The 144,179-nt window shown below is 41.1% G+C and overlaps 1 protein-coding gene across 1 annotated transcript; it reads left to right on the top strand.

The window, feature by feature from the left end:
- The first annotated feature begins 37,016 nt into the window (after positions 1–37,016).
- LOC109898051 (BMP/retinoic acid-inducible neural-specific protein 3) lies at positions 37,017–107,197 on the top strand. The gene is made up of 9 exons (XM_031833549.1): positions 37,017–37,531; positions 77,144–77,486; positions 84,254–84,444; positions 88,334–88,524; positions 100,624–100,729; positions 101,113–101,349; positions 103,532–103,754; positions 104,687–105,029; positions 105,838–107,197. Exons 2-9 carry the CDS (start codon positions 77,275–77,277, stop codon positions 106,624–106,626), a joined length of 2,292 nt encoding a protein of 763 aa, XP_031689409.1. The 5' UTR covers positions 37,017–37,531; positions 77,144–77,274; the 3' UTR covers positions 106,627–107,197.
- The last annotated feature ends 36,982 nt before the right edge of the window (positions 107,198–144,179 follow it).

Below are 144,179 nucleotides of genomic sequence, written 5' to 3'. Positions count from 1 at the left end.
AGGGGAGACTGCGAGTCCTCAGCAGAGGCTGCCACAGTGGTAACTTCAAGAATACCACTCCATCAGATTGGCCTTCAATAATGAACATCAAAAAATGATATTAGGTCATCACTAATTTCAACCTTGTAGTGTTCAGCAATATTCAACAGCTGTTCTTTATTACATAATTCTAAAAGTTCCTCTGATGGAAAGCAACTGAACTTGTCTACATTTGACACCATAGTCAGAAGTAATTACAACAACAAAAAATATTGCTCTTCCCCTCTGCTGAACACACCAGACCACAAGAGAAGTGACAATCAACTGGGCAACACAGAAGAGAAAAGAGATATATGGAGCTTCCCCAAAACCTACAGTAACTCAACTCTGGTCTTTGTGCAGATTTGCAGTGGGTAATTACACACTGTAGCCAGCTGGCAAGGAAATAAACCACCCAGCACACTGGCAGATTCCCCTAAGCCACGGATGTGCCCCCGAGATAACTGCTCAGTCCAGACACCACACAAAAATAATGCCCAACATATTCCAAAATGCCTAACATTGGTAAAAGGCTATAGCTCCAGGTAGTAAGTGTCACTACCTTCCCCAAATCTCCCACTGAGGTACACAGCCGACTGTACTCACCTCCTCGGAACGATGTCCCAACAGTGAGTAAATCAAGAGTCTCCAGCCTGGGCAAGGGCTTGGAAACTAACCAATGTACTCTCTCCAACGCAGCACACAACCAACTATCCACCGCAGTGGCAAGTTTACCGAACAAACAAAGGTAACCAATACTGGGCGCAAAACATTACAACTCAAACAAGCTGTAACAAAAAATGTAAACAAAGCACCTACAGAGTTTAACATTAACTCCACATTTTCTCCCAAACACAATAACTTCAAGATCCCGGATGAGCCCCCACTAGTCACGAACCGGCTCAAAGTTCATAACAAAAAGGGAGACAACATGGAGATAAGGAATAACTAAATATATTTATTAACTAAAGTAAACAAAATACAATTAACAATGGTGTGTGTAGTCAGTACTGTAAGTGAGTGGTTGGTTGCATGTATGCATAAATGTGATAATGAGGGTTGTTGAAAGGTGCCAACGAAAACAGCCACGACCAAAATCTATCAGTGTCTGCATGGCGAGAGTCCTCCCACTGAATGGAGAAGAGGTGCATTTATCCTGGGACACACCTGTGCCCAGGTGTGTCCCATTTCGCTGACGACCCTCCCGGCTCTGCCCACCGACATCCTATTAAAACCTTGTGACTAGGGGGCAGTATTTTCATTTTTGGAAAAAAAACGTTCCCCTACTAAATATTTTGTCAGGACAAGATGCTAGAATATGCATATAATTGACAGCTTAGGATAGAAAACACTCTAAAGTTTCCAAACCTGTAAAAATATTGTCTGTGAGTATAACAGAATGTTGCAGGCGAAAGCCTGAGAAAAATCCAATCCGGAAGTGCCTCATGTTTTGAAAGCGCTGCGTTCCAATGTGTCCCTATTGAGCAGTGAATGGGCTAGCAGCCAGATTACTCTTTCTCCGTATTCCCTAAGGTGTCTACAGCATTGTGACGTAGTTTTACGCATTTATGTTGAAGAATACCGTAAGCGGCTACATTGCGCAAGTGGTCACCTGATGCTCCCAGAGAGATTCTTGCGTAAAATACAGAAGGAGCCATTACTCCAATCGGTCCTACTGAAAAACGAATTGTCCCGATGGATATATTATTGAATAGATATTTGGAAAACACCTTGAGGCTTGATTATAAACAACATTTGCCATGTTTCTGTCGATATTATGGAGCTAATTTGGAATATTTTTTGCAGTTTTCGTGACTGCAATTTCCGGGCAATTTCTCAGCCAAACGTGAAGAACAAACGGAGCTATTTCGCCTACAAAAATAATATTTTGGGAAAAAAGGAACATTTGCTATCTAACTGGGAGTCTCGTGAGTGAAAACATCCGAAGCTCATCAAAGGTAAACAATTTAATTTGATTGCTTTTCTGATTTCCGTGACCAAGTTACCTGCTGCTAGCTGGACAAAATGCTATGCTAGGCTATCGATAAACTTACACAAATGCTTGTCTAGCTTTGGCTGTAAAGCATATTTTGAAAATCTGAGATGATAGTGTGATTAACAAAAGGCTAAGCTGTGTCTCAATATATTTCATTTGTGATTTTCATGAATAGGAATATTTTCTAGGAATATTTATGTCCGTTGCGTTATGCTAATTAGTGTCAGATGATGACAACGGTCCTATTCACGGGATGGGGTGTCACTAGAGGTTAAATAAAGGTTCAATAAATACAATTTAAAAAAATGTATCCTTATGTAATCATATAGGGGGTAAATCCGACCTGAGTTAAGCATTTTTTATGCCCTTTTCTCTCTATGCGTATTCTGACCTTGAATTTAAGCATGAGAATAGCATGATATTCATTCGCTATTTCTTTGGGGTGGAGATCAAATAAATAAATGAAGGTATTATGCCATATTCAGACTTTGACTTAACGCCTTCATAATTCGACCACCTTTACGCGCGAGGAAACCATGAATAAGCATCTACTTTATTTTTTCTAATAAAATCTCTGTGATGACCCTCACACCGAATTCTTTCTATCTGCTCTTGTTTTCCTTAACTAGGCAAGTCAGTTAAGAACAAATTCTTATTTACAACAAGGGCCTACCAAAAGGCAAAAGACCTCCTGCGGGGACGGGGCCTGGGATTAAAAATTAAAAAATAAATAACATATAAATATATGTATATGTATAAAACACACATCACGAGAAAAGAGACAACACAACACAAAGAGAGACCTAAGACAACAACATAGCAAGGCAGCAACACATGACAACACAGCATGTTAGTAACACAACATGACAACAACATGGTAGCAACACAATATGCTAACAGCACAAAACATGGCATGAACATTATTGGGCACAGACAACAGCACAAAGGGCAAGAAGGTAGAAACAACAATACATCACACAAAGCAGGCACAACTGTCAGAAAGTGTGTCCATGATTGAGTGTTTGAATGAAGAGATTGAGATAAAACTGTCCAGTTTGAGTGGTTGTTGCAGCTCGTTCCAGTCGCTAGCTGCAATGAACTGAAAAGACGAGTGACCCAGGGATGTGTGTGCTTTGGGGAACCTTTAACAGAATGTGACTGGCAGAACAGGTGTTGTATGTGGAGGCTGCAGTAGATATCTCAGATAGGGGGGAGTGAGGCCTAAGAGAGTTTTATAAATAAGCATCAACCAGTGGGTCTTGCGGCGGGTATACAGAGATGACCAGTTTACAGAGGAGTATTGAGTGCAGTGATGTGTCCTATACGGAGAATTGGTGGCAAATCTGATGGCCGAATGGTATAGAACAGCCGCTCGAGAGCACCCTTTACATGCTGATCTATAAATGATGTCTCCGTAATCTAGCATGGGTAGGATGGTCATCTGAATCAGGGTTCGTTTGGCAGCTGGGGTGAAAAAGGAGCGATCACGACAGAGGAAACCAAATCTAGATTTAAGTTTAGCCTGCGGCTTTGATGTGTGCTGAGAGAAGGACAGTGTACTGTATAGCCATACTCCCAAGTACTTTTATGAGATGACTACCTCAAGCTCTAAACCCTCAGGGGTAGTAATCACACCTGTGGGGAGAGGGGCATTCTTCTTACCAAACCACATGGCCTTTGTTTTAGAGGTGTTCAGAACAAGGTGAAGGGTAGAGAAAGCGTGTTGGCCACAAAGAAAGCTTTGTTGAAGAGCACAAAATCTGGGGAAGGGCCACCCGGGTTTAAGACTGTATCATCTGCATATAAATGGATGAGAGAGCTTCCTACTGCCTGAGCTATATTGTTGATGTAAATTGAGAAGAGCGTGGGAACTATGATTCAGCCTTGGGGTACTCCCTATGTGACAGGCAGTGGCTGAGGCAGCAGATCTTCTGACTTTATACACTGCACTCTTTGAGAGAGGTAGTTAGGAAACCAGGCCAAAGACCAAAGAGGCCAAAGAGACACCAATATTACTTAGCCGGCCCACAAGAATGGAATGGTCTACCGTATCAAAAGTTTTGGCCAAGTCAATACAAATAGCAGCACAATATTGCTTAGAATCAAGGGCAATGGTGACATCACTGAGGACATTTAAGATTGCAGTGACACATCCATACCTGAGTGGAAACCAGATTGCATACCAGAGAGAATACTACAGACATCAAGAAACACTTTTGGTAAACAGGGCAAAATAGAAATAGGCCTATAACAGGTAGGATAAGCTTGATATCCCCCTTTAAGTAAAAGACGAAACGTTGCTGCCTTCCAAGCAATGGGAACCTCCCAAGAACGGAGAGACTGGTTAAAAAGGCCGGAGATAGGCTTGGCGATGATAGGGGCAGCAACCTTAAGGAAGAAAGGGTCGAAACCTTCTGACCCAGATGATATTTGGGGGTCAAGTTTCAGGAGCTCCTCTAGCACTTCGGATTCAGTGACTACCTGCAGGGAGAAACTTTGTAGCGGGGCAGGGGAAATAGAGGGAGAAGCATCTGGGATAGTCGAATTAAAAGGGGTGGGCGATGAGTTACAGTAACCTCAATAGTTACAGTAACCTCAATGTGGACATGGATGTGTTACTCATTTTAAGGTTGAACGTTACATTAGTTTGTAAGATAGCGGAACCTGTGTCCTAGACAGGAGGCTAACGGAACCCCCCCCCCCCCCCCCCCCCAACATTCCGCTGAAAAGGCAGCGCGGGAAATTAAAAAATAGATCTTTTTAATATTTAACTTTCACACAATAACAAGTCCAATACAGCAAATGAAAGATAAAGATCTTGTTAATCAACCCATCATGTCTGATTTGTAAAATGTTTTACAGCGAAAACACAACATATATTTATGTTAGATCACCACCAAATCCAAAGAAACACAGCCATTTTTCCCAGCCAAATGTAGAGTCACAAAAGCAGGATTAGAGATCAAATTAAACACTAACCTTTGATAATCTTCATCAGATGACACTCATATGACATCATGTTACACAATACATTTATGTTTTGTTTGATAATATACATATTTATATCCACAAATCTCGGTTTACATTGGCGCCATGTTCAAATGCCTTTGACGAAAGATACATGTTTTCATATAATTAAAGATACACTGGTTGTTAATACAAAAAAACATTACGAAAAAAGCATACCATGCCATAATCTGAGACGACATTCAGAAGTAAATATATTTCTCCGCCATGTTGGAGTCAACAGAAATACGAACTATAGGTCCTGAATGGCAGGAAGCTTGGCCCCAGTGACGTACTCGGCCGTACCCACTATCCTCTGTAGCGCCTTATAGTCAGATGCCGAGCAGTAGCCATACCAGGCGGCCATGCAACCGTACAGGATGTTCTCTGTGGTGCAGCTGAACTTTTTGAAGATCTGGAGACCCATGCCAAATCTTTTCAGTCTCCTGAGGGGAAAAGGTGTTGCCGTGCCCTCTTCACAACTGTCTTGAGATTGCGTCATCTGTGGCTTTGTTGAAGCGGTATGCGAATTGGAAGGGTCTAAGGTATCTTGGAGGATGATGTTGATGTGAGCCATGACCAGCCTTTCAAAGCACTTCATGGCTACCGATGTGAGTGCTATGGAGCCGTAATCATTTTGCCAGGTTACTTTTGGTTCCTTGGGCACAGGGACTATTGTGGTCTGCTTGAAACATGTAGGTATTACAGACTCAGTCAGAGAAAGGTTGAAAATGTCAGTGAAGCCACTTGCCAGTTGATCCGTGCATGCTTTGAGTACACGTCCTGGTCATCCGTCTGGCCCCGCGGCTTTGTGAATTTTGACCTGTTTGAAGGTCTTGCTCACATCGCTGCTCTCATGCATGCGTCAGTGTTGCTTGCATCGAATTTAGCATAAAAGGCATTTAGCTCATCTGGTAGGTCACTGGACAGCTCATGTATGGGTTTCCCTTTGTAGTCCGTAATAGTTTTCAAGCTCTGACACATCCGACGAGCGTCAGAGCCCGTTCAATACAATTCAATCTTAATCCTGTATTAATGCTTTGCTTGTTTGATGGTTCACCTGAGGGCATAGTGGGATTGCTTATAAGAGTCCAGATTAGTGTCCCGCTCCTTGAAAGCATCAGCTCTAGCCTTTAGCTCAATGCGGATGTTGCCTGTAATCCATGGCTTCTGGTTGGGATATGTGTGTACAGTCACTGTGGGGAGGATGTCATCAATGCGCTTATTGATGAAGCCGATGACTGATGTGATATACTCTGCAATGCCATTAGATGAATCCCGGAACATTTTCCAGTCTGTGCTAGCAAAACAGTCCTGTAGCGTAGCATTCGCGTCATCTGACCACTTCCATATTGAGCGAGTCACTGGTACTTCCTGCTTTAGTTTTTGCATGTAAGCAATAATCAGGAGGAGATAATTATGGTCAGATTTGACAATTGGGGGGTGGGGGAGAGCTTTTTATGCATCTCTGGGTGTGGAGTAAAGGTGGTCTAGAGTCTTTTCCCCTCTTGTTGCACATGTGACATGCTGGTAGAAAGGAGGTAAAACGGATTTAAGTTTGCAGCCATTAAAGTCCCCGGCCACAAGGAGCGCCACTTCTGGATGAGCATTTTCTCGTTTGCTTATAGCCTTTTCCAGTTGGTTGAGTGCGGTCTCAGTGCCAGCATCGTTTTGTGGTGGTAAATAGACGGCTACGGATCATATAGATGAGAACTCTATTGGTAAATAGTGTGTTCTACAACGTACCCCAACTCAGGTGAGCAATACCTCGAGACTTCTTTAATATTAGACATTGCGCACTAGCTGTTATTGACTGTTACGGCTTTCTAGTGGTGATGAAGGAGAGTCGGACCAAACTGCAGCGTGTCGATTGCGATCCATGTTTATTAGACAAACGTAAAACACGAACTAAACACGAACACTACAAAGACAAATAAACGAAACGAAAACCGAAAACAGCCTATACTTGTGTCAACTAACATAAACAAGGATATCAAGACAAATAGGACAATCACCCACGACAAACTCAAAGAATATGGCTGCCTAAATATGGTTCCCAATCAGAGACAACGATAAGCACCTGCCTCTGATTGAGAATCACTCCAGACAGCCATAGACTTTGCTAGAAAACCCCACTAGCTACCATCCCAAATATCTACACACCAAAACCCCAAGACAAAACACACCACAATACAAAAAACTCCATGCCACACCCTGGCCTGACCTAATACGTGAAGAAAAATCACAAAATACTTAGACCAGGGCGTGACAGAACCCCCCCCCCCCTAAGGTGCGGACTCCCGAACGCACCTCAAAACAATAGGGAGGGTCCGGGTGGGCGTCTGTCCAATGGTGGCGGCTCTGGCGCGGGACGATGAACCCACTCAGTTGATGTCTTAGTCCCCTCTCCTCCCGTCCCTGGATAGACCACCCTCGGCGCCGACCATGGCCTAGTAGTCCTCACCCAGAAACCCACTGGACTGAGGAGCAGATCGGGACTGAAGGACAGCTCGGGACTGAGGGGAAGCTCGGGAGTGAGAGACAGCTCAGGAGTGAGAGAAAGCTCAGGAGTGAGAGAAAGCTCAGGAGTGAGAGAAAGCTCAGGCAGGTAGGTAGATCTACCAGATCCTGGCTGGTTGGCAGATCCTGGCCGACTGGCAGATCTGGAAGAGTCTGGCTGACTGGCAGATCTGGAAGAGTCTGGCAGATCTGAAAGAGTCTGGTCGACTGGCAGATCTGGAAGAGTCTGGTCGACTGGCAGATCTGGAAGAGTCTGGTCGACTGGCAGATCTGGAAGAGTCTGGTCGACTGGCAGATCTGGAAGAGTCTGGTCGACTGGCAGATCTGGAAGAGTCTGGTCGACTGGCAGATCTGGAAGAGTCTGGCTGAATGGCAGATCTGGAAGAGTCTGGCTGAATGGCAGATCTGGCGGCGCTGGGCAGACTGGCGGCGCTGGGCAGACTGGCGGCGCTGGGCAGACTGGCGGCGCTGGGCAGACAGGCGGCGCTGGGCAGACTGGCGATGCTGGGCAGTTTGGCGGCGCTGGGCAGACTGGCGACGCTGGGCAGACTGGCGATGCTGGTCAAACTAGCGAAGCTGGGCAGACTGGCGACGCTGGGCAGACTGGCGGTGCTGGGCAGACTGGCGACGCTGGGCAGACTGGCGACGCTGGGCAGACTGGCGACGCTGGGCAGACTGGCGACGCTGGGCAGACTGGGGGCACTGGCGGCGCTGGGCAGACTGGCGGCACTGGCTGCTCCGTATAGGCTGACAGCTCTGGCGGCTTCTTACAGACTGACAGCTCTGGCGGCTCCGTGCTGACTGTCAGCCCCTTGCAGACTGGCAGCCCCTTGCAGACTGGCAGCTCCTTACAGACTGACAGCTCCTTGCAGACTGACAGCTCCGTGCAGACTGACAGCTACCTGGCAGACGGACAGCTCCTTGCAGACTGACAACTCCTTGCAGATTGACAGCTCCTTGCAGACTGAGCTCCGTGCAGACTGACAGCTCCGTGCAGACTGACATCTCCGGCTGCTTCATGCAGACTGACAGCTCTGGCTGCTCCATGTAAACTGGCTGCTTCATGCAGACTGGCAGCTCGGGCTCCTTCATGTAGACTGACATCTCCGGCTGCTTCATGCAGACTGACAGCTCTGGCTGCTCCATGTAAACTGGCTGCTTCATGCAGACTGGCAGCTCGGGCTCCTTCATGTAGACTGACAGCTCTGGCTGCTCCATGCAGACTGACAGCTCTGGCTGCTCCATGCAGACTGACAGCTCTGGCTGCTCCATGTAGACTGGCAGCTCCTTGCAGACTGGCAGCTCTGGCTGCTCTATGCAGACTGACAGCTCTGGCTGCTTCATGCAGACTGACAGCTCTGGCTGCTCCATGTAGACTGACAGCTCTGGCTGCTCCATGTAGACTGGCAGCTCCTTGCAGACTGGCAGCTCTGGCTGCTCTATGCAGACTGACAGATTCAAATTACTTCATTACATGTGTGATCTTATTATTCATATCTCAGAGCCATTTGCTTGGCTAGCAATAGCCTAATATTAGCTAGCTAACATTGAATCTGGTTGGTTAGCTACCTGCAGATTCATGCAGGGTAGTAACATCATGAGTTGGGATTATGGTTCATTGTTTAGCTACTTGTCTAGCTACCTAGCTACTTGTCTTAACAAAAGACTCCACTACGCATAGTTGCAGTCAGAAACGCTCTGGATAACATAACAGCCTAACCAGCTCTGCTAGGGAGAGTAATGTTCAGTGAGCTGTTCTCTCTCACTTAGATGTCTGGAAGTAGCTAGCAAGTCAAGCTCTGTCAAGTTGATTGTTGATAATTTGCTAGACAGCTATTTCCAAGTCTTGCCATAGATTTTTAAGCCAAAACAGCAACTAGCATACTCAGAAACATTCAATGTTGTCTTGGTAAGTAACCAGTGTATATTTGGCCTTTCATTTTAGTTAATTGTCTTGCTGAACTTGGAATTTGTCTCCTGTGTCTGTTGGGAAGCAGACTGAACAAGGTTTTCATTTAGGACTTTGCCTGTGATTAGCTCTATTTCTTTTCTTTTTATGCAAAAAAATCCCTAATCATTGCCTATGACAAGCAAAAGTTTGGACACACCTACTCGTTCCAGGGTTTTTCTTTATTTTTACTATTTTATACATTGTAAAATAATAGTGAAGACATCAAAACTATGAAATAACACATATGGAATCATGTAGTAACCAAAAAAGTGTTAACAAATTGAATTGACAGATTCTTATGGGGATGTTTTCATTTTGCTAATCAGGTTTTCAGCGGGGCCGACACAGTTAGTCCATCCAACTGACCTTTTTTTACTCCTGAAGTTATAAAAAAACTAATCAATATGATTATCAAATCTATTTGGGTTTGCCATAACAAAGGTGTTGAATACTTATTGACATTTCAAAAATATATATTTTGTGTTCATCAGTGACACAAAATCTCAATTTAATACATTTTAAATTCAAGCTCTAATAGAACAAAATGTGGAATATGTCAAGTTGTATGAAAACGTTCTTTACGAGCTGTATCTACTGCTTGGATAGTTCCAATTGAGCCACTGGCTTAATCTAATTATATCGTTTAGAATTTTAGTTGAGTTGGATATTTGTTAACTTGTTGACTATTTATTGTAGTACAAAGTAATATTGAATTGTGTTTGGTTGTCAACACATCTATCCCACTGACTGAGTTTGGCTTTAATTCCAGTTGGTCTATGAAAAAAAATTGATACGTTGAATTCATGTCTCCATCTCAACCAAAAAAATCTCAAGTTAAAAAATAGGACTAAATCAAATCAAACTTTAAATAAACTTTAAATCAAGTTTGATTTGATTTTGTCCGAGTCTTTAACTTAGATTTTTGGTTGAGATGGAGACGTGAATCCAACACATAAATTATTAATTTGAAGACAACCTGGAATTTAGTCAGTGGCACAGATTGAACTATCCAAGCAGAAGATACAGTTGAAGTCAGAAGTTTACATACACTTAGGTGGAGTCATTAAAACTAATTTTTCTACCACTTCACAATTTTCTTGTTAACAAACTATAGTTTTGGCAAATCGGTTAGGATATCTACTTTGTGCATGACACAAGTCATTTTTCCAACAATTGTTTACAGACAGATTATTTCACTTATAATTCACAATATTTGTGAATTTGTGGGTCAGCATCTGATAGGCTAATTGACATAATTTGAGTCAATTGGAGGTGTACCTGTGGATGCATTTCAGGGCCTACCTTCAAACTCAGGGCCTCTTTGCTTGACATCATGGGAATATCTAAAGAAATCAGAAAATGGTAGACCTCCAAATGCCTGAAGGTACCACATTTATCTCTACAAACAATAGTACAATAGTACGTAAGTATAAATACCTAAGTATAAATAGCTCAGGAAGGAGACGTGTTCTGTCTCCCAGAGATGAACGTACTTTGGTGCAAAAAGTGCAAATCAATCCCAGAACAACAGCAAAGGACTGAAAAGTATTTTCATCCACAGTAAAACAAGGCCTGTATCGACATATCCTGAAAGGCCGCTCAGCAAGGAAGAAGCCACTGTCCAAAACTGCCATAAAATAAGCCAGACTACGGTTTGCAACTCCACATGGGGACAAATATCGTACTTTTAGGAGAAATGTCCTCTGGTCTGATGAAACAAAAATAGAACTGTTTGGCCATAATGACCATTGTTATGTTTTGAGGAAGAATGGGGAGGCTTGCAAGCCGAAGAACATCATCCCAACCATGAAGCACGGGGGTGGCAGCATCATGTTGTGGGGGTGCTTTGCTGGAAGATTCACCAAACTTATTGTAGGAAGCTTGTGGAAGGCTACCCGAAACATTTGACCGAAGTTAAACAATTTAAAGGCAATGCTACCAAATACTAATTGAGTGTAGGTAAAATTCTGACCCACTGGGAATGTGATGAAAGTAATAAAAGCTGAAATAAAACTCTACTACTATTCTGACATTTCACATTCTTAAAATAAAGTGGTGATCCTAACTGACCTAAGACAGGGATTTTTATTCGGATTAAATGTCAGGAATTGTGGAAAAACTGAGTTTAAATTTAGTTGGCTAAGGTGTATGTAAACTTCCGACTTGAACTGTATATCTCCTTCAAATGTTGATATTTGATATTTTAGATGAACCAGAGGTTGAATTTAAACAATAGCTGTTGATGATTTTGCAAATGCTATACTGAACAAAAACATAAATCCAACATGAACATGCAACAATTTAAGTGATTTTACTGAGTTATAGTACATATAAGGAAATCAGCCAATTTAATTAAATTCAGTAGGCCCTGATCTATGGATTTCACATGGCTTCGCTGGGGTGCAGCCATAGGTGGGCCTGGGAGGTTATAGGCTCATCCACTTGGGAGCCAGGCCCAGCCAATCAGAATGAGTGTTTTCTGCACAAAAGGGCTTTATTACAGACAGAAATACTCCTCAGCACCCCCCTCAGACGTTCCTGCAAGTGAAGGAGCCGTAGCTGGCGTGGTTACACCTGGCCTGCGGTTGTGAGGCCAGCTGGACGTACTGACAACTTCTCTAAAATGACATTGGAGGCAGCTTATGGTAGAACGAACATTCAATTATCTGGAAACAGCTCTGGTGGACATTTCTGCAGCCAGCATGCCAATTGCGCACTCCCTAAAAAGTCTGTTGCATTGCTGTGTGTGGCAAAACACTTTATAGTGGCCTTTTATTGTCCCCAGCACAAGGTGAACCTGTGTAATGATCAAGCTGTTTACTCAGCTTCTTTATATGGCACACCTGTCAGGTGGATGGATTATATTGGCAAAGGATAAATGCTCAGTAATAGGGATTTAGACACATAAGCTAATTGTACATATGGAACATTTCTGGAAATGTTAATTTCAGCTCATGAAACATGGGACCAACACTTTACATTTTGTGTTTATATTTTTGTTCAGAATATATAGGCCTAAATAGCGTCATTGATGAAAAATGAGTGATGAAGTATTTTTCACATTTAATTTGCTCTGTTAAAACTTCCCTTTGGAATTACTTCGATAGCAACAGTGAATCTATTTTGTTTTTAAATGGAGATATCCTAACAATCACAATAGCACATTGGTAATATTCAGTGACCAATATCATAGCTATGCAGGGCTTGGTTAAAACCCTGGATGGGATACCAAAGTGTAGCTGTAGATAGATTAATTCTAATTTTTTCTTCTTCTGCATATAACGTTGAAAATCTGACGTTGTTTTAAAGGTATAAATATTTATACACGGTTTGCCTCAAAACAAGTTTTTGTTGATGACTTTGAAATCCAATATATTTTCCATGTATATTCCATATACTTCGAAAAAACATTGATGCAACCAGTTTATGCCCAGTGGGTATCCTCTTAACTTTTTTGAAATGTTTTTATTTTATTTAACCTTTATTTAACTAGGCAAGTCAGTTAAAAACAAATTATAATTTACAATGACGGCCTACCCAGGCCAAACCCTAACTTGGATGATGCTGGGCCAATTGTGCACCGCCCTATGGGACTCCCAGTTACTGCATGTGGTGATACAGCCTGGAATCGAACCAGGGTCTGTAGTGACGCCTTTAGCACTGAGATGCAGTGCCTTAGATCGTTGCGACACTAGGCATATGCCGTGGGGAATACTTCACAGGAGTGCTGTCTGTCTATTTGAGGTGGTCCGTATGTCTAGGTAATCCTGTCTAATGCTGCTTTTTTATGTATCATGTATTAAAACTACATAAATGTTGCTCTTTACTTTTTTGAGGACTGAGTTTTGAAATCAGTGGAATTCGAGTATGATAGCTAAGCAGATGGAGAAAACACCTGTTTCCGGATTACATCTTCAAACTAAGGGCAACGATGGCATCCGACAGGAGACGCATCCAACCATGAATGATGTATGTGGGTAAGATAGTCTAGCTAGCTACATTTTCAAATATTACACATTTCTCATTTTGACAGAAAGAGCCATTTGCTTGGCTAGCTATAGTCTAATGTTAGCTAGCTATCATTGAACCTGGTGGATAGCTACCTGGATAGCTACCTGCAGATTCATGCAGGGTAGTAACGTCATGAGTTGTGATTATGGTTCATTTTTTACCTAGCTAGCTGACTCACTAGCTAACGTTACATGTGTGACCTTATTATTCATATCTCAGAGCCATTTGCTTGGCTAGCAATAGCCTAATATTAGCTAGCTAACATTGAATCTGGTTGGTTAGCTACCTGCAGATTCATGCAGGGTAGTAACATCATGAGTTGGGATTATGGTTCATTGTTTAGCTACTTGTCTAGCTACCTAGCTACTTGTCTTAACAAAAGACTCCACTACGCATAGTTGCAGTCAGAAACGCTCTGGATAACATAACAGCCTAACCAGCTCTGCTAGGGAGAGTAATGTTCAGTGAGCTGTTCTCTCTCACTTAGATGTCTGGAAGTAGCTAGCAAGTTAGCTTGGGTGCTTGACTGATGTTTTTAGTACATTCAGATCAACCCTTAAAGAGATGGGTTGAATGCTGAATGGGTGTAGAAAAAGAAGGGCTCTCCAATAGTAGGCCCAAAATATTCCAAGACTATTTTCTCAAAAGTGAGTTACAAGTTTATCAACTTTCAAAGAAAAATTACTTTTCCATTGTTCCTCAACTGTACAGTTGTGGCCAAACGTTTTGAGAATGAAACAAATATTAATTTCCACAAAGTTAGCTGCTTCATTGGCTATAGATATTTTTGTCAGATGTTACTATGAAATACTGAAGTATAATTACAAGAATTTATAAGTGTCAAAGGCTTTTATTGACAATTACATGAGGTTGATGCAAAGAGTCTATATTTGCAGTGTTAGCCATTCTTTTTCAAGACCTCTGCAATCCACCCTGGCATGCTGTCAAGTAACTTCTGGGTCACATCCTGACTGATGACAGCCCATTCTTGCTTAATCAATGCTTGGAGTTTGTCAAAATTTGTGGGTTTTTGTTTGTCCACCCTCCTCTCAGGGATTGACGACAAGTTCTCAATGGGATTAAGGTCTGGGGAGTTTTGGCCATGGACCCAAAATATCGATGTTCTGTTCCCCGAGCCACTGAGTTGTCACTTTTTCCTTATGGCAAGGTGCTCCATCATGCTGGAAAAGGCATTGTTCATCACCAAACTGTTCCTGGATGGTTGGGAGAAGTTGCTCTCGGAGGATGTGTTGGTACCATTCTTTATTCATGGCTGTGTTCTTAGGCAAAATTGTGAGTGAGCCCACTCCCTTGGCTGAGAAGCAACCCCACACATGAATGGTCTCAGGATGCTTTACTGTTGGCATGATACAGGACTGATGGTAGTAGTGCTCACCTTGTCTTCTCCGGACAAGCTTTTTTCCGGATGCCCCAAACAATCGGAAAGGGGATTCATCAGAGAAAATGACTTTACCCCAGTACCCCAGTCCTCACCTGTACCTTTTGCAGAATATCAGTCTGTCCCTGATGTTTTTCCTGGAAAGAAGTGGCTTCTTTGCTGCCCTTCTTGACACCAGGCCATCCTCCAAAAGTCTTTGCCTCACTGTGCATGCAGATGCACTCACACCTGCCTGCTGCCATTCCTGAGCAAGCTCTGTACTGGTGGTGCTTCGATCCCGCAGCCGAATCAACTTTAGGAGACGGTCCTGGCGCTTGCTGGACTTTCTTGGGCGCCCTGAAGCCTTCTTCTCAACAATTGATCCGCTCTCCTTGAAGTTCTTGATGATCTGATAAATGGTTGATTTAGGTGCAATCTTACTAGCAGCAATATCTTTGCCTGTGAAGCCCTTTTTGTGCAAAGCAATGATGACGGCACGTGTTTCCTTGCAGGTAACCATGATTGACAGAGGAAGAACAATAATTCCAAGCACCACCCTCCCTTTGAAGCTTACAGTCTGTTATTCAAACTCAATCAGCATGTCCTCGTCAACACTCAGTCCTGTGTTAACGTGAGAATCACTGACATGATGTCAGCTGGTCCTTTTGTGGCAGGGCTGAAATGCAGTGGAAATGTTTTTGGGGGATTCAGTTCATTTGCATGGCAAAGAGGGACTTTGCAATTAATCGCAATTCATCTGATCACTCTTCATAACATTCTGGAGTATATGCAAATTGCCATCATACAAACAGAGGCAGCAGACTTTGTGAAAATTTATATTTGTGTCATTCTCAAAACATTTGGCCACGAACGACTGTAGTGTATGATATACAATTTTTTAGCTCTACTTCTATCCAATGTAGAAAACACTATTTAAAATGTTGCTACACAAGACCGATTTGAGCCAGTCGGTCACATATGTGTATTAAAGTTGTAGAAAGTTATTTTGTATTTGGTCCTAGCACGCAATGACAACAGGCTTGTGGCTGTACACACTACTTGGATGTGTTTGTTGTTTTCTTTGATTGTTTTTCAGATTATTTTGTGCCCAATAGAAATTAATAGTAAATCATGTATTGTGTCATTTTGGCGTTACTTTTATTGTAAATAAGAATATCATATGTTTCTTAACACTGCTACATTAATGTGGATGCTACCATGATTATGAATCGTGAATAATGATGAGTGAGAAAGTTACAGACACAGAAATATCATACCTCAACACATGCTAACCTCTCACCATCTACTATGCTAACATATGGAATTGTTTTAAGATGGTCATACCAAGGATCATTTAGCTATTTGATTTAGAATTTTAGGTATAAATTTTAATTATTGATGAAACATTGAATTTGGCTTTACTGCTATTAGCCCAAAGAAATACATGGAATAACAGATTCAGACATGGAAAAACATATTAGTGTATTGCCCAAGTTGTTCGGATGCTATAGAAAAAAGTAATAAACAACGCTTGCAAAAGTTTGTCTGCTAAGCAGACAAAATTGAATGTACCAATTTAGAGTTTGGGAGGCTGCAATTATTAAATATGAAAACCTTAAACCTCTCACTTAAAGCTTCACTCATACATAAGTTATACTTAAACCCAAAATGGTTCTCAAGTAGATTATTAAGAAAGGCTCATCCCTTGTTCAGAAATGGCCTTTTTGCCTTCATACAGATTACAACTTCAAATTTCCGACCAATTGAAAATGAAATTTTGTTTAAAGTATCACCCTTTCTTAAACAAGCCATACAATAACAATTTTATCCTCCAGAAATATAGAACAAATAATACAACAAAAATTATTATACAAAATTCCTACCACAAACAGAATGGTACATACAGTATATGGGGAATACAACAATCTCAGCTCTGTAGATGTTGCTGCAAAGAGACAGAATCACTGGATAATTTTTTCTGGTATTGCCCCTATATTGCTTGTTTCTGGTCACAGGTTCAGAAATTGTTTAAAAAATCACAACATTAATTTAAAATGAACCTTACAAATAGCAGTGTTGGGTGATTTGTAAAGTCATGGTCAGTCAATAAATATATTTTTTTAAACAACGTTGGGACGCAGCTCTTTAAAAACTCATATCTTTATCTTAATAGACAGAAGGGGGATTTTATTATCCTAATTAGATTTCCATGGGGTGCGGACATTGACTCTAGGGGGTTAACAACATTATAGACCACTGCCAGCCTGGATGTGCCTGCTGACTCACACCTCACACTTACGGGAAACTGGAGAGAGTAGAGGAGAGATTGAGAAACCGAGAGAGAGAAACAGAGAGAATGAAACAGAGAGAGAGAGAGGGACAGACAAATATGTCATATCAATAAAACATTTTGAATTTAATTTAAATTGGGGTAGGGGGGACAAGAGAGAAGATGAAAGATAGAAAGGGAGAGAAAAAAGACCATAGATTTCTGTCCCTTCTTCTCCTCTCATCCCACTGCCCATTGGCTGAATGATGGCTCTCAATAAGTTATGTGATGCTAGAGTATCACAGTGATTGATAGTGCCCCTGGGGAATCAATAGCATGCATACCTCAGAGAGGAGAATGCTTCATATCTCAGTGACAATAAATCAAATCAAATCAAAGTTTATTGGTCACATACACAGTTTAGTAGGTGTTATAGTGGTACATGCGAAATGCTGATGTTTTTAACTCCTAACAATGCAGTCAAATGTCAAGCAATTAAAATGTAAAGACAAAACAAAAGACAAGCAATCAAGAATGGTGGGAGGAATCCAATTAGCAACCCGAATAGCATTGTAGCAGTATCAAAATTCAATGTATACATATGTACACCGGGGGAATTTACAGTACCCTGTAAAAGTATTCATCCCCCTTGGCGTTTTTTCCTATTTTGTTGCATTACAAACTGTAATTTAAAAATATTTTTATTTGGATTTCATGTAATGGACATACACAAAATAGTCAAAATTGGTGAAGTGAAATGTAAAGAATAACTTGTTTCAAATAATAAATAAATAACCGGAAAAGCGGTGCGTGCATATGTATTTACCCCCTTTGCTATGAAGTCCCTAAATAAGATCTGGTGCAACCAATTACCTTCAGAAGTCACATAATTAGTTAGATTGCACACAGGTTGACTTTATTTAAGTGTCACATGATCTGTCACATGATCTCAGTTTAAATACACCTGTTCTGAAAGGCCCCAGACTCTGCAACACCACTAAGCAAGGGGCACTGCCAATCAAGTGGCACCAAGGAGCTCTCCAAACAGGTCAGGGACAAAGTTGTGGAGAAGTACAGATCAGGGTTGGGTTCTAAAAAAATATCAGAAACTTTAAACATCCCACGGAGCACCATTAAATCCATTATTAAAAAATAGAAAGAATATGGCACCACAACAAACCTGCCAAGAGTGGGCCGTCCACCAAAACTCAGGGACCAGGCAAGGAGGCCATTAATCAGAGAGTCATCAAAGAGACCAAAGATAAGGAGCTACAAAGCTCCACAGTGGAGATGGTAATATCTGTCCATAGGACCACTTTAAGCCGTACACCCCACAGCGCTGGGCTTTACGGAAGAGTGGGCAGAAAAAAAGCCATTGCTTAACCTTTCTAGTGCAGAGACAACATTCCGCTGAAAAGGCAGCGCGCAAAATTTTTGTTTTTAGAAATATGTAACTTTCACACATTAACAAGTCCAATACAGCAAATGAAAGATAATAATCTTGTTCATCTACCCGATTTCAAAAATGCTTTACAGCTAAAGCACGACATATGATTATGTTAGATCACCTTCAAGTCGAAAAAACACAGCCATTTTTCCAGCCAAAGATAGGAGTCACAAAAAGCAGAAATATGGATCAAATTAATCACTAACCTTTCATGATCTTCATCAGATGACACTCATAGGACATCATGTTACACAATACATGTATGTTTTGTTCGATAATGTGCATATTTATATCCAAATATCTCAGTTTACATTGGCGCCTTACGTGCAGTAATGTTTTGATTCCAAAACATCCGGTGATTTTGCAGAAATACTAATAATAAATATTGATAAAAGATACTAGTGTTATTCACAGAATTAAAGATGGACTTCTCCTTAATGCAACCGCTGGGTTAGATTTCAAAAAAACTTTACGGAAAAAGCATAATCTGAGAACGGCGCCTCAGAACCCAAAACAGCCAGAGGAAAATCTGCCATTTTGGTTTCAACAAAGTCAGAAACAACACCATAAATATTCACTTACCTTTGATGATCTTCATCAGAAGGCACTCCCAGTAATCCCAGTTCTACAATAAATGACTGATTTGTTCCATAAAGTTCCATCAATAGCCACTTGTTGTTAGCGTGTTCAGCCCTGTATTCCATCTTCATGCGGCGCGAGCACTTCATCCAGACAAAAACTAAAAATTCCGTTACAGTCCTTTAGAAACATGTCAAACGATGTATGGAATCAATCGTTAGGATGTGTTTAACATAAAAAAATCTATAATATTCCAACCGGAGAATTCCTTTGTCTTCAGAAAAAGCACTGGAACGAGAGGTAACTGTCGGGAGCGCACGTCATGAGACCAAGGCTCTCTTCCAGACCACTGACTCAAACAGGTCTCATGAGCCCCTTCTTTATAGTAGAATCCTCATTCAAGTTTCAAAATACGGTTGACATCTAGTGGAAGCCCTAGGAAGTGCAACCTCATCCATATCTCAATGTGCACTCGGTAGGCCAAGCTTTGAAAAACTACAAACCTCAATGTCCCACTTCCTGGTTGTAGTTTTCTCAGGTTTTTGCCTGCCATATGAGTTATGTTATACTCACAGACATCATTCAAACAGTTTTAGAAACGTCAGAGTGTTTTCTATCCAATAATAATAATAATATGCATATATTAGCATCTGAGACAGAATAGGAGGCAGCTCACTCTGGGCACGTTATTCATCCAAAGTGAAAATGCTGCCCCCTATCCCAAACAGGTTTTAAGCATATGTTCTGTCAGTCTCCTCCATTTCCAATAACTGAAGTTAACTCTAAGAATTGTTTTTCTAATAATAGTGTAAAATTAACAGCACTTATTGATGAAATTAAAACAATGGGATATCGGTTATTTTGCACTTCCTAAGGCTTTCACTGTTTCAGGTTTCTCATGTGAAGGGGGGCCGGATGGGAGCTGTTTGACTAAGGGCTCTGCCTACAGCCTCGTTCTCAGTCACTTGAGAGGTAGCTCTCGTTCCATTGCTTTTCTACAGACAATGGAATTCTCCGGAACATTATTGACATTTTATGATAAAAACATATCAAAGATAGTTTCTCCAACCTGTAATATAACTTTTTGAACGTTTCGTCCGAATGGACCAGATCGCACTTTTGGATTTGTTTACCAAACGCCCTAACAAAAGAAGCTATTGGACATAAATGGACATAAATGATGGACATTATCGAACAAAACAAGCATTTATTGTGGAACTGTGATTCCTGGGAGTGTCATCTGATGAAGATCAAAGGTTAGTGATTCATTTTATCTCTATTTGTGCTTTTTGTGACTCCTCTCTTTGGCTGGAAAAATGGCTAGGTTTTTCTGTGAGTTGGTGGTGACCTAACATAGTCGTTTGTGGAGCTTTCGCCGTAAAGCATTTTTTAAATCAGACACGGTGGCTGGATTAACGAGAATTTTATCTTTAAAATGGTGCCTAATACTTGTATGTTTGAGGAATTGGATTCATGAGATTTGTTGATTTGTATTTGGCGCCCTGCAATTTCATTGGCTGTTGGTGAGGGGTTCCGCCCAGTCCTAGACAGGATAAAGTATTTTTCTTCCACATATAATATAGTAAACCAAGGTACTGAGCTTAGTGACGAGTTTGGAGGGCACTATGGTGTTAAAGGCTAAGCTGTAGTCGATGAACAGCAGTCTCACATATGTGTTCCTCTTGTCCAGGTGGGATAGGGCAGTGCAACGGCGATTGCGTCGTCCAGGGATTTGTTCGGGTGGTATGCAAATTATAGTGGATCGGGGGCGTTGGTATGGTGGAGGTGAACTACCTACAGTCTCTGACGTCCAACGAGCCATACAGGGTGATGCTTCTCAAACTGCACTGCCTCTTCTGATCAAGAGAGTCAAATCAATCAGTCAAAGGACTCAAAATACAGTACTTGGACGCATATAAAGTATTGAAGAGTTATGGAAAGGTGGTATAAATTGTCTGCCACACAGAATCCATCTGAGAGATATGGGATCACTGCATGTCAATTTGTTTTAATAGAGGTTGAAGGAGATTTGTTATCCATGGCTGGCTATAAGATTGTCACTATCGTTTGAATCATTTGCAGACTGTTAGTGTTTACAGGTCTGATTGAATGATTGATGACCTTGCCAGCACACCCTGGTCCCTGCCTGAGTAGATCTCTCTTTCCTCTGTAATTGGTGAGATACGGCATGCAAAGCAAAGTCAATTAAATGATTTGGTGACAGGGTGGGTAATCTGCCAGCCAGCAAATGCACATCCGGCCCACTACCTTGGTCACTTATTTGACCTTTTAATTATCTTTACTTCAAAACTTGCAGAGATAAAAAAATATTTAACACGCTGCTATCTTTCCTTTCAATTATCCACATATTGCATGATGCAGGTTCTCATCATGCTAACTGATGATGATGATTAATGCCTCCTGAATTAAATAATTACCCTTCCAGCTCCCTGCCATTTGTTATTGTGTTTATTTTACCTTTTTTTTTATACCAGGGACTGAATATCACAGTGGTTCTGTAGTCTGTACATTTCCATGTGATGAGAAAGAAAGGGTAGAATGGATGGTAGAATAGTACTCATGGGGGAAATTTGTAATACCAGGAATGTGCTAGCCTGAGGTTACTTTAATGATAGCAGTCCTTTTGCCTTTAAGTATCACAGTCCAATGAATAATTTTGTTCAAGAACGGATAACATTTGATGTTTTCAGAGCAATCAGTTGGAGAGTCTCCAAAGTAAAATGTAGCTGGCATTCAATGTCTCACAAAAGGTTTTGAAAATGACTTGATTTTCTTCATACCCTCAACGGAGGAACCCCTCCTAAAAAATGAAATATAGTAACTAGGTCAACATTTGGTTGGACATTTTATGAGCAAAATGACAGCTTTTTTTATACTTCAAGCTAGCTCATTAGATTCAGCCAGACAAAAGTCTTATTTGCTCACAATGCTTCTGAAAACCACCCACCCGCTAGCCTGCCACAGACTTTCATAGACAGCCAACAGCAAACGGTGGCAGTGTCAAAAGCCATGATGCCCATATTTATCATACCATTTTTGGAAAGAGAAGGCTGCGTAAACAAAATTAACCAAGCAGCTGAGCTGAGAGGGCCTAGCAAATGTCCGTCCCACTGACATCAAGGCATTAGCATGAAAATAAACAGAACTAGAGGGAAATATTCCCTCTCTGGCGCTCCATGGCTTTCTGAGGGCTGAGCATCTGGGTCTGTGTTAATTAACTTGGCATTAGCAGCGTTTGGGTTTTGTTCAGCGCTGAGCTCACGGGAGTGTTTTAGAACTGTTAAATCAGGGCTGAGGAACATGGGAACACTCGTGTCGGATTCAGGAAGAATTAGAGCCTGTGGAACCTCAGGAGAACCAGCCTATCCTGGAACCTCTCTCTAATTTAGTACGGCTGTCAATCAGAGATTCTAAAGGGCTCCTGAAGACGTCTCCTAGCCTCTGCCAGGGAGAAAACAACAATGCCGGGGGTCGAGAGTACCTCTGGTGCAGTGCTTTCGCCTACTCTCTAAAGCTTTAAGAAAACAGGTGTCCAACTCATACAAGCTCCAAGTTCTGATGATTTGCTGATTAAACTGGGAGAGGTGGACAGAATGTTATTCAAAGATTAGCATTTTAGGCTACCAGTTATACAAGTTATTTCATATTCACAAAATAAGCATTGACAAGATAAGCATGCCTTCCTTTGAATAAGCTTTCACAGCCAAATTGCAAGTTGTTGATTTAACTCCAGAGACAATAGAGGTTGAAAATACCAAGGAGTGTGATTGCAATTAGAGTTTCATTATTTGTGTCCTACTCACACTGTATTCACTTAAGATAACTGTTTTTTAATCAAAACTCTGAATGGGTCATGTCTGTTATTCACAGATTGAAAGCACAGTAGTGAACAGGGGAAAAAACAATCCCAGTAATCAGACATAAGTGTACATTAGTGGATAGGACAATGGTACCCATTTCTGTTCTCCCTTTTCAGCCTAACTACTAAGGCCTTCAAAGGTCCAGCTTTTCACATAAACTGCTAAAAGGCATGTGGCTGGGTTATCAAGAACCATCTTGTTTTTAATTATTTCCATTTCAATGCCGAATCTTTAAACTACAACTTTCCATTGCAATAGTTGATAGGATAGGTAGAAGTAGGCATTGCTCTCAATGAGAACGATAACACCCCAAGATAGCTACTCTTTGAATGAAGGGTTGTAGTCACTTTGTCAAGCAAGGTAGACTGTAGCGTAGCCTACAATTCTTCATCCAGTTCACTACTTTGTCCTTCGAAAAAAATTCTGTGGAAGACCCAACACCAAATCCACCATTGCTGAGACAGCTTAAGTAGTGGTAGGTCTAATAAATGGATTGACGGTGCAAAGAAGCTACTTTGTTATGTCTTCTACATGCCCAATCACTGAAGCCTACTTTCACAGATTACCGAGCTAAAGATGTGTCTGAAACTGGCTGTAAATAACATTTTAAGGGGGCAATATATTTTGCTGAGTCATGCTGTTTTATCTCCAGTATCCTCCTCCCAACCCTGTCACAGAGCATTCTTTCTAGCCTGCCTGAATAATCCCTGTCAGCTGGCGGCACATGGAACTGTCACAGGTGTGGCCGTGAAAGAAACAAAGTGACAGGGATAACGTGGGCCAGGTCGCTTCACATGCCTTCACATGTCCCCTTCTCTTACTTCTTCAAACCAGAGCTTGTTGGTGAGTGATATGTCTAAGACATGGTCCATGCATGACTCAACGCTTGTCCCCTTCTTGTCTGCTTCTTGAAACCAATGTGTGGGGAAGGTGAATCGGTGTAATACAGTGCATTCAGAAAGTATTCAGACCATTGACTTTTTCACATGTTACCTTACAGCCTTATTCTAAAATTGATTACATTATTATTTTTCCTCATCAAGCTACACAAAATACCCCATAATGACAAGCAAAAACAGGTTTGTAGAAATTGTAGCAAATTTACAGAAAATAAAAACAGAAATATCTTATGTACATGAGTATTCAGACCCTTTGCTATGAGACTCGAAATTGACCTCGGGCGCATCATGTTTCCATTGATCATCCGTGAAATGTTTCTACAACTTGATTGGAGTACACCTGTGGTAAATTCAATTGATTGGATATGATTTGGAAAGTAACACACCTGTCTATATGGTTCCACAGTTGACAATGCATGTCAGAGCAAAAACCAAGCCATGAGGTTGAAGGGAATGTCCGTAGAGCTCTGAGATAGGATTGTGTCAAGAAACAGATCTGGGGAAGGGTACCAAAAAAGCAGCGTTGAAGATCCGAGAACACAGTGGCCTATATCATTCATAAATGGAACCACCAAGACTCTTCCTAGAGCTGGCCGCCCTGCCAAACTGAGCAATCGGGGGAGAAGGGCCTTGGTCAGGGAGGTGACTAAGAACCTGATGGTTGTTCTGATAGAGCTCTAGAGTTCCTCTGTGGAGATGGGAGAATCTTCCAAAAAGGACAACCATCTCCGCAGCACTTCACCAATCAGAACTTGATGGTAGAGTGGCCAGACGGAAGCCAGTCCTCAGTAAAAGGCACATGACAGCCCACTTGGAGTTTGCCAAAAGGCACCTAAAGTCTCTCAGACCATGAGAAACAAGATTGTCTGATCTGATGAAACCAAGATTGAACTCTTTGGCCTGAATGCCAAGCATCACATCTGTAAAACAGTTCTTGCTTTGTCATTATAGGGTATTGTGTGTAGATTGATGAGGGAAAAAAATATTTAATCCATTTAAGACTAAGGCTGTAACGTAACAACATTTTGAAAAAGTCAAGGGGTCTGAATACTTTCCGAAATCACTTTATACTCATACGATGTAACCCTGCTGAGACCTGAAGATTAGCTCTCAGCTTACCTTTTACCTCCCAGCTAGCCTTGAGCTAACACAGTCTTTAGGTGTGTAGACAACCCAAAATTGAACCCTGATCAGTCACAAGTGCTTTCTGTTTGTATGAAACATATCCTTGAGATACAATCACCGCCCTGAAGAATGTCAAAACTAGCTTATTGAAGTGTGAAGCGTGTTCCTTTGTTGCACTTCACAATAGCATTAGTCTGCCTTTTTGGAATAGACTACAACAACATATGTTTGTTAGGTTGTGCAAACACCCACAGTTCCAAAAATGGATTTTATGTGCAACCCTGCTAAGACACAAGCTCTAACTGTACTATATGAGTGGTCCGTAGGCAGTCTTCACTTTCATCAGTGTGGTCGGTCAGCCTCAGCCTCCTAGTGCTGTAGTAGCTTGTTGCTGTCTTCTACTTTATCTCCTGTATATCACTGATGATGGATTTGTAATGGAGGAGCTGGGCCTCTCTCGCTCACAGCACTACATCACTGCTTACAAATCTCCTGCCTATCTGCTCTGCTAGTATCAATGATGGCCCACCTCCTGAGCAGAAAATGGCACAAAACATACAATGTTCCATTCCCACCTGGGTCTGTCCTTTAGCAGCATGCCACACAGTGTTGACAGAAGGGTAGAGCCTGATAATATCTAGAAGATACATCCATTCATCTTCTAGGCTTTTGGCACAAATCCTCTCCACAAAACACATTAACAAGGAATATATGAGAGTGCAAATACACTGTCAAACCTTCCAAATGCACCTGAAAAGATAACCATAGTACTTTGAATTGTTCTTATTTGTTTGAGTTTCTCAAATTAAGTAAATTCTCAACACACAAAAACTTCAATAAGCTTTGATAAGCCTCACAGAGGTGTGCTTATGAAAATGCTAAATGAAAAGGGAGGACAATGCCATGAAAAGGAAAGGACATTATCGCTGTGAGATTCTGAATGTGATCTGTGCATACTGAGGGGTAGACAAAGCAGCTTACCTTTCTCATCCGCTCTGCAGTGGCTTATCAATCCTACAATCCCCCTGAATTAGCAGACATACTGCTAAGCACCGAGTCTCCTCTACCATGAAGATTCCCTCAAGCAAAGACCTTGATCACCGTTATTGTAAATAAGAAGTTGTTCTTAACTGACTTGCATAGTTAAATAAAAGTTAAATAAAAGAAAAAAAATGTATAATAAAAAAACAAAACACTTTCACCACCGTTGTTGTTTCAAATCAAGCAGCCAGCGAGAAACTGTGTCTGGATACAAAGTCTATTTCTCTTCCCTGTTGTGGTCGTGATCTGGTTTGATAGATGTCGTAATTGGGAACTAGTTTGATGTTTATGGTCTAATAGTTAATGTAATGACAGTTTTGATGGGGACATTGGGGAACACAACTGCAATTTCATGATGAAGAATTGAAGAAAGGTTGTGTTTATTTGAGGCTAAAAAGTATTTTAACATTAAATATAAGAATAGCAACACCTCTAAATTAATGAAAATATCCCATGACATATCAAATCCATAATGGTGTACTTAAAGGTATTAAAGGGTACTTCCTGATTTTGGCCTCGTTTGGAAGATAGCTCATTAAGAAATGCTAGCGGCCATGACTGAAGCCAAATGAGAGTTGTCTTGGGGGTGTGGTATGTACTGTTCTTTGTCCCTCCTGAGTAGCAACAACATAGCCACTTCCTCAAAATATTCACTTCCTTAGACTAGTCTGAATTGATCTAAGATAAATCAAGAAATCTGTCATTAATTTAGATGTCTTTGCAGAGGTTTTAGTTGCACAATTTTACATCTAGCTAAGATGTTTAGTGCAGTATTTCTCAAGTAAAACAATGTGAATGAAGAACTAATCAGTGCACGGCAGACTTTCTATCAAGTCGGGAAAGTCTGGCTGCGCTCTCAGGACTGATTTCTGAGAACAATAACATGTCTACAACTTAATCATCTGCAAGCTGTCAAACTATCTTTAAAAAAAGCACAAGATGCACATGGTTTATCAGTGCCCAAAGTCACTTGCTTGCTAGCTAAGTTCCAACTCTTTGTTTGTCAATGAAGTTAGCAAGTAGTAGCTAGATGGCACATTGAGCAGGAAGACCACAATCAGCTTATCAAGTCACTGGAGACGTGTTTGCTTCTGTGCCCTTTTAGTTGTTTTTTTTTACAACTTTCTCACTATCTATTACGAGAGTGCATCTACAATTGAATTCTGAAGTTTACATACACTTAGGTTGAAAACTCATTTTTTAACCACTCCACAAATTTCTTGTTAACAAACATACGTTTTGGCAAGTCGGTTAGGACATCTACTTTGTGCATGACACAAGTAATTTTTCCAACTATTGTTTACAGACAGATTATTTCACTTATAAATCAATGCATCACAAATCCAGTGGGTCAGAAGTTTACATACACTCAGTTGACTGTGCCTTTAAACAGCTTGGAAAATTCCAGAAGATTATGTCATGGCTTTAGAAGCTTCTGATAGGCTAACTGACATCATTTGAGTCAATTGGAGGTGTACATGTGGATGTATTTCAAGGCCTACCTTCAAACTCAGTGCCTCTTTGCTTGACATCATGGGAAAATCGAAATAAATCAGCAAAGACCTCAGAAAAAAATTGTAGACCTCCACAAGTCTGGTTCATCCTAGGGAGAAATTTCCAAATGCCTGAAGGTACCACGTTCATCTGTACAAAACAATAGTATGCGAGTATAAACACCATGGGACCACGCAGTCGTCATACCGCTCAGGAAGGAGACACATTCTGTCTCCTAGAGATGAACGTAACTTGGTGCGAAAATCCCAGAAAAACAAACAGAGGAACTTATGAAGATGCTGAAGGAAACAGGTACAAAAGTATCTATATCCACAGTAAAACAAGTCCTATATTGACATAACTTGAAAGGCCGCTCAGCAAAGAAGAAGCCACTGCTTCAAAACCGCCATAAAAAAGCCAGACTACGGTTTGCAACTGCACATGGGGACAAAGATCGTACTTTTTGGAGAAATGTCCTCTGGTCTGATGAAAGAAAAATATAATTGTTTGGCCATAATGACCATCGTTATGTTTGGAGGAAAAAGGGGGAAGCTTGCAAGCCAAAGAACACCATCCCAACCATGAAGCACGGGGGTGGCAGCATCATGTTGTTGGACTGCATTGCTGCAGGAGGGACTGGTACACTTCACAAAATAGGTGGCATCATGAGGAAGGAGAATTATCAGGATATATTTAAGCAACATCTCAAGACATCAGTCAGGAAGTTAAAGCTTGGTCGCAAACGGGTCTTCCAAATGGACAATGACTCCATGCACACTTCCAAAGTTGGAATTGTGAAAAACTGAGTTCAAATGTATTTGGCTAAGGTGTATGTAAACTCCCAACTTCAACTGTATCTGGCAGTGTTTCATAGGGAACAATGTTACAAAACCGGTCGCGGGGGGACACAAGATACTCTCAAATGGGTTTTGGAATATTGATCAAGTCTTGTTCAAGTCCGTTCCAGTGTTCTCTATGGCTGTCATCTCATCTAGCAATGGGGTTGTGGTAATAATCCTTTGACCCTCTTCATGTTAATAGGAACAACTTGTTGCCTCTCTGGTAAAAATCCATGGTCTGAGTTTAAAATGTCCCAAAAACACAAAACAATTACCGTGGCGCTGCTTCCTCTAAGCACTACCGAAGTTCTGTGATTAATTTGTAGAAAAAAAGAAGGAAGGGAGATGCTGCTAAGGTACACAATAGTAGGTTTTGGTAGACAGAAGGTGCTCTTTGGTAAAAGGGGTAAATTGGTCATCAAAAAGAAAGGAGGACCAAGGCACTCTTTATATAATTAATGAAAAGGTCTTTATTTGTATGGCATGTTCAATGGAAACAAAGATTAAAAACTCTGACGTGTTTCGGCTGCATGGCCTTCGTCAGGGAGTACAAAGATATGATAATACAATGTCCTCTTTCGAACAGCTTTTTCCAATCAACCCTGGTTTGAAGAGGGAGTGGTTACATAATTCATTGGCAACAACTAGTAAGCAATACTATACGGATTAAAAAGTGAAATAATGTAGATATGTTATCAAAATGTAAATAAAATCTAGAAGCATCAGAACCCCTAGAAAGGTAGTTCCTTGAATATGACTGGACTGGATACCACCAGTTGGAACTTGCTCCAGAGTCGAGTTATATCACAACTTTCTTAACATACATGGGACTAAGCATTAATTAAGCATACATGGGTACAAGCATTAATTTTCAGAATCTCATTATCTGCTGAAGTTTTCCAACACATCATTCAGCAGGTGCTCCATGGAAACCCAGTAGTGAAAAACTTCAGTGATTGCGGCATTCTTGTGTTTGGGACCTCAGCAGAGGCTCACAACTGTTCACTGGAAGCCATCTTCCAAAGGCTTCATGAGAACAACCTGACAATCGACAAAGACAAGAGGGAGTATCAAAAAAACATCTTTGGAGATCTATGGCTAAAACTTATCTCAAGATGGCATCTCAGCAGACCCCAAGAAGCTTGAGGCGATAAGCAACATGTCACTTCCTCAAAACCTGAGTGAAGTTCTCAGCCTCCTGGGAATGGCAAACTACAGTGCACGCTTCATTCCGGATGTCTCCCCAATCACCCTACCACTGCATGACCTCACAAATAAAGACACAGAGTGGGCCTGGAAACAAACACACAATGAAGCACTTAACACGTTCAAGGAACAACTTCTCAACAACCCAGTCATGAGTTACTTCCACCCAGACAGAGAAACAGACGTCATTGGTGCAGTCCTAGCACAGGGAGATTAGAAGACGAACATGACACATACTGTTGCATATGCAAGCAGAGCATCTATCCAAGTCAAACAGATACTCCCAGACTGGACAAGATGCACTGCCAATAGTCAGTTAAACGTGTATCTGTATCTCCGTGGTGCTTAGTTCAACATGATCACAGATCAGAAGCCATTGGAACTCATCTTTACCAACCCCAAGTCGAAGCCACCAGTCACCAGTTTCCACCATCGGAAAATCACACCTTACTGGCCCCAAGCCAACGCTGAAGTTGAATGGTTCATGAGGATTGTGAGAAAAGCTGTTACAACTGTGACATTAAAAGGCAAGCCGTGGAAGGAGGAGCTGCACAAAGTACCAAGGAACTACAGAGATACTCCTCACCACTCCACAAACCAGCCCTCAACTGACTTGCCCTATTGACGACTTCTGTCGATCAAGCTACCTACCTTTGAGTTACCTTCAAATGATGTCGAGCACCTCCGCACGGACCACACCAAAAAGGAAAAGATGAAAACCTAAGACAAAGGATAAACGCATCACAGTCAGAACTCTCTGTAGGAGATGTCGTCCTCATCCGTCAAAAGAAGACAGGTAAACTTGTGACTCCATTCAACCCAAGCCATACAAAGTCACAGCAGTGAAAGCAGTGAAAGGCACAATGATCACTGTCCAGCGACACTGGCGCATTGTCAAAAGTCACACTTTAAGCTTCGGAAACACTGCCCAGAAGTCACCTGCAGATGAAGAGGATGATTAAGAGGATGATGAGGAGGAATCTCAAATTGACCCTCAAGTTCATCACCCACCTCCTGCTCGTCCTGAAGACATCCCACTAGCAGCAAGAAGATATCAAAGACAAAATGGAAGAGCTCCTCACAGGCTGATAGCTGATGTTAAAAATAAAAACCAATTAATTGAGCTGCTGAGAAATAACATTTTATTTGAATAAGGGTTTAAAAATAAAATTATATTTATGTTTGTTTAAAGTAACAGAAGAAAACATACTAACACATGTTAAGCATTGTGGAATGAAAGTGTATTAATACATGTACTGTATAGAGAATGTTTGAAAAAAAGCATGTTTATTTTCTAAAAGAAAAGGAGGGATGTAATGTAACATGACCCCTTTAAGAATGCCACATTCAGTATCTGCAAGTGAAAGTTAGAAACAGCCTTCACTATTCCTACCCCAAAAATGTGCCCAATGACAAACATCATTGCTGTTCAGATGAATTCATAATACAAATGTAAAGAGGTTAGATGCATAACCCATTGTTGCAATAGTTCAGAGGTGTGCATTTTCAAAATAGTTGAGAACTTTTTCCTTTTCCCAAAGGTGTGAATCAATGGATAAGCACACATCATAATCGAAAAAGGGGTAATGGAGGTGACTGCTTACATTTGAATACATTATCTATACCCCACTACTAGATAGAAAAGAAAACATGGTAGGCGATAGAATGAATCTCTATGAGGCTTGGTGTGTTCCTCATATAGCCTGTTTTAAATGTAGCAGATATAACCGCTGGCCTGATAGTATTCTGCAAAGTGATAACCAGAGAAATGGAGCTCCCCTGGATTCATTTTCCACCGGGCCTCATGGAATGGAGTTATCTGAATCAACAGTCCTCAACTGTTCGTGGAAGGATATTGAAGGAGGCCGAGGTCAAATTACATGGGGATTCAGGTGGCATTAGACTTCTGAGAGTTTCCAGACTCTGGGAGAGATGATCTTCAGGGCCTTTAGTACTCAGAAAGAGGCTGAAGAGACTGACAGCTGAGGCAATGGGAAGGATGAGAGAAAAAAAAGATTGAATATCATGGGGTACATCATAGTTTGCTGCAGTCAAAAAATGGACAAATGTGTAACAATGTTGTATCTTTTTCCCAGTCCTTAAAGTTTTCTACAACAAACATTAAGACAGAACAGGAAGAGCTGTTCCTGCAGCTGCATGACACTTGGCTAAGATGACTCTCTCCCGACTCTCTTCTGTCCCGACTATTCTGTTCTGTGATTGAGACTGTGGTTAAGGTGTGAATTAGTCACCCACCCCCAGCCTGTGGCAGACCCAGACTGTAGAGTAGGAAACACACTGGGCTGTCTTGCCACCGCCACCATGGTCCCTCAGAGGAGATCCATTTCAGGAACACCACTCATTAATATGCTAATGGTGCTAATTTCAGCTTGATGCTGAAATTAATGGAATTACAGTATTTAGTGGGTCAGAGATGAGAGAGGATGAGTGTCACATTTAAAATAGAGAGCACTTGATGTTTTTGTTATTGTGCAAAGTAATTTTTACTAGGAAAAAGCATGATTATGTGATTTTCATCTCTACAGTAACAGCACTGTGCAAGGGTAGAGTTTTTCCGTTTTCTTCTAATGTTTTCTGGGAACTTGTTTTCTCTCCAGTACATTGGAGTATATTGTATCCAGATCTAGCATTTGGCAAGTAATACAGTCTGCAACAACATTGCACTTGGCTATTCTATCATTAGTTACCAGGTACATGCACAGATAGGAGTCTACCTGTGCTGAGCACAAGCTCATTTGCCCTCCCACTTACCAAGTGTCTTTTGGGTGGTGGTATATTTTTTTTGTATAGAGTTTTTGTCGTTGTTGTACTGAACCCACTGCCTGCAAGTCATCCTGATGTCAATTTCACCAAACTCCACCACCACCCCGTCCGTTGGTTGCACATGTTGGTCTGCCTTCTACGGAGATTGCTCACGTTACCCCCGGTATCCAAACATACATGCCTTGAGATACGGTCGAGTGTGTGTAGCTAGCTACCTCGTTTAAATATCAACAGTACTGCTACAGCAGCATAACATTTGATAAACACTTGATAAACACTTGATTTACATAATCAATATTCAGTCTGGTTGGCTGATACAGACAGCAAAGAGAGACAGAAAGACAGAGAGGAGTGGCTGCATCAATGACCCTCCGACCCAACTCCATCCCTTCTTCAGTCGGGAGTTGCACATGCGTGTCACTGCAGCAGCAACACAGGGAGTCTAGACTCTAGCTAACCACCATATACTAAAATATCCACACAAGCCACTAGCCTGCTAGCCATATATCATGAGTTAGAAGATTATGAATATTAAATTATGAAGTTATAATTTAAGAATTGAAGAGCATTGAAGATAAATCACAATCATTGGAGAAAAAAAATCGAACTCAAAGATCAGCTGATAGCCCACCCTCTTTTCCGGATGTAAATCATGTCTTTAAGAGGCGCTGTAATAAGGGCTTAGATTCAATCAGATCAACCGGCGATGGCATAGCAGATGTTTCGGAGGTGTCGGAGGTGGAACTGCGCTGGAGCAATCAAATCGGTGAGCAGCTGCTCTTGCGATCATTGTCTTGAAGCCACACCCGCCCCACTCACCTTAGAAGTACAGAACAAGACATTGTAGGCTATATAGAAAAATCATTAAATGAAATAATGATGATTTCTATCATCCTAATGGAGGTGTAGATTACATCTCACATTCCAGTGTTTGAACTTGTAAACAGGCTGCATGGGATTTCTGTTAAAAGGCAAATCCACCACTTGTCAACATCATTTTCATTATCTCCAGCACAATACCAGTGTCAACATCTGAAAAGGGCACATTTAAGTTTTGTAAAAAAAATAAAACAATTATAATAAAAAGTTCTACCCGATGACATAATCAAAAGTTAAAACATTTTAAAAACAGTGATTTTCAAACACTATGAGATTCACGATGACGTGGGGAGCAAGAAAATACACTCCCTTGGCTAGAACCCCGTGGCAGGTTTTGAAAATCACAGTTTTTACTTTTAATCCTACCCTGTGATGTCTCAGAGAAGCATACTTTAGGACCTTTCTTGTCTTTTTAAAAACAGATCATAGAAATGCGCTGTTCTCACGTATGTAGGCACTGTCCTGGTGCTGTATATGATGAATATGAAGTTGAAAAGTGGCGGAATTCACTTTAATGCAACTCTGTGCAGCCAATGGCAATTTCCGCTTTAGATATAATGCTGGAAGCCATTTGGGGATTTGAGAGCTCTAATGCAGTTCCAACTCAGACACCGTCAAAACAACCACTATGCGGAGGTCTGATTAAATAGAGCCATAGCTTGCTTACAATTTGTGATGAATGTGTTGTTGCAGAAATAAATAGGCCTATGCTCAAAAATGTTAACATTTTCACTACAGAGGCATTTGATATGTTATGAATTTGGAGATATATATATATATATTTTAAGCTGGGGAATGGGGGGCTGCATCCTTGAAAGGTCTGGCACGGACCTGTTAGTAACCCTATACAAACCATGTAATAACTAAACAACACCCATCGGCCAAGATATTTTTCTGAGTGGTGTGTAGGCGTGGACCTATATTGTGGGAATGGAAATCAAATGTATTTGTCACATGCGCCCCGAATACAAGGCCTTAACCAACAATGCAGTTTAAGAAATAGAGCTAAGAAAATATTTACAAAAATTTGAATATAGAGTAAATATAAAGGATAATAAAGCATAATAAAATAACAATAACGAGGTTCTATACAGGGGGTTCTGGCTAGGGCCGGTCCTGATTGATGAGTTAATTTCCAGGTTGATAAAATCAGTCAAAATAATTTAGTTTTTTAATTACAAGTTGCAACAGGGAGACAACCTCCAGCATAGAAGCATAGAAAAGTATAATTTGCCTTCTCTAAGCAGGCTCTTATATTCTGTAAACACCAGCTGAGAGGCATGTATGATGTCGCAAAATCATCTGCTACAGTATCACACAGTGTCACAGAATAAAATAACATAAAGTGTCCTCAGTCCTTGGGCATCCTAATAAAATCAAAATCCAGTCTGGAGTCAGTCACTATAACAGATATGAGAACAGTCCATAACATTCAATATTAAGTCTAGTGACCATCAACCCGTAAACAAATGAGTGCACTTATTTGCGTGTATCCCAAATAGAACACTGGAAATCATATCCCAACTACAATAGTATACCATATTAATAGTGTAAACATTACAATCATCATAATCTGGGGATACTTCTGTGTATACCTACAGCATGTGTGTTTCATTGATTTGTATTGTGTTTTCTGGGGGCCCCAGAAAGAGAAGCTGTTGCCAAAGTAACAGATAATTGGCACTCATCTGTTTGCTCCATTATGTCACATCTGCTCCTGCAACGCCCTCTACTGCTCATCCTGTGTCTCCTTGACCTGCCGCCACTCCCCCAGTACTCTCTCCCTCTCTCTGTGTGTGTGTGTGTGATTGTGTGGGCGGAGACAGGTGTCCGGGAGTCAGAGCAGATCCCCACCGACTTCAACTTGTTCCATAATCAAGACCTCTACAAATACTCAGTCCTGCCACTTCCACACTGCCAGATTGTAATTTCTGCTCCGTCAGTCTAGCCGTTTGTTACTATTAGAACCTGTTATCCTCCTATCTGTCCTGGATTCCCCACTCTACTACTCACTTGGATTCCTCTCCGGACCTGCTTACCCAGTCCCAACCCCTCTCGCTCCAGCCTCCACATCCTCACATGGTTTCCTGCAACCCACTCAAGCTTCCCCTGGCCTGCACTCCATCTGTCCCCTGTGTTTCAATAAATACCTTGGTTACTTCATCCCAGTCCCCTCGTCTGAGTCTGCTCTTGGGTTCCCCTGTTCCACTCCGCGTAACAAATAATCAGAGTAAAGAGTGCTTTATGTCAGAGTATATAAGCAACTATACCCCTGATGAAGTCTACTACAGAAACCCCTATGGAAATGATCCAAAGTTGAACGGTTATTCGTTGAGGTTTTTAAATATGTTTTTTCCTCACCGTGGACAGCTCACATGTTATAGCCCTGAGGAACAGCTCCCACACTGGGAAACAACACAAATAGAGCCGTATGGAAATTATGGCAAGTTGAAGAGTTTTTCATTGAGGTTGATGGTCAAAGATGGACTCTCCAGGTCACTGTTGTCATTGGAGTTACTCATTATTTAGAGGCAGTTCAGCACCATGGACAGCTCCCATACCATATAACTAAGGAAAGGTCTACTTGTTCCAATACACTACAAACACACTTTCTTTCTGTCTTCAATTGAAGACACCAAAGTTGACCATATTGGGTGGAGATGGAGACCTTACTATAATAATGTAAGCCATTTAGCAGATGCTTTTATCCAAAATGACTTAGTCATGCTTGCATACATATTACATTTGGGTGGCCCTGGGAATCGAACCCACAACCCTGGCGGTGCAAGCACCTTGCTCTACCAACTGAGCGTTGGTATGTTAATTATTCCAACAAGGTTCATGTTGATCGTGGTTGGCACAATATTGCACACAATGGAAATAATATATATGGACCAAGGGATAGGATGCAGATGAGTTTAGGTTCTTAAACTCAGGTCTCTAAGATTAGGTTAGAACCTTAATTTAGAGAGGATGCAGTTGCATATGATCACTTCTAACTGAAATGCTGATGCATGTGTGTTGATGTATTCCTTCATATTCACTGTTAAATGCCAGCATTCATTCATTGTCTGGAGTCTCAGTTGATGCTGTTAGCTGCCTTTGCAGTGATGTGATGCATGGATTATGCACAGACATATGGGAGCTGAAGACAAGGGAGAAGAGAAGCAGTCACTGAACCGTCCTCAGCTCCCATCCCCTGCTCAGACAGATAGAGCTAAGTATGACACTAAGACAGGTATGAAGACTAAACTAACGGCTGGCTCACAGACAGTGTGCTTTAGCCTACAGGTATTTATTTTGGTGAGATACATTCGCTTATTCCTCAAATGTCGCCTATTCATCTGCCCCTCCTGAAAGAGATCACATCAGGAAAATGAATAATATATTTAAAACGTCATGAGAAAATAAAGACTTAAATATCCTCAGACAATACATTTAGGAATCCATAGCTGTGGGCTATTTCATTGTGATAAGGGAGCCGCTGTCTCCAAAGCGCTTGTTACCATTCGCGCCACGTCAACGGTGACGGTCTTAAGTATATCCTCCTTTCGTATCTATTACAGAGGGTTACTTGTGTTTTAAACATGTGACTGGGTGAGAAAGGGGGTAAAAGGGAGAGAGGAGAGCTAAAAAAGACCGTGTCTGCTGTTTCACCTATTGAAATGTGGCTCTCCCTTTCTCTGACAGCGCTGCGGAGTAGGCGGGTCAAGCAGAGCCCGGTGCTGGCGTGGACTTTATAAAATAATATTTAACCACTGGCCAGAGATACTTAAACATCCGGTGAAGCAATACCCACCTGCATTCCTCCGTAGTTGCCTTCCTGCCAGTCGCCCACTGGTGTTTCTAACCCGAGGCGCGCACGCATTCCCCCACCAAGCGGAATTGCGCCCGCTCTCTCCGTGGATACTTTAATTTAGTAATTATCCCCGGAAAGGTCAAAAACTCTGCTTCCAGGAAGCTTTTTTCTACCGAACTTCCTCAGTGGGCCGGAGCGATAGGAAGGATTGCTAAGGCGCAGCGCAGCCCGACTTGTCGAATCGTTTTCCTTCTATTGCTCATCGGATGTTGTGGAGTTTTGTGGGTCTCGTCCAATTCATAACTCATTCACACCGATGAACGTTTTGGCAGTTCTATGGGCATATCCGCTGATTCAGCAAGATAATGGGAGACGCTGAGTTTAACTTTGTCTGCTGTTCTGAATCGCGGTGAGTTGAGATATCCATCTTTCATAAGACCTATTGTTAGTAAGCATGGAAAGAGCTTCGTTTTTTGTTACGTAATGGTTTGCATTTTCCTAAAATTGCATGAACACTGTCACGCAATGTAGGGACAGATTGGTTAGACCTATAACAGAATTCCAGAGGTAGCCAAACCTTGAAAATAGCATGATGTCCTCTCTCTTACACACACACACAAACAGTGCCAACTCTGCCTATAGCCAGACTACGTCCTGCACTTAGGGCCCCGGTGGCGATAGTTGGCCACCTACTAAAACATTCATAAAAAGAAACTTACCGTTGAGAGATAGCAGAATACACAACGTGCCATTTCAAACGTTTTTTATCTTGTTATGTCAGTCACTGACATAACGAGGTGGCTAGAGATGGTTCTACTCACACACCATCTGTCTCCTTGCACACACGCAGACATACACAACATTGGTATGCACCACTCTTTTTTCACTCCCTCCTTGGGACCAAGTCTATATCCCTGAGGGTGTATTGGTTTGTCTGCAGAGCAGAGCAAAGCAGAGCTGGGGATCAGATCTCTAACACTGATGTGGTGTGAGCAAGTCTGCCAAGTGCTAGCCAGTCTGTCAGGCAGAACCAGCAGCTTCCAGACATCCACAAACAATTTTCCCTCTGATTTCATAATTATACACTTCACCCTCAAGCTTTTCAAAACCTGCATTGATTCCCATGGCTTTGAAAGCAGGGAAAGAATGCCATGAAAGCCAAGCACCCTCAATCCACAAACACCACTGTAAATGTTGCTCCTAAATCAAAATAGAACAACTTGGCATTGATAAATTGAATGAACCCAGTAAAGCACAATGACATAACATTATACATTTGTGCTGCTCTTGAATAGGGATATTGTGGTCATTGTGGATTTAGAGTATTTCGATGTATTGAAATGGTTTATATTGTCAATTTGATCCCTTTCAGATAATTATACTAAATACTGCATACCAAATACTTTAAAATATTGCATATCTAGCTTGCGCTAATCCTGACTTGACGTAACATAAATCAATGTTTGGTAAATATACCAAAATAATAGACATTCACTCATCTGGCAATTGTCAAACAGACAATGGTCGACGAATCTTGTTTCAAATAAATGAAATGGTGTATCTTTGCCTATGGAGAGTCTATGAAAGTGATGAGTGAACTTGGTTAATATGTGAGTCATATCTGAAGATATTGTAGAGCTAGATCTATATGGATGGAGATGTAGTGATGTCTCTGGTTAAGGCTCCATTGGGTGAACTTATGTCAGCTTTGGTTTATCACTACAATTGGAGGGAGTCAGTAATGTCATATTCTATGAGTCTCTCACATTAGCTGTTAGCTCAGAGAGCCCCAGAGTCAAATCATTGGAGGATTTTTAGCATTGAGTGCTAAAGCCTCTGTATGTACAGTATGTGACCTGCAAGGGAATGGGCTCTATGAACCATCTTCAGGACGTACCACATGAAAGTGTTTGTGTGTGTGACTGCGTATGAATATGTGTTCATGTAACTTCTCCATAGAATTGGTGCAGGCCCAGCTCCATAAAGGGTTCAATCTCTTGTTCCTTTGTGGAGGCCATGGGGTAATTTATCTCCAGAGACTGTATAAAGAGTGAGTCCATTGCCACGGCCAGACTTAAGAGCTGAATGCTGCATTCATGTCCTGTGGTGTATATGAAATGAGAAAAAAAAACAGAAGAGTAGTACGTGCATGTGGTGTGACCATGCCAGCCCAGGACCTCGACATCCAGCTTCTTCATCTGGGGGATCATCTGAGGGAGGGTGCTGAGGAGTATTTCTGTCTGTAATAAAGCCCTTTTGTGCGGAAAAACTCATTCTGTTTGGCTGGGCCTGGCTTCCTAGTGGTTGGGCCTGGTTCCCAAGTGGTTGAGCCTATAACCTCAGTCAGGTTTGTAGGCCTCATTGCTTGCACATGCTTTTTAAGTTCTGCCCACAAATGTTCTATAGGGTTGAGGTCAGGGCTTTGATGACCACTCCAATACCATGACTTTGTTGTCCTTAAGCCATTTTGCCACAACTTTGGAAGTATGCTTGGGGTCATTGTTCATATGGAAGACCCATTTGCAACCAAGCTTTAACTTCCTGACTGATGTTTTGAGATGTTGCTTCAAAATATCCACATAATTTTCCCACTTCATGATGCCATCTATTTTGTGAAGTGCACCAGTCCCTCCTGCAGCAAAGCACCCCCCACAACATGATGCTGACACTCCCGTGCTTCACGGTTGGGATGGTGTTCTTTGGCTTGCAAGCCTCCCCCTTTTTCCTCCAAACATAACGATGGTCATTATGGCCAAACATTTCTGTTTTTGTTTCATCAGACCAGAGGACATTTCTCCAAAAAGTACGATTTTTGTCCCCCATGTGAGTTGCAAAAACGTAGTCTGAAAGAAATAATCAAAGAGACTTAAAGAGAGAGAGATACAGGAAGAAACGGTGGACAAACAGGCAGCAGGCAGGCAGGTTTTGGTAAGAACATGGGGTTTTGTCAGGGTTGGGTAGGTTACTTTCTAAATATAATCTGTTACAGTTACTAATTGTAATCAGTAACGTTACTGAGTTTGGTTAATCCAAAAGTTACGTAGTCGGATTTATTTTTTTGATTTCTCTTAAGAGGCATCAGAAGACACATTTATATTACCAATTCAATAATATCTATTGCAGGATAAATCAATGCATAGCTGGCCATTAATGGATTTGCATTTTACTTTATGGGTTGGTTATGTATAGGCTTCTTCAAACCCATTTGTTTTCTACTACTAAATCTGTCAGATTGTCAGTCATTCCATTTAATTGAATACCCATTGATCTTCAAGAATATAATTTGGAAATATCGATCAGACATTGTTTTACATGAGCATATCCCAAAAACTAAGGATTTATTAGCCTACTCTGTTGTTTATTTTGTCATAGAGGACTGATTTGGGCTCATTGCTTCAAGATGAAAAATAAATGCTCTCATGGAATGTCATGCTTTGAGCCCTTCCGAAAAGTGCTATTTGCATGTGCAAAATGTATGCCATGTGCTGCATTTGTTATAGGCATATTGTTTATGTTTTTGTTGGTGACACTTTGGTATTTCAATAATTTACAGCTGTTGAAGTCTATCAAAGTGGGCGAGTTTGAGCATGTGTCCGTTTGGCCTATTGAAACACTTTTTTATCATCACGAATTACATTGAGCACTAAAAGCCCTACTCATGCTCTTCTTAAATTGAACTTGCTTTTGACATTATGGAGCACAATACAAGTTTAGATGGGAGGAACTTCATCAAACTTTTATTCCATAGGCACGAATCCGCACTATGCAGCTGTTGCAAAAGCAAATTTTTCACTGGCTGAGCACTGCCGTGTTGCCTCAACCATATATATAGGATTAAAATACACAAACATTTGTGAACAGCCATTTACAACAACCACAATCCATAAGGCCAAAATAGCCAAATGAGAGAGCAGCAGTGTGATTCACTGTCACGGTGTACCAAAACTGTGTACCGGCGACCAGACCCGCTGAGCAGGCACCATACGCCCTGGCTCGATGCCCACACTCTCACGGCACTTTCGGGGGGCTGCCCTATAGCGCACCGGGCTATGGGCACGCACTGGCGACACCATGCGCTTAACCGCATAACACGGTGCCTGACCAGTAATGCGCTGCTTATAATAAGCACGAGGAGTGAGCTCAGGTCTGCTACCTGGCTTACTACCACACCTCGTCTGCCCCCCCCCCAAAAAAAATTGGGGGCTGCCTCTCGTACCTGTCGCACTGCCGTGCTGCCTCCTCATATCGCTGCCTCCAGCTCTGCTTTGGGGCGGCGATATTCCCCAGCCTGTGCCCAGGGTCCTTTCCCGTCTAGAATCTCCTCCCATGTCCAGGAGTCCTGTGATGCTTGCCGCTGTTTTTGCTGTTGTTGCTGCTGCTGTCGTCGCTGCTGTTTACCACGCCGCTTGGTCCTTGGTTGGTGGGTGATTCTGTCACGGTGTTCCTCCTCTTCTTCCGAAGAGGAGAGGCGAAAAGGAGAGTCGGACCAAAATGCGGCGTCGTAAGTGTCCATGGTAAATCTTTAATAAAGAAAGTACTGACACTGCATACAAAACAATAAACAAATGACGACCGTGAAGCTACAACATAGACAATCACCCACAAACAAACAGTGCAACCCAGGCTACCTAAGTATGATTCTCAATCAGAGACAACTAATGACACCTGCCTCTGATTGAGAACCATACTAGGCCGAAACATAGAAATGCCCCAAAACATAGAAAAACAAACATAGACTGCCCACCCAACTCACGCCCTGACCATACTAAATAAATACAAAACAAAGGAAATAAAGGTCAGAACGTGACATTCACATCAATGCGCTATGTAGATCAATCTGATTGTGGACTTCAGGAAGTGGCAGAGGGAGCACACCTGCCCTCCAGGACAACTACAGCACCCAATGTCACAGGAATGCCAAAAATATCATCCAAGGACAATAACAATCTGAGCCACGACCTGTTCACCCTGCTATCATTCAGAAGGTGAGGTCAGTACAGGTGCATCAAAGCTGGGACCGAAAGACTGAAAAACAGTTATCTGGAGGCCATCAGACTGTTAAATAGCCATCACTAGCCGGCTTCCACCCTGTTACGCAATCATGCACCTTAGAGGCTGCTGTCCTATATACATAGACTTGGAATCACTTGCCACTATAATAATGGAACATTAGTCATTTTTTAATAATGTTTGCATACTGCATTACTCATCTCATATGTATATACCGTATTCTATTCCACTGTATTTATTCAATGCCACTCCGACATTGCTCAATATTGATATATTTCTTAATTCAATTATTGTACTTTTGATGTGTGTGTATTGTTGTGAATTGTTTTTTAGATACTACTGCACTGTTGGAGCTAGGAACACAAGTATGTCACTACACCTGCAATAAAATCAGCTAAATATGTGTATGTGACCAATACAATTTTGATTTGATTTAGACAACAATAATAAGTGATATCTGTATCACTTGTAGGCTACACCACTGCTGTCGTCCTTACGTCCAAGCATTTATTCACGTTGGATAATCTTTGGATGTCGACAGCAGTCACACCATTGGAATACATACAGTAGCTTGTACTGTAGCCTACAAAAACCTATCCTGCTCTTTTCCTGCCATTCATCAAACACATTTGATTTCAGTCGTCTTTGACATGTGGTCAGACTCACTCTGGTAGAAAAAACGTAAACCTACGCCTTTTTCAATGCTGATTTGAATGTCATTGAGAAAACAATGTTGTGACAGTTTTTTCATAAACATCCTTTCTGAATTTAAAAGTAATCCTAGAAGTAATAATTTTATTTGAAAGTATCTGTAATCTGAGTACAATATTTTTGCTGGAAAAGGGTTACAGTTTTTTATAGTCCGTTAACATGTCACGGATTACATATAAATCGGTTACTCCCCAACCCTTGGCTTTGTGGTGTATACCCACGGCCCATTATTTTATTATAATGAGCAAACTGGTGGATCAGTGGCGTAGCGGCCCTAACTCGTATCCGAGCCTGACGGAGAGAGAGGACAACAGAGAGAAAGGAAGACAATAGGAAAGATAGAGAAAATGTGAAGTGGGGAGAGAAGGTAGGAAAGAAGAGAGGATAGTAAAGGAGAGGAGAGCAGGACACAGAGAGATTGACTGATTAGGGCATTAAAACAAAGACGCCTCCAAGAATGCTTGGTAATTGAAAAAATATATGATTCCAGGCAATGATGGGACATGTACAGTCACAAACCTTACCTCAATAAGACAAGCAAAATTATATTAGAAACGGGTGAAAAAGATAGGTAGCATGTGTTCTTGTAATGCTGTCGTTACTGGTCAATCCCCAAATATGTTATTCTCCCTCTCTTGACCTTCTCATTTTACATTTACAGTTTATATACACCTTAGCCAACTACATTTAAACTCAGTTTTTCACAATTCCTGACATTTAATCCAAGTAAAAAATCCCTGTTTTAGGTCAGTTAGGATCACTACTTTATTTTAAGAATGTGAAATGTCAGGATAAGAGTAGAGAGAATGATTTATTTCAGCTTTTATTTCTTTCATCACATTCCCAGTGGGTCAGAAGTTTACATGCACTCAATTAGTATTTCATAGCATTGCCTTTAAATTGTTGAACTAGGGTCAAACATTTAGGGTAGCCTTCCACAAGCTTTCCACAATAAGTTGGGTGACTTTTGGCCCATTCTTCCTGACAGAGCTGATGTAACTGAGTCAGGTTTTTAGGCCTCCTTGCTCGCACATGCTTTTTAAGTTCTGCCTACACATTTTCTATGGGATTGAGGTCAGGGCTTTGTGATGGCCACTCCAATACCTTGACTGTGTTGTCCTTAAGCCAATTTGCCACAACTTTGAAAGTATGCTTGGGGTCATTGTCCGTTTGGAAGACACATTTGCAACCAAGCTTCAACTTCCTGACTGATGTTTTGAGATGTTGCTTCAAAATATCCACATAATTTTCCCTCTTCATGATGCCATCTATTTTGTGAAGTGCACCAGTCCCTCCTGCAGCAAAGCACCCCCCACAACATGATGCTGCCACTCCTGTGCTTCACGGTTGGGATGGTTGCCAGCCTCCCCCGTTTTCCTCCAAACATAACGATGGTTATCAGTTCTACAATATCAGTTCTACGATGGTCAAACAGTTCTATTTTTGTTTCATCAGACCAGAGAACATTTCTCCATAAATAACTATCTTTGTCACCATGTGCAGTTGCAAACTAGTCTGGCTTTTTTATGTCGGTTTTGGAGCAGTGGCTTCTTCCTTGCTGTGCAGCCTTTCAGGTTCTGTCGATATAGGACTCATTTTACTGAGGTTGTGGACAGGTGTCTTTTATACTGATAACAAGTTCAAACAGGTGCCATTAATACAGGTGGAGGACAGAGGAGCCTCTTAAAGGTCTGTGAGAGCCAGAAATCCTGCTTGTTTGTAGGAGACCAAATACTTATTTTCCACCATAATTTGCAAATAAATTCATTAAAAATCCTACAATGTGATTTTCTGGATTTTTTTCTCATTTGTCTGTCATAGTTGAAGTGTACCTATGATGAAAATTACAGGCCTCACTCACCTTTTTAAGTGGGAGAACTTGCACAATTGGTGGCTGACTAAATACTTTTTTTGCCCCACTGTACCTGCTGGAGCGCGTGCTGCTATGGTGACCAGCAAGATATACCTGCTGGAGCTGCTATGGTGACCAGTGAGCTGAGATAAGGGGGGACTTTACCTAGCAGGGTCTTGTAGATGACCTGGAGCCAGTGGGTTTGGCGACGAGTATGAAGCGAGGGCCAGCCAACGAGAGCGTACAGGTCGCAGTGGTGGGTAGTATATGGGGCTTTGCTGACAAAACGGATGGCACTGTCATAGACTGCATCCAATTTATTGAGTAGGGTATTGGAGGCTATCTTGTAAATGACATCGCCAAAGTCGAGGATCGGTAGGATGGTCAGTTTTACAAGGGTATGTTTGGCAGCATGAATGAAGGATGCTTTGTTGAGAAATAGAAAGCCAATTCTAGATTTAACTTTAGATTGGAGATGTTTGATGTGAGTCTGGAAGGAGAGTTTACAGTCTAACCAGACACCTAGGTATTTGTAGTTGTCCACATATTCTAAGTCAGAACCGTCCAGAGTAGTGATGTTGTACGGGCGGGTAGGTGCATGTAGCGATTGGTTGAAGAGCATGCATTTAGTTTTACTTTGCTCCCCTTACATGGGTAATAATCTCCAAGCTGGGAATACGGTTGTCAGCCCCTTGGAGGCTTGGTGCATGTACAAAGAAAAAGTACCAAATTCAACCATGGGTGCTTGTTAACTAAAATAATGGCAATGCGTGTAGTCGTGTTAAGGTTTTCATTGTTTTCTTGTCAGAGTTTTATGGTTTTGCATATGACTGTGCATTATATGCTGTCGTAATAGGGTTGAGGATCAGATCAAGCTGTCATGATCGTCGTAAGAAGCGGACCAAAGCGCGACAACACGAAGTAAACTGAACAAGACAATAAATGAACAACGACCGTGACGCTATATACCAAATGTGCTGACACAAGCAACTAACATAGAGAATCACCCAACAATGACAAAACAGGCTAAATATGGTTCCCAATCAGAGACAACGACTAACACCGGCCTCTGATTGAGAACCATATCAGGCCAAACACAGAAACAGACAAACTAGACATACAGCATAGAATGCCCACTCAGATCACCCCCTGACCAAACAAAACCTATAAACATACAAAGCAAAACTATGTTCAGGGCGTGACACATACCTATTGGGAATTCTTGATCAATCAAAATGTACCTCTTTTCCGTATAGAATGACAACTTTTTGTGTTTTGTCTTAATGGTTGTTTCTTTACTAAATAGGTAAACTCAACAGTGTGTTAGTCTGAGAAACATTATTGAGCTGGTTGGTTTATTGTTGTTGAAAGCTTGAAATGTACACACATTGAGAAGTGATATTGCAGCAACAGTTTTTAAAGTGGGTAATTGTATCAAATATATATGCCTGAGAGAGAGAGAGAATATATTCCACACTTAAATAATAGGTCATCATTCACGCACACACCGCCCTGTCTTCATAGTTTTGTCATAGCTTCTAATTATCGTTTCTAATCACAGATTGAATATAGATGGCCTTGGTTTCTAATCATACTTTCTAATCAATAAGCGGGTCATGTTGACCCTAAGAGGGCAGAAGATATTGTTTACAAACAGTGTGAATAAAAAACCTTGTTTAATTGTATAAATAGTCTTAATTAAAAAAAAACATACATGTAAATACCTAGAATTAAAAATACTGTGAAAAAACCTTGCTTGTTCTATTAAAAAACCTTGTTTCATTGTATAAATAGTCTTCATTTTTTAAAATATACATGTAAATAGCTAGAATTAAAAAGACTGTGAAAAAACCTTGCTTGTTCTATTTCAGATCCGGATGTTGACGCCATAGAATTGTCGGTGTCAAGAAGGTTGGCCGCATCACAGAATAACCGGTCGTCAACCTCTGAAATGTCATTAAAAAACAGGGATATACCCCCGCTTTGGGTGTTTCATTGGGAATATTCGGTGAGCCGGAATCCCCCAGCTCTAGATGTATGTGGCCTTCTGTGCCGTTTTTTTCGCCTGGTAGGAGTCTGAAAGAAAATAATACATACAAAATAGGTTATTAAATATAAAAATATGTTAGATACATAAAATTTCAAATACAGTGCCTTGCAAAAGTATTCGGCCCCCTTGAACTTTGCGACCTTTTGCCACATTTCAGGCTTCAAACATAAAGATATAAAACTATATTTTTTTGTGAAGAATCAACAACAAGTGGGACACAATCATGAAGTGGAACGACATTTATTGGATATTTCAAACTTTTTTAACAAATCAAAAACTGAAAAATTGGGCGTGCAAAATTATTCAGCACCTTTACTTTCAGTGCAGCAAACTCTCTCCAGAAGTTCAGTGAGGATCTCTGAATGATCCAATGTTGACCTAAATGACTAATGATGATAAATACAATCCACCTGTGTGTAATCAAGTCTCCGTATAAATGCACCTGCACTGTGATAGTCTCAGAGGTCCGTTAAAAGCGCAGAGAGCATCATGAAGAACAAGGAACACACCAGGCAGGTCCGAGATACTGTTGTGAAGAAGTTTAAAGCCGGATTTGGATACAAAAAGATTTCCCAAGCATTAAACATCCCAAGGAGCACTGTGCAAGCGATAATATTGAAATGGAAGGAGTATCAGACCACTGCAAATCTACCAAGACCTGGCCGTCCCTCTAAACTTTCAGCTCATACAAGGAGAAGACTGATCAGAGATGCAGCCAAGAGGCCCATGATCACTCTGGATGAACTGCAGAGATCTACAGCTGAGGTGGGAGACTCTGTCCATAGGACAACAATCAGTCGTATATTGCACAAATCTGGCCTTTATGGAAGAGTGGCAAGAAGAAAGCCATTTCTTAAAGATATCCATAAAAAGTGTCGTTTAAAGTTTGCTGATTATTTGGACTTACGCCGAAAAATGATCGCTTCCCAATCACTTATGTCCAGTAGCCTTCAGAAATATCCATTAGGAGGGATTCACTTATTCACATCTCTTTTTGAATCTGTCCTGGCAGCTAAATATTCGGGCCTGTGGGTTTGCGCTAAAGCTGTGGTAACATAGTGTTAAAGTATATGCCCCACGTTCTGTCCCTAACTAGCGAAAGTACGGAATGAGTTTACAGGGCCGTGGTGGCATTTTTTTCGGGAGATATCATGTATGCAACACCCTGTATATTTGGCGGTGAATTCAAACAGGAGGGGATGTCGAGACATTCTGTCTACAACCGGGGTGGGGGGCACCGGGCGCTGATTAGAGATATCAATGTTTAACCCCGGGGGGGTCGGCAGATATCTGGACATGCCGTATGCATGATAGTGCAAACATTGGTTTCAAACGATTCTCTACAGATAGAATGGGGCTACATGGTTGGGCCCTGTTGAACACATACACACACAAACGCCCCCTTTTGTTTTTGAAACGCACACACACTCCTGCTGCTCCGTCACACGCACACTCACTCACACACCCTGATTTTCCCTGTCTTTTTTTGTTCGCGACAGACCGGGGTGATGGCTGGAAAGGACATTTTCCCACCGTTAAAGGGTGAGATACTGTTTTAAAACCATTGATTTAATTCCAAAATATATAGTACAAACTTTTTAAAGACATGTTAGAATTAATTACCAAATTGTACTACTATTTAAACATGCATCGTTAGTGTTTTTATGTAAAAACATTGGAGGCCTACAGTTGTACATTATTACAAACTTTATAACATACCATTGTAGGAAAGACTATAAAATAATACATGTTTTTTTCAGACATTACATTTCTTCGTGACAGACCATGGTGATGGATGGAAAGGACATGTTCCTGTCATTAAAGGGTGAGATATTGTGTATTCTATAATAATTTAAGGTCCATAAATATTTGATGCAAAATAATGAAAGCTTAATGTAGTTCAGAGAGCACGATCAGCAGGGCGGGCGATAGAGTACACAACTGTATCAACGGCTTGAATATCTGACAAAATAATATGTATACAATGTATACAATATATTTGTTTATTAGACCTACCAACATATAACACAATATTGAGATACTAAAAAATTTATATGCAACCGGTGGACTGATCTAGACTATGTTGAAATAATCTAAATGAATGCAGCGACCACTTAATTAAAAACTATAGATGCATTTGACCGTAGACCATTTTGTTTTATAATGGTTACATGTTCAGTACACACCCCTGCATTCTATATTATAAAGTAGGCTGTTGGTCTTTGAGGTCCGTTATGTCAATTTACCTTTATACATCTCATTGACCTACTGTCAACTCCCTCAGTTGTAAACATCTACAATAATCATTAGACGTACGCGTCAGAGTTATCATACCCTGTGTCGGAGTGTGTACAGAGTTGGGTAAATCCGCTCTTTGCTCCCCACTGACATGGGTAATAATCTCCAAGCTGCTCTAAACGTTGATGTTTTGGTGTCTCTAGGTTCATCTCTAGACTGTTGAATGAGGCCTGTTACAACTTTCTTACAAAACCTTTAAAGGGAGTTTGTGAAACCATTCAGTCGTGGATGTATGTAAAACATATTTAACACGTATTGCAGGTTACCTGTCAGATCTTGATGTGTTGGCTCTCTATGTATGTACATGTTTATAATCCACATAGTGTGAATATTGTTTTCCATAAAGTTAATAACCCCCTAAACCGAAATATGAAATTATCGCTTCGCCTATCGTTAAAGCGTGAGATACCTTTTTAAAACCAGTGATTTAATTCAAAATATTTAGTACATATATTTTAACACGTTATAATTCAAAATGTTTACTATTTCTTACAGATAAAGGGGCTGGTTAGCCCTGACCATTATCCGTTTTGATTTCACCATCGAAAAGACGCTTGCCCGCTCCATCAACTCCGTACGTTTTCCCTCCATGTGTAGATCAACCGTCCTGCATGTAAATCCTGGGTATGCCCACATCATTAATTAATAAGATGTGTAGAAAACTGTTTAGCCATAAGTAAAGGCCTTTCATAAAGAGGCTGTCTTGATTGCCTGTGCCACATTTTTAACACGTATTGCTTTTTACAGAATACTACTGTTGTACATTTTATATCCACTAGCAGATTTTGTCGCATTTGCACAAATTCTGTCATGTTACTGTGGTCTTTTTAAAAGTCAATAAATATGTGTGTAAAGTGTACATGTTTGTTTCACTGTAGATTTGTTTAAGCCCTCCTAGAAACACCTAATTTTATCCCACAGCATTAATTAATAAGCTGTGTAGAAGCTGTTTAGCCATAAGTAAAGGCCTTTCATAAAGAGGCTGTCATGATAAACCTGAATCTGAAATTACCTTTAGGATCTTTTCTTTGGGGTTCTAATCTCCCCAGGTGTACATGCACTGAAAATCCATAGGCTGGAGCCATCTGGAAGCTCTGTGCATGTACATATAAAGAGAACTAAATAGGAAACTAGGCTGAGAAACATTATTTAGATGGCTGTTTAATTTTTGTTGAAAGCTTGAAATGGACACAATGCCAAGGGACCTTGTTTCTAACACACACACACATTCCTGCTTCATAGATTGCAACCATAAGGGCAATAGAACTGGGGGGGTTTGGGGCCATACACTTTCAAAAGTTCAAACACAGAACCCCCCCCCCCCAGTCCAACCAGGTCCCTAGAGATCAATCAGCATGACAACTTCAAAGGATGCAATATAGATATAAAATAACACACCCTCTAACACGTGACCACAGGAACAGGATGGCCTTTCCGGAGGCCCATATTTGGACATGTACATGTCATCATGGACACAGGGTCATAAATCTACATTTTGACCCGTGCCGTCTACTTTATTCTCTCTCTGGTTGCAATTTCAGTTTAATCCACAAGAAAGAACAGAACAAATATTCCAAAAAATATTATGGTTAAACTAAAATATAGTAATTGATTTTAAAAAATGTTTGAAAAAATGTGTAAACGGTATCTTTGCAAATATCATTAATAGGACTGTTGGAATTATGTCACACATTGCAGCTAAAAAAATATTTGGAAATGTCTGCTCTATTCAACATTACCTCACAAATGGAAGAGGCAAGTGGAAGGGGGAGAAAGGAAGGAACTTGTCAGTCGGCCCTGCGTTAAAGACCAGAATTGGTTAAAGAAAATTGAGAATTAAAAAAGTATAACAGTTTCATTTCAGGACCCCAAAAAATGGCAGTGGTGCCATACAAATACATTTTCTATGTACTGATTCCATGGCACATGGTTTATGAACTGATTCACAAAACAACGCTATAGTCAAAATGTAGGGTTTTTCAATGTAAATGATCATTCAAAATTCTTGCAACCAATAGAATATAATAACACTCTTAGCAAAGATCTTTAATTTACAATATGTAGAGTCTATGAGAATAGAAATGTTAAGAACTTTTATGAAATATCCCAGCACACTTGAAAAATATATGGTAAATATATATCAAAACTGGATGGTGTTCAGAGATCGACGGGAAGGGTGTGTGAAGCAGAAGGATGGGACTGAAAACAAACAAAAGATAATTATTTTAAAATATGCTGTGTCTGTAAAATATATAAGCTCGAAATAGAAGCCTAAGTGTTGTCCATTAGTGTACTCCAATTAGGTGAGAGGTGGTAGGGTTAAGCAAAAATAATGAAGGAACATTTATTTAAAAAAATATACAGTACCAGTCAAAAGTTGACAAACTTACTCATGGTTTTTCTTTATTTTTACAATTTTTCACATTTGTATAATAATAGTGAAGACATCAAAATTAAATAACACATGGAATCGTGTAGTAACCAAAAAGTGTTAAACAAAATAAAATATATTTTAGATTCATCAAAGTAGCCACCCTTTGCCTTGACGGCTTTGCACACTCTTGGCATTCTCTCAACCAGCTTCATGAGGTAGCCACCTGGAATGTATTTAAATTAAAAGGTGTGCCTAATTTGTGGAATTGATTTCCTTCTTAAAGCGTTTGAGCCAATCAGTTGTGTTGAGACAAGGTAGGGTTGGTATACAGAAGATAGCCCTATTTGGTAAAAGACCAAGTCCATATTATGGCAAGAACCGCTCAAATAAGCAAAGAGAAACGACAGTCCAACATTACCTTAAGACATGAATGTTTTCCAATGTGAAAAATGTCAAGAACTTTGGAAGTGTCTTCAAGTGCAGTCACAAAAACCGCTATGATGACACTGGCTCTCATGAGGACCGCCACAGGAAAGGAAGACCCAGAGTTACCTCTGCTACAGAGGATAAGTTCATTAGAGTTACCAGCCTCAGATATTGCAAATAAATGCTTCACAAATCTCAACATCAACTTCAGAGGAGACTGAGTGAATCAGGCCTTAATAGTAGAAGATCTCTCCATGTGTGGTTCCCACCGTGTTATTTAATAGTTTTGATGTCTTCACTATTATTCTACAATGTAGAAAATAGTAAATATAAATAAAAACCATTGAATGAGTAGGTGTGTCCAAACTTTTGACTGCTACTGTATTTCCCTACAAAATATATGGGTGATTGGAAATTATGCAGACAATTACATTGATGGAAGCCACAATCTATCTGCAATTTTTAAAGGTGATCTACCCTCTAAAGAAAATCTAATGTATCCCATAACTGCCTATTCAAGTGGGCTTTTTATGTGAGTTTTAAATCAATTTGGTGTTGTTTTTTATTCAACGTGGAAAGGAAAAGCGCTCTACCTTAAACCTTTCAGTAGAATAAATAAACACACACACACACACACACAGTACACAAAACATTAAGCCTTCCATGACATAGACTGACCAGGTGAATCCAGTTGAAAGTTATGATCCCTTATTGATGTCACTTGTTAAATCCACTTCAATCCTTGTAAATGAAGGTGAGGAGACAGGTTAAAGGAGGATTTTTTAAAGCCTTGAGATAATTGAAAGATGTATTGTTTGTGCCATTCAGAGGGTGAATGGGCAAGACAAAATATTTAAGTGCCTTTGAATGAGGTATGGTAGTAGGTGCCAGGCGCACTGGTTTTTGTGAAGAACTGCAATGCTGCTGGGTTTTTCAAACTCAACAGTTTCCCATGTGTATCAAGAATGGTCAACCACCCAAAGGACTTCCAGCCAATTTGACACAACTGTGGGAAGTATTGGAGTCAACATGGGCCAGCATCCCTGTGGAACGCTTTCGACACCTTGTAGAGTCTATGCCCTGACACATTGAGGCTGTTCTGAGGGCAAAATGGCTGGGTGATGCATCTCAATATTAGGAAGGTGTTCCTAATGATTGATATCTCATTTTATACACACACACACAAACCTGCCACCATATCAAGTATCTAAAAGGAAATAGCTGTTAGCCCAGTTTTTACTTTTATATATACGACTATTCACTCAGCAGAACTAATGCTCTTTTATTTAGGAGGGACCTTTTGAGCCTGCTTGTACCCGGCCACTGTCTCTCGTTTTCAGAAGAGGCCTATGTGTGCTTTACTGAGATTTATAGAAGCATTTGCCCGCTCTGCTACCAGCCTCCCAGTGATATGCAGGTAAATCAAGTGAGAACTTTACAAGCTGAATAGCCATACTCAAGACATTTTTTTTATCATTCCTTTCCAGAATTGACTATTCAAGTGGGATTTTTGTGGTTTTACATCGATTTGGTGATTTTTATTCAATGTAGAAAGGAAAAGTACTCTACTTCAATGAACCCTTCAGCAGAACACTCACTCACTCACTCACTCACTCACTCACTCACTGACTCACTCCACTAATTGATTAGATCCAATTGAAATCTTTAAGCCCCCACACACACACTTCTGCATTATACCTCCTGTTGAGCCAATTAAAAATAACCGATGCTCATTTCAAATTGATTCGGGGCTGCAAGAACTGGGAAAAAGCATATTTTAACAGCACTCAGGTTTTTCCTTTTCCAGTGAGTTGTGCCTAATGTTTCAAACAGAAAGATAAATCAGTCATGTGATGTGTAACATACAAGGTAAAGCACTGACCAACATAATGTAGCTTCACATGTTTGTTCAGTTAATGAATTATTCCTTCAAAGCAGTAAATAACAAGCTGTAGTCCATGTTAGCTTACATGTAATAGCATCCACTAGCCTACATGGCGCTCTGATTTCATACTGTATTAGACCGCTGGCCAGGCAGTCATCTATCGTCCCCTAAAGCATCAGTCTATACTCAAACAGTCCATTACTCAAAGTGACAGCCATATTAGAAAGGATATTTCATTCTGTCTTCCACCACCTGACACTGTCTGCCACTGTTTCTAACACCCCAACTGAATCTCTGCTTTTTAATATTGGTTTTGAAATGCTTTCAATGGGAAACCTTCTTTGATGCTCTCCCAAACCCAGAACCGCCTCATCCTATACGCTGCACGTAGTAGTAATGCACGGGTTTATTCACCCGCACTCACCCGCAATTGCCAATAGCTCATCCGCGACCGCCCGACTATGTGATAAAGTGAAAATCTGTGGCCTGCACCCAACCCTAACCCGCAAAAACAGAAGATGCGCTTTATTTTACACAATTTATTTTACACGATTTTTAACGTCTAATTTAGATATGTTTCTGCTTATAATTTCTGACATTTTGGTAGGCTATTTGTTAGTCAACTTCTTTTGTAGTCTATAATTAGATACTTGCAGCTTCTCTTCTGTCATTACTTGTCATCCTAGGCCTCTAGAAGGCTAAATAAACCCTTGTTCACCAGGATAATGTCATAAATCAATAGAATGAATGCTTCAATCTAGTTGACTTTGGTAAACTTTTCTCTTTCATCTCTGCTTACATTTTTTTCAATAATTTTGATCTGTTTTAAGGAAATTAAAAGCTGAGACTACCCAACATATTTCTGATGAGATTTCAGTTCTGCTTGGATGCATATTTTATGTGGTCGTTAAAATACTATCAGCTTTTATGATGCTAATAAAGATAGAACTTTTTACAGTCCCTAACTGCGCATTCACATTCTCTCAAGATGCTAAAAGAAAGAAATCATGTTTCTCCACTCCTGTTCCCAAGTCAAAATGTACATTTGGTGTTTCATTTTATAGCAATTCTGCAGGAGTTAATATTATATTAGGCTATAGACCTATAGTCAGTGTCCAGATACTATTCCATTTAACCCATTTGAACTGTAAAGTTCCCTTGACGTGCCATATTTGAAGTTCTGTCCTATGACTGTCAAATGTATATGGCCCCTCACAATCACTGCTATCATCCACATTTACTACTTCACAAAATCATAGAGTTTCTAAACGCAGAGTCATTTTTTTATTGTATTTAACTTGGCAAGTCAATTTAGAAAAAAATATTATTTACAATGATTGCCTACCACGGCCAAACCTAGGCCAATTGTGCACCACCCTATGGGACTTCCAATCACAGTCGGATGTGATGCAGCCAGGATTCGAACCAGGGACTGCAGTGACACCTCTTGCACTGAAATGCAGTGCATTAGACCACTGTGCCACTCACTGTGTCACTTGTGAGACTTTGAGGAACAATTGCAAAGCAGATCACGCAGACCAGGCTGGGGTTTGATTCATACACACTTGGTCTCTTTTCTGTTTTCTTGAATTAGGTATCTCCAAAATGCAGGTGTTTCAGCTTAGCTCAGTGCTTTATGTGGTGGTGGGGCAGCCAGCAGAATGTGTAATGGTAATGTTCTCTAGTTGCGCTGTGATTGGATCAGTGTTCTGTCAAACATGGGGACACTACATCACCGCGAAATCTACAAGTAGAGCTAGAAAATTCAAGCCCCTTGGGTGCTGCCATAGAGTTACATTAGAAGTGCCTATCCATGAAGGCTCAAGGTCATTGGCCACAGGTAATATGAGGTAAAATAACACATCTACAGTAGCTGTGATTGGACTTTCAAAATCTTAGTTAGCAATCTACCAGCTCAATTCAGTCTCATGTAGCAACATATGAAATTATGTTTTTTACATTGGATGAAAATACAGACTCCGAGCTAGAAAATGGCATATCATACACTACAGTTCAGGAACAATGGGAAAGTAATTTTGAAAGTTGATAAACTTGTAAACTCACTTGAGAAAATGTCCTTTGATTTTTTAATACTACTACTGTAGAGCCCTACTTTGTCTACATCCATTCAGCATTGTTCACGGTATCCCGTCCGCGGGATGGTTGAGCTAACGTAGGCTAGTGTGATTAGCATGAGGTTGTAAGTAACAAGAACATTTCCCAGGACATAAACATATCTGATATTGGCAGAAAGCTTACATTCTTGTTAATCTAACTCCACTGTCCAATTTACAGTAGCTATTACAGTGAAATAATACCATGCTATTGTTTAAGGAGAGTGCACAATTTTGAACCTGAAAAGTTATTAATAAACAAATTAGGCACATTTGGGCAGTCTTGATACAAAAATGCAATGATTCATTTGGATCAGTCTAAAACGTTGCACATACACTGTCATCTAGTGGTCAAAATATAAATTGCACCTGGCCTGGAATAATGGCCTTTCTCTTGCATTTCAAAGATGATGGTACAAGAAAAATACAAAAGAACGTTTTTTTTTTTTTTCTATTATCTTTTACCAGATCTATTGTGTTATATTATATTTATATTATCCTACATTCCTTCCAATTTCCACAAACTTCAAAGTGTTTCCTTTCAAATGGTACCAAGAATATGCATATCCTTGCTTCAGGGCCTGAGCTACAGGCAGTGGCAGATTTGGGTATGTCATTTTAGGCGATCCTAAAGCTTTATCACCACCCATCTCTTTAAGGGTTGATCTGAGCATTCTGTATTAACAGCAGTCAATCACCCAAGCTAACTTGCTAGCTACTTCCAGAAACAAGTGAGAGAACAGCTCACTGAACATTACTCTCTCTAGCAGAGCTGGTTAGGCTGTTATGTTATCCAGAGCGTTGGTGACTGCAACTATGCTGTCAGATTGTCCATTCGTATATTCAGAGCATTTCACTCTCGGAGCGTTCAGAGTGTACACTGGATGCTCTGGCTGAGGAGTAGAGTTGATCCGAACATTCTGACCTCACAACGGTAGTCAAGCACCCAAGCTAACTGGCAAACATTGGCTAGTGTGCTAGCTACTTCCAGACACAAATGACAGAACACCCAACTCTGACCATTTTCCTCGGCTTAGCAGAGCTGCATAGGCTGTTTTAATGTTATCCAGAGCGTTGGTGACTAACTGTGCTGCTGGCAACAATTGAATTATGCTAGCTAGCTAGCTAGGTAAACAATGAAAGCTAGCTAACATTAGGCTAAACTAGTCAACTAAATAGCTCTGCAATACGAATAATAAGATCACACACTTTACGTTAGCTAGCGAGCCCGCTAGCTAACATTAGCTATCTAACAATAAACTTTAACTTGAAATGAAACTTGAAAATGAAATTAGGAACGTGTAATATCTGAAAATGTAGCTAGCTAGACTATCTTACCCGTATACATCATGGATGGACGTGTCTCCTGTCGGATGCCATGGTTTCCCTTAGTTTGAAGATGTAATCCGGAGACAGGTGTTGTTTTCCATCTCCTTAGCTATCATACTCGAATTCCACTGATTTCAAAACACGGCCCTCCAGAAAGTGGAGAGCATCACTTATGCAATTTTACTACGTAATACATTATTTATAAAAGCCGTGTTAGGAAGGATTACCTGGACATAATGACCAGCTCAAATAGACAGAAGTGTGCTATATGGCAGACCAATCCAAACTCATCCCTCGGCATGTCCAGCCCACTCATTATCTCAGCCACTCATGGCTAGCGGGAAGGTTGCTCAATTCTTCTCTGACTAAATCAACTTGGCTCGTAATTTTAATAATTTTAATAATTTTACTTTTAAAAAGAAAGTTCACATTCGAGAAGGCATTTCTGCCAACAAACGCATTTTGATAAAATGTGAATTAGTGACCCGCAACATATACGCATAATTTCCTGAAATGGGTCACACACATATCCTAAAAATCCAAAACAAATAGCTAAATTATCCATAGTATGACCATAGTGCATATATAATAAATCCCTGTGTTCATTTAATGAAAATATTTGCCTCTTTTGGGTCTTGAAATGGTCAAAGATATTTACATACACACCCCCGAATGGCTGATAAGACAGTCTAGAGCCCACCCCCTTCTACTATTATAATCAGATTACATTGTGACATCATGATGTCGGCCAATGCCTGAAATTCCAGGATTTCTTTTCAAACTGCTCGTACACAAAAATGGTATTAACTTTTTCACCATTTCTGAGTGTTATTTCAACTTCATATTGTGGAAATATCATTAAACAAACAGCAACATCAGGTTCTTAGCTGCCAAATGGGGGACACTAAAACATTTTTCAAGCGAGGTGGGGTGCCCCCCCCCAACCAAATCTCGCCCACACCTCTTACTATTCCTTTGCATAACATAGCAGCTTTTCTTTGGGTGTTGATGTGTAAGACATCCGAATAGGAGAGGAGCTGTAGATCTGCAGATATATTATTATTTCACAAAGGCTTTGCGTCCCCCCAGCGCCTGTATGAAAGCCATTGTTGACAGTCATACCCGTAGGAGAGGCAATACTGTATGTGGGTTAATTAGGGCCAAAAACCTTTTTTAGTCAGCACCCAAGGGGAGATTGTAAAGTTTATCACTTCGTTCTTCCACACTTTGAAGATGCTTTTGGGGATGGCTCGCAGACAAGTTTCAAAGTGGACCAGTTACTTCCTCCCCTCCTCCTCTCTCCCTCCTTCCCTCACTCCCTCTGCCTTCAAGTGTATTCAATGTTGGGAGATATCACAAAGTGAGGGCCATCCCCACATTAGCATAGTTGCAGTGCCAGCGAAGGGAAGGCGCATCATCTCTATGGCTCCGGTGTCCTAATGGGTATAGTGGCTGAACAGATGTTCTGAGAAACACTACTCTCTCTTTTCTCACTCACTCACTTACTTACTCTCCCCCCGATCCCTCTCTCTCCTCTGAATGGGACTGGTGGAATGCTTTAGACAGATTAGGTTGGGGAGTTCCCAAACCTCATCAAGCATACAACAGTACAGTATCTCCTCTGAGCCGAGAGGGAGAGTGAAGAGACTGTCTAAACACTGCAGTAGGTCTGACACTGTAGGTTAAACAGTCTCTGGATGTGTCACTCAAAAAGACCGGTGCAATCGAGACAGACCTTTAGCTCTTTAGAAGTAGCTGTCGTAGTAGTTGCATAGTAATGTCACACTTAGGGCTGGCGATATATCAAATTAATTATGTACATTCGATTGTATGTTTTAACACAATATTCCAAATGCCTGTATTGCAAGAATCAAGGTTTATTTTAGTTTTAGTTTATGGCCGCTTGTTCTCATGTTGTCTTTTGGTCTCATCTCCTTCACTCCTTTTGTTGTGACTGTGCACCCTCCCATTTAGACTCACACACCAAGTTCCTCCTCCTGCCACTCAGAATAACACCAATTAAATGTCTCTTCTTTCTCTCTTTCAACTCACTATTTGCATTTGAGGTTTGGTCCAACAGCTCATATGGACACAAAAACACACTGAGATGTTATTTTATTGTAATAGAGGAGAACCGACATTGTGTGAAGAGCAGACCCTACTGAAACCGGAGTATCAATTAACATTGATTCTGGAAAATGAATGATCAGTTTCTGTTGAGTGCAGCATTGCAGTACCATGTACCCCTAGCAGCATTTTAGCCACAGACTGTTATACTAGCTGTATAGTCTGTGTTTGTTAAATGTGCAAAGACCATAAAAAAACTATTATATAAGGATTTGGCAACTCATTCTCGTTCTGAGAAATAAGTTGGGCCACTTGATATAAACATCTGAACAAAGTGGACAGGCTAGCATGCTGTTCAAACAGTTGGAGACAGACAGAAGGGTGTGTTCATAACAATTTAACTTGTATACCTAGGTCTATAACAGGTGACTGTAAAGGCTCTCGAGCGTGCATAAAGGAAATATATAAAACATGAGCTCTTTGAGAAATGTTCTGTGAGAACGGAGTAGAGATTACGTGAATGAATGGCATTATTAATAATCAATATGATTATTTAGCATGGATTTAGGGCAATCCTCTGTGGGACATCTAAATGGGTCACAGAGCTATAGAACCAACCATCCCTGGCCCCTTTTCAAGGCTTTCGGCACTAGCTACTAGTCCAATCTGCTGAATGAACAATGAGAATGAAGACAATCGCCGTTTATTATAATTTCAATATATTGTAATAATGTTGTCCTGTTGTGTCTAAAACTGAACATAATAAAACCTAATCAAACTCAAAACATAAAAAAATGTAATATGATTTTATATTAAAATCTGTACTTCTGTGCTGATTGCTGGTCTATTCAGTCAGTGTAACTAGGGCTGGGTGATATGGCCTAAAAATCATAGAAAAAAAGTTTCTAATGAATGGGCGATTCACGATAAATTGTATATGGACTTTTTAAATGTTTTCTCTAAGTCAGCTTTGTTATCCTAAAGCAAAACAACTGGCATGTTCAAGAGAGTCTCACCTTTCCATAGAGGGGTCATATTAGTGTGAAGCCCAAAGTGTTCGGATGCTACAGAGGTTGGCAGATCGGCAGTACCATGTTCGTGAGAGTCTTTCCTTAGAGTGGTCATGTTAATTGGCCATATTGTAGGCCAAACAGTTCGGCTACTACAGACATTTTCATAAAAAATACTTGTCGCCAAACCCACTGGCTTCAGGTCATCTACAACATCCTGCTGGTAAAGTCCCCCCTTATCTCAGCTCGCTGGTCACCGTATCAGCACCCACCTGTAGCACGTGCTCCAGCAGGTATATCTCTCTGGTCACCCCCAAAACCAATTCTTCCTTTGGCTGCCTCTCCTGCCAATGAAATCTCTGAAACTGGAAACACTTATCTCCCTCACTAGCTTTAAGCACCAGCTGTACATAGCCCATCTATAATTTAGCCCTTCTACAACTACTTCTCCCCTACTGTATTTATTTATTTTGCTCCTTTGCACCACATTATTTCTATCTCTACCTTGCACATTCTTCCACTGCAAATCTACCATTCCAGTGCTATATTGTATTTACTTTGCCACCATGGCCTTTTTTTCCCCTTCCGTTTGTTGTTTTTGTATTTATTCGTTATTTCATGTACCGTCACTTTTTTCATTAAAAACATGAGTAACCACCACGCTGCATTTCGGTCCGACTCTCTTTCGACAAACGAAGAACGCTGTTACAGACTGGTACTGTATGTGACTCGTTTCAGGAAACTAGCTGTATGTCACGTGTCATTACTTCACAGGAGAGCTATTTGAACAAACTTAAAAAATATATATATGTTTTTAGACAGAAATGCCTTTTGGAACATGTGAATTTTCATGTGCCTTAATAAGAAATGTTTATGCCATCTGTAAATACTAATAAAATTGTTAAATTACGAGCCTAGTTGGTCTAGCCATGGAAAAAGACAGCAATCTTCTCGCTAGCCATAATTGGCTGAGATAATGAGTTGGCTGGATATGCTGAGAGATGAGTTCGGATCGGTCTGCCAGGTAACACGCTTCTGTCTATAACATGAGCTGGTCAGTATGTGTGGGTAATCATTTCTAACATATTTTGAAAGATATCACATAGTAGAACTGCATAAGTGTTGCCCTCCACTTTCTGGTGGACCGAGTTTTGAAATCAGTGGATTTAGATTATGATAGCTAAAGAGATGGAGAAAATTCTGGTGTTTGATTGAAAATATGCAGACAGATTTGGAAAGAAAATGCACGCAAGGCTGTTGTATAGAACAGCTGTCTCCAGACTACTGTTACATTTTCAAACAAAGGGCAAGCATGGCATCCATGACAAAGAGGGAGAAGCATCGATCCATGTATACTGGTAAGATAGTCTAGCTAGCTAAATTTTTAGATTTTTACACATTTCTAATTTTGTCAAAGTTGTTTTCATTTCAAGTTAGTTTACTATTAGCTAGCTAGCTAACGTTAGCTTGCTGGCTCGCTAGCTAACGTTATGTGTATGATCTGTGTGGTAATATTATTCCTATCTCCGTCATTTGCATTGCTAGTTATAGGCTAATGTTAGCTAGCTAACATTGAACCTGGTTGGCTACCTGCAGATTCATGGAGGGTAGTAACATTATGAGTTGGGATTATGGTTCATTGTTTACCTAGCTAGCTACATGTCTAAACAAAAGACTCCACTCTGCAAGTAACCATTTCAATAGAATGTTCATGATGTTACTGCGACAACTGTCGATAGCCAGAGTGAATTTACCACCTACGTCTATCTACTCCGATTTCAAAGCACTCTTGTCTGAGTGTGCCAGAGTGCAGAATAACTGACCAATTTACGAACGCTCAACACCCGTTGAATGTGGCCGCTGTCAGTAAACATGAGCAAAAAAGCATAATTAAATTGTTGCCAGTAGCACAGTTCCAGTCACCAACACTCCGGATAACATAAAAACAGCCTAACAAGTTCTGCTATTCTGAGTAAAATGGTCAGAGTGAGCATTTCTCTCATTTGTGTCTCTAAGTACTTAGCAAGCTAGCCAACATTAGCCAGTTAGCTTGGGTGCTTGACTGCAGTTGTTAGGTCAGAACGCTCGGATCAACCCTACTCCTCAGCCAGAGCATCCAGTGTGGGCTCTGAACACTCTGAGAGCGAAACACTCTGAATTTACAAATGGACAATCTGACATCTTTATGAACACCCAGAGCACACTCTGGCATTCCAGATTGAATTTACGAACACACTTGTAGTATACACCAGCCTTTAGCCTTGAAATCTTTGGTTGTTTAGTATATGGCCTCATGTGAATCCTTAAAGAGATGGGTGGGGCTAAAGCTTAAGAGAGTGTGAAGATGCTGAATGGGTGTAGACAAAGAGCTCTCCAGTAGGTGTACCAAAACAATCAAGGGCCATTTTCTCAAAAGTGAGGTTACAAGTTGATCAACATTCAAATAATTACTTTCCCATTGTTCCTCAAATGTAGTGTATGATATACCCCTTTCTAGCTCTGAGTCTCTACTTTTTTTAGCCAATGTAAAAAAATAATAATATTTTTTTTGTTGCTACATAAGACCAAATCGAGCCAGTCTGCCACAGATCATTCACATTATATCCCAAAAGTTGGATTCCATAAGATAATTCATCTGATAATAAGTTCTCGTAGAAATTTTGGAGAATTTTAAGTCGTCGACTTCAAGTTGTTTTTGCAAATAACTAAATAAACCTGACACGAGTTGAATTAAATGGAAAATGCTTTGAAAATAAATAAAAATCTTGCTCAGTGTTCTATTGACATTTCACAGATAAGCTGGTTTGTGTTTCGAAGTCTTCGAAAAATAACAGGAACTTTACATTTACATGTCATATCTCAAAATCGAAATCTATCTTACCTCTGTTTTATGTCCTCCAGATTTGACGAGTTCAATGATAAGCCTGTGAGCTATTCTTAATTCTCGCACAGCATCCAGTCTAGCAGACGCAATGCTATTTTCCAGATTTTTAACCACTTTTTTTTCTCTGGCCATTGATTTAGTTGCCCTAATTGTTTACCATCCTACAAGGGTTAATAACTACAATAGGTTTTGAACAGATTATGATAGAGACATGAGGTTGGACCATTTGTCTTCTCAGAGGACTATCTACACAATTAACATATTTATTATTTTACCCATTGGTCAAAAGATGCGTTTTTGATTGGACACCCTAATCATTTGCATTCTTATCACCCAGAGCACTTCACACATACATTGCCTAACAAACATACACCCATCTCTGGCCTTTGTGCGGTGGCTACAAACAGCCCTGGGTTAATAGCTGGCCCACGTTGTGTACTGTATAATAATATTTGAGTGGCTGTATAATAATATTTCAGTGGAGCCACCAGGGCCTTTGTTTTCTCTATTACGACTGGTAATAATTAAACTGCCTTTCACACCACAGCCACGGCCTCGGCTACGACAATCCTTGTTGTTTCTATATATATATGGTGGTGTTCCAGGTCACCTAAATTGCAGTCACACTGTGCAGAGCAGTAGATTGCTACACTGATGTTGTTCCTTGGATAAATACTTCTCCAGGCATTATGACATCCCAAACAGGGAGTATTCTTGCAGGCCTAGTATCTACATAATATAAAGAATGTGAACAACAATCTCACTTCCTATTGAATGCAGAATGAGGGAGAGCTGTTTGTTGTTTTGAAAGTCTCTGAAAAAGTGTTTTATTGAAAAGGTTTGGTAACTAGTTACCTTTTTGAGTCTGAATCCTGCAACATGGTTGGCATCAGTTGCTGAGACCACTGCCATATGTCCAGGGATCCTGCTGACTAAGGCTCCGATGAGCTGCTTGCCATAGCAGATAGGCAGCTTACAGTGGCAGCTAGGCTATCAAGCTGGCGGGGTTTCCTTGAGGGCTTGAACGCAGCTTGTCTCGGACTTGTGACTGTCTATATCCCTGCTGTTTGTTGCTGTTTCTATCTTCCTTGCTACTTGCCCTGTCTGGAATTGTGAGGAGTAACATCATAGCTTACATTTTTACCATGACAAATACCATGGTAAAGGACATTAGTGTCTCTCTATCACAGTTGAAGGATATTTTAAATAAACAAAAATAGTTCTACAAGCAGTTGTTACAACAACAACAAGAAAATAGCTTCAAGTGTTTTGTCCAAATACTGGTGGAGTCATCTAATTAAATAATAGATTACATGAGCAGAGAGGTCCAGGACCCGAAGAACAGTTTGCAGTTCTTCCGGGGTCAACTCGATTTAGTGTCAGCAGGAAAATGGCAAGATGACAGCAATCTGTAAGTCACCCAGGGAGGACATAAGTTCTGTATGTGAATCCATGATAACAATGACAGAGAAATCAGACTCAAGGGACAATTAAATGTGGAAAAACATTGTTTTGGACGAAATTGAAAAATCTCCACATGAAACCTGGATCAAATTTGAGGACAACGTGAGGGAAATGATCTTGGGGAAACTGAAGATGGACCACAGGAAGATTGAGGTGGAGCACTCCCACAGGATTGGGAAAACCCACCACTGGCCCAGGTGACCGGCCCAGGCCGATCGTGCTCAGGTTCAAGGACAAGGTAGCTGTTCTGGAAAGAGCCAAGAACTTGAGAGGAACAAGGACTATCCTGAAGTTGTGCACCCGAAGAGAAAATAACTTATCCCAGCCATGAAAGCTGCCAGAGTGCTTGGGGACATGGCTTACATCCACTATGACAGGCTCATTACCCACCCTCCCTCCCAAAAGCCTGGAAGGGATGAGAGAGGCAAGCCTATGGGTTCAAAGCTTCAACCCCGAAGCGGCGCACACACACACATACACCAACTGATTAATGGACTGCAGAATGTTTTTTTCCCCCTCATGCTTTGTTTTTTTTCCATACGTGACCAACCATCTTGATTCGGTCTTATGTAGAAACATTTGAGATTGTGTTTTTTACATTGGATAAAAGCAGAGAAACATAAATACAAAATGGTATATCATACACTGCATTTGAGGAACAATGGGAAAGTAATTCTGCTTTGAAAGTTGATAGTTTAAAGTAACCTCAGTTTTGAGAAAATGGCCTTTGAATGTTTTGGTACCTCTTGGAGAGCTCTTCTTTGTCTACACCCATTCAGCATTGTTCATACCATCTTACGCCAACCCCACCCATCTCTTTAAGGATTCACATGTGAGGTCATGTTTATTTTATTATTTTTTTATTTCACCTTTATTTCACCATTCTCCTTGTGTGTATTTTGGCATTATTATACAATAGATAGCCGTCAGATAGACCTGGCTAACTTGATGGGTCATGTAATCATCTGGTGAAGTGGAGTCTTTTGTTTAGACATGCTAGCTAAACAACAAACCATAATCCTAATGCATAAAGTACTAGCAATACAAACCGATTGTCATAGCTAGCTAAAGTTAACTAAATAGGTTCGTTGTTAGGTAGTTAGCTAGCTAACATTGGGCTATAACTGGCAATGCGAAATTGTATTCTGAGAACATTACTACACACAGATCATAAACGTAATGTTAGCTAGCGAGCCAGCCAGCTAACATCCGCTAGCTAGCTAATAGTAACCTTTTAACTTCTCTTGGGTAGGGGGCAGCATTCAGAATTTTGGATGAAAAGCATGCCCAAATTAAACGGCCTGCTACTCGGGCCCAGAAGATATGATATGCATATAACTGGTAGATTTGGATAGAAAACACTCTAAAGTTTCTGTGAGTAAAACAGAACTGATTTGGCAGGCGAAAACCTGAGAGAAATCCATTCAGGAAGTATTTTTGGGGGGTTTTGTAGTTTTCTATTCAATGCCATTACAGTATCCATTGACTTAGGACTCAATTTGCAGTTCCTATGCCTTCCACTAGATGTCAACAGTCTTTAGAAATTGTTTCAGGTTTGTATTCTTATAAATGAGGGTGTAAGACTCTGAATGAGTGGACCCTGACGTGTCACAGAGCTTTTTCATGCGCAATCCCGAGAGAGTGCATTTCTTGTTTACCTTTTTATATTGATGACGTTATTGTCAGGTTGAAATATTATAGATCATTTAGGCTAAAAACAACCTGAGGGTTGAATATAAACATTGTTTGACATGATTCTATGAACTTTACGGATACAATTTGGATTTTATTCTGCCTGTTTTGACTGCATTTAAGCCTGTGGATTACTGAAGAAAACGCGCAAACAAAACAGAGGTTTTTTGGATATAAAGACACTTTATCGAACAAAAGGAACATTTATTAAGTAAATGAATGTCTTCTGAGTGCAACCATATGAAGATCATCAAAGGTAAGGGATTAATTTTATCTCTATTTCTGAGTTTTGTAACACTTCTGCTTGGCTGGTTACTGTTTGTAATAATTTGTCAACTGGGCTATGTTCTCAAATAATCGTAAGGTATGCTTTCGCCGTAAAGCATTTTTTAAAACTGACACCGTGGTTCAATTCACAAGAAGTTAATCTTTAAACCTATGTAAAATATGTTTTTGTTTTCTGAATTTTTATAATGAGTATTTCTGTATTTGAATTTGGCTCTCTGCAATCTCCTGGATGTTGGCCAGATGGGACGCTAACGTCCCATATACCCTAGAGAGGTTTTAACATAAAATTAAAACAACTTTCTGACTAAATTAGAAAGGTATAGTATATGAAAATGTAGCTAGACACTTACCTGTATACATGGAGGAATGCTTCACGGCCGACTACAATCCCTTTCATTAAATAAGACGTCCTGTGTTGTTTCCGTTTTGTTTGTACAGCTTGCTTGGCCCGTTGCCACTCTTGGCAATCTAATTAATGTTAATAACAAAAAAATCCATCCTCAAACTTGCCCACTTTTGATAGACTTAACGGGGCAATCTGTAGTTGCTACATCCATTTTTAGACTTATAAATTATATATATTTCCATTGATTCTTGAAGAATATGATATAATAAATGCCTCATGAGCTTAGTTCAACTGTCACACTCCACGAGAACCCAAACATAAGGATCGTCAGTCCATGTATCCATAGCTATGTCTATTAATCTGAGAGTGGTTACATTTCTCCAAGCCCATCCCTCAGCTTTTTGCCAAAACAGAGGTGGGGTGACCATTATTATTTCATCTGTGGATTTGCCCTTTAAACAGCTGCATATTATTGAAATATCAAAGTGTCACCAACAAAAAGGTATACAATAGGCCTATAGCAAATGCAGCATATGGCATTCATTTTACACATGTAAATAGCACTTTTCAGTTGTGCTCAAAGCATGCCATTCCGTGATGAACTCGAATCCATGAGCCCAATCAGTTACCCATGACAACAGTGTAGGGCTGGCTAATAAGTCCTTAGTTTTGGGGTCATGCTCAGGTAAAATAATTAGGCTAATCTATATTTCCATATTTCCAAGTCCTATTCTTAATTGTCAAAGTGGGCAAACTTAGGCAGGAAATGCCAACAGCGAACAGTGAGCCATCGTATTCATGCATCAAAACAAATTAAATAATGAAAGAAAGGCATTGTAGGTTTCAATTATTTAAAGTTAGTGTGGGAGAGGTGGATCTTTTTTTTGTCGTTCAATGATGACAAACCTTCTGGCATTGACGACTTAGATGGAAAGCTACTGAGGATGATAGGAGTGGCCATAGAGTCATCTATCTGTCATATATTTAATCTGAGTCCAGAGGAAGGTGTTTGTCCTCAGGCCTGGAGGCAAGCCAAAGTCATGCTGCTACCCAAGAGTGGTAGATCAGACTTTACTGGTTCTAACAGCAGACCTTGCCAGCTCTTAGTAAGCTGTTGGATAAAATGGTGTTTGACCAAATACAATGCTATTTCTCTGTAAACAAATTGACAACAGACTTTCAGCATGCTTATAGAGAAGGGCACTCAACATGTACTGCACTGACATAAAGGACTGATGATTGGTTGAAATAAATTGATAATAAGATGATTGTGGGAGCTGTACTGTTATATTTCAGTGGAGCCTTTGATATTATTAACCATAAACTGTTGCTGAGAACTTACATCTTATGGCTTTTCAAACTCTGCCATATTGTGGATTCAGAGCTATCTATCTAAAATAACTCAGAGGGGTTTGCTTTCATAGAAGCATATCTAATGTTAAACATATAGGGTGTGGTGTGCCGGAGGGCAGCTCTCTAGGCCCTCTATTCTTTTTTTATATTTACCAATGACTTGCCACTAGCATTAAACAAAGCCTGTGTGTCCATGTATGCAGATGATTCAACCATATTCAGTTGAAGTCGGAAGTTTACATACACTTAGGTTGGAGCCATTAAAGCAAATTTCTCAACCACTCCACAAATTTCTTGTTAACAAACTATAGTTAGAGCAAGTCGGTTAGGACATCTGCTTTGTGCATGACACAAGACATTTTTCCAACAATTGTTTACAGACAGATTATTTCACTTATAATTCACTGTATAACAATTCCAGTGGGTCAGACGTTTACATACACTAAGTTGACTGTGCCTTTAAACAGCTTGGAAAATTCCAGACAATGATGTCATGGCTTTAGAAGCTTCTGATAGGCTAATTGACATAATTTGAGTCAATTGGAGGTGTACCTGTGGATGTGTTTCAAGGCCAACCTTCAAACTCAGTGCCTCTTTGCTTGACATCATGGGAAAATCAAAAGAAATCAGCCAAAATCCCAGAAAAAAATTGTAGACCTCCACAAGTCTGATTCATCATTGGGAGCAATTTCCAAACGGCTGAAGGCGGGACCATGCACCATGGGACCACGCAGCCGTCAGACCGCTCAGGAAGGAGCCGCGTTCTGTCTCCTAGTGATGAACGTACTTTGGTGCGAAAAGTACAAATCTATCCCAGAACAACAGCAACAGACCTTGTGAAGATGCTGGAGGAAACAGGTACACAAGTATCTATATCCACAATAAAACGAGTCCTATATCGACATAACCTGAAAGGCCACTCAGCAAAGAAGAAGCCACTGCTCCAAAACCGCCATAAAAAAGCCAGACTCCGGTTTGCAACAGCACATGGGGACAAATATCGTACGTTTTGGAGAAATGTCCTCTGGTCTGATGAAACAAAAATATAACTGTTTGGCCATAATGACCATCGTTATGTTTGGAGGAAAAAGGGGGAGGCTTGCAAGCTGAAGAACACCATCCCAACCGTGAAGCACGGGGGTTGCAGCATCATGTTGTGGGGGAGCATTGCTGAAGGAGGGACTGGTGCACTTCACAAAATAGATGGCTTCATGAGGGAGGAAAATTATGTGGATATATTGAAGCAACATCTCAAGACATCAGTCAGGAAGTTAAAGCTTGGTTGTAAATGGGTCTTCTAAATGGTCCATGACCCCAAGCATACTTCCAAAGTTGTGGCAAGACAACAAAGTCAAGGACAACAAAGTCAAGGTATTGGAGTGGCCATCACAAAGCCCTGACCTCAATTCTATAGAAAATGTGTGGGCAGAACTGAAAAAGTGTGTGCGAGCAAGGAGGCCTACAATCCTGACTCTGTTACACCAGCTCTGTCAGGCGGAATGGGCCAAAATACACCCAACTTATTGTGAAAAGTTTGTGGAAGGCTACCCAAAACGTTTGACCCAAGTTAAACAATTTAAAGGCAATGCTACCAAATACTAATTGAGTGTATGTAAACTTCTGACCCACTTTGAATGTGATGAAAGATATAAGAGCTGAAATAAACCATTCTCTCTACTGTTAATATGACATTTCATATTCTTAATAAAGTGGTGATCCTAACTGAACTAAAACAGGGATTTTTTGCTTGGATTAAATGTCAGGAATTGTGAAAAACTGAGTTAAATATATTTTGGAAGGTGTATGTAAACTTCCAACTTCAACTGTACATGTCAGCAAACACAGCTAATGAAGTCACTGAAACCCTTAACAAGGAGTTGCAGTCAGTTTTGGAATGGGTGGCTTGTAATAAACTGGCCTCTACAACTAAGAGCATTGTATTTGGTACGAATCATTCCATATGCTCTTGACCTCAGCTGAATCTAGTAATGAATGATGTGGCTAATGAAGTTGAGACTCAATTACTTGATGTTACCTTAGATTGTAAACTGTCATGGTCAAAACATATAGATTCTATGGGTATAAAGATGGGGAGAGGTCTGTCCATGATAAAGAAATGCACTGCTGTTTTTTGGCACCTCATTCAAAAAAATACAAGTACTGCAGGCTGTAGTTTTGTTTTATCGTGATTATTGTCCAGTCATGTGGTCAAGTGCTGCAAAGAATGACCTAGTTAATCTGCCTCTGGCCCAGAACAGCGTGGCACGTCTTGCTCTTCATTGTAATCTGAGGGCTAATACAGTATGAATACTATGCATGCCAATCTCTCTTGGCTAAGAGTTGAGGAGAGGCTGACGGCGTCACTTCTTCTTTTTAAAAGAAACCTTAATGTGTTGAAAATTCCAAATTGTTTGCATAGTCAACTTACACACAGCTCTGACAAACACACTTACCTCACCAGACATGCCACCAGGGGCCTTTTCACAGTCCTCAAATCCTCAAAAAAAGTCCACAGTCCTAAAAAAAAGTGTGCAATATTATATAGAGCCATTGTTGCATGGAACTCCTTTCAATCTCATATTGCTCGAATGAACAAACCTGGTTTAAAAAAAACTGATAAAGCAACACCTCACAGCACAACGCATCTTCCCTATTTGACCTAGATATTGTGTGCCTTCGGAAAGTATTCAGACCACTTGACTTTTTCCACATTTTATTACATTACAAATGTATTCTAAAATGGATGTAAAAATAAATAAACTCACACAATACCCCATAATGACAAAGCAAAAAGGTTTTTTTTAAACATTTTTGCAAATGTATTAAAAAATAGACTGAAATGCCTTATTTACATAAGTATTCAGACCCTTTGCTCTGAGACTCGAAATTGAGCTCAGGTGCATCCTGTTTCCATTGATCATCCTTGAGATGTTTCTACAACTTGATTGGAGTCCATCTGTGGTAAATTTAATTGATTGGACATGTTTTGGAAAGGCGCAGACCTGTCTTTATAAGGTCCCACAGTTGACAGTGCAAAGGCATTATCATGTGCTCCACTAAGGATATTTATCTTATAACTTGTCCTTGTGATAAAAAATGATGTGGGTAAAACAAAGTGCAAATTAAACGTACAAATCTCGGAGCATCATAGCAGCATTAGGTGCAAAAACTCGACTTACCCATTTGCGGCCCACTTTGTGCAAACAAACCACTCGATTTCGGCCCTACTTTATATCAGCATCGACCATGTCACCCTCGCAAGGAGAGGGGGTGACCTCGACAATTTGTTAAAATGAGAGACTGCCTGGATCTTTAATTTAAAGACCCTCACTCCCTTCGGTCTCGACGTAGACTTCGATCTGAAGCCATTCTTGTGATTTTGCTATTGTAAATGTTTGTATCTACGATCGTATGCTATCCTTTAATGTTTTTGGTATGTTATTTTTATATCTGAGAATTAACCAATGATATCAGGCCGCACCCAGCCATGATTACAGACACACGTGTGTGTCCTTTGACACTATAAACTAGTCTCCCTGTAGTGTTTGTCATTATATCCTGATGAAGACAGCTTGTCTGTTGAAACATTGGTTATTAGGTTTTCAATTATTGCATTGGACCTCCTAGAGTGTGCAGCTCCTCCTTTAATTTTTCATGTGTTTTATTCCTCTAGCCTGCACCTCGCCTAAATAGTTGTCTATTTATTTCGCCTCTAGTGCAAAAACCAAGCCATGAGGTCGAAGGAATTGTATGTTGAGCTCCGAGACAGGATTGTGTCGAGGCACAGATCTGGGAAGGGTACCAAAAAATGTCTGCAGCATTAAAGGTCCCCAAGAACACAGTGGCCAACATAATTTTAAATGGAAGAAATTTGAAACGACCAATACTCTTCCTGGAGCTGCCTGCCTAGCCAAACTCAACAGTCGGGGAAGAAGGACCTTGGTCAGGGAGGTTACCAAGAACCCAATGGTCACTCTGACAGACGTCCGGAATTCCTCTGTTGAGATGGGAGAACCTTCCAGAAGCACAAACATCTCTGCATCACCCCACCAATCAGGCCTTTATGGTAGAGTGGCCAGACAGAAGCCACTCCTCAGTAAAAGGCACATGATAGCCCGCTTGGAGATTGCCAAAAGGAACTTAAAGGACTCTCAGACCATAAGAAACAAGATTTTCTAGTCTGATGAAAACAAGATTGAACTCTTTGGCCTGAATGCCAAGCATCATGTCTGGAGGAAACTTGGTACCATCCCTACGGTAAAGCATGGTGGTGGCAGCATCATGCTGTGGGGATGTTTTTCAGCAGCAGGGACTGGGAGACTAGGCAGAATTGAGGGAAAGATGAGCGGAGAAAAGTGCAGAGACATCCTTGATGAAAACCTGCTCCAGATCGCTCAGGACCTCAGACTAGGGGCGAAGGTTCACCTTCCAACAGGACAATGACCCTAAGCACACAGCCAACACAATGCAGGAGTGGCTTCGGGACAAGTCTCTGAATGTCCTTGAGTGGACCGGCTAGAGCCCGGACTTGAACCCGATCAAACATCTCTGGAGAGACCTGAAAAATCGACACTCCACATCCAACCTGAGAGCTTGAGAGGATCACCAAGCTTGTAGCGTCATGCGCCAAGCTTGTAGCATCATACCCACAAAGAGACAAGGCTGTAATCGCTGCCAAAGGTACTTCAACAAGGTAAAGGTCTGAATACTTATGTAAATGTGATATTTACGTTTTATTGCAAAACATTTTAAAACCTGTTTTTGCTTTGTCATTATGGGTTATTGTGTGTAAATTGATGAGGAAAAAAATCTATTTAGTCCATTTTAGAATAAGACTAATGTAACAAAGTGGAAAAGGTGAAGGGGTCTGAATACTTTCCGAATGCACTGTAAATGAAAATATCAATGAAAATATTGTATTTCTACCGGTAAATGTGCACTTATCACATGAGGTTGGTGGCACCTTAATTGGGGAGTACAGGCTCGTGTTAAAAGCACATTGGTTCCATTTGTTTGATGACATTCCATTCACTCCTTCCCAGCCATTATGAGCAGTTCTCCCCTCAGCAGCTTTCACTGGTGATTATAGTATTGTTTTCTTTGGCAACTGTGGTATAAGCAGGATAAATAGCTTATACATAAACAAAATAAAATGTGTGACCGTGTAGCAATAGTTAGTTGGTTAGCTAGCAACAAGGAATGGATAAGAACGTTGCCACTGAGCATGGAAATGGAACATAAAGAACGAACGACTGTGTCGTGTCCGTAAATATGGAACTAATTGAACGAATGATTAGTTCTCTGGCAACCAAAAGGTGAGAAAGTATGAATTTTCTTATACATTTTTTAAATATTCATGTAGAAAAAATGATTTATACCACTAAATGTGTATTTTCATATTGTTTATTTGGCCATGGTGGGATAAATGCCTCTGTATGTTACCTTGGAAAAATGAACTCCACAAAGGGACTCGGCTCTGCCTCATCCTGTGCCAACGTCCATTATTTCCAAGGTAATGTACAGAAAATCAGAGTTTATTCCTTATGTATCATGTCATGTTATGTGTGGACCCCAGGAAGAGAAGCTGCTGCTTTCGCAACAGCAAATGGGTATCCTAATAAAATACCAAAATATTACCAAATTATGATATTTATTGCAGCTCAAGGATGGCATTTTAACCATGTTTGAAAATGTAATGTTTATGTTTGCGTATGCAAGCACATACAGTGCCTTGCGAAAGTATTCGGCCCCCTTGAACTTTGCGACCTTTTGCCACATTTCAGGCTTCAAACATAAAGATATAAAACTGTATTTTTTTGTGAAGAATCAACAACAAGTGGGACACAATCATGAAGTGGCACGACATTTATTGGATATTTCAAACTTTTTTAACATATCAAAAACTGAAAAATTGGGCGTGCAAAATTATTCAGACCCTTTACTTTCAGTGCAGCAAACTCTCTCCAGAAGTTCAGTGAGGATCTCTGAATGATCCAATGTTGACCTAAATGACTAATGATGATAAATACAATCCACCTGTGTGTAATCAAGTCTCCGTATAAATGCACCTGCACTGTGATAGTCTCAGAGGTCCGTTAAAAGCGCAGAGAGCATCATGAAGAACAAGGAACACACCAGGCAGGTCCGAGATACTGTTGTGAAGAAGTTTAAAGCCGGATTTGGATACAAAAAGATTTCCCAAGCTTTAAACATCCCAAGGAGCACTGTGCAAGCGATAATATTGAAATGGAAGGAGTATCAGACCACTGCAAATCTACCAAGACCTGGCCGTCCCTCTAAACTTTCAGCTCATACAAGGAGAAGACTGATCAGAGATGCAGCCAAGAGGCCCATGATCACTCTGGATGAACTGCAGAGAACTACAGCTGAGGTGGGAGACTCTGTCCATAGGACAACAATCAGTCGTATATTGCACAAATCTGGCCTTCATGGAAGAGTGGCAAGAAGTAAGCCATTTCTTAAAGATATCCATAAAAAGTGTAGTTTAAAGTTTGCCACAAGCCACCTGGGAGACACCTGGGAGACACACCAAACATGTGGAAGAAGGTGCTCTGGTCAGATGAAACCAAAATTGAACTTTTTGGCAACAATGCAAAACGTTATGTTTGGCATAAAAGCAACACAGCTCATCACCCTGAACACGCCATCCCCACTGTCAAACATGGTGGTGGCAGCATCATGGTTTGGGCCTGCTTTTCTTCAGCAGGGACAGGGAAGATGGTTAAAATTGATGGGAAAATGGATGGAGCCAAATACAGGACCATTCTGGAAGAAAACCTGATGGAGTCTGCAAAAGACCTGAGACTGGGACGGAGATTTGTCTTCCAACAAGACAATGATCCAAAACATAAAGCAAAATCTACAATGGAATGGTTCAAAAATAAACATATCCAGGTGTTAGAATGGCCAAGTCAAAGTCCAGACCTGATTCCAATCGAAAATCTGTGGAAAGAACTGAAAACTGCTGTTCACAAATGCTCTCCATCCAACCTCACTGAGCTCGAGCTGTTTTGCAAGGAGGAATGGGAAAAAAATTCAGTCTCTCGATGTGCAAAACTGATAGAGACATACCCCAAGCGACTTACAGCTGTAATCGTAGCAAAAGGTGGCGCTACAAAGTATTAACTTAAGGGGGCTGAATAAGTTTGCACGCCCAATTTTTCAGTTTTTGATTTGTTAAAAAAGTTTGAAATATCCAATAAATGTCGTTCCACTTCATGATTGTGTCCCACTTGTTGTTGATTCTTCACAAAAAAATACAGTTTTATATCTTTATGTTTGAAGCCTGAAATGTGGCAAAAGGTCGCAAAGTTCAAGGGGGCCGAATACTTTCGCAAGGCACTGTATGTGATCGAGTAATGCCCTTGTAAAGTGGTAATGGTGTGTACCGGATATGATTCAGACAGATAATAATCTGGTTAGTTGGGTCTGTGTTGCCTGTTAATGTGATTATAGAGGTGGTGTTGTCTGAATCTGTGGACAGATACATGTTTACATACTGGACTTTTACATTGAGCAGGTAGAGAGAATAGAGATGATGATGAGTGAGGGAGAAAGTCAGCTAGAAAGAGAGAGAGAGAGACTAAATAGTTTTCCTTCCTGCATCAGTGTTTGTTTGTCCCCATGCCTGTTGGATGATAAAATAAAGCATCTCTAAACATGACCCCTGTACTCTTTTCTAATATTAACAGGTTAGATAGTCCCCTCGCTGTAAGCGAAGGTCACTTTTACACAATGTTTACAAAAAGCCATGTAAACCCTACGTGCTGCAGGGGGTCCAATTGACTTGGTGGAAATAGTGTTGCTGTTGCATGAATGTTGTAAAAGCTGAAAGGCTAACTCACTGTTTAACATTAACAACAGCCACAGAAACAAAGTTATAAGGGAATTACTGAGGATAGCAATGGTTGCAGTGTTTCATGGCTTCCATACCTCCCTCACTATGTGGAACACCACTGTGCTAAAATGAACTGCTCTCCATTGTTGGCTCCCTGCTGTGTACTTACTCAGATCCAACCACCCCTCCCCTAACACACACACACACACACACACACACACACACACACACACACACACACACACACACACACACATCTCATCAATATGTATTGCCATACACAGATGTCTGCACTGAGGAATTAAATGTCATCCAGCAAAATCGGAGCTTTTGAATTTGGTGTGATCACATTGTGAACCAGATAAAGCCTGTGTTTGCATTGGTGAGGGATATTCACTTTTCTGTGAATAACACCCAGTCTGCAATTCATTATAGTCACACACATGATGCGCGCACACACCTTCTCTCACACTTCTCTCTTTTTCTCTCTCCTCTCTTTCTAGCTCTCTTTTTCTCCATATTTCACTCTTTCTCCCAGTCTCTCTCTCTTTCTCTCTCTCTCATCTCTTTCTCTCTCTCTCTCCATACCACTCTTTCTCTCATCTCCTAGCACCTGCTCCCATGTCCACCCCCCACCCCCTGGTGTCTTGTGCTATTGTTTGAGAATAATGATTTCTGAAACACTCCCACACACATGGTCACATGGCTGAGTTCACTTGACAGATTGTCATCAGAATACAGTAATGGGACTTTTAAAAAAAACAAGCATCTGGTTTGGTCACGGCTGCAGGGAGAAATTGACAACTCTTAGGAGGAAGATGGGAGGCTTGGACTAGAGATGGAACAGCAGGCTAGTCTTAAAACAGATGTCTAGTGGCTTAATCCATAAGAGCTAAAGAGATCAGATTTTTTTTGTTACTTGTCAGTATGGGATCTCTAAAATTATGAAGGTGCTTGATGATTATAAGAGCATTCATTTCTCAAGTGACAATGATGTCTCCCACTCCCAGGTCATCCGGGGGAGGTGAGGGAATGCAGATCCACCTGTCATCCCAGAGGAGGTGTAAGCTCACGTGTGGGAATCCCTTCCACTGCTGATCCCTTCCCTCTTTCCTTCCCTCCCTCCCTCCCTCAACCTCTGATGGCTCTATGGGGCTTTCTGATCCTGCACTGCTGGGTCTGGTTCTGGCTCTTGACCGGGGCCCCTGCATTGGCCAGCCTGCCCCACGACCGCCCTGGGGGGCCCCTGGACTGGCTGCTGTCCGACAAGGGCCCCTTCCACCACTCCCAGGAATACACAGACTTCGTCGAGAGGAACCGGCAGGGCTTCTCCACCCGCTACAAGATATACAGGTTAGTCTCATATCAGGGTTTATACGTAGGGGGTTTACAGTTAAAGGGGTGAGTCTCCATAGCAGAGTTCTCTTACATACAGGAGAGTCAGACCACAGGTAGTCTGATGAGGTGTTGGGAGAATCTAAAGTTAAATCAAATTGTATCAGTTGCATATTTGGCAGGTGTTATCAATTTTAGAATAAGGCTGTAACGTAACAAAATGTGGAAAAAGGGAAGGGGTCTGAATACTTTCCGAATGCACTGTAGATATGAATGGGTAAAACAGTATGTAAACATAGTGACCAGTGTTCCTTGACTATAGGGCAGAATACTCTAAGGTGCATGGTAGAGTAACCGGGTACTAGCCCGCTAGTGACAATGACTGAAGTTCAGAGCGGGGTACTGAGCGGAGGCTGGCAAGTATGGACTATTTTACAGTCTGATGGGCTTGAGATAGAAGCTGTTTTTCAGTCTCTTGGCCCCAGCTTTGATGCACCTGTACCGACCCTGTACCGACCTTCTGGTTGGTAGCAGGGTTAAAAGGGCGTGGCTTAGGTGGCTGAGGTTCTTGATGATCTTCTTGGCCTTCCTGTGATAATGGGTGCTGTAGATGTCCTGGATGACAGGCAGTGTGCCCCCGGTGATGCGTTAGGCAGACCGCACCACCCTCTGGAGAGTCCTGCGGTTGCGGACGGTGCAGTTGCCCTAGCAGGCGCTGGTACAGCCTGACAGGGTGCTCTGAATGGTACAGTTTGAGGGTCTTAGGGGCCAAGCCGAATTTCTTCAACCTCCTGAAGTTGAAAATGTGCTGTTGCGCCTTTTTCACCACACTGTCTGTGGGGCCCCTATGTTGAGGATCAGCGTAGTGGGGGTGTCAGTGTCTACCTTCACAACCTAGGAGCGGCCCATCAGGAAGTCCAGGACCCAGTTGCACAGGGCAGCGTTCAGACCCAGGCTTAGTCCGAGCTCAGTTATGAGCTTGGAGGGTACCATGGTTGAAGGCTGAGCTGTAGTCAATTAAATGCATTCTTACATATTCCATTTACATATTCCTCTTGTCCAGATGGGTTGGGACAGTGCGATGGCAATTGCATCATCCATGGATCTATTGGGGCAGTATGCAAGTTGCAATGGGTATAGTGTGTCGGGTAAAGTTTAGGTGATATGATCCCTCACTAGCCTCTCAAAGCACTTCATGATGACTAAAGTGAGTGCTACGGGGCAATAGTAATTTAGTTCAGTTACCTAAGCTTTTTTGTTTGGGTACAGGAACAATGGTGGACATCTTGAAGTAAGTGGGGGCAAAAGACTGGGATAGGGAGAAATGGAATATGTCCTTAAACATTCCAGCCAGCTGGTGGTCTGTGCATGCTCTGAGGATTCGGCTAGGGATCCCGTCTGGGCCGGCAGCCTTGTGAGGGTTAACACACTTAAACGACTCTCACGTTGGCTACGGAGAACGACAGCTCACATTCAACGGGAGCAGTGTTTTCCTCGATGCGTGCAAAGGAAAGGTGTTTCTCTTGTCTGGGAGCAAGACTTCTGTGTCCGCGGCGTGGCTGGTTTTCCCTTTATAATCCGTGATTGTCTGGAGTCCCTGCCACATACGTCTTGTGTCTGAGCCGTTGATTTGCGACTCCATTTGTCTCTGTACTGATGCTTTGCCTGTTTGCTTGCCTTACGAAGTGCATAATTGCACTGTTTGTTCTCAATCATATTCCCAGTCACCTTGCCGTGGTTTGCGCTTTCAGTTTTCTATGAATGCTGCCATCTATCCACGGTTTTTGGTTTGGATAGGTTTTAATCGTCACAGTGGGAACAACATCTCCTATGCACTTCATGATACATTTAGTCACTGTGTCAGTGTATACATCAATGTTATTCCCAGAGGCAACCCAAAACATATCCCAGTCCGCGTGATCAAAACAATCTTGAAGCATGGATTCTGATTTGTCAGACCAGCGTTGAACAGTCCTTACCATGGGTTCTTCCTGTTTGAGTTTCTGCCTATAGGAAGGGAGGAGCAGATTGGAGGTGTGATCTGATTTGCCTAAGGGAGGGCGGGGAGGGCATAGATGGACAGAGTGGACCACAAGAGCCATATGCATATTCTGAAATGCATCAAAGCCAGATTAATGTTTTATCCACTTAAGTATGTTCAGTCTCATGTGGGGTTTAAAGGTGTGAAGTAAATACCACTGGGAGGAAGGCCTTGAACACTTATATGGAAAGACCTCACCTCACCCCTTTTATAATGATCTAGTGGAAACATTATTCACTTCACCTCATTTGACTTCATTGCAGTTCCTTCAGTTCAATAAAGGCCCTTGGAGAGGAGTGAAGAACTTTCCTTTCTCTAGCAAGTAAACTAGAATGACAAAATGGCACCTACTTGTGTAGCAATTGTGGAAACGTTCTTATCTATGTAAATACATTTTTTTTATCTATGCACCTAGACACCTACATAATATAGCTATTGTGGGTGATAAAAAAAAATATATATATATTTTTTAAGTGGATCAAGGTTATTACAAGCAAGGGCCCATATGCATATTCTGAAATCTGATCAGGTAAAATATGTTGATTACTTTAGTGCAGGGAAAGTAACTGATGATTTGTCACGCTAAACACAATTTCATATATTGGCTTGTTATATGAAATTAGTGGCAATTATGCCATAAATACCATTCATCATGGCTTGGCAGGGTATTGAACATGCACCGGGAAACTGCAGACGGGACTATGAAATCTATGGATTTGTGTTGGGTGTTTAATGGGCTATGGGTATCGGCTTCCCGCGTTGAAGTAAAAAAAAAAATATTTCTCCCCTGGCTATTGCGGCCAAACCTAGCTCTGTGGCCTGAGCTTCATGGGTGGTAAGATTAATAGTCTTATCATGTGGCCAAGTGATTAGTAGGCTCTTAATACTTATTACTCTGCATTATCAGACAGTCCCCTGAGAGGCTACTGTCAGCCTCAAGGTTGTGTCTGAGGCACGCTAAATTACAACCAGTCCATGTTTAATGGGGGGAATTTCCTGTAATTCTACAGCAAAATCTGTAGAATTACAGGAAATGAGCATTAGAACTGCAACATTTCCTCTCTGCCAAAAAAAGGAGTGTGAACAGTTTGAACAGTTTGGGATCGCATGGGATGCGAGGTGGGGGTTTGTTACTACGCCGATAAGTGACAATATCCATTCGGACCATTGTCACCTAGGAGATTTTGTGTGACCGGACCTTCTCAAATAGTACTTGACTAGACTACCCCTGCCGTGTAGACATTGCTTTGCCGACTTTGCCAGACAACTTTTGGTTTTATTGTGGAATTGTGTGGTGGCCATTTTGTATTAAAGTGCATGCAGGTTGTACTAATTGCCTCTGTCTCTGTTAATATGTGGCATGCTGACAAGCATACATCCAATATGTCCACTCTGTTGCCAATTCCCAGAGATTGCAGCATAGCCAAACAGTCCACCACACTTGTTGTTGGTTTTCAAATGACCTCTCATATCTGACAATCTATTCCCTGGCCCATAACAGATCATTTCACAGCAAAAGAGACTTGAGGAGATGGAAAGTGACAATATTATTTTCCTGCCCAGTTCTGCTCCTGCAGAGTTTTGGATCTCTGCTAAATTCTCATAATCCTCACTGACAGAGAGAAGATGAATTACCACAACTGGCTACTTCTAGTTACAGTGGCGGCGTGTTTCTACGCTGCCGTAATGAAATCGCACCATCTCCTCCTGATTGAATTTGAAATAATTTTAATGAGTCCTATAACAGGTAAATGAAGGCTGTTTTCCTGTTTGGGGAATCACTCAGTGATTTAGCGAGTGAAACAGTGTTTCCCTCAGTCAACATGAGTAGAGACGGGGTTCCGCTGCACCACCTGTCCTAGGCATCCATTGCCAAGTGACAGTTGCCATAGACAACAGGGTGTAGGCAACCGTAGGCTATGTGTGTGTATCTCCTTGTTTTTGACATATTGCATTTGAATAACATAAGTGGGTGTGTTGGCGCCAAATTGCATAGAGAAGGTCACAGGGTGAATGACATATTTAGTTAAGGCTGCAATGCGTCAAATTTTCAACTGTCTTTTGGAAACCTGAAAAAGACCTTGGTTTTTGATGTCATACCCATACACTCTTACAAAAAGGGGTTTCCAAAAGGGTTCTTTGGCTGTCCCCATATGAGAACCCTTTTTGGTTTCAGGTAGAACCCTCTGTGGAAAGGGTTCTTCATGGAACCCAAAAGGGTTATACCTGGAACCAAAAAGGGTTATTCAAAGGGTTCTCCTATGGGGACAGTTGAAGAACCATTTTAGGTTCTAGATAAAACCTTTTTGTCTAAGGGTGTTAGTGAGGAGGCTCAGTGCATATGTGTTGCTTTTAAATGAAAACCAAGGTAGATGCAGTATGCAGGCCAAGATACAGTATCCCAGTTCTCAGAAATCTCAGCTCTCATAATCTCCACTCCCAGAAATAGTCCAACAATGAGATGTGTGAAAATGAATTAACGGTATCGCAAATGAAACCAATGTAGCTACGTACAGTACAGTGATGAGAGAAAGATATAAATAATAACTGCATGGTCTAGTATAAGGAACGACGGCAGAACGCCGAAAACTGCACCATGGTGAAATCCATTTCATCTCACTTCCCGGTGGACATGCCATTAGGTATATGGGGGGTTAAGATAAGACAAAGGGGACAGAGGGGATTTGAGGCTACACTTTCCTTACCTGTTCCTTTGCTCCCTCTCTTTTCTCACTCCTCTCTCTCTCTCTCCTCTCTTTCTCTCCCCTTTCTTTTCTCACTCCTCTCTCTCTCTCCCCTCTCTTCTCTCACTCCTCTCTCTCCCCTCTTTTCTCACTCCTCTCTCTCCCCTCTCTTTTCTCACTCCTCTCTCTCTCTCGCGTCTCTTTTCTCACTCCTCTCTCGCTCCCCTCTCTTTTCTCACTCCTCTCGCTCACCTCTCTTTTCTCACTCCTCTCTCTCTCCCCTCTCTTTTCTCACTCCTCTCTCTCCCCTCTCTTTTCTCACTCCTCTCTCTATCCCCTCTCTTTTCTCACTCCTCTCTCTCTCGCTCCCCTCTCTTTTCTCACTCCTCTCGCTCCCCTCTCTTTTCTCACTCCTCTCTCTCCCCTCTCTTTTCTCACTCCTCTCTCTCCCCTCTCTTTTCTCACTCCTCTCTCTCTCTCTCCCCTCTCTTTTCTCACTCCTCTCTCTCTCCCCTCTCTTGCGTCTTACGTGCGATACCTTTGAACTGACGAGTTCAGCTCTAACATAGCAAAGCTAGTTAGAATTGGTGAGGGATACAATAGTATGCCAGTTGAAGAGGAATTTATATGTATGGAGTGAAAAGAGGTCAGGATTAATGGTTATGCTAGGTGTAACTGACTGACAAATTACTCAAGGGCCATGTCTAAAATTAGAAGTATATGCGTATAAACTGTATATTTATTACACTGTATGTTTCATGTATGTATTTCAGAAAGCTTTTCCATAAATGGACACATGCAAATGTATATTATACAAAGTAAATGTATTGCTACATTACTGACTATACAAGAGCAGCTTGAAATGATTTGACATAATTCCACATTGCCCCATAAGAAGCAGGTTGCACTCAGGGTTTTCACCATGATTGAATCCATCAAACATCTGGGTGTGATGCTTTCCCTCATTACTCTTGCTTTAATGTGATATATCTTCCATCAAAAGGCCATCCTCCCTCCATCCATCACCTACAGCCCAGGATGTCCAACCTATTCTGATTATAGCAGACAAGCCTCCACTTCACACGGCAGTGCATCATTTAGTGCTAACCCGTACCTGTGAGAGTAGTTAGGGAGTGTGTGTATGTGTGTATTTTTTGTGTGTGTGGTGGAGGAGGAGAGAGAAATACATTGAAGTATAGCAATTCAAGACAGAGGGATGGACAGAAGAGGAAAAACAACTGGCAATAAGGCCTATGCGTTCCTACATGACATAACTTCTACTGTATCCTCCAGCTAACTGACACAGCGCATGTTCATTTCAATCTGACTCACAGAAATATTATCTGAACCTGTCAGAGCCAATTAAAATACTAGATACTAAGATTATTTAAACACAGCAGATTAATGCAAACAAAATCTGTCAAGGCGTAACCGCATACGAAGCTCCCATCTTTAAGGGTGCATTCAGAATAATTTACTAATGTTTGTCAATGTAAACAGAGGAGGATGTCACATCTACAGACAAATATTTCATGAGAAATATTTTGTTCAGCCGGCTTTCAGAACTTTACAGCCGCCTCCAGCATTTCCTTTGCTGCGCTTTTCTTTCTTCCCTCATTATGAGTTGTATTGAGTGTTAGAGATAGGCCGATGTCTATGGGTTTCACTGTCACTACACATTTCTGTCATGATGTGGTTATTAAGGAGAGCACCTGTCAGCTGTTCGCTTTGAGAGCAGTCTCCTCCCCAGCTACATTCATCTTCCAAATGGTACCTGTTTTGGAATAACTCTCTATTCTCTCTCTCGCTCTCTTTTGCTCTCTCCTTTCTCTCTCTCTCTCTCCCCCCATCTCTCTGTCAGAACTTAAAGCTAATGATGCAGTGAGGCGAGGCAATGTGGTTGATGGCTGCCCCCGTAGATTCACCTCTCCCCTACTCTTCTGCCAGACAGACAGGACAGACTGACAGAAAATCATTAATACCATCACGTAATTAGTGAGTCTTATTTACCAAACAGCATCTTCAATGGCGTCTTATCCACCCTGTCATCTCCTTTCTAGGGAGTTTGGGAGGTGGAAGGTGAACAACCTGGCTGTGGAGAGGAGAGACTTCCTGGAGTCGCCGTTGCCCCTGACGCCAGAGTTCATCCGTAACATCCGTCTACTGGGTCGGAGACCCACCACCCAGCTTATCACTGACAACCTGATCAGGAAGTATGGGACTCACTTTCTGCTGTCGGCCACACTGGGAGGTAAACAAACCACTGTGGGAATTATGTGGGAATGCAGGAGGAGGTATAGCTGTAGAAGTTGACCTCTATCAACTGATACAGGGTCATATTTTTTCATCCCCTTAATGGTTAGGATAGGGGGTACGGTACTCTGATAATCTTTGTGTAATCTGTGAGTAAATTCCCAGAACCACAAAAATGCTGATGTTTAACAGATCTGTATCTAGATCAATTCCACTGACGGCAGGACATGTACAATATTGGTAGAGCAGCCTATACGAATTCAGAAATAGACCTTTCAAGAATGTGTTATCTACATCAATAAAGCCCATTTTAAAAACCTCAATACATGTACACTATAACCCTCAGCGACACTGCATTGTTGTGCTTTGATAGACATGTGGACAATGCTGTGAGGGTGGTTGCTCTTTACAGGAGAACAGCTTATTTCAGCTACAAAGCAATGGGGATGTCGGGGCAGCCAAGGGAATGGGTTTCCTGTTGGAAAGCAACACTTGTCGATTACCTCAGCCGGGCTCCTGGAAAGGTCGTAGTTATGAGTGGCTCCGTAAAATGCCCACACACACAAACACATACACTGCTGTGCTGGCTGATGCAATGTAACCTCCATGCTCTGGCACACAACCAATTCAGACTAGTATGAGGAGAGGAAGATGAGGAGCTAGTGCTTGGCCATGAGCCAGAGATGTGCTGCTCGCTGCTGACTGGGGTTATAAATTGATCGCCTGTCCGTGTTCTGGAACATGGGATATTAAGGGCACCTTTCTGCAGCGGAGGAAGAAGAATATATAATACGGATTACGCCCTGCCTTATCTCTGAATCTGAATGTATATTTAAGCAATAAGGCCAGAGGGGGTGTGGTATATTTAAGTAATTAGGCATGAAGGGGTGTGGTGTATATGGCCAATATACCACAGCTCAGGGCTGTTCTTAAGAATGATGAAATGATGAAACAATATACCACAGCGCTTAGCCGTGGTATATTGGCCATATACCACAAACCTCAGAGGGACCTTATTGCTATTTTAAACTGGTTACCAACGTAATTGGAAAAGTAAAAATAAACATTTTGTCATACCTGTTGCATTCAGGGCTTGAACCACCCAGTTTATACTTTGCTACTATTCCACAGCATTGTTGAATAATAGTTTCTGATTGGCTAGAAGGGCACTCTAGAGTGGGCATTAAAACCAGATACTGTATACGCAACAGTTAGAAAAGATATAGGACACCTGTCACGTGTGCTCCCTCTCCGACTTCTAGGTCACCAGGCTGCTCGTTATGGCGCACACTTGTCACCATCGTTACGTGCACCTGCGGTTCATTAGACTCACCTGAACTCCATCACTTCCCTGATTACCTTCCCTATATGTCACTCCCTTTGGTTCCTTCCCTAGGCATCATTGTTTCCATTCCTGTGAGCCGGTATGTAATGTTGTTTGTGTTTCTGATTATGTTGTGTTTATTTATTTACCCTGATCTTGCTTCCTGACTCTCAGCGCACATCTTTACAACACCTCTGAGACCATACAGACCATACTTGCTACAAAGTTACAGAAAGCTAAACTAACAACCACACAAACTGAAATTAGATCAAATCAAATGTATTTATATAGCCCTTCGTACATCAGCTGATATCTCAAAGTGCTGTACAGAAACCCAGCCTAAAACCCAAAACAGCAAGCAATACAGGTGTTGAAGCACGTTGGCTAGGAAAAACTCCCTAGAATGGCCAAAACCTAGGAAGAAACCTAGAGAGGAACCAGGCTATGAGGGGTGGCCAGTCCTCTTCTGGCTGTGCCAGGTGGAGATTATAACAGAACATGGCCAAGATGTTCAAATGTTCATAAATGACCAGCATGGTCAAATAATAGGTCTGGGACAGGTAGCACGTCCGGTGAACAGGTCAGGATTCCATAGCCGCAGGCAGAACAGTTTAAACTGGAGCAGCAGCATGGCCAGGTGGACTGAGGACAGCAAGGAGTCATCATGCCAGGTAGTCCTAGGGCTCAGGTCCTCTGAGAGAGAGAAAGAGAGAATTAGAGAGAGCATACTTAAATTCACAAAGGACACCGGATAAGACAGGAGAAGTACTCCAGATATAACAAACTGACCCTAGCCCCCCGACACACAAACTACTGCAGCATAAATACTGGAGGCTGAGACAGGAGGGGTCAGGAGATACATTGTCAATGCAGGTCCAATAAGGAAAAAATTAGCTAAATAGCAATAATTTGTTTCCGCAGAGACTTATGGTGTGTTTGTAAATTTCCACCAGTGTGTCAGTGTGTTCTGGGTTGTTTGTTAATTCAGAGTGTTGTCAGATTGCCTGTTCGTAAATCCAGAGCATTCAGAGCACACACTGACCCTCTGGCAGAGGTGAAGGGTTGATCCGAGCGTTCTGACCTTGCAACGGCAGTCAAACACTCAAGCTAACGGGCTAAATTTGGCAAGCTCGCTAGCTACTTCCAGACACAAGAGAACACCCCACTCTGATAATTGTACTTACCCTATCATAGCTTTTTTGGATGTTTTTAATTTATCTAGAGCCTAAGTGACTTTAACTGTGGTGCTGGCAACAATTTTATTAAATGTTTTTTTCCGACATTTATTTACACTGGTCATATTCAACGAGGGTTGCATGTTAGTAAAAAAAAAGGTTTATTCTGCGCTCTGGCACACAGACGCGGAGTGCTCTGAGAACAGAGTAGATGGCCATAGTGAATTTACAAGCGCACTGTTATTATTTTGCAGCAGCTTCTGATGACTTAACGTGGCGAGTGATGAACCTGTATATGTTGCAGTCATGACGCAAGTGGCGCTATGCTATCAATTCCTCTCTTTTCTCTGGTTTGACCAGCTTTTTTCGGCAACTGTTGTTGAATTGGGTTGTTAAACAACTTTTCTATGCCAGGCGAAATTGCACATCATCAGCTCATTGTTATGGATCTATCCAAATAAATGCTAGTAGAAAACAGCCTAAACTAACGCAAATGCTACTTTGCTGTTATTGTGGCTGTATTGTTTGTTAGCCATAGGCATTGTTTAACGTGACTGTGTTAGCCATAGTTAGCTAGCAAGCAAGGTAAAATAACATTGCCAACCAGCATGGCAATAGAATTTTAAAAAAGACCAACTGACAAGCAAGGTTTGTGGGAGGATGAAAAAGTATGAATTTATATAAATGGCATTTCTATTCTATACCAGTAAATATTTGCTTTAGTATTGTTTTCCTTGACTGTGGTATAAGCGGGATAAATGCTTCCACTCTGTACATTACCTTGGAACGAATGAAGTCTGCAGAGGGACTCTGCTTATGCATCGGCCGTCCCACTGAGTTTCCAAGGTAATGTACAAATCGGAAGCATTTATACCTTATATATACCACGGCTAAGGGCTGTGATGTGAAGCAGGGTGCCTGTATGCAGTTCTTAGCCGTGGTACAGTATATTGTCTATATATCACAAACCCTTGAGGTGCCTTATTGCTATTGTTAACTGGTTACCAACAGAAAAAGATCAGGAAACAAGTGTTTTTGAATCGTACTTGTGGTATATTGTCTGATCTACACACTGCTGAAATGTTGTTTCTCGCAATCAACATCCAGGACCCAAACGTCCTGGTTTATAATTGTTCATATACTACCAAATAGCACCTGGTTAATAGTCATAATCACTGGCAGTGAATAATACATTGATATTACATTTTATTGCCATTATTATTACTAACAGTTGGTTATGTAGCTCAGACTGTCTAAATAACACCAGCTGACATTTGTATAAACTGTTTCAACCATGTTAGCCATCAAACTTTTTCCCAACCGTTGTAACAAAGCCTGTTTAAACACCGTCAGCAAACATTGTCCCAACGATGTCTTTCTGTTTGCAGGGGAAGAGGCCTTAGCGATATTTGTGGACAAGAGGAAGCTGAGTAAGAAGCCTGAGGTGAGCGACTACTCTGGCAACTCGTCCAGTGTTACTCTGGAGGTTCTGCACCAGTTGGCTGCCTCCTACTTCATCGACAGAGAGAGCACTTTGCGCAAGCTGCACCACATCCAGATAGCATCCACAGCCATCAAGGTAAACCTACAAGTTGCACTACATCCAGATCACATCAGACATACACACACAAACATACAGTACACACCCTGACCTTCGGACAGACTCATAACTGCAATCAGACTTCTGCAATCAGCTATTTCCCAACAATGCAGTAATATGCAGTAATTATAATAATATAGATAATAAATAAATAAAAAATAATAAAATAAAATATATATTAAACAAACCAAAAACACAAATATGGGTTGAAAAACACGAGAATGTGGGTATACACTGCGTATTAGAAACATTAGGAACACCTTCCTAATATTGAGTTGCACACCCCCTTTTTTCCCTCATAACAGCCTCAATTCGTCAGGGCAAGAACTCAAGGTGTTGAAAGCATTCCACAGGGATGCTGGCTCCTGTTGACTCCAATGCTTCCCACAGTTGTCAAGTTGGCTAGATGTCCTTTGGGTGGTGGACCATTCTTGATACAGACGGGAAAATGTTGAGCGTGAAAAACCCAGCAGCGTTGCAGTTCTTGACTCAAACCAGTACACCTGGCACCTACTTCCCTACCTAGTTCAAAGGCACATTTTGTGTCAAAATGCCACACCTACACAATCCATGTCAACTATCTCAAGGCTTAAACCTGTCTCTTCCCCTTCATCTACACTGATTAAAGTGGATTTAACATGATCCCTGACTGAGGTTACTTATCTTTCACCTGAATTCACCTGGTCAGTCTGTGTCACAGAAAGAGCAGATGTTCTTAATGTTTTGTATACAGGTCAGTACCAGTACCTTAGTGCAGTGGTTGAGATAGGTTAATACATAATAAGTGACTGGTAGCTACTGGTAATGTATACAGTACCAGTCAAAAGTTTGGACACCTACTCATTCAATGGTTTTCCTTGCTATTTTCTACATTATTACTCTACAGAATAATAGTGAAGACATCAAAACTATGAAATAACACATATGGAATCATCTATTGACCCAAAAACGTGTTAATTAAAGTAGCCACTCTTTTTCTTGATGACAGCTTTAAACACTCTTCGCATTCTCTCAACCAGCTTCAACTGGAATTCTTTTCCAACAGTCTTGAAGCAGTTCCCACATATGCTGAGAACTTGTTGGCTGCTTTTCCTTCACTCTGCGGTCCAACTCATCCCAAACCATCTCAATTGGGTTGAGGTCGCGTGATTGTGGAGGCCAGGTCATCTGATGCAGCACTTCATCACTCTCCTTCTTGGTCAAATAGCCCTTAAACAGCCTGGAGATGTGCTGGGTCATTGTCCTGTTGAAAAACAAATTATAGTCTCACTAAGCGCAAATCAGATGGGATGGCGTATCGCTGCAATAATTCACAGACAGTGTCACCAGCAAAGCACCCCAACACCATCACACCTCCTCCTCCATACTTCACGGTGGGAACCACACATGTGGAGATCATCCGTTCACCTTACTCTGCGTCTCACAAAGACAGAGGTTGGAACCAAAAATCGGAAATCTGGACTCATCAGACCAAAGGACAAATTTTCACCGGTCTAATGCCCATTGCATGTGTTTCTTGGCCCAAGCAAGTCTCTTATTCTTATTGGTGTCTTTTAGTAGTCGTTTCTTTGCAGAAATTGTACCATTAAGGCCTGATTCACGCAGTCTCTTCTGAGCAGTTGATGTTGTGATCTGTCTGTTACTTGAACTCTGTGAAGCATTTATTTGGGATATAATTTCTGAGGCTGCTAAGTCTCGTGTTATTATGGATAGTCTGTGGGAAAAGGAGAGGAGTTGTTAGCCATTAAACAGTCTTATGGCCAGGGGATAGAAGCTGTTTAGGAGTTCAGGAGCCTTGATGTGCCAGTACCGCCTGCTAGACGGGAGCATGGAGAACAGTCCATATCTCGGGTGACTGGATTCTTTGGCACTTCTCCGGGCCTTTCTCAGATACCGCCTGGCATGTACGTCCTGGATGGCTAGAAGCTTGCGGAATGTTGATCAGTAGGTGATGTTGAGAGCCAGAAATCTTGCTTGTTTGTAGGTGACCAAATACTTATTTTTCACCATAATTTGCAAATAAATTCATAAAATCCTACAATGTGATTTTCTGGATTTTTTTTCTTCTCATTTTGTCTGTCATAATTGAAGTGTACATATGATGAAAATTACAGGCCTCTCATCTTTTTAAGTGGGAGAACTTGCACAATTGGTGGCTGACTAAATACTTTTTTGCCCCACTGTACGTGCCAAAACATGTCGGATGTGAATGTAGAAAGAGATATAAATACCTCTAAATTGATAGGAAGGATTTTGTTAGGCTGAACTATAGTGCGTAGATATTTACAGGAAAATATACTTGACTTTTTCCATATTTATAGGGGGGGGGGGTCAATGTACAGTAAATAGTCTGGGTGGCCATTTGATTAATTGTTCAGCAGTCTTATGACTTAGTGGTAGAAACTGTTAAGGAGCCTTTTTGACCTAGACTTGGCACTCTTGTACTGCTTGCTGTGCGGTAGCAGAGAGAACACTCTATGACTTGGTTGACTAGAGTCTTTGACACTTTTTTGGGCCTTTCTCTGACAGTATATAGGTTCTGGGTGGCAGGAAGCTTGGCTCCAGTGATGTACTGGGCCGTACACACTACCCTCTGTAGCGTCTTACGGTCGGATGCCACACAGTTGCCATACCAGACGGTGATGCAACTGGTCAGGATGCTCTCGATTGTGCAGCTGTAGAACCTTTTGAGGATCTGGGGACCCATGCCAAATCTTTTCAATCTCATGAGGGCGAAAATGTGTTGTCGTGCCCTCTTCACAACTGGTTTGGTGTGTTTGGAACATGTTTGTTGGTGATGTGGACACCAAGGAACTTGAAACTCTTGACTCACTCCACAACAGCTCCCTCGATGTTAATGGGGGCCTGTTCGGCCCTCATTTTCCTGTAGTTCACGATCAGCTCCTTCGTCTTGCTCATGTTGACGGAGAAGTTGTTTTCCTGGCATCACACTGCCAGGTCTCTGATCTCCTCCCTATAGGCTGTGTCATCGTTGTCGGTGATCAGGCCTACCAGTGTAGTGTCGTTAGCAAACTTTATTTATTTATTTATTTTATTTTACCTTTATTTAACCAGGTAGGCAAGTTGAGAACAAGTTCTCATTTACAATTGCGACCTGGCCAAGATAAAGCAAAGCAGTTCGACAGATAAAACGACACAGAGTTACACATGGAGTAAAAACAAACATACAGTCAATAATGCAGTATAAACAAGTCTATATACAATGTGAGCAAATGAGGTGAGAAGGGAGGTAAAGGCAAAAAAAAGGCCATGATGGCAAAGTAAATACAATATAGCAAGTAAAATACTGGAATGGTAGTTTTGCAATGGAAGAATGTGCAAAGTAGAAATAAAAAAATAATGGGGTGCAAAGGAGCAAAATAAATAAATAAATAAATACAAATTAAATACAGTTGGGAAAGAGGTAGTTGTTTGGGCTAAATTATAGGTGGGCTATGTACAGGTGCAGTAATCTGTGAGCTGCTCTGACAGTTGGTGCTTAAAGCTAGTGAGGGAGATAAGTGTTTCCAGTTTCAGAGATTTTTGTAGTTCGTTCCAGTCATTGGCAGCAGAGAACTGGAAGGAGAGGCGGCCAAAGAAAGAATTGGTCTTAATGATGATTAATAACTTAATGATGGTGTTGGAGTCGTGATTGGCCACGCTGTCGTGAGTGAACATGGAGTACAGGAGGGTACTAAGCAAGCATGTGAGGGGCCCCCGTGTTGAGGATAAGCGTGGTAGATGTGTTGTTGCTTACCTTACCACCTGGGGTGGCCCTTCAGGAAGTCCAGGATCCAGTTGCAGATGGAGGTATTTAGACCCAGGGTCCTTAGCGGGCACTATGGTGTTGAAGGCTGAGCTGTTGTCAATGAACAGCGTTCTCACATTGGTGTACCTTTTGTCCAGGTGGGAAAGGGCAGTGTGGAGTGTGATTGAGATTGCGTCATCTGTGGATCTGTTGGGGCAGTATGCAAATTGGAGTGGGTCTAGGGTTTCCGGGATGATGGTGTTGATGTGAGCCATTACCAGATTTTCAAAGCACTTCATGGCTGCTGACATGAGTGTTACGGGGCGGTAGTCATTTAGGCTATGGTGGTCTGCTTGAAACATGTTGGTATTACAAACTCGGTCAGGAAGAGGTTGAAAATGTCTGAAGACACTTGCCAGTTGGTCCGCTCATGCTCTGAGTACACGTCCAGGTAATCTGTCTGGCACCGCGTACTTGTGAATGTTGTCCTGTTTAAAGGTCTTTCTGTAAACTTTGGCTACAGAGAGCGTGACTACTCAGTTGTCCAGAACAGCTGGTGCTCTCATGCATGCTTCATTCTTGCTAGCCTCGAAGCATGCATAAAATATATTTAGCTCGTCTGGTAAGCTTGTGTCACTGGGCTGCCCACAGGCTGGGTTTCCCTTTATAGTCCACAATAGTTTGCAAGCCCTGCCACATCCGATGAGCGTCAGAGCCGGTGTAGTAGGATTCGGTATTGACGCTTTGCCTTTTTAATGGTTTGTTTGAGGACAGCGGGATTTCTTATAAGCATCCGGATTAGTGTCCCTATCCTTGAAACTAGTGAGGATGTTGCCTCCAATCCATGGCTTCTGGTTGGGATATACAATTGAAGTCGGAAGTTTACATACACCTTAGCCAAATACATTTAAACTGTTTTTCACAATTCCTGACATATTAATCCAATTAAAAATTCCATGTCTTAGGTCAGTTAGGATCACCACTTTATTTTAAGAATGTGAAATGTCAGAATAATATTAGAGAGAGTGATTAATTTCAGCATTTATTTCTTTCCTCAAATTCCCAGTGGGTCAGAAGTTTAAATAGACTCAATTCGTTTTTGATAGCATTGCTTAACTTGGGTCAAATGTTTCGGGTAGCCTTCCACAAGCTTCCCACAATAAGTTGGGTGAATGTTCAATTTTCAAATTTTCCATTCCTCCTGGAAGATCTGGTTTAACTGAGTCAGGTTTGAAGGCTTCCTTGCTCGCACACGCTTTTGCAACCAAGATTTAACTTCCTGACTGATGTCTTAAGATGTTGTTCAATATATCCACATCATTTTTCCTCCCTCATGAAGCCATCCATTTTGTGAAGTGCACCAGTTCCTCCTGCAGCAAAGCACTCCCACAACATGATGCCGCCACCCCCATGCTTTACGTTGGGATGGTCTTCTTCGGCTTGCAAGCCCCTTTCCCTCCAAACATAACAATGGTCATTATGGCCAAACAGTTCTCTTTTTGTTTCGTCAGAACAGAGGATATTTCTCAAAAAATTATGATCTTTGTCCCCATGTGCAGTTGCAAACTGTAGTCTGGCTTTTTTATGGCGGTTTTGGAGCAGTGGCTTCTTCCTTGCTGAGTGGCCTTTTAGGTTATGTCGATATATGACCTGTTTTACTGTGGATATTGATACTTTTGTACCGGTTTACTCCAGCATCTTCACAAGGTCCTTTGCTGTTGTTCTGGAATTGATTTGCACTTTTCGCACCAAAGTACGTTCATCTCTAGGAGACCGCGTCTCCTTCCTGAGCGGTATGATGACTGCGTGGTCCCATGGTGTTTATACTTGCGCACTATTGCTTGTATAGATGAACGTGGTACCTTCAGGCGTTTGGAAATTGCTCCCAAGGATGAACCAGACTTGTGGAGGTCTACAATTATTTTTCTGAGATCTTGGCTGATTTCTTTGATTGTCCCATAATGTCAAGCAAAGAGGCACTGCGTTTGAAGGTAGGCCTTGAAATATATCCACAGGTACACCTCCAATTGACTCAAATGATGTCAATTAGCCTATCAGAAGCTTCTAAAGGCATGACATCATTTTCTGGATTTTTCCAAACTGTTTAACTTCTTAAGGTATAGGGGGCAGCATTTTCACTTTTGGATAAATAGTGTGCCCAATCTCAACTTCCTGCTACTCATGCCAATAATATAAGAAATGCATATTATTGGTAGATGTGGATAGAAAACACTGAGGTTTCTAAAACTGTTTGAATCATGTCTGTGAGTATAACAGAACTCATGTAGCAGGCAAAACACCGAGGACTAACCGTTCAGAATTTTTGTTTTGAGGTCTCTGTCTGTTCACTGGGTTCTCATTGGCAAACAATATTTCTTAGAAACTTGTTTTCAGTTCCTACCGTTTCCACTGGATGTCACCAGTCTTTGGAATTTGGTTGAGGTTATTCATTTGTGCAATGAAGAAGTAGGGCCAACTAGGAACTGCGTAACACAGAGTTACGCAAGACTTGAAAAGTAGCTTGGTTTGTTATGTTCCTGTATTGAACACAGATAGACCCGTCTTCAATTTGATCGATTATTAACGTTTAAAAATACCTAAAGTTGTATTACAAAAGTAGTTTGAAATATTTTGGCAAAGTTTATAGGCAACTTTTGAAATATTTTGTAGTGACGTTGCGCATTTTGGAAGGTGTTTTTTCTGGATCAAACGTGCCAAATAAATTTACATTTTGGATATATAAGGACAGAATTAATCAAACAAAAGGACCAATTGTGATGTTTATGGGACATATTGGAGTGCCAACAAAAGAAGCTCGTCAAAGGTAACGCATGTTTTATATTTTATTTCTGCGTTTTGTGTAGCGCCTGCAGGGTTGAAATATGTTACCCTCTTTGTTTACTGTTGTGCTATCATCAGACAATAGCTTCTTATGCTTTCGCCAAAAAGCCTTTTAAAAATCTGACATGTTGGCTGGATTCACAACAAATGAATTGAGTAGCTTACATGTGTGATTTAATGAAAGTTCGATTTTTATATGAATTTGCTGTGCTGCATTTTCCCTGGTTTTTGGCCAAGTGGGAAGCAAGCGTCCCCTATACCATAAGAAGTTAAAGGCACAGTCATCTTAACTGGAATTGTGCTACAGTGAATTATAAGTGAAATAATCTGTTTATAAACAATTGTTTGAAAGATTCCTTGCCATGCACAAAGTAGATGTCCTAACCGACTTGCCAAAACTATTATTTGTTAACAGGTAATTTGTGGAGTGGTTGAAAAACGAGTTGACGATTAATGATTCCAACCTAAGTGTATGCAAACTTCCGACTTCAACTGTATACGTACGCTCACTGTGGGGACGATGTCGTTGATGCAATTATTGAGAAAACCGGTGACTGTGGTGGTATACTCCTCAATGCCATTGGATGAATCCCGGAACATATTCCAGTCTGTGCTAGCAAAACTGCCCTGTAGCGTAGCATCCCCGTCATCTGACCACTTCCTGCTTTAGTTTTGCTTGTAAGCAGGAATCAGAAGGATATAATTATGGTCAGCTCTTCCAAATGGAGGGCGAGGGAGAGCTTTGGAGGCATCTCTGTGTGGATAGAGGTGGTCTAGAGTTTATTTCCCTCGTGACAGAAATTCGGTGAAATTGATTTAAGTTTGTCTGCATTAAAGTCCCCGGCCACTAGCAGCGCCGCTTCTGGATTAGCATTTTCTTGTTTGCTTATGGCCTTGTACAGCTCGTTGATTGTGGTCTTAGTGCCAGCATCGGTTTGTGGTGGTAAATAGATGGCTACAAAATATATATATATATATATATATGAAAACTCTATAGGTTGATGGTCTGTCTACCGTTTTTCATGAAGTACTCTACCTCATGCGAGCAAGACATCGCAAACCAGCTGTTATTGACAAATAGACACACCCCCACCCCAGACATAGCTTACCGGACATAGCTGTTCTGTCCTGCCGATGCACGGAAAACCCAGCCAAGTATATTAAGTGTCGTCGTTCAGCCACGACTCTGTGTAACGTAAGATATTGCAGTTTTTAATGTCCCGTTGGTAGGATAGTCTCGAACGAAGATCATCCAGTTTATTTTTCAGTGATTGCAGGTTGGTCAATAGAACGGATGGTAGAGGAAGTTTACACACTAGCCAATGAATTCTAACCAGGCACCCCAATCTCCGCCCCCTGTATTTCCGTCTTTTCTTCACGCGAATGACTGGGATTTGGGCCTGGTCTCAGACAAACTGTATACCCTTCGCGTTGGACTCATGAAATAAATAATCTTTGGAGTTGGAGGTGAGTAATCGCTGTATTGATATCCAGAAGCTCTTTTCAGTCATAAGAGACAGTAGCAGCAACATTATGTACAAAATAAGTTACAAACAATGGCGGGGAAAAAATAGCACAGTTGGTTTGGAGCCCGTAAAACGAAAGCAATCCCCTTCGGTGCCATTGTACTGATTTACATAAGTATTCAGACCCTTTACTCAGTACTTTATTGAATTACAGCTTCAAGTCTTCTTGGGTATGACGCTATAAATTGGCACACCTGTATTTGGGGAGTTTCTCCCATTTTTCTCTGCAGATCCTCTCAAGCTCTGTCAGGTTGGATGGGGAGCGTCATTGCACAGCTATTTTCAGGTCTCTCCAGAGATGTTCAGGTTCAAGTCCTGGCTCTTGATGGGCCACTAAAGAACATTCAGAGACTTGTCCTGAAGCCACTCCTGTGTTGTCTTGGCTGTGTGCTTAGGGTTGTTGTCCTTTTGGAAGGTGAACCTTTGCCGTAGTCTTACGTCCTCAGTGCTCTGGGGCAGGTTTTGATCAAGGATCTTTCTGTACTTTGTTCCGTTCATCTTTCCCTTGATACTGACTAGTCTCCCAGTCTCTGGGAACATCCCCACAGCATGATGCCGCCACCACCACCATGCTTCACCGTAGGGATGGTGACAGGTTTCTTCCAGACGTGATGCTTGGCATTCAGGCTAAAGAGTTGAATCTTGGTTTCATCAGACCAGAGAATCTTGCTTCTCATGGTCTGAGAGTATTTTACGTGGCTTTTGGCAAACTCCAAGCAGGCTGTCATGTGCCTTTTACTGAGAAGTGGCTTCCGTCTGGCCACTCTATCATAAAGGCCTGATTGGTGGAGTGCTGCAGAGATGGTTATCCTTCTCATCTCCACAGAGGAACTCTGGAGCTCTGTCAGTGTGACCATTGGGTTCTTGGGCACATCTCTAATCAAGGCCCTTCTCCCCCGATTGCTCAGTTTGGCAAACTTCTTCCATTTAAGAATGATGGAAGCCACTGTGTTCTTGGGGACCTTCAATTCTGCAGACTTTTTTGGTACCCTTCTCCAGATCTGTGCCTCGATACAATCCTGTCTCTGAGCTCTACGGACAATTCCTTCAACATCATGGCTTGTTTGTTTTTTTCAACATGCACTGTTGACTGTGGCACTTGATATAGCCTTTTCGAAATCATGTCCAATCAATTTAATTTACCACAGGTAGACTCCAAGTTGTAGAAACATTTCAAGGATGATCAATGGAAACAGGATGCACCAATTTCTAGTCTCATAGCAAAGGGTCTTAATAATTATGTAAATAAGGTATCTTTTATTTTTTATGAATTTGCTAACATTTCTTAAAACCTGTTTTCGCTTTTTCGTTATTGGATATTGTGTGCAGATTGAGGGGGGAAAAACATATTGTATACGTTTTAGAATAAGGCTGTAACGTAACAAAATGTGGAAAAGGGAAGATTTATTTTACCTTTTATTTATTAGGCAAATCAGTTAAGAACAAATTCTTATTTTCACTTACGGCCTAGGAACAGTGGGTTAACTGCCTTGTTCAGGGGCAGAACAACATATTTGTACCTTGTCAGCTCGTGGATTTGAACTTGCAACCTTCGGTTGCTAGTCCACCGCTCTAACCACTAGGCTACGCTGCCACCCCTCTGTGTTCTGAACACTTTCCAAATGCACTGTATATTCATTTATTTTGAAATGTTTCTTACCCTACACCCGAAAATGTGCATACACCTTTTGAAAATAGGAAAGAAAAACCTTCCCTATCCTTCATGCTTCTATATAGTGAAAGTCACAGCTGTTTCTGAGCAAACTATGAAAAACTACTATCAAAGCGCTCTACTACCTCAACCATAGAGCTTGTTGGGAGGTCAGGCATTTTGTATCACAGCAGATGTAGTCACTCCTCATATAGCAAGACGCGCTGCTTTGTCTGTTCTGTTGGGAGTAACTTTAATAGTGTGTATGTATGTGTGAGTGCCGGATTTCATTTTTCAAAGGCAGAGATTAGTTCAGAGTGTCAGGTGAGAGCAGAGCAGAGCGGCAGAAAGGTTGAGCAGAGGGAATGATTGACAATTTCCCTGACTAAATCAATGGTGATATCCCCACCTGACCCAGACCATGGTTTGCAGTGTGTCTGCAGAATGATGAACAATGAGAAAACGTTTCTCGGCAGCGGGGCTCTCACAACACCGTGAGGATTCATATTTATTTCCACTCAGAACAGTATTGCATTATGTTCCCATTATGGCAGCATTGAACTTTTTATGTTTCCGCCCTGCTACTCAATCGATTGCTCTTTTTTGTCACAGGTGCACTGTATCCCAGCAGTCTTAAAGCTACAATCTGTACCTTTCATTTTCAGTCTAAAGTCCTGCCCCTGCACTTGCCAGTAAGTCTTGGGCAATTGTAAAAGTGCTTACCCGTCATTTAAATAACCACCTTTCCTCATATCTTCCTCATCTTTGCTTCATCAAGCTACTGTATCATATACCTATCTATCTCCTTACCCTCTAGTGGTCATGAAGGAAAGCAGAAGCAGAGAAAGAGAAAAATAAGCTCAGCAGACTGTGCTGGAACACAGCCCCTCTCTGTACTACATGTGAAACCTCCTCCAGCAGCAACACAGAGATACAGCTCGCCAATAATGTGCATTAAGCATTTAGTAATATACCAGAATGTATCTGCAATAAAAAAAATAGCTGCTATCCATAGGGTAAATGGATTGCCGTGCTCATCAGTCAACATTATGCCATATGGGCTATAATATATGTCATTTCAAGTAATACTCTTAATAGATTAAATATTAAAGTGTCCCAAAACGTTGTTCCTCATTTCTACAGTCTTACCAGGAGTAAAATCCCATATGAAAGAAATTTGTGATTTACAATGTGCTGTAAATAATAATGGCAAAATCATTCCACACAGATTCTCCCCTTTCTCTGATTAGCATATTCTATTCATTTTCCTAGACATCCAGGTTTTGCTAGGTTCAAGGTTTGATTTAATAGCTCCAGAAGTTTCCCTGTATATAGTATTATCATCAGGTCTCTAGTTTTTCTCTCTGTCAGCACTCTGGGATTGTGTTTGATTGTGTAACTGATGGACTGACCCTTGTTTTCTCGCCACATCCATCTGTCTCTCTGCCACCAACTGTCCTGTGACAGGCCAAACCTGGTCATGTCTCTGGGCTGACAACACTGTCCCTCTCCTACAAAGGGAGAAAAATGGAAATCAGTTAGGTGCTCTCCACCATGTAACCTCAAACAGAAAGAGAAAAGACATCTCATGTTGCAAATGAGGTAGAAAGGATGATCAGGTCTGGCAGATATGTTTTGCATTGAAAAGGTCAGGAGAGATGTCTCAGTCAATACGACAGAAAAGACCAGCCATGGCTGAGTTGTTTGAGGCCCTCCTTCAACACCACTCTGATGTTTCTCTTTTCTTTGAGTGGGAGAGAATAAGAACAGCAATGCTGCCATTTTCTCTGTGGGTGCATACGAATGAATGTAATGAAGGAATCCATGTAAACAATTCAGTGTCTGTGGGTGGAAGGAAGGAAAAAGTGAGCGGAGGAGAGAAGGCGTACTGTAAATGTGCTCTACCACTGTGCAATGTTCAGTGTCTCTCTGCTAGCTGTGATTCAGTATCTACTCAGAGCTGTGGGTGATGGTTATTAAGGGGCCTGTGTAATGTGTGTAATAGGGGCTTGGCTACAGGGGCACAGGAAGAAGGGGCACAGAAAGCAGAAAACCATGGCTGAACACTCATCTCACCAGGGAACTCACATTCTCATCACTTCATTGCATTTTCCCAGCAGAGAGCAACCTCTCTCAGAAGTGTTTCCTTTGTCACATACAGAAGTACTGTAAAAGTAGTGTTTTTCCTCCATATTTTTAGTTTGATATTTCATTTGGGCATACTGATGTAATAGTATGGCAAAGCATCCAAATGTTGCTGTGATGTTATAAGGAATGTGCATTAAAAGCTTTGTATGTTTGTTGTTGCCAAGGTAACAGAGACTCGGACAGGCCCTCTCGGATGCAGTAACTATGACAACCTTGATTCTGTCAGCTCTGTTCTGGTTCAGAGTCCGGAAAACAAAGTCCACTTGCAGGGTCTGTATTATATATTTTCTTGATTACGTATTCCTACAATGCAAATCCTGTACACCATTGTCACGCTCCAAACCAGTGCTTTGGAATCAACCACAAAAAAGCACAAAAAAATATGAAATATGGTTTATAGCACATCTTATCATAAATTCCCATACAATAGCATCTTCAAAGAGATCCACACATCCCATTACAACGGTTGTATAGAGTAAAATACAGTTATTGGTATGCTCTTACATTGTTAGTCTGCCAAGGCTAACAACTACACTTGCACTGCCTTGCAATTCACTCACTATAGATCACAAATTGTTGTCCTCTTATACAGTACCATAACAGTACACCTTAATGGTGGTTTTAAATCCTGGCTATGTTGTGTTGTTTTACAGGCCTACAGGTTATCCTGCCAGACTACCTGCGGGACAGTTTTGTCCAGGCTGCTCTCAGCTACATCGCCTGTAACGTGGAAGGGGGCTTCATCTGTAAGGACAATGACTGCTGGTGCAAGTGTGACCCCAAGTTCCCAGAATGCAACTGTCCCTACATGGACATCCAAGCCATGGAGGACAGCCTGCAGAGGATCACTGAGACATGGGGGACACTTTACAAGGAGTTTGAGGACTCAGGTGAAGATAAACGTTTTGGATCCTCTTTGATCTTTAGATGCTGAAATTATTAAACTTTTAATTTGATATATGAAGTGTCCAGTGCAACTCAGTTGTCATGCAGCATTTACGAAATGTCTTCAGCTAGCTTAGCTCTAAACGTAGTCGCTGCGCATGCAGTTGATAGTTTATAAATTCACATGTGGGCAATCTTTGGATAGTTTTTGTAGGGGACTATGTGAGCTGAGTAAAAGTGTTTTATCATATGTCACGCAATTAAAGGTGGAGGGTCGTTCCTTGGTGTGTATGCCAGACATTATGATTTACGGTGTAAACCGTAATGAGTCACAGTGAAACCTGGGGGACTTGGCACACAGTCTGTGTGCAGCAAATCACAACCTGATAGGATTGGATAAAAAAACAACATCTCGAGCAGATTAATCATCCATGAAACACATTTATTACCATTCCAGCATTTTCACATCGGTGTAGTAACAACGTATGAATGAGAGCACTTAGCATAATGTTGGGATATTATTGCCTCTCTAGGTCACCCTGTAGTGGCCACTATTTCTGAGGTGCATTCAGAATGGATGGGCCTTTTTTCTCAAATATTTTTGGTGTGTGAAATATCTATAAGGGCAATTACTTTCAAAGTTGATGTTTTAAGAGCAGAGAGGAGAGTGCAGGCGTGTGAGAGTGCCAGGACTAAAGAGTTTCTCAGGTGAGGTCGTAAACATGTCCTTCGGTAAAGGATATCAAAGACGTTTTAACATTCAGCGGAATGGGATGCCAGCAGGAAGAAAATAAACCTGGAAACATGGAGCATGGCAGTACTGGAACCAATGACATTGTTCTCCTTTGGCCTTGAGGAATGTGGCAACATGCATGAAGTGATCTTATGCTCTTTCTTTTCAAACATACAGAAAATATTTTTCCAAAAGGGTTCTTTGGCCATCCCCATAGGAGAATCCTTTTTGGATCCTATTACCCACTGGGCACACACTGGTTGAATCAACTTTGTTTCCATGTAATTTCAAATTACGTAGATCCAAAGTGGAATAGACGATGACTGAACGTCTGTGCCTAGTGGGTAGCCTTTCTTGACGGACTATTTTGTTTCAATCAAAGCATATATACTGCCTAATGGCGCACGCTGTAGATTATTAGCCACATGAGGGGGAAGAAATGTGACTCCTCAGCTTCAGATTAGAAATGACCGAGGAGGTGTTTTTGGTGTAACATATTATACTGTAGGTGTCTATGCTACAGTATGCTATCATATTTGGTTCTGGTAGGCTATGTAAAATACTAATTCATCATTGTGTGATCTTGTGAGACATTGATTCACCTTTTATCTAACTTTAGGCTACTAAATGAACACTATTGTGAGAAGTGATAATAATCATAAGTGAAGAGAGGATTATTAGGCATAGGCAACAGTTCTTGATTAAGGTTACTTTAAGCGATTTGAGCGCCTTGAATCATGGTGCTGAAAGGACAGCACCATAACCAAGTGGTCGTTCTGGGTTCCATTGCGCAGGAGGGGGTCTGTGGAGTTTTATGAACTTCAGGGCAGACATGCTGTGAATTTGGATCCTTGTTCTTGTTGGTGTGATAAGGTTCATGCAGTGGATGAGTTTGTCTGCATACGCAATTGAGGTGGTGCATTTCTGTAAGCTAAGCACATGTACAGTAGGGCGAGTTCAAGTGAGTTGTACATGTGCCCCAAGTCCATAACACAATGTTTTGAGGACAAATGTTTCAGCAACCCCTGGTAGAGTTTTCTGTCTGTGGCTGTTCTTGTCATGGTGGATTTGGCCTGCTCAAAGTTGTCAAGCCTCTGACCGTTGGGCCTCTGCACACACGCCTACAGATATTCATCATTTGTGCCACCTCCAGAGAGAGAGACTACAGGGAAGAAACCACAATTGTCGTACCTGTAGGCTGCTATAGCCTACATATCTATTTAGTTTGTCATTCTTTTGTTTTCATGGAACTTTTGCGGTGTGACATATTATTTATTTAGAGTTGACCAGAATACTTTTTTTACGTTACCAACTCCATGTATTCTCAAATTGAAAAGTGAAGGAGCACGGTCCCCTCACGCTACGGCAGCACTAGATCCCTATTCACCTGGCCATATTCATGACATGTTAATATCAAAACAATCACCTTTTAATTTTCACTCTCTTTCTGCCAGATGAGTTCAAGACCTTTCTGACGAGGCTCCCGCAGAACTTCTTCCTGAACGTGACGACAATCCAGCACCTGTGGTCGTTGGATGGCGTGTTCCAGTGGCGCTACGAGCAGCTGGAGAACAGCATGAGAGTGCTCTTCAGACGAGCCCAGAGAGTGGTGTTCAAGCTATTCAGCCTCAGCAAGAGGTGTCAGAGGCAGCCTCACATCCGTCTACCCAGAGAACTGTGAGAGTCCCACTCTGCTCCCACATTACACCTCTTACCACTGAGCCCCAATTACACTTTAATCACCCATCCAGGAAGCTGATAGCAATCCTCTCCATCTACCCCTGTGTGAGTGGGAGAAACAGGAAGCAAGCCAAGCAGTGTTTATCTACGTTATTACTGCCGCTTTGAGGAAAATGTAAAGCACTATACTTATTTTGTGACTATAGACTGTGGAGAGAGGGAGTGGAATGTTTGTCATTTTGACTGGGAGGCTCCCCTGCATGGCTTTAGTTCGCAGTGCTTCACATAGACGAGAGATGCGTGATTGATATAACTTTCAGGGGCCAGTTCCACTGCTGACAATTATGAAGGAATAATCTGCAGAGAGACGGCGGCTCAGTTTTATATAGCGAGTAATAATACGACTTCAGAATTGGTTTAAACTACACTTTGTGTTCAGACAGGCAGCCCAATTTTGATATTTGTTTCACTAATTGGTCTTTTGACAAATCAGATCAGCTCTGAAAAAAATCTGACGTGAAAAAATGTGATGTGATTGGTCAAAAGACCAATTTGTGTAAAAAATATCATGATTGGGCTAGTTTTGCGACCGCAGCCTTTGTGCTCAAACTTTGACCATTAGTCCAAATTATGCAGGTTTACTTTCTGCATGTCTATTTCACAGATGAAGCAATATGTTTGTCTCTTTGTAAAGATTTTTTACAATACTACAAACAAACAAAATTGCAGAATGCATTAATGGTATATGTTTGTTTAAATGAACTCAAACATGCATTATTAGTTCCTGGTAAGAGTAACTGTTACTAAGTACAATTGCACAGATTTTTTTATTTATACAATAAACCAATTAAATTCACATCAATTTTCATTCACCTACTGTATTGCCATCCTATGTTATATTCCATTGTGTCTCTCTGTCTCCGTCCCAGGCCCCAGTCCTACTGGCTGAGTCACTTCCAGTCTCTCCTCTACTGTTCTGAGAACAACCAGCTGGGTTCGTTCTCTGAAGAGCTCCACAGCTGTACCTGCAGCTACGAGCACAGCCCTTGCCAGCTGTCTCCGCCATGTGCCATCGGAGAGGGCCCCGCCTGCGCAGCCTGCGCCCTAGACAACCACACCCGCTGTGGAAGCTGCAACCCTGGATACGTTCTAACCCAGGGGGTCTGCAGACCCATGGTGGCTGACTCTACAGAGAACTACCTGGGCTTTGAGACAGACCTACAGGACCTGGAGCTGAGATACCTGCTACAGAGGGCTGACCGTAGGCTGGAGGTAAATACAGTGCCTTCAGAAAGTATTTATACCCCTTGACTTATTCCACATTTTGTTGTGTTACAGCCAAATTTATTAAATGGATGTTTCGCGCACATCAACACACAATACCCCATAATGACAAAGTGAAAAATGTAAATAATTATTTTTGCATATGTATTGAAAATGAAATACATATATATCTAATTTACGTAAGTATTCCCACCCCTGAGTCAATACTTTGTAGAAGCAGCTTTGGAAGTGATTACAGCTGTGAGTCTTTCTGGGTAAGTCTCTAAGAGCTTTCCACACCTGGATTGTGCAGAATTTGCCCATTACTGTTTTCAACATTGTTCAAGCTCTGTCAAATGAGTTGTCGTTTATTGCTAGACAACCATTTTCAGGTCTTGTCATAGACTTTCAAGTAGAGTTAACTCAAAACAATAACTTGGCCACTCAGGAAAATTCACTTTCTTGGTAAGCAACGACATTGTAGATTTGGCCTGGGGCTTTAGGTTATTGTCCTTTCAGTACATTTGTATTCCAATGTCTGGTAGAAAGAAGACTGAACAAGGTTTTCCTCTAGGACTTTTCCTGTGCTTAGCTCCATTCTGCTTGTAATCGTTAAGGACTGGGGAGTTTTTCAGGATAAAAAAGAAACAAACTTAACACTTTGTGTTCAGGACATAAAGTAAATTGCTTTTACAGTATTACTTTAGTGCCTTATTGCATATGAGGATGCATGTTTTGTAATATTCTGTACGATCTTGAGAAAGTAGATAGACATATTGTTCTAACAACTTAAACAACCATGAATATGTCCTTCCAGGTCCACGCCATCTTCATCAGTAATGACATGCGTCTGAACAGCTGGTTCGACCCGTCCTGGAGGAAGAGGATGCTGCTGACTCTGAAGAGCAACAAGTACAAGTCCAACCTGGTCCACATGCTGCTGGGCGTGTCTCTCCAGATCTGCCTGACCAAGAACAGCACCCTGGAGCCTGTCCTCACCCTCTACATCAACCCTTTTGGAGGCAGCCACTCTGAGAGCTGGTACATTCCCGTCAGTGAGAACAGCTTCCCAGACTGGACAGCCACCAAACTGGACCTGCCCCTGGAGTGCTTTAACTGGACCCTGACGTTGGGCAACAAGTGGAAGACCTTCTTCGAGACTATCCACATCTACCTGCGGAGCCGGATAAAGACGCAAGGCGGTGGAGGCCCGGCAGGGGCGGTGAACGACAGCCTCTACTATGAGCCATTAGAAATTCTGGATTCTTCTCGGAATCTGGGCTACATGAAGATCAACAGCATCCAGGTGTTTGGCTACAGTATGCACTTTGACCCAGAAGCGATCCGCGACCTGATCCTGCAGCTGGACTACCCGCACACCCAGGGTTCCCAGGACACGGCCTTGCTGCAGCTGCTGGAGATCAGGGACCGGGTCAACCGACTGTCCCCTCCAGGTCAGCAGAGACTGGACCTGTTCTCCTGTCTGCTCAGACACCGGCTCAAACTGACCGCTGGCGAGGTGGTCCGCATACATGCCTCACTGCAGGCCTTTAGCAACCGCCTGCCCAACTCTCTGGATTACGAGACAACCAAGCTGTGTAGTTAACAGTTACTAGGGGACGACTGGGGGACGTTAAAGATAAACGGCTACAAGGGTGAACTATTGGACAGCAGAATGGTGTACTGGTACAGTTTTTTGGCTTTCAGTGGTTTGTTGATTCTCTGGATTACAAGACTGTAAAACTATGTACTAAATGGAGCAGTTGGATGAGAAGGACAACTGAATAATGTTGTTTGGCTTTCAGTTTTGTGGCGACTCAATGACTTGGGAGGTGCTGATAGCCGGTGCTTTTTGGTTGAGAGAAGTCACACGCAAACTCCTGACATCTGTAAACAAAAGCAGATCTAGAAATTGATATATTTAACACTCTCTTCACATCCATTTGACCATCTTGTTTAAATTCAACCCTTCTCATTTATACAGTATATACTGAAGCCAACTGGAGGAACTTTTTAAGAACCATGGTAGTCTGTTTGTTTGTAACTCTTTTTATATGTTATTTTGCTTATGTGACCGTGCACTTTCCATAATGACCAGAATACAGTGGTGTCAGTCAGTTTTGTAGATGACTTGTTATTAAAACATAATGGATTAACAACTGGGGATATTTTTTGTCAAACTTACTTAGAGCCGAGGAACAGCTGTTATCACATCTCATTGTAAGACATTCAACACATTAATCGCAGGAATTGAAACCACTTAAACTGAGTGAATGAAATTAAACATGATAGAGGAGTTTGATCAAATCATCAGGAATCTCTATTACTCTCATTTATGTGGTTCGTGTATGGCTTGTGATCAAGCTTCTTTATCCTAATTGATTAGTAGACTTTGTTAAAGGAGCAATTGAAGCACTAGTTATTTTACAAAAAACTATAGGTTATGCACAGTGAATGTGCACACACACACGAACACGCATACTACAGATGCTGAAAGAAGTGAACAAAGCGGAGTTTGTCGTAAGACTGGTTCCATTTGGGTCATGGCTAGAAACACACAGGGTGAATTTTTGTATTTATTTATCTGAAAGCAGATTGAATTGGAGCAGATCAGTAGACACTCCAACTGCCCTCTAGAACCAGGAGTGATGCCCCTCTACTTTACTTGGCCACAGATCCATACCTGCAGTATTAAATGTCAGGACTATAAGGTGACAGATCTCATTTACTGGCCTGTGTCTCATGGCTTGTCTGTCCAGGGGAGTGGTCACACACCTATGAAGGTCAATGGCTGTAACCTCCTCTCATCAAATCCTTCTCATGTCATAAGATAAACTCCAAGGAGGGTAACACGGATGAACATGGATTGATGCTGAGGTGTGTGCTGGATGGATAACTGAATTTCAGGGTGTCCTTTGGATGCAGGAGTGTCAGAACATGGCCACTGTGAAGAGATGGAAAAAGTAAGGTCCTGATTGTCTTTTTGGTCTTTACAAGTTAATTTTTTCCCCGAAAACCATCAGAACACTTTATCCGCCTACTCCTGGTTAACATGTCCCATTAAAGGTGAGACAGAGAACAGACGAAAACTTTACATCCCATCATCTTACATCAACCCGCCAACAAATTAAACCTTTTCCTCTCACAGTAAGTGAGCTAGGGATGCTGTAGTAAAAAGAAAACAGAGGAAAATAAATTCTGTCTGCCCATTTATTCTTTCTGAGGTAAAAATGAAAAGATTACCAGGTAGGTGACTATAATTATGATGTTTAACAGCCCTCTGCTTGTTCTGCAATTACCAGGCTCAGTTCTATAGCCCATCCTGGCGAGGCTGGCCATAATTCATTATTGTGAGCTTGTAAATTGTTTTTATCCGTACTGTGGATTCCCGCCATGTCCCTTATGAGACACTGAGTGGACAGAGGAGAGACAAGGCTTTGATGAAGGAAGGTCTGACCTTTACTGAGATGTCAATCAAAAGTGTCAGATATAACAACTTTGCTCATGTACTGTATGACTGTCCTGTTGCAACTAGATTGCATACTTTTATGCTTTTACTGTTCATAACGCAGTTCTTTTTCTAAACTGAATGCCTTAATAAGACATGGCTGCCCATAGAAGAGAGACATTTAATTATTCTGAAATAGGTCATTATGATGTTATGATACATGTAAAAGAAAGACGTGTTACCCCTGTCACAGACACAATCATAGCATTTGCTACACTGACCAATTTTCTTGCACTCCACATTATACAATGTTGGAAATGCATTCACACATTAAATTATACATTCAAGTAATTTAGCATAGTTGAATTTCTAATGTAAGATCAAAGAGTGTAATAATGAAGTGAACGGTGCTGCATGGTCTGTTAAATTGAACATATTTAGTATTTTTTAAATTAGTCTATGCAATTATGATGGTGCCACATAATCCACATCCCCATTATGAGGCAAAATGCATTTTGCATCATCATCATGATGATGTGGCCAGAGACACTTAGCTTCTTGAAAGTCCAGTATCTTGACAACTTGACTGCTGACATGCAAAACATATAAGGGACTGTATCAACAGTGGACAAAAGAAAAACACATTAAAACTATTGTACTATGATACAGGAAGTAAGATCCCAGGTTTCTCTTTGAAAAAAGTCCCCTCGTGGGGACCTTGCAGTCAACTGGGAACAGCAAACACAAGAGGCAAAAGGTAACCGTCACCGGCCGATAAATCAATAGTCTGCTTCATTACCTGGGAGAACAAAAGGCTCTGCAAAGAGATCGATAATTCTTCTGAGGAGGCTCCTCTGGCATTTTGTCCCCCCTCCGATCCCCCTTCCCGCCATCTGTCCCCCGGGACTAGACGAGACTAGATCAGCACCCATTACTGAGATGGCAGTTTCCGCCCGGCATGGTTTATATAATCACAAATCAATCCTGACTTTTAGTTCCAACGATGATGCATTGTAAAATGACATTAGTTCAGGTGTCTGGCTAGCAATCGCCATTGCTTAGCCACTCAGGCTGTGAACACAAAACCCTCAAACGTGAGGGATTCTTAAAAGTTGGGACAATCATTTTCCAGCAGGGAAACGTCATTTTTTATAGTTGAACATTTTGTTGCATTTCGTAGAATTATTTGAGAAAAAATATGAGTTAGGGGAAAGATTTGTTAAGGATTGTTCTAATGTTCAACATTATTAATTTCCATGGCGGCTCTGTGAAATGTCTGGAGCAAAGGATCACATTTTCAAACTCTTCCCCCCCCAAAATGTCAATTCTAAAAACCGGCAACAATGAATTTAAACTTAAACAAGGGTATTATGTAGCACCTTTCAGTAGCCCTTTCTGACTTAAAGGAATATTTCTCTCAAAACTGTGATTCCTAGAAAATGGTGGTTTGTGGTTACTCTGTCAGATTTGTCTAAACTCCTGAATGAATCAAGTTTGAGCAGGGTCAGATACAGTATAAGGACCCCTTCTTCATGTCCTCATTACATGTAGTGCAACAAGACCACTCATGGTCTGTAAAGTTCTCTACTTTTGATAGATTTAAACAAACGATGTTGAAATCACTATTGTCACATTAATAAACTGTCAACTCCATCTCCCTGACAGATTAAGATAGGTTTTAGTCATAAAGCAACTGAGGAAAAACTAAATTGCAACTGTTTATACCACTTGAATGAAGAAAAACATAATGATATTCAATTCTGACTGATTTTTGTCAAACATCAACTCTGAGTGCTGTAAGATCTAACAGAATTGTTGTTTTTATTGGGAATTTTCAAATACATTTTTTAAAATTTAGTGGCAAAATATGTCTGTTTTAAGTATTTGTTGTCAACTCCATCAGTGGCTTGTCAACTGTAGTGGAGCAGGTCAAGAGCTTTAAGTTCCTCGGTGTCCAGATCACTAAGGAATTATCATGGTCCACACACACCGACAGTCGTAAAGAAGGCACGACAATGCCTCTTCTCCCTCAGGAGGCTGAAAAGATTTGTCATGTGCCTTCAGATTCTAAAATATTCCTACAGCTGCATCGAGAGCATCTTCAGCTTCTAACTCCAAGCTACAAGATTGTTGAATAGTTAACCAATGGCTACCCTCATTGACCCCTTTTGCACTAATTATTTTGATTCATTACATACGCTGCTGCTACTGTTTATCTGTCCTGATGCCTAGACACTTTATCCCCACTTACAGGGCCTTCAGAAAGCATTAATGCCCCATGACTTGTTCCATGATTTGTTGTGTTACAGCCGGAATTAAAAATGGATTCAATAATGACAATTTTACTAATTGATCGAAAGTTAAATACAGAAATATCTCATTTACATAAGTATTCAAACCTTTGAGACATTACATGTTAGAATCACATTTGGCAGTCATTCTGGGTAATTCTCTAAAGAGCTTTGCACACCAGAATTGTATAATATTTTCATATTAATTATTAAAAAATTCTTCAAGTTCATTCTTGATCATTGCCAGACAGCTATTTCCAAGTCATGCCATAGATTTTCTCAGACCTCTCAGGAACTTTCAATGTCGTCTTCGCAAGCAAATCCAGTGTATTTTTGGCCTTTGGGTTTTAGGTTGTTTCCCTGGTGAAAGGCAAATTTGTCTCCCAGAGTCTGTTGGAAAGCAGACTGAACCAGGTTTTTCTATAGGATTTTCCCTGTGCTTAGCTCTATTCTGTTTCCTTTTATTTAAAAAACTCCCCAGTCCTTGCCGATGACAAGCATAGCCATAACATGATGCAGCCACCACCATATTTGAAAATATACAAACGCTATTATTGCCCACAATGTGAGTCCATGCAGCTTATTATGTGACTTATTTACGACATTTCTACTACTGAAATGTTTTATGCTTGCCATAGCACATTTGTAAAAACATCTAGAAACATTATTCCATTTTGACATTATGGTGTATTGTTTGTGGGCCAGTGACACAAAGTCTCAATTGTATCCACTTTAAATTCAGGCTGTAACACAACAAAATATGGAAAACGTCAAGGGATGTGAATACTTTTGGGAACACACTGTATATGTGCATATCTACCTCAATTACCTCGTGCCCCTGCACATCGACTTGGTACTGGTAACCAAGTATAGCCATGTTATCATTGCTTATTTTGTATTTATTCCTCATGTAATTACTTTTCTATTTAGATTTTTCTCTCTTTATTCTTGGGAAGGGCGCATAAGTAAGCCTTTTACTGTTAGTCTACACCCATTGTTTACAAAGCATGTGACAAATTCAATTTACAATTGAACTGCGTCACTGATGGCTAACCCTCTTAAAATTGTTTTTTTTGTAAATAATCTGAAATAATATTTTAATCACTGTTCTGCAACATATGCTTCAACTATTTAAGTATTGCTGTGCTAGATCTAAGGTATAATGTTTTACTAAAAACACTTTGTTCTATGTTCTGAATCTTAAAAAAACATGCCAAAATGCTAACAAAATTAGCCCTCAGCATTATATAGCATTATATAAGTTACAAATAATCAATCAAGGCCTTTAAACACTTATTGGACAATAAATGTACAAATTAAATCCTTATTATGGTGTCCTTACACGGTATGACGTGATTAATCCATTGTAAAAAGGTTTCATTTGGGCTATGGTGGGTTAATAGTTTTTCAATCAGGTCACATGGTTTTAAAAACTCCAGGAAAAACTCCTGGCCTTGGGGAGGATGAAAACCTTGTCAAACTGCAGCAACCTTGTACTTGTTCATTTGAATTATATTTTAATGAAGGACTAGGGGGTTTCCTATATACAGACACAGAGACGCTGGTGTATGGGCTGCTATATTTATGTAGGAACTTTTGCTTCTATCTGTCGGGAGTGATGTGTTATCACGCTTGCTAAATAAATACCGGAGGAAAGTGGAGAGCACACCTTGAGCTTTTTATGTTGTGCCTGACCTGCATGACATGCGATTTCCGTGAATCTGATTGGTCAAGACACGCAAAGAGGCTGCAGCAGCACACCATTGTGAAGGACAGAGACATTGTGTGCAAGTTCACAATCATGATGTGATTCATGATTGTACATACATCATGATTGTACATACATCATGAAACAAATCAGAAAAAGAAACAGCACTTTGCCCCTCTTTTAACAATATACTTCAATATATTTTTATTAAACTAAATCGAAAATGGTGTGGAGCAGCAACATCTAATTGAAAAATGTTGTGGCAAATGCCGTCTCACAACACTTTATCCAGTGGTCCTGCTAACGAAGTTGACATAAATCCAGGTAGTTGCCTTCTATGAAATGTAAGAATTAGGTTGTTCCTTTGCATGGTCTGATAGCTGATACTTTGGTCTATCAAAATATACATTTCAAATGTTGTTAATATTAAGAATAACATTTGTGAAAAAAATTGATTGTTCCGTCTTTCAAGAATCCCTGAGCTACAGGTAACTTCCAAAATAATGGAAACACATGATTAACTGAGGAATACAAAGTATATTGAAAGCAGGTGCTTCCACACAGGTATGGTTCCTGAGTTAATTAAGAAATTAACATCCCATCATGCATAGGGTCATGTATAAAAATGCTTGTCAGGCCATTTGGCCATTATTTTAGGTACCATAGCTATGCACCCATAGGATGATAATGCCTCAATCCACAGGGCACGAGTGGTCACTGAATGGTTTGATGAGCATGAAAACGATGTAAACCATATTGCACGGCCATCTCAGTCACCAGAGACGTCCGTGGCATTTGAATACTTATGGGAGAATCCGGAGTGGCGCCTGAAACAGTTTTCCACTACCAGTAACAAAACACCAAATTATGGAATTTCTAGGCATTCCTCCAATAGAGTTCCAGACACTTGTATAATCTATTCCAAGGTGCATTGAAGCTGTTCCGACTCGTGGTGGCCAAACGCCCTATTAACAAACTTTATGTTGGTGTTTCCTTTATTTTGGCAGTTACCTGTACATAGCTTGACAATGCTGTGAGAAAAATACAACTAGAATATAAAGTTTCGGACAAGAGAAGTATTGAGTATTTCTGATTTGAGAATATGATAATCATAATAACTTCTAAGTGAGAAGTTCAAAGAATATCCCTTCGTAGTTTCTGCCTGTGGGGGGGAAAGTGTCTTGGGACCCAGAGCAAAGTGCCCTTCAAAATCAAACCTCAGTGAGGGGGAGAGCAGCATGGGGTTAATAATACAGATAAAAGGATGACTTTGACACCTCTAACGTTTTCATCACCAGAAAATAATTACACCACTACATCTAGACCTCTTACCAAAGAGTTCCACAATAACAAATACATAGCCTATAACTCTTCAACATCAAATAACACCCAAACTGTTATTGTTGATCTCTACATTTGCATAAAAAAAACGAAAATGAAAGAAAAATGCAAAGAAAACAAAGTTAACCCTCTAGAGTCGATTGACGCACTGGTGAATCAATCTACACTATATATGGCAAAAGAATGTGGACACCTCTAAAACTTTCGATTTGGCTATTTCAGCCACACCAGTTGCTGTCACCTGTATAAAATCAAGCACACAGCCATGCAATTTTTTATTTTACCTTTATTTAACTAGGCAAGTCAGTTAAGAACAAATTCTTATTTTCAATGATGGCCTAGGAACAGTGGGTTAACTGCCTGTTCAGGTGCAGAATGACAGATTTGTACATTGTCTGTTCAGGGGTTTGAACTTGCAACCTTCTGGTTACTAGTCCAATGCTCTAACCACTAGGCTACCCTGCAATCTCCACAGACAAGCATTGGTAGTAGAAGGTGAGGGTAGGCAACAACATCTCCTCCCCGCTGATCCTCAACACTGGGGCCCCACAAGGGTGCGTTCTGAGCCCTCTCCTGTACTCCCTGTTCACCCACGACTGCGTGGCCACGCACGCCTCCAACTCAATCATCAAGTTTGCGGACGACACAACAGTGGTAGACTTGATTACCAACAACGACGAGACGGCCTACAGGGAGGAGGTGAGGGCCCTCGGAGTGTGGTGTCAGGAAAATAACCTCACACTCAACGTCAACAAAACTAAGGAGATGATTGTGGATTTCAGGAAACAGCAGAGGGAACACCCCCCCATCCACATCGATGGAACAGTAGTGGAGAGGGTAGCAAGTTTTAAGTTCCTCGGCATACACATCACAGACAAACTGAATTGGTCCACTCACACAGACAGCATCGTGAGGAAGGCGCAGCAGCGCCTCTTCAACCTCAGGAGGCTGAAGAAATTCGGCTTGTCACCAAAAGCACTCACAAACTTCTACAGATGCACAATCGAGAGCATCCTGGCGGGCTGTATCACCGCCTGGTATGGCAACTGCACCGCCCTCAACCGTAAGGCTCTCCAGAGGGTAGTGAGGTCTGCACAACGCATCACCGGGGGCAAACTACCTGCCCTCCAGGACACCTACACCACCCGAGCCACTGCCTGTTCACCCCGCTGTCATCCAGAAGGCGAGGTCAGTACAGGTGCATCAAAGCTGGGACCGAGAGACTGAAAAACAGCTTCTATCTCAAGGCCATCAGACTGTTAAACAGCCACCACTAACATTGAGTGGCTACTGCCAACACACTGTCAATGCCACTGACTCTACTCCAGCCACTTTAATCATGGGAATTGATGGGAAATGATGTAAATATATCACTAGCCACTTTAAACAATGCTACCTTATATAATGTTACTTACCCTACATTATTCATCTCATATGCATACGTAGATACTGTACTCTATATCATCGACTGCATCCTTATGTAATACATGTATCACTAGCCACTTTAACTATGCCACTTGGTTTACATACTCATCTCATATGTATATACTGTACTCGATATCATCTACTGTATCTTGCCTATGCTGCTCTGTACCATCACTCATTCATATATCCTTATGTACATATTCTTTATCCCCTTACACTGTGTATAAGACAGTAGTTTTTTTTGGAATTGTTAGTTAGATCACTTGTTCGTTATTACTGCATTGTCGGTACTAGAAGCACAAGCATTTCGCTACACTCGCATTAACATCTGCTAACCATGTGTATGTGACAAATAAATTTGATTTGATTTGATTTGATTTGATTTGAATGGCCTTACTGAAAAGCTCATTTGCATTCAACGTGGTACCGTCATAGAATGCCACCTTTCCAACAAGTAAGTTCTGCCCTGCTAGAGCTTCCCCGGTCAACTGTAAGCGCTGGTTTTGTGAAAATGTCCAGGAAGCAACAATGGCTCAGCCACCAAGTGCTAGGCCACACAAGCTCACAGAACGGGACCGCCGAGTGCAGAAGCATGTAGTGCATAAAAATTGTATGTTCTCGGGTTGCAACAATCACTACCAAGTTCCAAACTGTTTCTGGAAGCAACGCAGCACAAGAACTGTTCGAACGGGATCTTCATGAAAAGGGTTTCCATGGCCAAGCAGCCGGACACAAGCCTAAGATCATCATGCACAATGCCAAGCATCAGCTGGAGGGGTGTACAGCTCGCCACCATTGGACTCTGGAGCAGTGGAAACGCATTCTCTGGAATGATAAATCCCGCATCACCATCTGGCAGTCTGACGAACGACAATGCCTGACAGCATGACAATGCCCCCTTGCACAAAGCAAGGTCCATACAGAAATGGTTTGTCAAGATCGGTGTGGAGGAACTTTGACTGGCCTGCACAGATTCCTGACCTCAAGCACATCGAACACCTATGGGATGAATTGGAACGCCAACTGCGAAACAGGCCTAATTGCCCAACATCAGTGCACAACCTCACTAATGCTCTTGTGGTTGATTGAGAGTTAACTGCACCTCAGATTGCAGCACAAATAAATGCTTCACAGAGTACAAGTAACAAAATCATCTCACCATCAACTATTCAGGGGAGACTGCATTAATCAGGCCTTCATGGTCAAAATGCTGCAAAGAAATCACTTCTAAAGGACACCAATAATAAGATGAGACTTGGTTAGGCCAGGAAACAAGAGCAATGGACATTAGACTGGGAGAAATGTGTCCTTTGGTCTGAAAATGTGAGATCTTTGGTTCCAACTGCCATGTCTTTGTGAGACGCAGAGCAGGTGAACGGATAATCTCTGCATGTGTGGTTCCCACCATGAAGCATTGAGGAGGAGGTGTGATGGTGGTGGGGGTGCTTTCCTGGTGACACTATCTGCATTCTGCAGCGATATGCCATCCCATCTGGTTTGCACTTAGTGGGACTATAATCTGTTTTTCAACAGGACAATGACCCAAAACACACCTCCAGGCTGTGTTAGGGCTATTTGACCAAGAAGGAGAGTGATGGTGCTGCATCAGATGACCTAGCCTCCACAATCACCCGACCTGAGCTGGACTGCAGAATGAAGAAAAAGCAGGCAACAAGTGCTCAGCATATGTGGGAACTCCTTCAAGACTGTTGGAAAAGCATTCCTCATGAAACTTGCCTAGTTAAATAAATGTTAAATAAAAATAAATAAATAAAAAGCTTGTTGAGAGAATGCCAAGAGTGTGCAAAGCTGTGACTTTTGGTCACTACATGATTCCATATGTGTTAATTAATAGTTTTGATGTCTTCACAAAAATTTTACAATATAGAAAATAGTAAAAATATAGAAAAACCCTTGCATGAGTAGGTGTGTCCAAACATTTGACTGGTACTGTTTATTTCCTGAGTTTTTCATATCTCCTAGATTTAGGACAGACACTTCAAAACCTTGTTGCTTATGATTTTTTTTTAAAACTGTAATGTTTGCCAATTATGAGTTTGTTATTTAATGTGTTTCTATGGGCTTTAGTAGTAAAGGCCAAAATCTATATTTTATCCCAAAACAATTTAATATATTTTTGTTATACTTGTTATACCTAAAGGAGTCCTAATATTCAAAATCAAATAGCTAAATGATCCATATTTTAACTATATTAAAACAATATTCGATATGTCAGCTTCGTTTTCTCCCTCTCCCAACGTCTTAGACTCTAAAGAAGTAAAAGAACATGCAGAAATGTCATGAAGCTAACAAGCAGAGGCATTCCTACAGGAGGATAAACACCTTTTCAGAGGCAGGCTGTTAGCTGAGCCTGGCTGTAACCAAGAGTCACTGGAACCACATTAGCATTCTATTCCTAGAGCGCACCCAGCAAACTGCTTTATAAATGAACAAAGTTAGGGAAGAGAGAAAAAAGGAAGAGAGAGAGTTTTCCAAGCTGCTATTTAACATTTCAAAAAAAGGTTGAGGGAGAGGTAAAGGGAATATGCTTGTCCATGTACAGTACCTTTCCTCAGTTCATTAGAATGCATTACAATGCATTCAATATACTGTATATATAGCTTGTTTGATATTGAAAGCAGTGTATGGATAATGGGCTTAAAGGTCTAGTTCACCAACAATTACAAAATGACTCAAATGTTTCCCTACATAAAAAGCAGAGTATAGACGATAGGATAATTTAATATGAAGCTGTAACTCTTTCTGGTGAGTTGAGTGTTTGCGATGCAGACAGAAACAAAGCCAACCTAATAATCCCAGGCCTACAGAGAGCCATTTTATGCAATACATATTACAAAAGAATTGCTTTGGGGATCTTCAGGCCAGATTTTCAATGCACATCTAATTAGACAATCCTTTGCTGCGGCATGTACTCATCAGGGGATAGAGTCTTGTGACAGGTCTGGACTAAGTCATTTATGAACTGTTTGGATTCCCAGCACATTTTACAAATATTCTCAGTCAACTGAGACTGCCTCAGATGATAAGTCGAGGCTGGTCGGTGCAAACAGGCCTCTCAACTGTCACCGTAGATGTTTGTTGTAATGCTGTGTTATTCAGTCTGATGTATAATTTACCTGGTATCTCCAGTATTTTCTCAATTATTTGAAGTAAGGAAGTACACCTGTATCTTTGTAGTGACTAGGTGTATTGATGCACCATCCAAACTGTAATTAATAACTTCACCATGCTCAAAGGGATATTACTTATTTATTTATTTATTTATTTTACCCATCTACCAATAGGTGCCCTTCTTTACAAGGCATTGGAAAACCTCCCTGGTCTTTGTGGTTGAATCTGTGTTTGAAATTCATTGCTCGACTGATGGACCACAGATAATTTTATGTGTGGTTGTACAGAGACGAGGTAGTCATTCAAAAATCATGTTAAACACTATTATTGCACACAGAGTGAGTCCATGCAACTTTATGTGACTTGTTAAGCAAATATTTACTGCTGAACTTGTTTAGGCTTGCCATAATAAAAGGGTTGAATTCTTATTGAGTCAAGACATTTCAGATTTTATTTTTGTCATTTTATAAAAATGTGTCCAAACATAATTCCACTTTGACATTATGGGGTATTGTCTGTTCACCAGTGACATACAATCTCAATTGAATCCATTTTAAATTCAGGCTGTAACACAACAAAATGTAGAAAAAGTCAAGGGGTGTGAATACTTTCTGAAGTCACTGTATACAGTACCATGCAGTCAAAATGAATTAACAAGTGATAGTGTCAACCAATATATCACAACTGCAGCTGAGGTTGAACTTCTCGGTGAAACTGGAGGGCGCATAGTTCAAATAAATAATTATAAATATTATGGATTTTAAAAATGTAGGTACATATAAGTGTCGTATATTGGCTGAGAGCTCACATTCTTGTTAATCTAAATGGACTGTTCGATTTACAGTAGCTATTACAGTGATAACATGCCATGCGATTGTTTGAGGACGGCGCCCCACATCAAAATATTTTTCCACCGGCACAGGTTTCATACATTCACATATAATGATTAAATATTCACTTCGTTTTTGAAAATCTTCCTCATCCAAAGGGTCCCAGCTATAACAGGTACAGTCATGGCCAAAGGTTTTGGGAATGACACAAATATTAATTTTCACAAAGTCTGCTGCCCCAGTGTCTTTAGATATTTTTGTCAGATGTTACTATGGTATACTGAAGTATAATAACAAGCATTTCATAAGTGTCAAAGGCTTTTACTGACAATTATATGAAGTTGATGCAAAGAGAATACTTGCAGTGTTGACCCTTCTTTGTCAAGACCTCCCAGGGCAATCCGCCCTGGCATGCTGTCAAAACCTGTTAGAGATAGGGGGCAGTATTTCCCCTTTGGATGAATTGCGTGCCCATAGTGAACTGCATTAAAATCTCTCCTAAATTGCTAATATATGCATATTATTATTAATACTGGATAGAAAACACTCTGAAGTTTCTAAAACCGTTTGAATTATGTCTGTGAGTATAACAGAACTCACAGGGCAGGCAATCTTCCAAACTAGTTTTGAAATCCTGAAAGTTTGCGCAACTTTGACGTCATCGCCCCCTCCCTTCCCAACAAGTTATGGATCTGGAAATACTTCCTATGTCTTCCACTAGATGTCCTCATTCAGTAGAAAGTGTAATGGAGCATTTGCTGTGAACTTTGACCTAATGGGATGGAAAGTAGTAAGTGTCGCAAAAGATTTCCATGTGCTTGAGGCGCGTTTGTGTTCGAGTGCTTCGGCTGTTCCAATCAGCCCCAGATGAACATGAATGGTCCGGTTGGAATGCTATTCGATCTGTATGATTATAACATCCTGAAGATTGATTCTGCACTTAGTTTGACCAGTTTCCTCGACCTGTAATATGTCATTTGGAAGTTTTGATGCAAAGTTATCCTGGACCAGAAGTCATTTTTTGGGCATTTGAGCTGAAAGTGGTAGCAAATGCTGCTACTTGGACACTAGAATTGAACATTATGAAACAAAACGATGTATTGTTAAACTAGGACTCCTTGCACTACATTCTGATGGAAGATCATCAAAGGTAAGGGAATATTTATGTTGTAATTTTGTATTTCTGTTGACTCCAACGACTCCAGCGCCGTCTCAGATTATTGCAATGTTAGGCTTTTTCCATAACGTAAAAAAAAATGTGACACAGCGGTTGCATTAAGAACCAGTGTATATTTTTAATTATATGTAGAACATGTATCATTAGTCAAAGTTTATGATGAGTATTTCTGTTATCTGGCGTAGCTTTCTATAATTCCTCCGGATATTTTGGAGAATTTTCTGAACATGGCGTCAATGTAAACCGAGATTTATGGATATAAAATGCATATTATCGAACAAAACATAAATGTAATGTGTAACATGTCATATGACTGTCATCTGATGAAGATTTTCAAGAGGTTAGTGAATGATTTTTTTTATCCTGCTTTTGTCAATTTATATTTTGCTGGACAAAATGGCTATGTTTTTTCTTTGTTTTGGTGGTGGTCTAACATAAATATATACTGTGTTTTCGCCGTAAAACATTTAAAAAATCTGACACGCTGCGTAGATGAACAAGGTGTTTATCTTTCATTTGAGGTATTGGACTTGTTAATGTGTGGAGGTTAAATATTTCTAAGAATATTTTTGCATTCCCTGTGCCACCGTTTCAGCTGAACGGGGGGGATGGAGTTCTTGTAGGGGAACCAATAGCCTTAATTAACTTCTGGCCACTGATGGCAGCCAATTCTTGCATAATCAATGTTTGGAGTTTGTCAGAGTTTGTGGGGTTTTGTTTGTCCAACTGCCTCTTTAGGAGTGACCACAAGTTTTCAATGGGCTTAAGGTCTGGTGAGCTTCCTGGCCGTGGACCTAAAATATCGATGTTTTGTTCCCCAAGCAACTTAGTTATCACTTTTGCCTTATGGCAAGGTGCTCCATCATGCTGGAAAAGGCATTGTTCATCACGAAACTGTACCTGGATGGTTGGGAGAAGTTGCTCTCGGAAGATGTGTTGGAACCATCCTTTATTCATGGCTGTGTTCTTAGGCAAAATTGTGAGTGAGTCCACTCCCTTGGCTGAGAATCAACCCCACACATGAATGGTCTCAGGATGCTTTACTGTTGGCATGACACAGGACTGATGGTAGCGCTCACTTTCTCCAGACAAGCTTTTTTCCAGATGCCCCAAACAGTTGGAAAGGGGATTCATCAGGAAATTTACTTTACCCCAGTCGTCGGAAGTCCAATCCCTGTACCTTTTGCAGAATATCAGTCTGTCCCTGATGTTTTTCCTTGAGAGAAGTGGCTTCTTTGCTGCCCTTCTTGACACCAGGGCATCCTCCAAAAGTCTTCACCTCACTGTGCATGCAGATGCTCTCACACCTGCCTGCTGCCATTCCTGAGCAAGCTATGTACTGGTGGTGCCCCGATCCTGCAGCTGAATCAACTTTAGGAGACAGTCCTGGTGCTTGCTGGACTTTCTTGGGCGCCCTGAATCCTTCACAACAATTGAACCGCTCTCCTTGAAGTTCTTGATTATCCAATAAATGGTTCATTTAGGTACAATCTTACTGGCAGCAATATCTTTGCCTGTGAAACCCTTTTTGTGCAAAGCAATGATGACGGCACATATTTCCTTGCAGGTAACCATGGTTTACAGAGTAAGAACAATGATTCCAAGCACCACCCTCCTTTTGAAGCTTCCAGTCTGTTATTCGACTCAATCTGCATGACAGAGTGATCTCCAGCCTTGTCCTCGTCAACACTCCCATCTGTGTTAACGAGAGAATCACTGACATGATGTCAGCTGGTCCCTTTGTGGCAGGGCTGAAATGCAGTGGAAATGTTTTTGGGGGGATTCAGTTCATTTGAATGGCAAAGAGTGACTTTGCAATTAATTACAATTAATCTGATCACTCTTCATAACATTCTGGAGTATATGCAAATTGCCATCATACAAACTGAGGCAGCAGACTTTGTGAAAATTAATATTTGTGTCATTCTCAAAATTGTGTCAGTCTCTTCTTTTGGCCATGACTGCAGTGTCGTTTTGTTAGATAAAATCCTTCTTTAAATCGTAAAAGTCTGTTTAGTTGGTGCCATCGATTTGACCAATCCACTCGTTCAACTCGTTCAACTTGCAGAGAATTAATCTGAAAATCTACCCCTATACTTTCTCTGCAAGTTTCAACAAGTCAAAATATGTTTATATTTACTCCTCAGATACCCTAAAATTTAATCAAACTATAATATTTATTTCGGAAAGAAGTATGTTCAATAGGAAACCGATTTTTAGAAAGTTCGTAATTTCTTCATGGCGCACAAACAGGGATTTCCAGGACTATGTCCTTCTACAAAAACTGTTATTTCTTATTTGTTTTTGAAGTTACAAGCCTGAAACTTGAACATAGACTGCTGACATCCTGTGGAAGCCATAGGAATTGCATCCAGGGAGCTAATATACAATATGACCTTTCTCTTGCATTTCTAAGAGGATGGTCTCTCTCAAAAAAATTATTCTGGCTGGTTTGTCTTTGGATTTTCTCCTACCATTTCTATTGTGTTATATTCTCCTACATATTTTAACATTTCTAAAACCTTCAACGTGTTTTATTTCCAATGGTACCACTTATATGCATATCCTGGCTTCAGGGCCTGAGCTAGAGGCAGTCTCCTTTGGGCACGTCATTCAGGCAGAAATTTAGAAAAAAGGGGCCAAGCCCTAAGTTAAAAGCACATATTGTTCTGATGATGTTTAAACTTATTTTTGATTGCATTTGCATTGATGTCTGAGTTGTTAGAGGGACTACAGAGCCCTGAGTTCAAGGCCATTAGTGACCTGAATCATTAGAAAGTTGGGTACTACTAACACATGCATAAATGGAGATTACCATGATTCAATTGTCATATAGAATTTTACTGAGGTCATGACACATGGCTGCCGGTGTGGCAGTAATACAGTCATCGCAACAGGCCTGTTCGATGCATGTGGCAAGGATTAAAGTCTATAACAGATTATAAATGAAGACGCAGATCTGAACTGCCTAACGATGCCTTCCCTACCAGACAAAATTACAGTGCCTTGCGAAACTATTCACCCACCTTGGCATTTTTCCTATTTTGTTGCCTTACAACCTGGAATTAAAAAATATTTGGGGGGGGTTTATATCATTTGATTTACACAACATGCCTACCACTTTGAAATTAAAAATATTTTTTATTGTGGCCACTCTTCCATAAAGCCGAGCTCTGTGGAATGTACGGCTTAAAGTGGTCATGTTGACAGATACTCCAATCTTCGCTGTAGAGCTGTGCAGCTCCTTCAGGGTTATCTTTGGACTCTTTGTTGCCTCTCTAAATTAATGCCCTCCTTGCCTGGTCCGTGAGTTTTGGTGGGCGGCCCTCTCTTAGCAGGTTTGTTGGTGTGCCATTTTCTTTCCATTTTGTAATAATGGATTTAATGGTGCTACGTGGGTTTCTGATCTATTTTTATAACCCAAACCTGATCTGTACTTCTCCACAACTTTGTCCCTGATCTGTTTGGAGAGCTCATTGGTCTTCATGGTGTCACTTGCTTGATGGAGACCCTTGCTTAATGGTGTTACAGACTCTGGGGCCTTTCAGAACAGGTGTAATATATTTTTTATTTGACCTTTATTTAACTAGGCAAGTCAGTTAAGAACAAATTCTTACTTTCAATGACGGCCTAGGAACAGTGGGTTAACTGCCTTGTTTAGAGGCAGAATGACAGATTTTTACCTTGTCACCTCAGGGATTCGATCTTGCAACATTTTGGTTACTAGTCCAATGCGCTAACCAGTAGGCTAACTGCCACCCCATATATACTGAGATTATATGACAGATCATGTGACACTTAGATTGCACACAGCTGGACTTTAATTAATTATGTGACGTAATAGTTTGTAGCCAAACCGTTTGGACGCTACTGACATTTTTCGCTAGAAGACAGATTTTCTGGATGTCTCATGGTCTGACAAACGCTGTTGTAGCTCGGCTAACTTCCACCACAGATGTGGAAGGCTGCCTTAGTCAGACGGGGTGGATTTTTTTATTTTATTTTAATTTTTTATTTCACCTTTATTTAACCAGGTAGGCTAGTTGAGAACAAGTTCTCATTTGCAACTGCGACCTTGCCAAGATAAAGCATAGCAGTGTGAACAGACAACACAGAGTTACACATGGAGTAAACAATTAACAAGTCAATAACACAGTAGAAAAAAAGAGGAGTCTATATACATTGTGTGCAAAAGGCATGAGGAGGTAGGCGAATAATTACAATTTTGCAGATTAACACTGGAGTGATAAATGATCAGATGGTCATGTACAGGTAGAGATATTGGTGTGCAAAAGAGCAGAAAAGTAAATAAATAAAAACAGTATGGGGATGAGGTAGGTAAAAATGGGTGGGCTATTTACCGATAGACTATGTACAGCTGCAGCGATCGGTTAGCTGCTCAGATAGCAGATGTTTGAAGTTGGTGAGGGAGATGAAAGTCTCCAACTTCAGCGATTTTTGCAATTCGTTCCAGTCACAGGCAGCAGAGAACTGGAACGAAAGGCGGCCAAATGAGGTGTTGGCTTTAGGGATGATCAGTGAGATACACCTGCTGGAGCGCGTGCTACGGATGGGTGTTGCCATCGTGACCAGTGAACTGAGATAAGGCGGAGCTTTACCTAGCATGGACTTGTAGATGACCTGGAGCCAGTGGGTCTGGAAATGAATATGTAGCGAGGGCCAGCCGACTAGAGCATACAAGTCGCAGTGGTGGGTGGTATAAGGTGCTTTAATGACAAAACGGATGGCACTGTGATAAACTGCATCCAGTTTGCTGAGTAGAGTGTTGGAAGCAATTTTGTAGATGACATCGCCAAAGTCGAGGATCGGTAGGATAGTCAGTTTTACTAGGGTAAGTTTGGTGGCGTGAGTGAATGAGGCTTTGTTGCGGAATAGAAAGCCGACTCTTGATTTCATTTCCGATTGGAGATGTTTGATATGAGTCTGGAAGGAGAGTTTACAGTCTAGCCAGACACCTAGGTACTTATAGATGTCCACATATTCAAGGTCGGAACCATCCAGGGTGGTGATGCTAGTCGGGCATGCGGGTGCAGGCAGCGAACGGTTGAAAAGCATGCATTTGGTTTTACTAGCGTTTAAGAGCAGTTGGAGGCCACGGAAGGAGTGTTGTATGGCATTGAAGCTCGTTTGGAGGTTAGATAGCACAGTGTCCAAGGACGGGCCGGAAGTATATAGAATGGTGTTGTCTGCGTAGAGGTGGATCAGGGAATCGGATTGTCTCACAGGCAATGATAACTCTTTCTTAAATTGGCAGATTTTGATGGGAATTGTTTTATTATGTTACTTAGATTGATGCACCGGTGTGTCAATTGACTCTTAAGGATTAAAAGTTATATTATCTATACAATAGACTATAATTTATAATTCCCCAATAGTCCTGACATACACAGAATTTTTTTTTAAACACACCATGCAACAACTTCAAAGATTTTACTGAGTTACAGTTCTATTGATTTCACATGACTAGACATGGGTGGGCCTGGGAGGTCTACTCACTTGGGAGCCAGGGCCACCCACTGGGGAGCCAGGCCCAGCCATTCAGAATATTTTTTTTCCCCACAAAAAGGCTTTATTAAAGACAGAAAACCTCCTCAGCACATGATACATCTGTGGAATTGTGTTGTGTGACAAAACGGCACATTTTAGAGTACCCAGCACAAGGTGCACCTGTGTATATGATCATGCTGTTTAATCAGCTTCTTGATATGCCACGCCTGTCAGGTGGATGGATTATGTTAGCAAAGGTGAAATGCTTATTAACAGGGATATAAACACATTTGTGCATAACATTTGAGAGAAATAAGCTTTTTGTGCATATGGAACAGTTATGGGATCTTATATTTCAGCTCATGAAACATGGAATCAACACTTCATGTTGATTTCATATATTTGTTCAATATATCTTCCAATGAGCTTTCCGGCTTTGATAGGGTTATTTTGCCCAAAAAACTTTAGGCCTACTTATTGAAAAATAAAAAAGCAACTCTGCATCTCTTCCCTGGCATGAGTGGCCTGAAGGGTGTTTATGCCCAGTGGTTCTGCAAGTCCGGAGACGGTATTCTCCACTGCTGGCCTGCTCTCCAGGCACCGTCGCATTAGTCTGAAGCTGGCCAAATTCGTTGTTCTAAAAATGAATTCAAAGGTGCTGAGCCTAATAATTAATTTGTATTTAATTCTAAGTAAGCCTATATACGCAATTTCTTGACTATAAAGTTTTGTCACGTTCTGACCTTAGTTCCTTTGTTTAGTTTTTTGTTTTAGTATGGTCAGGGCGTGAGTTGGGTGGGTTGTCTATGTTAGTTTTTCTAGGATTTTCTATTTCTGTGTTTGGCCTGATATGGTTCTCAATCAGAGGCAGCTGTCAATTGTTGTCCCTGATTGAGAACCATAGAGAGCCTGTTTTCCTTTGTGTTTTGTGGGTGGTTATTTTCATTCTTTGTGTGTCTGCACCAGACAGAACTGTTTCGGTTTTCACTTTGTTTTGTATTTTTCATAGTGTTCAGTTTCTTATTAAAAAGATGAACACTAACCACGCTGCGCTTTGGTCTGATCCTTCTTCCACCAAAGACAACTGTTACAGAACCACCCACCAAAAAAGGACCAAGCAGTGTGGTAACAGGCAGCAGGAGCAGCACTATAAGGAGGAATGGACATGGGAGGACATTCTGGATGGCAAGGGTTGCTACACATGGGAGGAGAGCCTGGCTGGAAGGGATCACCTCCCATGGGAACAGGTGGAGGCAGCCAGGAGAGTGGAGGCAGCAGCTAAAAAAGGTAGAGTAGGTCATGGTTAAATGCTGATTTTAATGAAATGAGTGAATTTGGAGAGGCATTTTTTTTTCTTCCTGTGAACGAGGAGTGTTTATTAGCGGAGTGGTTAGAAAGGAAGTGGAGCTCCGGAGCAGTGCAACCAGGGCCTTTATAGAATTTACAGACCAGGAGAGAATTGCTCCATGACTTAGGAGATGCTGATTCTTCTAGGGCCACCACACTTCATCCACGTGAGTGTGTCTGAGATGATAGGGGAATAAACTGAAATCATTCAGAATTTAAAGTGCAGGGAACTGTTTCAGAACAGCTGCAGTGTGAAATTGATAATAATTTAAATTGATTGCACAATCTGGCATACATGGATCATTAATTTCTAATCTCTTCTCAATAAATACTATATCCTTTTCTCCAACGCCGCTTTTGGTAACTTTTGTTTATGGATAAAAATGAGAACAACGGTGTTCGTTGCTTAATTAAAACGGTTCCCTCAACACTTCCACAGCAAAATCATTACTATCCTCGGTCTGGGGTGGTTTTACATTGGAGGGAAAGTACTGCCTCCTGTCACACTCATATTTCTCAAGTTAGGGTTATTTTCTCAATATTGTTGTCTACAGAAAGCAAGAGTGGCATTTCATTACATACTGTATACCCATCATTTGATGACGTATGAAACTGGAGGACTCAAATGTTGACAGTGTCTTTAAACTCTGTTCCTCCTTCCACCCACTTCTCACCTCTTGCTTCAGGAAACAATAACACTCTTCAGACATCCTCCTAAGTTTATTAGAATATGCAGGGGTGCTTAAGTGATTGAGGTAGGTATATACATGTAAAAAGTGACTGTTCTTTTTTTGAAACGAGATGACGATGAGGCGCTCTCGTGTGTGTTTGCATGTGCACCTCTGTCTGTGTGCGTGCATATGGTACATTTAGTATGTATCCATCTGTCTTGAGAGCTCTAGAAGTGATGTTGAAACCAAATTTAATGGATGAGGTGGTTGCCCAGCGAGAGCAGCATTGTGACATCTCAATGGATATGCCCTTATCAGGAAATAAATGTTCGTTCAATACCCAAATGAAACCTGCATAGCTTACCAATCAGAACAACATTTTTGAACCGAGGATTTGCATATATTGCTTGTCTAAAATATATCAACAAGAATGTCAAAAGTAGATCAAAATAACCTTTCGATAGATATGAGTGTTCCTTGATCAGTCTGGCTGAATGTGACAATTGTGACAAACTTTTAACCTGTAGACATACATCACTGTCAAGACATGCAGTATATCAGACATTAACTTTCTCTTCCCAATTAGTTTAACTCGGTCTAGTATAAGGTACTAATTGAAAGACATATGCCATTACATGATTATCCATTTTTTCCTGAAAAACTGCTCATAAAATGTTTTTTAAAATTACTCTTTGCTCAACTCCATTTAATTTATAAGCCAAAAGAATATACTGAACAAAAATGTAAACGCAACAATGTACCTTTTAAAAAAATATATATTTCACTGAGTTATTAGTTCATAAAGAAATCAGTCAATAAATAAATGACGCTGTAATTTATGGATTTCACATGACTGGGAATACAGACATGCATCTGTCGGTCGCAGATACCTTAAAGGTTGGGGCATGGATCAGAACAAGTCAGCAACTGGTGTGACCACAAAAAGCCTCATGCAGTGCCACACGTCTCCTTGTGGCCTGTGGAATGTTGTCCCACGCATCTTCAATGGCTGTGCGAAGTTGCTGGATATTGGCGGGGAACTGGAACACGCTGTCATACATGTTGTTCCAGAGCATCCCAAAAATGCTCAATGGTAGACTTGTCTGGTGAGTATTGAAGAATTGGGAAATGTTCAATTTCCAGGAATTGTGTACAGATCCTTGCGACATGGGGGCTGTGCATTATCATGCTGAAACCTGAGGTGATGGCGGCGGATGAATGACACAACAATGGGCCTCAGGATCTCAACACAGTGTCCCATTGCAAAAATGCATTTGTGTTTGTTGTCCGTAGCTTATTGTAACTGTTTTCCTCTTCTGACGAGAAGGATCGGACCAATGCGCAGCGTGTTAAGTGTTCATGTTATTTTATTGGAACAGAAATCCGAAACAAAAAGTGAAAAGAAAACACAACAGTAAGATACAGCAACAGAAAACAGTATGGTTATCAGAGACAACGATAGACAGCTGCCTCTGATTGGGAACCATTCCAGGCCAAACGCATAGAACAAAAACATAGAATGCCCTGACCAAACTAAAATAGAGACATAAAGGAACTAAGGTCGGGATATGACACTTATGCCTACCCATACCATAACCCCACCGCCATCATGGGGCACTGTTCACAACATCGACATCAGCAAACTGCTTGCCTACACGACGCCATGTGGTCTGCTGTTGTGAGGCCAAATTCTCTATAAGAAAATTGGAGACGTCTTATGGTAGAGAAATTCAAATGTAACTATCTGGCAACAGCTCTTGTGGACATTCCTGCTGTCATTATGCCATTTGCACTCTCGCTCAAAACTTGAGACATCAGTGGCATTGTTGAGTGATAAAACTGTACATTTTAGAGTGGTCTTTTATTGTCCCCACCACAAGGTGCACCTGTGTAATGATCATGCTGTTTAATCAGCTTCTTGATATGCCACACCTATCAGGTTTACTGAGTTTATTTTCTTTTTACAGGGAGAGTGCACATTAATCAACGTTTCAGTAAAAGTGGCGGTTTTAGCCAGCCGGCTAATTTTCAACCGCAGTCCCTGGGCAGGTTATTAAAATCAATTACAATATAGACAATCATTGAGCAGTGAGCACACGCAGAGCAACATAGGACAAGGAAGATGTAGCATACAGACAGAGCAACATAGGACAAGCAAGACGTAGCATACAGACAGAGCAACAGGACAAGCAAGACGTAGCATACAGACAGAGCAACATAGGACAAAGCAGCAAGACAAAATTCATAAAAGCAACAGTTTCCCCACCTCACAACAGACAACATGGAAAGCGGCAATACACAGGGATTATGATCACAAATCTGATTGACCTTTAGCCATGTATTCATACATTTGTTGAAAGTGTGATAGGTGGTGTGTCTGATGGCAGTGTATTCCAGACATGGGAAGCTCTCACAGAGAAAGCAGATTTACTAAAGGTGCTTTTCCTTGAGGGAACTATACAGTCACCTCTCATGGCAGACCTTGTGGATCTGCTGCCATATGTTTGGGTTTTCTGTTTAACAAAAATACTGAGTGGAGGGGGAGCCAGGCCATTTAGGATCTTGAATACAAGACATGCGTCGGTCTATTGCACAAGATTTTCCCAACTCAGGAGCTCATGCTTTCTGAGGATGTAACAGGAAGCCCAATAGCCATCATCACTATAAGCACTTTGAGAGCCTGTTTGTAGAGCAAGCTTGGGCCCAACTAGTCAAGCAGTATGTTAAGTGGGGGACTATCATATATTTGAAGTACAGTTTTGCTACCTCTGTAGTCAAACAATTTCATATAAATCGGAAATGAGCTAGGTTGAATTTGGTTATCTGAATTACCTTTTTCACATGCTTTTTAAAAGAGAGGTTGGAATCAAGTATGATGCCAAGGTACTTAAAATCAGATACCACCTGGAGCTTCTCCCCTGACACATAGACATCTGGTTCAGTAGCATCTGTTGCCCTCTTTGTGAAGAACATGCAAACAGTTTTTTTCACATTGAGATGCAAACACGAGTCACTGAGCCACTTTGTAACCTGGACCATTACAGTAGTGAGTTCTTGTGCAGCTTGTTGTTTGTTCTTTGCATGCACATATCACTGTATCATCTGCATACATTTGAACTTCAGACCCAGTACAGACAGAAGGCAGATCATTAATGTTCAGGCTGAACAGGAAGGGCCCCAGTATTGACCCTTGGGGCACGCCCACATCATAGCTAAGAGTGGGCGACAGCTCATTGCTCACTCTGACACACTGAGTTCTGCCTTCAAGGTATGATTTCATCCATCTCAAGGCATCGGGGGAAAGTTGACCTTGGACAATTGTGTGATGAGAATCTCATGGTTAACAGTATCAAAAACCTTTCCTTCGGTCCAGAAACTCAGCCCCAACAACGCCCCCTTTGTCCATCTTGGACTTCACATTTTCCAGAAGAAAGCAGTTGGCCTTTTCTGTGGAGTGTTTCACTCTGAAGCCAAACTGCATGGAGTGTAATGTGAAGGGGATGTTGTTGAGGTGGGCAATCAGTTGTTCTGCTACACACTTTTCAACAACCTTTGACACCACAGGTAGTATACTAATGGGCCTGTAGTTACTCACGTCAGCAGGGTCGCCCGATTTAAAAGATGGCCGTTATTATGGCCGACTTCCATACCCTTGGAAACACCCCGAGACCAATAGATGTGTTGGTGACCTTAGTAATGGGGCCAATGAGTGACTCTTTGTAGTTTTTAAGAAAGGTAGAGTCCAGCCCAAACACATCTTTGGCTTTAGAGTTCTTTAGTGGGCTAATCACCTTGTTCACCTTTGACTCAGAAACCTCCCTTATGATGAAGATGGATTATCTTGGCAAAGGATAAATGCTCACTAAAAAGGAGGTAAACAAATGTGTGCACAAAAGTAGAAAGAAATAAGCTTTTTGTGCGTATGGAACATTTCTGGGTTCTTTTATTTCAGCTCATGAAACATGTGACCAGCACTTGTTGGATTTATATTTTAGTTCAGTGTACATTTCATAAAAATATGTAGGCCTACAGATGTAGGATCTTAATTGTAGCCAGTTCACAGCAGCAGGAAAATAATTCTGCAGCAAGAGGAAATTATTATGTGGATTATAATCAATGGACATTTTTTGTAGGGGTTGATACATTTATTTTCAGGGAGTATCAAGTCTGAAATTTCTAAGTGGAAATCATAATTATAATTATAATAAATGAAAATTATAATTAAAATGTGCCTTTTTAAACATCAAATATGCTATGCTAGTTTTACATTTCCTGCACTGCAGGAAACAGCTCCTGCAGCAGGGTGATTAAATTGTCATTTGATTCTATACACCATGCTTAAAATGCTTCAATGAAATACTGAAACCTCAACATTTTAAATGTGGTTTTCTACTGGTAATGTTTTGGATTGCTTGCTTCTCCTGGACCTGTGGTGGTTAATAAAGCTCTTTACACCACCATGTTTCTGATGACTCTGATTGAACTCTCCACCATATTGATGCCTATCCATAGTGAAAATTTTCCAAGGCTTGAGTTTCCCAATACTCTCTTCCATCCATGGTGAATATATTGATGCAGATGTTCTTTCAGCAGCTACTCTTTCAGGTTGAATCAAGTTTCTCAAAGTCATCTAGACTGTAACTTTAAATACAGCAAGTGAGGCTCCAGACAGATCAGGATCATGCAAGCAGCTCAGATAGCAGCAGAGGGAGCCCTGTCAGCCCCTCTCTCTGCTTTCGGAGATGCCAGCCGGATGGTCTTTAATGTCAAGTGCCTTTGACACTTAAGACAAATGATGCTCTCAGCCCGATGGGGAGAATATGAGAACCATACAGAGGATGGATGAATGGATGTCAGACAGAGCAGAGCTGAAATCTGAGTAGAGCTGTTATCATCACCATCATCAACATCATCATCACCATTATTATCGTTGTCATCAAGGGCCCAATGCCATCTGAAAACTTACAAGCATTAATTATAAATCCATTAAAAGAACAGATTAATTAGAAATGTAGTCATTACCCAATGACATTCCATTATTTTACCCTCGGTAGTGCTCTGTATGTGAGGGCGGTAGCTGGCGTTTCCTTGGGCCTTATGTAAAGACAGCACGAACAGCCATCTGCTTGTGGCAGTTTATGGCTGAATTTTTATCAGGCCTATCAGTGTCCTATGTAATGCTAGAGTGTCAACTCACTGCTCATAGCAATGGGCTCTGCCAGTAGGGTGCCATGTTCCGCACTCAATGTCAGTCTTACGCAAACAGCCAGACAGAGTTGTCTGCAGGCTGGTAAAAATCATGAATACTGACATAATCAAATGTGTTTGCTCTTTGTATTATGCCTTAAGGATAGAATTAATATTATATAGCGGAAATGGGGTGTGTGTTATGGATCGTGTCTCATCCATGGTGATGCATGGTATGAAAATATTAAAGTGTGGATGTAATGTTTAATGATATTGAAGTGAAATGCTTGACATTCTCATCAAGGCTGAAAGGGGATTATGCTATCCTCAAAATAAACTGAGTGCATTGATTTTTGGATATCTGTGTGGGCATCAAACTCACATTTGGGCATCGGTCAATGAAAGCTACATATCGAAAGGTGAACCCCTGACTACAGGTAGCCATTCATAGACCAATTATTTTGGATTTCAATAGGGCATATTTCTGGCTCCCCTCCAATAATGCCTCTCTGTACTATAAAGTCTGCCCTGAACAATAGCAAGGTTATTTTGAATGTGAAAGATAAGATGTTGGCTGCACATTGTGAACTTGTTCAGGTTTTTCTTTTGACCTAATGATTTTCTCTCAAGGTGATTGCTGGTCTGTCTATTCAATATATGAGTCTCTCTGTCTGGTAGGATCATCTTGAATGGAGGACCATTGGGACATTTACAGAAGCCATCAAGGTCTTAATGCCACTGTCCTATTGAAGAACAAGTTAATTTGGAGTCCATGTGGATACATCACCTTTGAGCCCCGGCCATCAAAAGGTCAGAGTAATAAATAAGTCAGCTGATAGGTCAAATACTAGATAGTGGTCCACAGTGGATTGTAACACATGGTGTTACACAAGGTAATACCAGCTCTTCTGATCCCTCCCCAGCCACTCATTAAGAAATCGAAGAGTGGGAGAAAAAAAGCAGAGCAACACGATTCAGCTGAAATCGAAATTAACCAATCTCTCTGGAATGGACCTTCAGTGTAGCCACTCTTAACCCACAACAGCAACATATAGTTATAGTTGGGTCCCAATTCAACCAACTGTCGATAAAGGAAAAACATACTACGGGTTCATTCAGAAAGTTTTCTCTGGTTTGGTTTCCCGTCAATATCCAACAACAATTCCATGGAGAGGAACATATTGTTGGATGTGTTGGTTTTAACATGGTTAACTCCAATACAGCATGAAGGGTAGCCTAATGGTTAGAGCGTTGGACTAGTAACTGAAAGGTTGCAAGTTCATACCACCGAGCCTACAAGGTACAAATCTGTCTTTCTGCCCCTGAACTGGCAGTTAACCCACTGTTCCTAGGCCGTCATTGAAAATATGAATTTGTTCTTAACTGACTTGCCTAGTTAAATAAAGATAAAATAAAAGATTCTGAGTGAACCGCAATCCAGTTAACCTCCTTGTGCAATGGATTAAATCGGGGCACTACACTCAAAACCTTGTTTAATGTGACTTATCATGTTTTCAATTTTCATGTTTTCACAAAAGCAGGTAAGAAAGAGATTTAGGCTTAGCTTCAATCAGTTATACCCATTAACCCCTGATACCCGACAACTGCACAGCAGTATTATTGTTTTTACTTAGACGATGTGAGAGGTGTAACTGCGTTGGAGCTGTCCAATCAATGAGTGGCTGTTCTAGACTTCATTGTCACAAAAACACATGTCCTTTAATCCCACCCATGGTAGAAGTTCAGAATGTTACGTACAAGGCTGCATATTATTTACAATGCATTTGAAAAGTATTCAGACCCCTTCATCTTTCCACATTTTGTTACTTTACAGCCTTATTCTAAAATGGATTAAAAATATTATGTTTTCTCATCAGTCTACACACAATACCTCATAATTACAATGCAAAAGCAGAATTTTGGAAATGTTTGCAAATGTATAAAAAAAACTACAGAAATATTACATTTGCATAAATATTCAGAGCCTTTACTCAGTACTTTGTTGAAGCACATTTAGCAGCAATTACAGCCACAAGTCTTCTTAGGTGTGAAGCTACAAGCTTGGCACACATGTATTTGGGGAGATTCTCCGATTTCGTCTCTACAGATCCTCTTAAACTCTGTCAGGATGGATGGGGAGCGTCGCTGCACAGCCATGTTCAGGTCTCTCTAGAGATGTTCGATCGGGTTCAAGACCGGATTCTGGCTGGGCCACTCAAGGACATTCAGAGACTTGACCCGAAGCCACTCCTGCGTTGTCTTGGCTGTTAGAAGGTAAACCTTCCCCCCAGTCTGAGAGGGCTGTCATTTGCCTTTTACTGGGGAGTGGCTTTTACTGGGGAGTAAAAGGCCTGATTTGTGGACTGCTGCAGAGATGGTTGTCCTTCTGGAAGGTTCTCCCATCTCCACAGAGGAACTCTGGAGGTCTGTCAGAGGGACCTTTGGGTCATCGGTCACATCCTTGACCAAGGCCCTTCTCCCCCAATTGATCAGTTTGGCCAGCTCCAGTAAAAGTCTTGGTGGTTACAAACTACTTCCATGTATGAATGATGGAAGCCACTGTTTTCTTGGGGACCTTCAATGCTACAAAAATTCTTTGGTATCCTTCCCCAGATCTGTGCCTCAACACAATCCTGTCTCAGAGCTCTATTCCTTTGACCTCATGGGTAGTTTTTTAAAATCTGACATTCATTGTCAACTGCGGGACCTTATGTCGACAGGTATTTGCGAATCATGTGTAATCAAATGAATTACCACAAGGTGGAGTGCAATCGGGTTGTAGAAACATCTCAAGAATGATCAACGGAAACAGGATGCACCTGAGCTCAATTTCGAGTCTCATAGCAAAGGGTCTGAATACTTATGTAAATAAGGTTTTTCTGTTTATTTTTAATACATTTGTAAACATTTCTAAAAACCTTTTTTCACTTTGTCATTATGGAGTATTGTGTGTTGATTGATTACAAGTAAAAAAAATAGATATTTTAGAGTAAGGCTGTATGTAACATAACAAAATATGGAAAAAGTCAAAGGGTCTGAACACTTTCTGAATGCACTATATATTTTTATTATATTTGACTGACTGTTGGAAGCAAATGGGAGTACAGTAGAAAGGGTGGATATGGGGATTTAACCTTGGTTAACCTTGGTGGGAGTTGGGCTGTATGTGATTGGCCGGGAGTGTTACTACTAGACTGCGGCTCTGCATGGGTTAAGGCAGATCTGATTGAATCTAGCCCCTAAATGACACTGGGGCTATAATTGTGAACATTCTCAAAATGTGCATCAGCCAATTAAAATTGTTGATGTTGTTGCAAGTGATGGGACCAGCTACAATGTAGAGTTCTATCACAAATAACCCGGCACACGTTAATCCTACATTGTAGCTGGTCCCATCATATAACCCAGCACACGTTAATCCAATGCTAACCTCACCAGCTGACAGTGACTATTTCCTGTAACAAATTCCGTATTGGACAAAAAAAAATCTTAGACTTTATATCCACCAACCAATGGCATTTCTTAAAATATGTCCACCGGAGGGATATTTTAAACCTTCAAATTCAAGGTTTACTTTTGTTCCACCAGGTCTGTAAAGTGTAGGGTCCCAATAATATTACATGATGTATCATTGACTAGGCTGGTAGCTACTAAATTCAAAAAGCATGTTTTCGCATATGACAATCGCACGTTTTTGCCTGTCCATTTCACACACATTAATTTGCTTTCACAGCAATAAAGATGTAGGAGGATTATACTCCATGTAAGTTTATATTCGTGCATTGTAAAAAAAAAGAAGTAGTTGTGGTAATGTCATATAGCTCTAATTTACTGCTATCACTAATTGGTGGCGTGATCCACTAAAGGCATCCGCGTGCTTCCTAGCCGAAACAATTCGGAAGAGTTTGTTCATATATTATCAAGACATTTTGATGTTTTGTTTGGGTTTTTTCAGCTGTTCGGGCAGACAAGTATTTTTCTGGAGGCAACCTGAAGTCGGTAACGGAATACTGCATCAAACATTAGTTGGATGTAAAATTGCACGACTCACATCTCCTCTGCAAAACGTCTCAATTCATGACAACTCAAATCTATCTTAGATGATTCTGAGTATTTTTAGGAAGTGTATACTGGCTATGGTGTCTCAAAATAGACAAAAGCTACTATTGACACTTTTTTTTCTTCTCATTTTTCAAGCCAAGGACTTATAAGGGAGCTGTGCATATCTGGGCTTCCCTAAAGGCGGTAAGCCCAGATATGGTGAGATATGATGACTGCGAGTTCAAATCCTCAACGGGCAAGGTTATTATATGAGGAAATACCATGACAAAGTAAATTATAATAAAAATGCATATAAAATGTTGTAGGCCTACATTTTGGTGTACACTTCTATGCAATATGACTATTAGCCAATATACAATAGGTGGGTCTAATCCTGAATGCTGATTGGTTAAAACCACATTTTAGCCAGTGCCTATACCACCGGTGAAATCTATGATGTTAAAAAGCCTGTTTACTCCGTTCCATCTGACTGTGCCATCCACTGTTGCATCAGCCCAGCCAGGCAATGTATAAACTTGATATCCACTATAAAAAGCATCTTGACATTATCTCACATTTCTTTTAGACTGACGTTTAGTTTTCAACGGAGGAGATTTGTATAAACCTTGCTGTCTATCTCCCCGACATTTGCAACATTGTTTCTTATTCAAATTTCATCTTCAGCTGTCACTTAGCAATGCACGTGTCAGGACGACACAGACCGGCAGCTTTTCTCAACCAGTCAAAATCATGAATCAGCTGGCATCATTTTTATGGACATATACAAAGAAATGTCAATTCAAATGTCAAGTGAAAAAAGTTTTCAGTCTTTACAGCTTCAGTTGGAAGTGATTGTGTTTGCTGTGTTGTTGGCTAGGTCCTCTGAACAACGGTGTCATGATGAGCGAGCACATTTTCTATGCCAGGCAAAATCGTGCCTCATTAGCTCATTGTTATGGAGGCATCCAAATAAATGTCACTCAAAAACAGCTTAAACGCAATTGCAGCTACTGTTGTTATTCTGGCTGCACTGTTTGACATGACTGTAAGTTAGCCGTAGTTGCCTAGCCCTTGTGTAGTCTTAACATTCTGTATACTCCCCTTGTCCTAAGGGTAAAAAATGACCCGCCTTCACTAAACCCCTAAAATAAAGCAGCTTAATTGAATTGTATTCTATTTTGCATGAAGAAACAACCTGTCATTCATCACAAACTATATCTGGGTTTTCCCTCTTCACAATGTTTCACAATGCAGAACGACTGCATTTAATCAGAGGACACACTTGTCATAATTGTTTATTTGACTAAAGTAGAGATTATTATTATTATTATTATTTATTATTATTATTGCTAAAGGTACTGCATAGGTGTAAACATACTTATTTTATTGTTGCAATAGATAGCATAAGAAGGTAGCAGAAATGTGCAGAAAGTAGTTTTGAATGCATTTTATTGAAGGGAAACAATAAGTCTTGAACGAAAACATCAAAAACATGAAGAACATAAACCAATCAACTCTAATTAGCACATGTAGGACAGTATGCAAGTGTGTGTGCACAAACTTTGCAGATGTATTTCTCACATATGCAGCACATAGTATTTGTTTTACAGTCCTTCTTTGGGGGGTAGAATTGGCATCTCCTCCTCTTGCCTGCCCCAGCTGCAGCCTCAGGTGGATCAGGACAAGATTCAGTCCCCTGAACAGCTTTCACAAGCGCTGCAGAGGCTGCTGTGTGGGGGAGGTGCTCTCTTCTTTGAATGTGTGGGGTTACAAGTGCCTTTCCCTGCTGCTCCAGGAACACCTTCCTCTTGTTCTGCTTATCAGGCATCCAGGTAGGGTTGATCTTGTTCCATATCACAAAGGCATTGTATGAAGACACATCAATGTTGTTATGGTTGATGACCAGGAGCCAGCGGGCAGTCATCCTCCTGCAGCTGTAAGTTCCAATCACCTTGTCCAGGTTTTCCAAGCCTCCTTTGTTGTGGTTGTAGTCCAGGATGATGGCTGGTTTTCTGTCCTCATGATCACTGTCTCAGCTGTTTTGTGCAGTGTGCTCAGGAGGACCACATTTTTGTTCCTCTTTGGGAGGTAAGAAACTAGAGTGGTGGAGGGGGTGATGGCAAACTTTGATGAAGGTCTCTCTCCCCCTTGTTGCGAGGGGGGCAGGGAGGAGCTCAGGCTTGTTCTTTCTAACTGTGCCAACCATGGTGATCTTCCTCTTCTGGAGCTGCTGAGTTCAATCAGTAGCACACATAATATCAATGTCTCATTGTGTGTGTTTATGTGTGTGTCTTTGGTTTTTGTGGTGTGTAAATGATTTTATAACTGCCAGGTCAAAAATGAGCCTAAGACAATCTTTGTACCCTGTTGGTGTACAGCAATAATGGAAATGTGAAAAAATGCGATGTTTCACTTTTTCTAATGTGGTCTCTAGGAAAAGTAATTAAATTTAACGTTGAAAAAACATCATTTAGGGGGTTTTCTCAGCTGGTAAACATAGTGGAGGGTAAATTTGGACCCTTAAGACAACACAAGGGCTAGCTAGCAAGCAAGGGATAAGAACGTTGCCCGTCAATATGCTAATGGTACATTTAGAACGAATGATTGGGTCGTGTCCATAGATAAAGAGCAAAAAGGCTAAAGGACTGGGTTGCTTCTCTGGAAAACGAACCGATAGAAGAACCAGCCGGCTTGGGTAGAAACCCTAGATTTGTGACTGGACTATATTTTGTGGAAGGATGAAATATAATGAAAAATTCAGCAAAGTAAAGTTTTTAATGAAAATGTCAATCATTATTTGAACGTATTGATAACCCGTTGTATAAGAGTGATAATGTCCTCAAAGCCGGTGTTTGGAGGATAAAGTATATTGGCACGGTTTGCCTGCCCTTGACTTTGTCTCGGGCCTAACAACATCCGTGCCAATTTATCCTCCAAACATCGACTTCTCTGGCATTATCACTTAATTAGGCCATAGCAGTGTGTTTGTCTGCAACACTGAAGAAAGTCGTAGCTCCTCATTGAATTCATTCTTAATATTAATTTTCAAGCTGTTGGCTGCACTTCCCTTCTCAACACAATAACACAATAGATGTAATTCTACATTTCAAAGAGAAAAAAACAGAATGTGTTAAGTATGCATTCAAGTGTTGGATCACATTCAGCTACGTCAATGATTTTAAATGGGATGGTTTTGCGGAAATTCAGCATTACAGTGTGATCGATATTTAAAGCAATGTACCCACGTTAAATGATACTGCATTCAGGGTAAACGCTGCGTATAATTGCCTCAATCGTAAATTACCCTTACATTGCTATAGCACGCTTCAGAGATTCGGATTGAATAGAGCACTAAATCTCCCAGGTTATCTGATGGGAACAGCTAACAAAGTGTTTGATCACATGCAACTACGTCAACTATTGTAATAGACTGATGCGCATTTTGAGATGGAGGTCCAGGTTAAAATGGAACTTTTTCTAATGTTGGCAAGTATGGCCCCATTATGTTTACATATGACTGTAATGGCCTCCAAAACAAATATGAAGTTGTCAACCGGTGAAAACAAGCTGAGCGTAAAGTCTGTCTTTAATGTAATAAATGCCTGGTGCATTGTGATTGCTTTTGGAGTTATTGACCCAGACGAAAGTTAATTACTCCCCGATGTGTTATGGCCAAGCATGACAGATTGCATGGCTATTTACATCCATATTTGCAGGCCATATCACTAAAGTGTGATTGAATGCCTGGGGGTCTAATGCCAAGAGGGATATGGGGGAGGGGTGGGATTATTATTATTATTATTATTATTATTATTATTATATTAAAAGCAACTAGCAATGTCCAACAAGAGACCCCAGAGTCCCCAAGAGATATGAGTAATATAATATCAATCAAATAGTTTTGGCCACAGAGAAAATAATGTTCAGATCAATATGTCTGCTATGTGCAGCTGAATACAGTACAGTGTTCTTTTGGGAACAGTAGCCAATTGTGTTCTCTTAACTCTTTCAGACATTTCAGGAACATTGCTTGCCCTTGCATGGCTTAGAAAATCATTTTGTCTGTAACAATAGCCAGAAGGGAATGACTTGCCAATAAAACATAATGCTGATGTCAGGAATGCATGGAACCCACTAGCAGATCAGCTTGGATATAGAGATCGAAAAGCAAGCATAGTTACAGAGAATGAAGGAGACTAGAACTTGAACTGAAGTTCTAGATGAGAGCCTGAACAGTCTTTTAGCATATTACATTACTAGACTTAAGATTCAGAGTACTGCATGGATCAAAAAAACATACTGGCATTTTTCTGGAAACTCTTTCCTCTAAAGCAGCTTACAAAAATGAAATACTCTATCTTATACAGTAAGTGTTGTGGGAAACAAAAATAGAAAACATACAAAAAGCAAAGGAATAGATGTCCCTCCAATGGAACAAGAAACAACAATGGTTCTAACAGATGGCACAGAACAATGCCTTTTATAGTTCACAATTTACATGGTCAATTTACTAACTATTGTGATAAATTCCCTGAACTGACACATATGGAAACATTATAGAAGCAACATTTTTCTCATTTTATAGTCACAACTTTACAAGCTTTATCAACTCAGTTAATTCCTTGGCTTACAGCCTTACTGTACCATTAATTCCCAGTATCTATCTAATGTATCATTACATTAAAGCGATACAAATACACATAGACAGATACACATCACCATACACACCAGCATCCTTGCTCAAACATCCACACACACACACACACACACACATGTCCTGACATTTTTTTGATTGACAAGTTCCTTTCAGAAAAAGTGGAAAAGGAATTTTGCAGTACAAAGAGTCTTGGAGGAATATGAAAAACATTTTTATCCTCATACTATCTCAAGCCCTGCTTTGCCATCCCTCTTAACACCCTTGCTGGCCAAGGACTCGAGAAGTACTATGAAATACCAATAATGGCAGTTTGGAAATGGACAGTTATTACTAAAGGCCTCCATGTACTATCTTTTCAGAACAGTTCTACATACTGCATTAATGGGAGCCACAGAGGGTGCTTGGACTAAAGTCAAAGTACAGAAATTGGTGCCTCCATTTTATCGATTGTGCTATCATAATGAGAGAGGCAGCCTTTAGACTGACATGTTCCCTCTCATAGGAACCGTCGAGGTGTTATACACTCTTTGTCATTCCCTCTCTCTCCTCTGCTCTCCTTCTCTGCCTGGCATTTCCCAGGCGTCCAGACTGAATGAAAATAACACCCCATTAAAAGTATGAATCACAAATCTGCCAGAAAATGAAATAAAAATACAACGTAAAAACATTTACCCTCCCTGCCTTTCCCCCATGTAATGAAATCACTGTCATTGAAGATTTCGGAGAATGTCATTTTCATTATGAATTCAGGAAATGGAGCATAAAAAAGCTGCCACGGTCTGCCACTCTTAAGGTTACCAGTCTCTGCAAGTATAATTTTTCAGAGAAAAAAATAAATATTCCACTGGGCTCTTATTGGAAATAATGCTTCCCATCAAGGTTACACATAACATACACTGTTAAAATGATGTGCTTTTTGTAACACTCAAAAGTATTGGCAACTGAGCTGCCACCACCTTAAAGGCTGGGCTGCTAAAGAAAAAAATATGTGAGGCACGTGTGTTGTATGATGCAGCCTGTGACGTTCATTCTGGCAAAGACGCCAGTTCTACATAAAAGTAGCTAATACCCCTCGGCCTGAAGTCCTAGAAGACAAATAAAACGATCTGCTTGAGGGCAGTTGTCTCTTTTATACCTATACATGATTTTTGTTGTTGATTGTTTGATTACATTTATTAGACCTTTAAAAAAAAAATACATACAGCCGGTGACGCCACCACATACAATTTAAGAAAATCATCAAAGACATCACAATAAAGGTATTAAAAGTTAATTTTCATTGTGGTCCTTTTGAAGAGGGAAGGGGGAATGCAACAGGGTTAAGCAGCAATTGTAATGACAACAGACAATGACAGACAAAATTGCTGTTTGATTCATATAACATGAGATAATTAGTACAATTCCCTTTCCTAATAAACAACTATGGACAGGTACATCTCCCATGTCTCACATGCCCTTAAAACACTGCTCAAAAAAATAAAGGGAACACTTAAACAACACAATGTAACTCCAAGTCAATCACACTTCTGTGAAATCAAACTGTCCACTTAGGAAGCAGCACTGATTGACAATACATTTAACATGCTGTTGTGCAAATGGAATAGACAACAGGTGGAAATGATAGGCAATTAGCAAGACACCCCCAATAAAGGAGTGGTTATGCAGGTGGTGAACACAGACCACTTCTCAGTTCCTATGCTTCCTGGCTGATATTTTGGTCACTTTTGAATGCTGGCGGTGCTTTCACTCTAGTGGTAGCATGAGGCAGAGTCTACAACCCACACAAGTGGCTCAGGTAGTGCAGCTCATCCAGGATGGAACATCAATGCGAGCTGTGGCAAGAAGGTTTGCTGTGTCTGTCAACTTAGTGTCCAGAGGATGGAGGCGCTACCAGGAGACAGGCCAGTACATCAGGAGATGTGGAGGAGGCCGTAGGAGGGCAACAACCCAGTAGCAGGACCACTACCTCCGCATTTGTGCAAGGAGGAGCACTGCCAGAGCCCTGCAAAATGACCTCCAGCAGGCCACAAATGTGCATGTGTCTGCTCAAACGGTCAGAAACAGACTCCATGAGGGTGGTATGAGGGCCCGACGTCCACAGGTGGGGGTTGTGCTTACAGCCCAACACCGTTTGGCATTTGCCAGAGAACACCAAGATTGGCAAATTCGCCACTGGCACCCTGTGCTCTTCACAGATGAAAGCAGGTTCACACTGAGCACATGTGACAGACGTGACAGTCTGGAGACGCTGTGGAGAACGTTCTGCTGTGAGCCCATATGCTGGTGTGGTTGGCCCTGGGTTCCTCCTAATGCAAGACAATGCTAGACCTCATGTGGCTGGAGTGTGTCAGCATTTCCTGCAAGAGGAAGGCATTGATGCTATGGACTGGCCCGCC

This window comes from Oncorhynchus kisutch, linkage group LG10 (genome assembly GCF_002021735.2).
Source record: "Oncorhynchus kisutch isolate 150728-3 linkage group LG10, Okis_V2, whole genome shotgun sequence".
Taxonomy (NCBI): domain Eukaryota; kingdom Metazoa; phylum Chordata; class Actinopteri; order Salmoniformes; family Salmonidae; genus Oncorhynchus; species Oncorhynchus kisutch.
Note: the sequence above shows the minus strand (reverse complement) of the source record. Positions and strands in the feature narration are given on the sequence as shown.

Bases quoted from the DNA above. Each gene is read 5' to 3' on its own strand.
- LOC109898051 (XM_031833549.1), top strand. From the start codon at position 77,275: ATGGCTCTATGGGGCTTTCTGATCCTGCACTGCTGGGTCTGGTTCTGG. The intron at 101,350-103,531 runs GTGAAGATAAAC...TCTTTCTGCCAG, and splicing joins CAAGGAGTTTGAGGACTCAG to ATGAGTTCAAGACCTTTCTG. The intron at 103,755-104,686 runs GTGAGAGTCCCA...TCTCCGTCCCAG, and splicing joins ATCCGTCTACCCAGAGAACT to GCCCCAGTCCTACTGGCTGA.